This window comes from Corvus cornix, chromosome 4 (genome assembly GCF_000738735.6).
Source record: "Corvus cornix cornix isolate S_Up_H32 chromosome 4, ASM73873v5, whole genome shotgun sequence".
NCBI lineage: Eukaryota > Metazoa > Chordata > Aves > Passeriformes > Corvidae > Corvus > Corvus cornix.
In genome coordinates, this window is record NC_046334.1 from 60,070,011 (window position 1) to 60,214,189 (window position 144,179).

General features: G+C 39.4%; 3 protein-coding genes across 3 annotated transcripts in view; 1 reads left to right on the forward strand and 2 right to left on the reverse strand.

The window, feature by feature from the left end:
• The first annotated feature begins 5,446 nt into the window (after positions 1 to 5,446).
• Positions 5,447 to 85,668, forward strand: SLC2A9 (solute carrier family 2 member 9). The gene is made up of 12 exons (XM_039551479.1): positions 5,447 to 5,576; positions 9,262 to 9,360; positions 14,289 to 14,449; positions 18,187 to 18,311; positions 19,408 to 19,553; positions 34,411 to 34,543; positions 42,545 to 42,732; positions 47,835 to 47,945; positions 56,073 to 56,174; positions 58,167 to 58,242; positions 74,664 to 74,791; positions 85,036 to 85,668. Exons 1-12 carry the CDS (start codon positions 5,499 to 5,501, stop codon positions 85,291 to 85,293), a joined length of 1,605 nt encoding a protein of 534 aa, XP_039407413.1. The 5' UTR covers positions 5,447 to 5,498; the 3' UTR covers positions 85,294 to 85,668.
• A 36,244-nt stretch (positions 85,669 to 121,912) lies between these two features.
• DRD5 (dopamine receptor D5) lies at positions 121,913 to 123,976 on the reverse strand. The gene has a single exon (XM_010402195.4). The coding sequence runs from the start codon at positions 123,974 to 123,976 to the stop codon at positions 122,519 to 122,521; it is 1,458 nt and encodes a 485-aa protein (XP_010400497.2). The 3' UTR covers positions 121,913 to 122,518.
• Positions 123,977 to 136,143: 12,167 nt separating this feature from the next.
• Positions 136,144 to 144,179, reverse strand: part of OTOP1 (otopetrin 1) — a 13,393-nt gene continuing 5,357 nt past the window's right edge. The window contains exons 2-6 of the mRNA XM_010402197.3: positions 143,743 to 143,879; positions 140,900 to 140,958; positions 138,826 to 138,956; positions 136,902 to 137,848; positions 136,144 to 136,545 (exon numbers count right to left, since the gene is read on the reverse strand). Of these exons, the coding sequence (XP_010400499.2) occupies positions 136,375 to 136,545; positions 136,902 to 137,848; positions 138,826 to 138,956; positions 140,900 to 140,958; positions 143,743 to 143,879 (1,445 nt within the window). The 3' untranslated portion in view covers positions 136,144 to 136,374. The remainder of the gene's footprint in view (positions 136,546 to 136,901; positions 137,849 to 138,825; positions 138,957 to 140,899; positions 140,959 to 143,742; positions 143,880 to 144,179) is intronic.

Consider the following 144,179-nt stretch of genomic DNA (forward strand, 5'->3'; position numbering starts at 1 on the left):
TAAAGGCACTTTAGGATGGATACTACAGGTACAGGAAAAAAATAGACATATATATTTTTTACCACTATGTTAACTGATTACTTACTAGACAGGTATTTATGGAAGCTGGGGTGTCTACAGTATTTGGGAATAACTTTTTCTAAATAGTTCAGTACCATAGGAATGCTCTGTGTCAAACTAGTGTCACACCCCACCTGATTCCATCAAAGGTATTTTAATATTGGGGCTGCTAGACATTTTTCATAAACAGTATAGGAAACATTGACTTGTACAGTCTCATTTGAATCAGAAGAAATCTAGTTTAACAAAACTACTTGAGAAGAAAAGAATCCCTCCAGTGTTTAATGGAGTTCCAGTGTACCTATTTTAACCATATAGTTATGTCACTTATCAGGATCTAACACATAAACTGTTACTGTTTTGGGGACACAGAAACTCAAAATAAGTTCTTCACTTTGGATGCTCTAATTAATAGATCTTTTAATTAATCAGTGGTGGATTTCTTCTAAGTGAGTGTGTATGTGTGCTTTACAGTACCAGGGAGAGGAGCACATTCATTGCAGTACACACCATAAACTAGTCACAGAAGCATTTGGCTTGAAACACAGGGAAGTCCTCAGCTTCAGTCATTTCAGCCCCATTTTTGAAAGGCACAAGCAAGCAGCCATAGAAAACTTCTGCTATAGTTGAGTAGAAAAAAGATAGCAGCACACAGCCTATGGGTTAGAAGTGAGATGCAAAACTTTTCTCCTCTGTGCTCTTTTACCAGAGTTTTATTGCTGAATCAAAAAAAAAAAAAAAAAAAAAAAAAAAAAAAAAAAAAGTCTTTTGAAACATGGACTTATTTCCAGCACAAAGCCTAGCAAACCAAGGTAGTTAGATTGGGCACTTTTGCTTCCTAAAGGCAAAAATGATTAGATGTCAGTCTATCATGGACGATAAGACTTACTGAGTCTGTCTGGGTTATTTTTACATAGATGTGTTTTCCAAAGCTTTGTCATCCACACCTTACCGTGATGTTGTCCCTCTTGGTACTTCTTCCTGCTTTTAAAAGAAGGCAAACTATTCTGTGCTACAGTTGAAAGAGGTGTGCCCTGAGGGGTCAAAAGTCCTTTCCATCCCTGAGAGGTCGTACTAGTTATAATTACAAGTAAATTTTGTCACCTGGAGGCTGCTCTTCCACATTTTCCCTCTCCATAGTAGTGCAATGTTGACATAGATATTACTTTTCTATGGAGATAATATGATTTTGTAGTTGGGAGACAGGGAAGCTGTGCATGCCCATCATGAGGAATTTGTGACAGCAGAATCTTTTATATCACAGATAAACTGCTTCAAGCTTGTTTGTGTTTTGCTTTGGGTGGAGTGACCAGGGCTTTGATGTAAGTCCACACTCACCTGATCAAGATGGCAAATGGGCCCTCACTGGCCACTGAACCTTATGCTCAGACTGGACAGCAATAATGAATCTAGTCCAGGTTTTGTACACTTGTTAGTCTGGCTTGGTCTTGTTGCTTTTTTTTTTTAACATCTTTGTCCTTTAACTCAGCTTTTCTGAGGTGGTTATCTCCTTGGTGGTGCAACACTTCAAAGTTGCTGCATCATAAACTGCTTTCCAGCCTGCATTGCTCAATAGCATCATCATATTAGCAAATATGGCTGTTTAAAATCTTAGTTCACCTGAACTTTGCATATTTGCTTTTTCTGAACATGACAGCTTTCCAACAGCTTTTCTTTTTTCTGACTCGCAGTCAGTAAATGAAAGCTGAATGTTCAATAGAAGTTCAGAACTAAACCTGGATTACAGTAGGTTTATTCATACCTCTCCCAAGTCAGTTTGCTACGTCAGTCAAAATGTTCCTTTTTTTGTGAGCTGCTGAGCCTTCCTTGCCAAGGCTAACAATTCATAGGACTCAGCTGGACTGCATGTCCTACCAGTGAACTCAACCCATACATTGCTAAATAAACTGTTGGATAAGTAGATAAGCAAATTGTAGCTGAAATGGAAGATGCCCCCTGGCCTGACATAAATGAGCCTTTCCTGGTTTGTGAGTTGCCTCCTGACTAACTGTACAAGCTATGGAGCAGAAAAATCTAATCCGCTGTGACAAAGAAAAAATAATGAATTAATATCTTTGGATCAACAGCTTGAGTAACTTTACCTAGTACTTCCTTCAGAGGGAAGGAATACACTTTTTCACACTATCTATTAAAATTTTTCAGTGAATGGTAAACAACTGCATCAGAGCAAATGAGAGCCTTTCATTCCCCTAAGTGGATCATCACTTCCTTAGATTTTGTCAAACACTGCAATCCGAAGATCAGGTTTCTGCTTGCTGTAATCATGTCTCTCTTCCCTGCACACAAGTCAATAAGATGCAAAAATAACACTGAAAAATCCATGCAGGATTTCAGTCACTTCTCTTCCATTCCCAGTCTGGATTTCTTATTTTTTGAATCAACTAGAATGTCTGTTCCGGATATGGTAACATTCCTTTTGCTACAGTCAAGTCAGTGTATTAAAAAAGTAAAAGAGTAAAACAGTAAGACCTGAACTATAGGAAGGATAGATCAGTCTGAACACTTCCACTGATGGTGCACTGCTAGCAATTAAACTTTCCAGACACAACAGACATATCTTAAAATGTTTTAAAGTTGTTCTGAAAAAAACTCAGCCACATAAAAATAAGAGCAGTGAGGGAAGGCAGACACAAGTTATCCCTGCCAATGGTTAGCTGTGAGGTTATGTCTCCTTAGATGCTTAGCAGATTGTTTCTGACTGTGTTGTTTCTCTTTCAGTGCTATGACCCATATACTCTTTATCTTGTCAGCTCTTAAATTCCAGTTTGATGATGCTTTGTTTGTGCTCTGTCAGAGCCTTCATTAATTTAATTATCCACATTACCCATGTATGAAATCTGTATGGGATGTGGGAGCTTCAGTGAACAGGTCATGACATTATTTTTCATATACTTGTTAAATGTGGATGGGACAGGAGAACTGCTTGATAAGACTAACCCTCTCTCCTATAAAGTGAAATACATTTCCATGAAAGCTCTTTTTGAAGAATAATTTAGCAGGCATTGACTAAGGCCCTTTGAAGTGGAGGAAAAAGATGTTGTTTGCAGGTTGTTAGTATTGACTGCACTGGTAAGTAGAGAGGGAAGAAGGTAACTTTTCTGGTACTTCTAGGACGCTGTTACATCTCTAGTTTCTCTCACTTGAAAGCTCAGACTGATTACTTGGAACCACCTGATATAATGGCCCCAGTACTGCCGAAGTCTCATAGAACTGATTTAATCTTAAAAACCTCTTGTGTGTGTGATGGACTCAACACTCCAGTGTGCTGTTTCACCAAACTGCCTGTTACCCCCCATGTCTTATAGCTCACTGTGTTGTATACTCTTGCCTGGAAGACAGCTTGTATTCAGGACTGGATCTATCATTACCATAATGGCCATGTAAGCAAAAAATCTTGAAATGTGCTGTCATCTCAAGATGTCAAAGCAGAAGAACACAGTAATCCATGTTCCAAATTTACTGAACAAATGGGCAGACTGCCCAAGAACATACAATGAAACACCATGTAAATATCAGATCCTCTCTGAAACACCAGAATACAGTTTAGTTTCTTAATAAATTAAAATGCCCTTTAAAATTATTAAAGTACATATTGTGATGTATAGGCAAGAATTTGCTTGACACAACAGTAAATAACTGGACGACTCCTTTGCAAATGTGCAATGACCTAGCTAGTATAAGGTCTAATATTCATTAGAATCACACCAACAATTAATCCAAATGCCCTGCCTGGAACCCAGCCATAGTAATGTAGTTCCACCTGACTGACTAAACTTCTTTTGTAGTTGCAGTGGGTCTGTTGTTCCTGCTCTAATAGTGACAGCATGCCTACCAAAGAGCCTGTATATTTATACCCTCCTGAACAGTAGCACAACTTTCTCTTCTTTTCTTCCAGCTATTAGTTAACAAGGTAACAGAATGGAGAACAAACAGCAAAGCAATGGCGTGATGAAAGCAAATAATGCAGTGAAGAAGAAAGTGGTGAGTGAATTAATCAAATCTTCTGTCAAGACATTTGTTTGCTATTTGGGGACTGGAGGTAGAAAATAATTATTTGGAACCTATATGAATACTTACGTTTTATTTTGAGTAGCATATGTTTAGTTTCTGTAAGTTACCAAGAGTGATTGCAAAGGGTCAAAAATGGTGAGTGGGTTAAGGTGAGAAATTATGTACATCTTAATCATATCTAGCCATATTATCACATCTTACTTGTATTTGAGTATGAACTGAACTACTCACACTTATTTAACATGAAATGAAACAAAAGAAAACACAGGTATCTGATTCATCTCAAATAGAGTCTGGGTATTCCAGGGCTTGATTCTCCTGACTTGACTCTTTTACTTCTTATGACAATTCAAATAGATTATAAATGTTGTCCAGATCATCGATCAACATCCACAATAATTTTACACGTTAATGAGTAGCATCTGGCTTTCTATTCAAACACCGGTCATCTTGATCTGAGCCAACAACACTTCAAAGTTGCTGCATCATAAACTGCTTTCCAGCCTGCATTGCTCAATGGCATTTACTATGTCTTTGGGAGCTCTAAGCTAGTTCTGAGGTATGTAGCATATCAGAAGTGAAAACAGCTCAGATTTACACCAGTATTAGCTACAGTCACCTGGGAACAATTCCCAGATGCACTTAATACTCTTCATTGCCAATTAGAAGGTGTCATTTAACTCTTAGTATTTCAAAATTCCCCGCTTGTAAGTAGGTACCTTCAAACATAATAGCTGAAAGCTTTTATCTTCCCCAGGTGGCATGTCTAATCCCCATCCCTTACACAGCAGTAGTGTGGCATGTCAGATCTAAACCTCCTAAGGCTGTGAAACATCCTTAACATCTTAATTGGCTACAAGTCTTGTGGTAACTTCACTTTCCAGCCTCGGCATCACAGGAAAAGTCTTCCCCACCTCAGTCTAGAGTCTTGCTCATAGAAAGGATGCCCAGGTCTCCAGTCGGGACCGCGGCAGTGCCCTCCCGCAAGCCGTGGTCCCCCAGCCCCAGTGCCATTCGGCGGGAGGGTCACGATGGACACCGAGTCGTGACATTCCCCTGCCCTACCTACGCTGCTGGGTAAACCCCTGAGGAGGGACGGGGCCTGTCGGGCAGCCCCAGGCACGGCGGCGGGCGGGCACATTCTCCTAAGTTATGTGCGAGCACGCACAGAAGTGAGCTCGTGTTCCCCCATCACCCGAGCCCTGCCCGCAGCCCCGGGCACAGGCTCCGTCCCCTCCCGGGAGCCGCGTCCTCCCGCGGCCGGGGCAGGGGCAGGGGCAGGGCGGCCGCGCCCCCGGCCACCCCCGAGCGCCCGGCACGGCCCCGCCGCCCCCCGGCCGCGCCCCCGCGGAGCCCCGCGCTGCCCCGGGGATGCGCGGCTGTTGCGCGCGTGCGGCGGCGGCGGCATGGACGGAGCGGCCGAGCCCGAGGCGGACACGCTGGTCAAGCGGGGAGCGGGGAGCGGCGGCCGCGCCCGCCGGGGCGTAAGTAGCGCGGGGCATCTTTCCGCGCTGCGGGAATGCCCGCAGCCCTTTCCGCGGAGCGGGAGCGAGCCCGGCAGTGCGGGCGGGGAAGCTTGGCCTGCGCTGCCCGCGCCTCTGGGAGGATTAACGGGAGAGGGGGTGATTCGGATCCTCTCTGGCGTAGTGGGGAGGGAGGGACGCGGGGCTGGGGCACGAAGGCTGCGGGAGCCGGAGTAACAGCCCGGGGCTCCTCCGGGAGCCAGGCGGATCTCAGGTTGCACAGCCCTTCCCCGCTCGGAAAGTTGTTGGTGCAGATGCCGGGGAGGCCGGTGGTGGGCAGAGCTAAAAATACGGCAGCCGCCGAGCCGGGACCCGGAGGATGGGCGGGGGGCAGCGCGGGGCCGGTGTGCCCGGCCGGGGAGCGCAGCCGCCGCCGCGGGTGAAGCGCCGGCCGGCGGGAGCAGAGCAAGGAGAGGGCGCTGCTGCTGCTTCCTCGCTGCTCCCCAGGACGACCCGTATTGGCGAGCTCTCTGGGGAAGGGCAGAGCCGGGGAGAGAGGGACAGAGGTTTCCCTTCATCTCCCGCAGCCCCGAGGGCAGAGCAGCCGGAGGGCGCCGGGTGCGCGGGCACCTGCCGGGAGCGCCCGGGTTGGGCGGGACCTGGGTCCCATTAAGGATATCACCGGTAAGGTGCTCCAGAGTCCACCTTTCCTGTGTCAATAGAAAGTCTTAGCAATATCTATTTTAAAAGATTAAACTTCCTTATGCATGCATGCAATATTTACCACTAACAATTGTGTTTCATTTTAGTCTGAGGAGGGGGCTATAACTACCCAAAGTACAGTACTTTAAACTGTGTTTTGAAAACTGAAGTGCAAACTGAAAAGAGAACTGTCATGCATTAAATAAAAAAAAAATAAAAAAACACAATTTAGACAATTTGAGACTCATGGTAGCCAGCACAAATATTACATTGCATACTGAACAAGGACTGGAGTTGAGAAAAGCATCTGCAAAGCACAGTGCCCTGGGATCTCTGATTAGACCAAAAATGTGGGCTTTGACAAGTAAGCAGTCCTCGGGTATCTGCAGATCTTTTTTGTGAACTGACATGCAGCTTTCCTGACTGAACACTTATTGCTGTGGTGATGGTCACAAATTCCTGCCCTTGGGCTGACAGCAGTGACACATGAGCACTCGCATGGCCGTGAAGCCAAGGAGCACCTATGAAGGAGGCATGGTTGCCTTCTTGTTTCCTGGCAATTGTAAAAGACACTGTGGGGTTGTGCTTCTCTTTCCTTTCCTTTTACTAATGTTGCCACAGTGTTAATATTTTTTTGAGCAACAGTTTGAATTTTTTTTTCACATTCTTTCTTCATTGTGCTTTCATCTTTATCTGGTGTTGCTGATGCCTGAGCAAATATTTAAAATAGTGAATGAGGAGACAGGTCATGGAGAAGTTGAAGTTTATGTTCCAAGTTCCAAAACCTCTGAATTGAGTGAGCCTGAGGTTTTCTGCAGCAGCCCATATACTTAAAAACTTCATGGTATTGAATAAGTTTCTAAACCCAGCTATTACAGTGTGAGGTTTCCTAAGCACTTCTGTGATTTGCCCTGCATTGTCTTCCACTTAGCCTCATGCACATATAATGCCTGTGCTGAAAGGTTTATGCATTCATTAATGTTTTTAATAACGATTAGGCTATATGTTCCAAATAATTTTGCTTGCAGAATTTTTCTGATGGGTCTAATGTTGTTAGAGTAGAAGTCTTTAGAAATATTGCATCAAGATTACTGCATAACACTTAGGAACTCACGCGTATTGTTTGTGAGCCCTTTGGGAGCAGCCTGGTAGACCACCAGCAATATTCCCCCTAGCATCATTCATTCAGAGTAGTAGGAATTTCTTCTAAGTGCAGGAATGCTTGTGCATAGCAGAGAAATAATAAGCACCTAACACGAAGTATTATAATCGGAAGTTAAATAAAGCTTTATGTCAAGTTTCTATGTTTTGCTAACAAAGTAATGGTGCAAACTGTGTGTGTGTGGTAGGCTGATTTTAAGAAGCTGGCTAATAATAATAAATTGTGTTTGGCTTATGTAATGATCTCAATGGGATATATTTCTTACACAAGGCTTTTCGCCTGCTGCACACTTTCTCCTGGCTTGACCAAAAACAGGCTGGTTAATGAACTGTGTAATCTCTTAAAAGGTTCCCACATCATGTGGAAGAAGTTAAAAACACTCAGCCATCCCACAGGCTGCATTTTGAATGTTCAGGGTTGGCAGCTACGAGCATGGCAGACCCCACGTGTGCTGGGTTGTACAGAGTGATCCCCACCCTGGCACCTGGGTATCTTATCCCTTCTCCATGGGTCACAGTGAGTCTATGTCAACAGTGTGGCACAGGAGCTCTGGCACATGCCAGTAGCCACGGTATGTTCTCCTGCCCTGCTGAGCCTGCAGGGCTGGTGGAGCTCGTTCCAGTCTACTGTCACTGCTGCTATTCCATGTGCCGGCTACACAAACCTCCCTCATGCTCCAGACCTTTACTTTCCAAAGCGAACACACAATTTCGTGCAGTTGACAGAAAGCATTGACTCATTAACCTGTTGTGGTCTGGAGTGATATAACTGAAGCTGAATTTCTTAGGCCTGCTTAAGCAGGTCTTCCTCCTTTTGAAAGGATTGAGGCTTCAGTGAAAGAGGAGGCTGAGCATAAATGGCAGTGAGCTGTGCTTGAAATTCTAAATTCTTATAGTTGTATTTTACATTGAAAACATTAAAAAGACATCAATTTTAACCCATTCTGAGTTGTCTTTCATTATCTACAAAGTGATGTTTGCAATTGACCAGCCATCAAAACACTAACGTCAATGTCTCTTGGGAATGGCTGGCAGTGGTCTCTTCTGCCACAATCTGTAACCCAGCAGGAGAACCGAGTCACAGAAGGTAATACTGGAGAAGGTGGAAAGGACCCTGAAATGCAAAATCTCTCAAATCAAAGCAGTTCTACCTTTCATTCAACAGCTGATGTGGAAGAAGAAATTGCTTGCAGAGGTGGGCTAAAAAAGAGTATGAGGAGGATGAGGGGAGGAGACCTGAGGAGGGAGAGGTACAGGTGTGTCAGTGGGAAAAAGTGCAAAAGTGTCTGGAGACACTGGAGAGTGTGTGTGGCAACAAGTTACTGTTGGAAACTTGCATTTGGGTTACAAAACCTAGTTTGTGGGCATCATTTTAATTTTTTTGTCACAATTTCATTAATCCTTTTGGCAGTGGGGGGCACACCATCTCATGAGTTTTTATCCAAGTCAGATCTATCCACAGACCTATTGTATCACATATATGCTACTTCTTACTTCGCTGTGTTAGTGATATACTGACAACAATTTCCTTGGCTGAGATTATGCTTCCCTCCCAGCATTTTACTTTTTGGTGTGGGGGCAGACAGAATGCTTGCAGCAGAACTCTGTGATGTTGAAAGAAGTTCAGATGTTCACTTATGTCTCTGTAGATGTTAACTGAGGTGCTGTCACTTCAAATTTAATGTTTCTCAGATTGAGCAAAGGGAAGTGTTTCAGGCTGTTATTCTGCAGCAAGGACATCTGCCTGCAGAAGCTACGGAAGATAGCTAAGGAGTGTTTAAAAGCTGAGGTACATTAATTTTGAGTGTACTAACAACGGCTGCATCTTTTCTTTGTTTTTCAGAATTGGTCTGGGAGTCTTATTGTAGCCTCTTTAACTGGTGCTTTTGGGTCGTCTTTTCTCTATGGTTACAATCTGTCGGTGGTGAACGCTCCTGCCGGGGTAAGTGACTGACTAAAGTGGAATTTAATATCAGCAGAGGGCAGCCTTGTCCGACTATTGTGCTCCTCAGCATCCTGCCTTAATAGCCCTCCTGATTACATAGCAGAAGGGGATTAAATCTCATATACTAACTTTCCTTTGCCCATAACCTCCTTTCTGCTCCCCATTAGGTTTTCACATAAATTCAGTAGCTGTCAGAGAGCTAAACGCTGCTGTTGAGGTGAAAGGGTGCATGTGGTTTGCTTCTCAGTCTCCCAGGCCCAGGTTAATCCTAAATCTTCTTGCACATTTTTATGTGAAAAAGTATTTTTAATATCTGACTGGTGAGTATTCGGTAGCTGCATGCACATGTAGCAACTTCTGTTCATGTCATTCAATTCTAGATGGTTGCCCAGCATTTCATTCCCACTGTAGTGATATTATAACTAATGCTTCTGGTTTCCTCCTAAATAATGGGCCTCTTCTTCTGTGTTTTGTTGTGATGCCTTGTTTGGTTCTGAACTCTGAATTTCTGGGTTGACCATCTATTGCCTGAAACTTGTGGGATAGATTTGATGAACAGAGCACTGTGAAATCAGTATAAAAAATTTGTGGGGGTTTCATTAAAATATCAGTTATTACAAATGGAAATATGAACATTTTGTTTTTACACTGGCTGTCTAGAGACCCTCAATTCAGTCAAGGACAGCAGTAAGCAATTCAGTGGAGTTGCAAGCAACACTATTTTGAAAAGTAGCTAGTAAATATTTGGAATTAACTGTGGAAATTCCATTTCAAAATAGTTCTTCTCCAAAGCTAGCTCCTTCTTTCATGAAATTTTTGTAGGCTAGATTGCCACCTAGGCAGGTTTTTTGTGTTAAAGATGGATGCAATATTTACGCAAATAATGAAAGAGGCATATTTTTTTTAATTTATGTTTCATATGTGAATTTTATTTGATAAACTGTTGACCCAAAGGACTAGGAAGAGACTCAGCCAATAGAAATTTTTAATTACTTGCTTCATAACTTCTGGGAGTTTTATCCAAGTTCCTGGTGTTTTATATACTGATAATTTAAGCTTGGATAAATTGGATGTTAATGTAGCATGACATGTCCAGGCATCACTTCACCTTGCAGTCATCAGAGGATAAACATGGCTTGGAAAAAAATCAGCAAGAAGCTGTAATTTTGTGTGCAATGGTATCAATTGGCCTGATGGTAAAAATCCTTCCTGCACTGCCTTGGGGCTCTCAACAGAGCAGTGAGAATAAGCTGATTTCTAAACTTTTAAGTACCATTTTAAAAATGGACTGTCCTGGTAGTGAGAGCTCTCCTGTCACTTTCTGCAGGAGTGAGGGAAAGAAAGGATGATAGGATGTGCTCCTTGACAACACTCAGACAGTTCTCTTTGAACCATGTGATAGATTGCAGTGGTGATCAGAGTGTGCGTGGGTAGGTTGAAAATGCAATCCAGTGACAGATGCTAAATTCCAGGTGTTGTGCTTAATAATACTTCCAGAATTGTCTGGTTTTGCTTGAAATCTTTAGTGCGGCTTTTGGACTGAAACTGGGCACTATGTGAATGGCTTTGGCCATACTATTACAGGTATGCATGAAGTGTCCCTTGGTGTTTCAGTGTTTGATTGAGAACTTTGTATCTTTCTTATTCATGTTAAGCCATACATTAGCTAGGGATAAGGAGTAATCCTACTGGCAAGGAAGTTGTGTAGCTCAAGAATAAAATACCTCTCTGTCCTCTGGCCCCCTCTCCAGCTCCAGGATTAGTGTGTGTCATCCATTTGCCTACAACAGACCACTTTCCTGTCCCTGTCCCTGGAGCTGGTCCCAGTGACTAGGTTGAAGGGAAGAGCATAGGCTGAGGTCATGGCCATGGTGGGGAGCAGTGAGCCTTACCAAAGCTGTGCTTCTTGCAGCACAAGAAAAGGAACCTTTGCTCCATCTGTTTTCTCCTGTATGTTACTAAATCAGTCTGCAGCAACATGACCCTTTGGGAATACTGATGTGAGATGACTGAGAAATGCCAAAGCAGAGCATCTTGTAGCTGTAGGTAACAGCAGCCTTGTAAGAGGTTATACTGGGAGTGCAGAAATTCCTACAAGTTGTGAGCTGAGTTTCACTTACAAACTTGGTAGGATGAATAACTTCTTGTGGTGACATGTAGCTTACAGCTGACACTGCCAGATGTCCTTCTCTCTGTGGGATGCTGGGTATCTTCTGCCCCTGTTTACTTCAGTACAATTCCTCTTGATGCTGAAGTCCTCCAAACTTAGAGGACTGTATGATCCTTTGAGAAGTAGTGGAAAAAGGCTTGATAATGACTGTTGAATAAAACACAGGATGTTTCCAGGATCCTGGAACAAGCATGTCAGTAGGATGACTTAGCTGATGGAGCGAGGGAAGTTAATTTAAGACTTGTGTCCATTCTTGTAAATTCTTGTGTCCATTTTCCTTCTTTTTGATACAAATTGTGTCAGCTCATCAAACCACAGGGGGATTCTCCTATAGTTCTCACGGGTGAGCTTTAGTTCAGGTCATCTCGTGAGGCAGAGTTAGTCTAAATTCCTGATTGTTTCAAGGGGGAAATAAGCTGCACATCCTCTGTTCAGAGCTGAGATTGCTTCCCACTCAGTTCCCTGTAGTTCTGTGGGAAAGAGCATGGCCCATCACAGGTATTATTCTCTGAGAAACCCAGAATTACAAGTCTCCAAGGGCTTGTTCAAAGAGTTACCAGAATTTATTAAAAACATATGGGAGCGTTTGGCAGTAGGAAGACAAAAGATTTAATTGAATACAAGTTGAAGCTGTCTTATTCTGAGCTGAATTTCTACAGTTCATTTAATGGACCAATTGTGGGCAATGCCTGTGGAACAATGATGTGCTTTGTGCTCTGTGCGGGAAGCAAAGGCCCTGCTACTTTCTGCTTTGCAGCCCTTGCCCTCTTCCTGCAGGAGGCTGCAGCTCTGAGTTCCTATGGCACAAACATACAGCCTGCTGTGACAGCTGGTTCAGTAGCTATCACTGTGTGTGAACGACCTCTGTAACTATGGGTAAGACAAGGAAAATATTCCCCTTGTATTTAAAATGTATCCATTAGATTAATATATATAAAAACCTATATATTTTCCTTATATTCCTCTTATCTTTCTCACCCTAGCATTACTATCATAATGAACTCAGGCAGCTGAGAAAATAATATACTGATATCAATCAGCTACCATTTTTTTGTAGTCTTTATGGGCTAAAATTTTTGTGTACAAGTTTATGCCTTTAGTGCTATTGAGATACCTGGTCTAAATCCCAAAGGAGCCTTTCCACAGAATTCAATGGATTCAAATCCAGTGGATTTGTTCTACCAGGTTTGTTTTGTTTCATGTGCATCTCCTGAAAATGTCTGTGTTTTATTAGCTTCCTATTTATTGGCAAGGGGAATCCAGAGAGAGGTGCTGGTACGTGTCAGAACATCCATCTACCTATTACTAGTGAGCATTGTAGTTTGTACTTTCTTTTCTTGAATATTTGCAGTTATTTGATGACTCCTTGTAAATAACTAAGCTATGCTGAAGAAATTAGTCATAACACAAGGGAAGAGTAATTTACATACTATTTTTAGCCAATATCATTAACAAGAAATGCTAATGGTGTTCCAAAAGTGCTTTCTCCTAATATCCATTACTGTCAGAAATTAATTTCAAATAGACAAGAAGGTGTCTGAATCTAAATATATCTGAGTATTGGTGTTAAAAAACTAAGATGTTACTATTTGGTTTAATGGCAGATTCATTTGGAACCTTACTGTGAGACATCTAAGTCATTCAAGCACCAAATTGACTTTTCTTCTTCCTTTTTTTTAAAAGTTGTTGGGTTTTTTTGTTTGTTTGTTTTTTAAGTGTTTTTCTTTTCCTGTCTGTTTAGGAACATTTAAGATAGGATGGGAGAAATAACCCTGTTCTCCTTTTAATTCAGGGCACAAGAAGTTTACTAGAAACTTGATAGATGGAAGACAGGAAATTGTATATTCTACCTTCGGCTTTCTTAGTTACTTTGCAGATGGAGAGGTGATGATTCAAACTAAAAGCCCTCAAATTGAGTATTTCATGTGTCCAAGGCCAGACATTAGGTAAAGTTTGAAATTCCTAGTTTGAACAGGGAAAATGTAGTGGCTTATAATGCTGAGTACTGTCCCAGGATAATTTAGGAGCTGTTACATTCTGAAGGAAATTGGAGAAGACTCTGGAAAAAAGGGCCAAGATTAAACTTTTGATACTGTAGAGCTTGAGAGCTTTTCCCAAGTGTGTTGTGCCCTTCTCCTGTGGCGACTGCAACTGCCTGGTACTATATCCTCACCAGAGCATCAGGCACGACGGTGGCATTTCCTTGGTTTCGAAATGGGAGCAGCATAAAAACAAAGAAGCTTGACTAAATAGAAAGTAAATAGGTGATGTCTCTGCAGGAAATACAGAGAGTATGTTAAGATGCTGTCTTGGAACTATCTTTACCCTTTAAAAAGATGAAGAACTTGGTGTAACTAAACATCAGGGAAGGGAAGCTGTTAGTAGGCATCCTTCAAAAACCTGCAACTGTGCTCATGTGAGGAAAGCAGAAGAGTGTAAACTTTGGCAGATTAAAGGCTAAAGAATGATCTGGTCCCAGACATTCATGTCTACCTGTGGGGCTTTTTCCCCACCTTGTTTGTGACCACCTTGTAGTTAAATGTTTATATGCTTGGACTGATTCAGTTAGTTTTATTGAAGTTGTATCTATAAATGAAGCCCTATTTTTTGGAGGAGGGAGACAGAAGAGCAAGGGTGATTCCTGCAAGCAAGCTACTGGGTTTTTTTTGGTCTTTAATTCTGTTTCTCTGAGTTGTATTCTTAGAATGTGATTTTTTTTTTTTTACACTTATTTTTATTATGTATTTTCTTTCAGTATATCAAGAAGTTTTACAATGAAACTTGGGAGAGGAGATATGGCTTCTCTGTGGATGAAGGCACACTGACGCTCCTCTGGTCCATAACTGTTTCTATTTTTGCCATTGGTGGCCTTGTGGGTGCCATTATTGTTACGCCAATTGTGAAGTTCTTTGGAAGGTAAGAGTTTTGGAAAAGTTGCATTTTCTAAAGTAGTTTCTCACTTAGTCTCTCTAGAAGGTTTTACTTTTATTTAAAAACAAATCAATCTTTAAATTCTGGAAACTTACTGTGCATCATTTGAGTCACAGAAACCATTTGCTCTGAATGGGCAGTGGGTTGAGATGCCAAAGGAAAATACCATAAAATAGAAAAGATTTCACAAAGGACTGGCAGATTCTTGTTTCATGAGTCTACTGAATACCTTCCTGTAAACAAACCAACCTGTCGATGTATCTCATTTGCTTCTTAACCGCATTTGTTATCATATGGTAATAAAAATATACTCTTTTTTCCATCCTTTTGTCAACTTAAAGTACAGTTTGAAGAACTGGTCTAGGATGAAATTCACATATGGTCTTCCCCAAGAAGCGGGGGATGCCATCCACATTCTGTACAGTGCAGTATTTGACCAAGTCTTGACCAAAGAGAATATGAGTATTTTAGGAATGTTTACGCTGATGTGTGTTTACATTTTTGCTGCAGGTACTAACTAGGTATTTCTGTAAATTTTTGTGCCATAGAGTCTTTCAAAGAGAATTTTAAGGGTAATTTATAATTTATCTGTATTTAGAAGGGCATGAAAAAAAGCCCATCATTGTAGCATTCATACTAACTGCTCATTTAGATTTTCCTTAATTGCGAATTCAATATTATTTGATGTTTTCTGGTCAGTTAAATCACAGGAGAACATCATCATGGAGGCTTAAGTATAAGAATAAACCTCCAGTGTTCTTATTTTTCTGTTTCACATTTTCACTATTTTCATTAGATTGTACTTTCCTAGGTCTATTTTTCATTCTCCCAACTTGTCCATATCTCATTTTTCATCTCCAAGAGTGTATTTTCAGGTTCTTCCATTTCATGCTTGTGGTAAGTCAGTATTCCTAGATGTTACCCATTCTTCATGAATTTATTTTGTCACTTCAGCACCTCATCTTCAAATCTTAAATATTTTACATAGTCACATTATTTTTTTTTTAATGTTTTCAATTTCTTCTGAAAAACCATACATTTGGCTTTAACACATTTGTTAGAAATAAACTGTGCCTGACTCAGACTGATTAATTCCCAGAATATTTCTGAATCATTATTAAAATAAAGTGAAATAAAAATGGGTTCACAGAAGGCTTGAATTTTCAGTGACAAGTAGAACAGCTTTGTGAACAGGTTTGTTAAAGTGGTGGCTGATCTCTGTCATAGACACACCACTTTTATTGGAGCTGGTCAGATTTCCAGGGCAAACCTTTACACTTGCAGACTCTGCCCCTGTTTATTATGTTTCTTTCCATTAAGCCATGAAAACAGCTCTGTCATAGATACAGTGGATGGGTGCAGGAGCAGTGATGGGAAGGGGCTGTGTGAATAAAGGCTGCTCACCAAAGAGTGGTCATTGAGTTTGCTGTTCACACTGCAGTGTGTTTGTCTGGTCTAGGAACCAGACTGCCACATCATTATGGTAATTGAGGAGCACATTGTGAAATGTTGGCAGAACAATAAAACACTTTGCTGTTAAATTGCTCAAGTGTAGGTTGGAGGGTTGTGTGTATGATGAAGCTGAGCTCCATTTACACTGACACAGAAAAATGAGCTAAGGGGGATTAAAAGCATTAGTCAGAAATAATGTATGACTTTAAAAGAACACTTTTGAATCATATTGCTGTAAGGGTAAAAACATAAATTCCAAATTACTGGATTCCTAGGCCCTATTTTCTTCAAGAGACATGTAGAGTAATTTTTTGAAAGGGAACCTACATCCGCATAAACATAATTCCCATGTTCAGATGCGACTTTGACACTTCACAATTTAAATTCTCCTCTTCTAATGAAGGGAGTCTGCTGTTGTTTATCCTGAGTACCCAAAACAATATGCTCAAGGGATTGTTTAGGTCACATCACAACAGGGTCCTCTCCTTCCTCTTGGTACCACAGCCAGTGGTCACTCTCAGTTCCTTCAGTGAGAGAAAGGACAGTTCAAGGGGTTGGAGTCAGTGTGCAGCAACTTCTCTGTGCCATTCCTTGCTCCTCACTCCTCCTGTGCTCCAGCGTGGGTCCCCGTGGACCACAGTCCCTCTGGGGACGTCCCTGCTCAGGTCTGGATCCCCCTCTCCTCCACTGGCCTGGTTATACCCTCTCTCTCCTCACAGAAGCCACCCTTGCAGCCTCTTCACTTCCAAAACCTTGCCACAGACACCACTTTATACAGTAACATCCTAAACAGCATGTCTTCTTGTTTTCATTTCCTTTTTAGCCTGCCAAAGCCTTTGTTTTTATCGTGCTTAGTTAGGCTGTGCTTTTCTCTTCTCAGCTGCATAGTATAGGGGTTTGCTGGCCAATCTTTTCTCAAGAAAATATGTATTTTATAGTTTTTATTTAAATTAAGGGAGAAAAAAGTAGCATCTTCAGATGAGTGTATAAGACTTGTTTGACCTGAATGAACATTTTGTTTCCGTTTTTGACATTATTTATATCACTTCAGCCATCTCTGAGTGTATATCCATTTGAAAAATCTGTCTCAGATAGTACAATCATCACTCTTGACAGTTATGTTGTACAGACTTTAAATGAATTGTACCTCCTTTTTCAATCTTCAAGCCATGCTATTCATTCAGTGTTCAAAACTCACTAGAAAGCAGAAGGAGTAATTAAAAACACAAGTATTAAAAATATTTCATTTCAAAAATGCATGCATCTGTTGTGAGATGTTGGGTGACTTATCCAATGGGTTTGAGATTTCCAGTTGATACTTGCATGTTGAAAAGAATGAGAACTGGGGGTCAGTTTGTCACCTACTCTAGAAAGAAAAGAGGTAGACAGCCTTCCCGGTCATTCCTCTTCTTTTAAATTAATGGGTCCCTCAAACTTGAGCAGAATGTTCTGAGAGATGAAAACTGAAAGGAGTTAAGCTGTTGGCAAATGAGAAATTTAGATGTTTTGAAAATTTTAAAATATATTTTCATTATTTTGTTTGTATTTTAAACTAAGTAATAATTTGCCATAAAGAACATTTATTTTATTTGAAAAAAAAATTAATGTTTAACTGTTAGAGAATGAAATAATTTTAAAAGTGGGGAAGAAGTACATAAATCTATACTTTGGTTAATTCTAACAATTTTTAGAAAAGGGTTGATTTTTATTACTTGAATGAGGTCAAATATTTTTTCTAACTCTACAAGTAGGAAATAATTTTCTTCAATGCATGTTTTTAATATCAAGGATTTAAGGATGAATTACAATGACATTGATAATGTCACAGTTGAGAAGTTCTCAAAGTGGCAAAAACTGTATGTAGCATTAAAGTGCCTGTAGTTATAACAGCTTATTGCTATTTGAGGTATACTCTTTATTTTCTCCATACAGACATCTATCCAGAGTATGCTTATTTATATTCATGTACAGAGCCTCAGGCCTGGCACTTAGGTTTTTAGGATGCATAGGACAGGTCCTTGCTGTGCTTTTGAAGTACAGCTCTTTAGTTACCTATGTTATGTTTTCTTCTAAATTGTGGTATAGGTTTGAAACTGTATCCACTTGGGTACAGTGCTGTTTCTCAGAACTCTACACAACATCTAAGAGTTTAGTTTGTAAGGCACTTTTTATTTATAGATATTTAAGAATAATAGCTTAGTGTGCTTCTAATATAACTCGATTTAACTGCCATGATGCTGATTTCTACCTAAACCATCTTTGCCTTTTAGGAAATGCACATTGCTGCTCAATAACGTGTTTGCAGTGGCAGCTGCACTGTTGATGTCCCTGTCCTTGCTGGCAGGGTCCTTTGAAATGCTCATACTGGGCCGCATTATCATGGGTGTTGATGCAGGTAAGCTTTGGTCACACTCCACATGTCTGACGTGCTTGTGCCGTGCACAAACTTTCTCCTCTTCCCCAGTTAGAACTTGCTTTGCATTAAAGAGGCATTCCAGGGACTAGCTGTAGCCACTCTGATTTCACTGGGGCAAAATGGCACGCTGAGGGCTGGGGGATCTGACGTTTGGAGGAGACACTGGAATGGATGCTCGCTGCTGCTAGCAATGCTGGTTGTTCCCCCACCTTTCCTATTCCAGCTCTGGCAGAGTGTATTTGTTTCCATTCCATGGAAATCCCTTGGCTAGGAGATTCTATTCTGCTAATTTAACAGTGCTTGTTGCTGTGTGTTTAGAAGTTGTTGGATCCCATGCTAATACCTGCAGGACTAAGGAAGGTCTGGTACCTCATCAATTGCTCCTAGCAGTTTGAAAGTAAACCATGGAGGTACTGTAGCACCAGAATAATCCTGCAGCTAGAAGGAAAGGTCTCTGCTAATTTTTATCTCAGATTATCACCAAACAACCAAACTTCTGGAGCTGTGCAAACATTGTCATTGTACTGACCAGGGTCACGCTTTTTTTTTTTTTTTTTCCTGGCTTTAAGCAGCATTCCAGCTCGTTTTATGTCTATTGTGAAGAGTTCATTGCAGCTGTAAGCCTGTATTGAGAGGAACATCTGCTAATACTGTTTACAGTAAAAACACTTCATCTGACAATGTCTGCTCTGTCTGACTGATGCACAGGGGTTTTTTTTCCTTCCCCACACCAGTGCTAGTATGATTTTGCTTGCTTTGGGATGAGCAAAATCTCCTGGAGATTCTCATCTCTGAGTAATCTTTGGTGCTCCACTTCAAAAACCAGCCTACGCACATCGCTGCAGATCTGTAACAGATAATCAATCCCATAGTTATTAAATGGTGTGAGAGTAATTAGACATGGAGGGAAAATAATTCATGTTATCTGTGGATAGATGTAATTCTGTTCCTTGTGTGTTTTTATGCCACCCTTGTGAGCAGATTACACTCAGACTCCTTTCAATAGAAATTTGTTGCATACCTGGAATAATGAAAAGTATTGACTTAATATATGGGTTTTGTTCTTCCTTTGTAGGCATTTCCTTAAGTGCCCTTCCCATGTATTTGAGTGAAATATCTCCTAAGGAAATCCGTGGTTCGTTGGGTCAGGTCACAGCAATTTTCATTTGCATTGGTGTTTTCACTGGTCAAGTTTTGGGGCTGCCAGAAATATTTGGACAAGTAAGTATTTAACCGACCTTTTCTGTCAAAGAACACAAGCATGCTCTAAGTGTCATATTTTCATGTTTTGACTGGATTATTTAGAAAAGTGGAAAACAGAGACTTTTTTTTGTTTTGAAGCCCTTTGAAAAATCATTTTCCTCCATGTCTTCTAAAAGCATGTGCTAAAAGTGTGACTAAGTTTGTAGATGTGCCCAGCAGTTTCACCAGCTTGAGTGTCTTATGTGTGTCCGTATGCAGGTCCCCTTCTCCCCCTTTCTTGATGTACATCTATTTTTGCTAGTTTCTGGTTTCTTTGAGCACCATGGAAATGCTTAAGAGTTTTTATATCAACAATTTCTAAGTTTTCAATGTGAAATAGAACTGAAAAAGCCCTGGTTAGAGTATGAGAACCTGAATAGGAAAACTCTTGCTTAGTGATTATAATGTTCCTTGTAATGCAGACCTGCTTTTAGACTAAGTGATAGAAGCACAGAGTTAGCACACAGCTTTATGGAAAGATTATCTATTCAGATAAGAGGCTGTCTTGCCATCATAGGCTGAGATTAACTTGGTGGCCACTGGATGTCATCATTACTCTGAATAAATGAACTCGAGTTTTGTTCAGGCTGGCACTTGGAAATACAGAATCACATCACAGGTAAGGTTGGAAGGAACCACAGTAGTCATCTGATCCAACCAGGTACTTTCCATTCAGAGATGAGTCTTCAAGGCAGTGTGGAGGAAATGTCTGCAGAAATCCTCTCACAATGAAATTTGAACTCAGAATCCCTTCTGACAGCCAGAAAAAGTAGTAAACAGTTGAAAAGTGAGAGGAGCTTGTCCTTTGTCCATCCAAATGCAACTCCTTTGTAATGATACTGTCCTCCCTGCCACTTTTATTTTTGTCTGACCAGCTTTCTTATTCTGTTGAGCTCTCCTGAAGGCAAATGATTTGATTCAATTCACCCTTTATTGAAGGATAAATTTCTCCCCTGCCCATTCAAAGCAACAGATTTTAGGAAAAAAACTTAAAATGGCTTTTATTGTGTGGCTTCTACAGATGTGCCTTCTCTTGCCTTGGAAGCCAGTCTGTTACAAAGGAGTGTATGAAATGTCAAGAGGCCTATTCAGTTGCTTAGATGCAAATTCTTATTCCTTGATTTCAGCTTGTTCTTGCTGATTTTATTTCTTTTCTTGCTTTCCTTTCATCCCCATTACTGCTGCTACCAAATTATGGAGGTAATGTTTCTGCCTCTACAACCTGCTTTAGTGTGAAGTTAATTAATATCGTGCCATTAAAGATCAACATTAATTTATGGAAGAAGAAATATGCTTTATCTGTAGAATTAGTAATTTTCAAGATGGGTAACATGAGCATGTAAAAGGATCAAAACTTTGGCTGATGTGAATTACAATATTTCCAGCCAATTTATTGAAGGCAGCTTGAATATTCTAGTTGGGTATGTGGGTGGGTTTTTTGTTTTAATTTCTCTTGGTTTTACTCAAGCAGGATTTTCTTGCCTAGCTGTGTGGGGTTCCCATTGAAACTCCTTCAGTGGGAGGTAGTTTTTATTTTTTTGCTCTGTAGTTGTTTATTTCTTATCAAAATTTGTTGTAAATAATACCAGTGACAAATACTTGTCTTCTGTCATGGTTTCATGAGTTTTCTGCTAAGCTCTGTCATTGAGCAAATGTCTAACCTCTAAAGAGGTTATTAACCTTAGTGTCTAAGCATTGATGGATTTGAAGAAAGGAGGAACAAAAACAGAGCTGGACATCTTTCTGGAGGAGACTCTTTGAACCAGGAATGGACATGAGAAGGGCTGTTGGCATGGATGAGGTCTTGTCTTGTTAGAGGAGGTAACAGCACTGTTGTTTGTGTGGTCAAGTAAATAGAGGGAAGGGAGAGGAACTGACTGCATGGTGTCAACACAAGAAAGAGACCTGCAGAAGGAACAGAGTGGCTTAATCTCAAGGACAGTATGGCTACAAGAATGACTTTTTATGAATATTGCGTGAATAATTGCATGCTGAAATTCATCAGAGTGATGTTAGGAACAGACTTCCGGTTGAAGTAACTTGAGCAGAAAATTTAAATTTTAAATTGGAGCTTGATGCATTTATGTGGATTATATGAGGTTGTTGCCTTCAGTGCTTCTGTAGAAATCTCTCCACAGAAAAGGAAAGTGTTTATGTTGACTGTGGGGCATAGTGCTAACAAGCATTTATTAACAACCTAAGTGATGATTTCAACTGTTGTCAAATTCAAAAGTGTCGCTTTAAATGCAGAACTGTGATAAAAATAGCTCTGAAGCAATGAGTATTACTTGAGGCAATTCAAAAGTCCTTACTGCTTCTTGTATCAAGTAGGTTAAGCAGCTCTAAAGTGATTTTTTAGCGACCTTTTATTTGTCAAGATTGGTCAAGGTGCAGCAGGAGGCATGTGGGCAGCCCCAGGTGCAGTGCTGAGGGGCAGTGGTCAGCTCTGGCTGGGTTACTTGCTTAAGGCTGGTGGGCTGTTTCCTATTCCTTCAGCTTTCCCAAGCTTTCTACTGGAAGTGCTGAGGGTTGTCAATCCTCTCATTTCCTTCTAATACCTTTTAATGCCAGTTCTGTCAATTTATTTGCATTATTCTTTTGATCAACTGTTATTTATTCCTTAGTACCTCTCTGTTTCTTTTTTATTTCCACCACTTACTACAGTGCACTTCCTTTCTCCTCCCCCCATCCCTTGTGATCTTTGTGTTTCAGGTTAAACTTCACCTCCTCTAGGAACACAAGATCTTTAATCTCTTTCTCACCCTGTAAGCCCTTCTCAGGAAAAGTTCTTGGTTTAAATTTGAACCTAGGAGAACAAGATTATACAGCTAACCCAGATGAAATTATACTTTTAAAAATATACTTATATTAAATATTTCCTGGTTTTCCTGGAAATGTTTTGACTGAAGTATTGCAGAAATGCATTTAATTATTTTCTGTGTCCTGCTGTATTGACATGAACTAGACAAATATGACTATGTCCAATTCTTAAATTATAGTATAAAAGAGCAAATGCAACAAAAAAATTCCAATCTAATAAAGATTGTAACACCTAATTACAGGCAATTTTTTTGATTCTGAATATATAGAATTTTATCATAGTTGTCTCCAAAGGTACCAATTTTAGAATGTGTTTTTTTAGTATGCAGTGCTTATCAAGAGTGATTATTTGAAGGAGAAAATCTGCAGTTGTGACAACAGTCTTCTGCTGCAGTGACTTGATAATTTTACTTGCTTTCCACAGTCCTAATTCCCTCCCATCCAACAAATCCAAGCAATGCTTTTTATCCAAAATTCTGATTCTTATAGGTCTCAACCTATGAGAAATCATATCTGCTAAGTCTCCGCTGAGGTTTAGGAAATTCTACAATGGTAAAGCGGGCTGGTGATCAGAGTGCAGAGCTCAATGACTTTGTGTGCTGGTGACCTGCTTCTCCTCACCAGCCCAACTGCTGAGAGCTGTGAGCCTATTTTCACGTGCTGGCATCTTGTGTTCTATAAGCCAGAGTCCTTAATTCTTCAGGAAGCCATGGCATCTGTAGATGACACCTTGGTGCAGACCCACAGGTGTGCAATGATATTGTCTGCTGTATTGCAGGCACTGAATTATTGCTACTGGAGACATGATTATTTAATTCAGGCCATTTTTAGTTGTATAGCATGTGCAGCTTTCCATATATCTGACTGAAGGAAAAAACGGATAATAAGATAAGGACAAACCATCTTAGACCTGTCACTTCTTCAAACACTGCCCTTCAGCTGTTTCCTTTCTCTCTGTTCCTGTGATTCTGCTATTGAATCACCCAGCCCATTTTTCCTGACAGAGCAAAGGCCAGTGCACTGTCAGCTTCAGTTTTGAGAGTAAAAATTTACACTTACTGTCTTGGGTGAATATTGTCTGGCCTGATTCTGATATTCCGTGTAACTTTAGATATCTCTCTAGCTAACTCATCTAGCTCCTCCTGCGTGAAATGTCCTGCTCCACAGGTTTTCCTTTGCATGGTAACATCTTTTAAAGCTTGTAAACTATCAGACTGTCTATTCTATTGCTTCATTTTGTTTAATGAAGTTGGGTTTTAATCTTTCCTTAAACTATAGAGGATTTAGTTCCTGAATACATTTGCAGTAGTCATGATGTTCTTATTTTCAATATATGTTGAGCTTCATTATCTCCTTTATCTGTGTGTCAATACGGGAAAGGAGAGGAAAAAAATGTTTCACAGTATGTATATGTATTCAGAACAGGTAAAGCTGAAACAGTTGCCTGTTGCCATGCTTTCCTCAGGCTTCTGCTTCCAGCCCCTTTTCCTGTGCGTGGTGTGTAAGGCTTTGCCAAGCTGCTGTTGTTCTCCCTGAGTTGGCCCAGGTGGCTAGCCAGGTCTGGCTGCTTCTCTGACTGAACAGCTGTTTGCCATAGGTACACCAATGGGAAAACAGAAAGGTTTTTTTGTTTACTTCAGCAACCCTATTTTATACACTTCAAGTGTTTCTAGGTCATGCACCCAGGAGCTTGTCTAACTACATGGGTACGCTGTTTCACAGTGGATAGTATGTTACCCTAAAAACTTTGCTGTGCTTGCAGCCTAAGACTTACCAGAGCAACACTTTCTGAATAAATACTATTACTGTGCAAGTGTTTCAGAGAAAAGAGGGGGGGGAAAAAAGTAGACTAAACAGAAAAAAGTGAAATTCCTGATGTCTCCATCTCTTGAGTGTTGCAAGTAGATTTGGTCATTCTGTTTTAGAGTGTAATCAAGCAATACAAGGTACAGGAGCGAGAAGCAATGATCAGATTTGGGAAGTGGCTTCTTGAGGAGAAAAGTCAGGGTTAAACAGCTCTTACCGGTAACCCCATGCTGGGGAAACACTCAAAGCAATATAAAACGAAGTACACCAGAGAAGATTCAGAATTTATCTTGAAGTGGCATGCTGTCTTTTCTAGACTCTTCTCAATCTTTCTTTAAAAACATTTGGAATTTGTTGCAAAACTGTTGTGTATGTGGTTACAGGTACAAACATATTATAGCTGGTGGTGGGGTCCGAGGCTGTGACCCACGAAGAGGTGACCGGTCCGGGGAGATGGTCCCGAAAGGAATCGCCTTCCCGAGGCCCGGTGTCTTCCTCTCAGCTGCTGGCAGAGGAGCCCTTGCAGAAGCTGTCAGCTCTTTAGTGATATCAGCTCGTGATTCCAGCTCAGCTCTGCAGGGCAGCCTCTAGGCCAAACCAGACCGGAGAGAGAGACAAGAAGGCCCGTGTGGCTGGTTCCGCACGAAGCTAGCTTTATTGTGGGTCCCCTCCAGCGAAGGGGAGAGCCACGGACGAGCTCCCTCCCACAGGGGCGAACTGGTCTTCTTTTATAGGGATACAGGGGATCAACAAGAGGACCAATGGATTACAGAGGGTCTGAGACAGACCAGTGGGTTACAGAATGATCTGCATAGGGTATCCCAAAGGATTGTGGGTCTACCTTTCCTCGCCATGACCCCAAAGTGGTTGCCTTTCCAGGGAGTCCTGCTGGGAGATTGCTCAATCTCCTTATCTCAGCAGACATCCCTCCAGGGCAGTGGCTGGGCGTATCCCACACAAACATTATTAATTCAATGTTGTCTTTGTCATAGAAGAAGCATGAATTAGTCTAATTACACTTTTTTGAGGCTTTTTAGCAGCTTAAATGCATATTTGGCTAGAGACTATCTGTTTTTAAAATGGGATTTAGCTGAAAATAGGTTTGTGAGACATGGTGACACTGGGCAAACTGTCCTTCCACAATTCATTATTTTAGCAAAGAAATTTTGCTACTGATATAAATATCAATATCAATTTCTGCAGCAAATTGAGCTAAATTTGGAAAAGGACCAATGAACTCCACAGACACTGTACTATATGTATAGTAAGGTAACATCTCTGTGATGAGTCCCATTCAAGTTAGTTTTTTACACAAGTGAACCTTGCTGAGGAACAGCTGTGATAAAACTAAAAACTTCTGTAGATGCTGTGTTAAACTCTAATTTTCTTTACTAGACCTCTTAAAAATTATGTATTTGATGTGATAGATAACTGTGTATTTAGGAAAGTTTATACAGGAATTTTTCATTTTGCTTTACCAAGATCTTTTAAAGTATTCCTTCACTTGCATGAAAATAGACAGTGATGGAATAGGTTGTACAGCCTGTGCAGTTGAAGGCTGTTCTGAAAATAAGCTTTGATTTTACTTGTCAAAGCTTCATTTTCAGAGTGATTTTTCCCTTGTTTTTCTTTTTTTTAACTGATCCTTCTTCCTAAGACTCTTGACTCAGATCCAATGATTCCTTAAAAACTGTCAGTAAATTATAGATGAGTAGAGAAAACAATTCTGAATTGCTCTAGGGACCTGCAGCCTGCAGGTCCACATCAATGGCAAAATGGTGTGTTGGAGATGCTCTGGAAATGAATCTGACACATTAGAGTGGTAACACAAAGTATGAATCAACCAGTTTCTCTATATTTTTCTGTGAGCTCTTTTGTTCTGTATGTTTATCTTCTCCTTGAGCCATGATAGTGACTATAGTTAAAGATATTCTTTGAAATACAAGTGAGAATTTCAGAGCATAGAACAGAGCTCTTGCAGCAGTAAGAGACAGGTGAGCTCTTGCAGCTTCATGCAGAATCTCAGAAATTAAAGCAGCTTATGCCTTATGCTGTCTACAGAATATAAAATGGTGTTTGTATTTTCCATTAGAGTAGGACAAATGCATCCACTAGTTTAACATTTTCCAGGATCACTTGAAATCCTAAAGTGTCCTGTTTGTGATAATTTCAAACATCTGGCTGTGTAGAATAAAAAACCCCACAACATCTTCATTCTGCCTAGTTATATTCTAGAAATATAATGAACTGAAGCAAAGTCTAGTTTGGAAGCCAGTAATTAGTGATGTAGCCCAGAGTCCAGTCCTGTTCAGTGTCTTCATTGATGCCCTGGTCGGTGATGGAGCTGTTTGTATCTGTAGAAACATGCTGCTTTGTGGAGTCTGTTTTAGTATATTAATTGCTAGTTCTTAGTGAGTTCTTAAAAGCAAAAGTTAGTGTAGGACTTGGGAAAAATAACATAGGAATTTGTCTCATCAGCTCTGGTTCCCAGTTATGGGGGTTCTTGATCAGGATTTGTCTAAGTTTATAACAAGAGTTTGAGGAAGTGGTCTCATACTCCTGGAAACTGTTCTGCTACTGAGTCAGGCTTGCAAAAGGTGACTCCAAGTTACCCTAGTCCCTGCTAATTCACTGGACTGCTGAGCTTGTAAAAACACAGAAGAAAAGCTGCTTTATATTCTTGTAGTAAAATACAAAACTCTGAATGAAAAGCTAAAGCCTTCCCTGAAGAGTGTTTTAAAACCTCTGCTAAGGATACAGGAGACACACTGGTGCTTGTAAGCAGCTGTTCAAATCCTTAAGGGGCTGATATTGCTAAGAAGAACTCAGAGAAATGCCCTTACGAAGGAAGGAAGGAAGGAAGGAAGGAAGGAAGGAAGGAAGGAAGGAAGGAAGGAAGGAAGGAAGGAAGGAAAAGAGAAAGTTTCAGTGCTTATAGTGCTTATTCAGGCAGTCACTAATTTCAGCAGGTGTTCTGCACTTCCTGCAAACTGCTACCAGACATGCCAATTAAGAATTGCTCAAGGCAGTGATTTTGAAGATGGCAATCCTTTTTCAAATATTTTCAGTTCTTTTTCTTTCTAGCAATGAGACATTTCCATCCTCTTTGCACAGTAACACATAAGGCACAAAGTTTCTTACTGCTATTCCAATTTCCAAGCCTTCCATCAAGACACATTTCAATATAAGCTGCAAGTTGCATATCAGGGACTTGAAGGTCACCTCACCCAAGGGTTGGTTGATCCAACTGAGGGAAGATGCTGTGCAGGCACCAGACACAGCTTTGGTGGTGCTGATAAAAGTATAGAAATGCTGCCAGGACCCTCTGGGTTGTTGCATATTCATAGCTCAATAGCACCCATGGGAAGAGGTCTAGTCTGTTATACCAGCCCTGCTGGGGGAATGTGGTGTGTGTTGATATATTTATAATGGAGACATTAAGTGAGGTATTTTGTTTATATCTATTGTGGATTGGCTGAGATTATGTATTTACTGGAAATTATAAATCAACTTTTTATTGCTTCCCTGAGACAGACACAACAGTATTTATTCATCCCTTTTCTGTACAGAACTCATTAAGTAATGCATGGGAAAACAGCTGTGTGTCTTCATATTTGCAAATGAGTTTCAGTCCATTAAAGTTTTGCTGTGAGGCTTCAGTTCCTGAAGTTTAACAACACATGGTTGATTGGCCATATGTAGTATTGAAATGTTGCTGTTTTGTATTTGGGAAGGAGAACATCCTACAGGAGAGGAGTTGTCTGAAAACGGAATTGTGGTTATAGAAGCAAGATCACTATGGAGATAGATACATAATTTAAACTCAGCATTGAACAAAAGACTTAATGGCAGAGCATCTAATGTTGGGATGCAAGTTTATCATCAGTGAGGATTGCTACTCATAGACAGTGAACCAGTCCTCACCTGACTCTTGAGAAGATTTCTATGTAGCTGTTCTGTGCTTAATTAGGTCAGTTGGAAAAGTAGTAGACAAGCTTTCCTGGAAAGATGTCCTTCAATGGATGTGAAGGAAAAAAAGACACCAAACACCATGGAGGCTGATAGCAGTTGCTTAAAATTTGCCAGAAAATTTTCTCCTTATCCACTGAAACATAGTTAACACATGTAACTGAACTTAGAGCATGTGTTTTTACTAACATTTAAAGTATGACTTTCTGTTACTTTATCAGACTTAAAAAGGTGAGTTTTTCAATTATTGTAGCTGACCTAATAACAAGCAGCGTCTGTCTATAAAACTCACTTTACCCTCTGTATGTTGGACTCTGCTTCAGATGTTTACAAGCAAGTGAACATTTCAGATTTCCCTGTTTCCTAAATGGTTGAGTATTTGATAATATTTACAAATATGTTATTAAGCAATAAATCTAAAACAATTTGACCTGTGACTTCCTTCCAAGAGTGTTTCACACGCTGGGGAGATAAGCACCACTTAAACCTTTTTGAAGGTCCTAGATGATTAACATTTCCATTTTACTTTCCATTATACATTGTCGAACCATCCATTATTGCAAATTCATGTCCTAATATGCAAATTTGTCCTTTACAAATTAGCTATTAATGGTGTGGTAAGTTCGTCAAGCATTGTGAGATAGCATGCAGTCATCATATTGAGTAGGAGGGTGTGTTTTCTAGACTCGAGTGTCTTTGCTTTTGAAACTGATGGCAAAAGGAAAAAAACTGGGAGGTGTATTCTTGATTAATATTTTGAGGGATTTTTTAAACTGGAAGTAAATGTCAAATAAAAATGAGTTTGTTTTGTTTTTTTTTTTAATCTAAACCAGATTTGTTGTCATTAAAAAATGTTAAGATTAAATATTCAACCATTTTAGTTGTTTTTAAAACAACAAATATGCTTTGTGTATTTTTACGCTTATTTTTCTCTTTAACTTGATATAACTTAGTCTAACTTCTGTAAATTCAGTTTGGCAAAATATAACCACATAAAAAAAGATTTGTGTCTAATGCAGTTTCTAGACACCCTGGAGCACTTCTCTTCATCTCCCATTGCAGTCCCAAAAGCACGCAGGTCTCTGGAGTTATATGTGTTGCATCTGCCAGCCCCACAGAGACATCTGAGGTACCCAAGGGCATCAGAATGATAGTATGTGCTCATGTTTGAAAAACTGAATCTCATCCTCCTCAATTATTTTCATTTATTATTTTGTATTTTGTTATTTATTGAAGTTAACCTGAGTCTAAATGCATTGCTGAAAGGAAGTTCTGTCAGAAATTTTGCCTAGCTCCAGCATAGCTCTAATATTTCTTCCTGAAGAAGCTCAAGGATATATGCTGGCTGCTGATAACAATCCCATTTGAAAGCTCACCATTTCCCACTGCTTTTCTCTGAAATTTTTACTCCTCTTGGAGATGAATGAGCAATGAAGACAAATTATGCCATGTAAGTGTGCAGTAAAAAGCTAGTTGTTACTCCAATAAAAAGCTGGGCAAAAAACCATCTGGGGAACTTGTAATGAACACTTTAATTCTCCCTCTCAGTGAGTACATGATCTAACATGCCATTTAGTGAAGAAAAAATCATGGGATGAAGACACCAGACACTTTCAAAGCTGTTTTAAGTACTGATTCAAAGGCCATGTACTCAGTAATAAAAACTTCCTGCTGACTTCTGTGAATTTTACATCAGACTTGTACAGCCTTGAGTCTGGTAGCCTTCTGTACTGGTAATTACCTGGGAAGATACTGATACTTGAGTAAACTTCTTGTCAGAGGTACACCTGTATTAGTAACCTGTAAAAATACACATCTGGGTGCAGAACAGATGTGAAATACACGTATTATCTGGCTTGCCTCTGTTTTAAACAGGAAGGTCAGCAATTTATAACTCTGTTATTGAAATGTATTTTGACAAACTGGGTTACAGAAATGATCATGCAAAGAGAAAATTGTGTCCAGTAAGGATGTGAGATCAGCATACTCTGCATCCAGAGGAGGTTGTAGAGCAGTGTCTGAGGGATACAAAGAAGGTAAGAGGAAGGCAGTTGTTCTGCACCTTGCTTGAGTAGCTGCTCTGAAGCCTGAGATGTAGAAGTTCTCTTTTCTCAGCTGCCTCATGATCATCACCACTGTGCCGTACCCTTGACTAAAGGAAGAAAAGACAGGTCTAATGCTAAGAAATTAGTTCCATCTCAGTGCTTTTTCAGTCCTTAGCCCCAGGCCAAAGTGGTTGTCCTTTACTTTTAGGAGTGTTTTATGTGGTATGGTAGCAGATTAACAGAGAAATGCTGAACTTGTGCAGTATTCTCGGCTTTACATGCATAAATAAGTTTACCCAGTCTGTTCTGAGAAGGGATACAATTTTTTTTGTGTGGCAAATGCAGTATTTCTGATATGCATTTTTTGTGCCAAGTCTCTACAAGAAAGGACAAAATTCAAATGCTTGAATATAAGCACATAGTATCATCTTGATGCCCTATGGTACCTTATGTGTCCCTGTGGAACTGGCAGATGTGACACAATATCACAGAGACCTGCATCCTTCTGTAGCTGCAGCAGGAAGGTGAGGCTAGATGCTTCAGGACATCTAAAAATTAGACTAGATGTAATTCTTTCTGTCTGTGTGTGTAATTATATTTTGCCAAACTAAAATTTTTAAAGTGTTCCTGCTTCTTATAGAAACATAAAAAGAAGAGTGCCAAATCACTATTTCCTGGATGTTTTGAGTATCTTGCACTGGATGCAAGAGGCTTTTGTCTCTTTGTTCCCCACATACAAAATGGGTAAAATATGCCATTTTACATGAGAAATTTAACAAAAAGGTAATTTCTGTTTATAAGTTGTTCAGCACTGTAGTAAACTCATCAGAACCCCTTCCTCAAGGAATTAGCTCCAGAAAGAATACTTAAATGGTAACTATTTAATAGTGACTAGTAAATAGACCTGCTCACTGGGGGATCACAGTTCATCCTGTGCCCTGAATGTTAAAAAGGGGGAAATGAGCATTTATTTTGATATCACCTCCCTCACATTTCAAGCAGTAGAGGTAACCAAGCCCTTGACAGTTCTGTGAGGCAGCATGGTGGTTACACAAGGAAGCAGAGCAGGGCTGGGATCCTCTGGGCAGTGTCCTGTGCTACCCCATGTCCAGACAGAGCCTAGGAGAAGGTGTTTGGGATGTGGGCATTTCCCTGTGGCTCTAGAATGGACAGGAGACAGGATGTGGGAAGCTTGCCTGGGAGCAGTTAGGGTCAGGGTGCTCAATGGGACATGGGGATCTCTACAGCACAGAAACCCAAACCCTGGGGAGAGAGCAAACAAGGAGCCTGACTGTGCAATAGTGGCTGAGACTCAGTTGGGAATGGGGAGTGGGATCTATGTCCAGATTATACTTTTAAAATAAATACATAAATAAATAAATATAATCTATTTATTAAACTGAAGGAGGAGAGGTTTAGCACAGATGTTAGGAAGAAATTCTTCACTGTGAGAGTGGTGAGACTCTGGACCAGACTGCCCAGAGAAGCTGTGGATGCACCAGCCCCAGAAGTGTTCAAGGCCAGGGTGAATGGGGCTCTGAGCAGCCTGGGATAGTGGAAGGTGTCCCTGCCCATAGCAGGGGATTGGAACAAGGTGATCTTTGAGGTCTCTGCCAACCCAAACCATTCTATGTTTCTCTGTGTCTGTGAAATTATTTAGAGAGAAACAGAGAGAGTGAAGCCTGTCACAGTTGCATCTTTCCCTACTCAGTCTTTTTGATCCTGTTATCCATCTCATACTGGGATATTTAACTGGCTGCAACAGATGTTTCAAAAAGTGAGTGCCCATGTCCAGGGCAGTTCAGGACTTCTTCCCTCCTCTGTTGCATGACCCTGCAAACAATTTAGTTCCCCCGTTAAAATTTATCTATGCGGATATTGTTAACCTGTTTGGTGTTGAGAGTGTCTTCACATTTTATCAAAATCTTCCTAATTGCTGAAAAGATAAAATGTAACTGGTGCTTAAATAGATAATTGAGTTTGGTATGGACAGTTCATCTGTCAGCAGCGCCTGTTAACATTTCCCCATGTCACTTTTCTTTTCCACTTTTTGATGGTTACAGTAAGTTCCATTTTCTGCATTTTAGCTGATGATTTTCTGACATGGCAACATTTTCTTTACTGTATTCCAATGCACCTTAATCTTGTCTCATTCACAGCTGATAAATCCATGCCATGCTTTATCCCCCTCCCTTCTGCCTGATCTTCTGCCTCTACAGCTTTGCACTTTATTACATCAACCTTTGAATGAGTCTGTGGTTGTCAAACTTGCTCTACTATTTAACTGTCTTCTGTAAATACATCAAAGCCAGGTTTTTCAGGCTCTAGCCTAAGCAAATATCCATAATGTGACAGTTTAAAATTAAAATTTTACCGTCTTGACATGTTTTTTGTACCAATTCTGAGCAGGTAATAAAATCAGGTCCCCTGTAATTAAAATATTTAATGCTCTTATAAGTTCTTCCTGAAATAAAATGGGATGTAGGTTTTTTCTTATCTCCCAGTAGTGCCTGTGTGCTTCTCTTTACTGCTGACAATTGAGGCAAAGTGTTTTAAGTGTCTTCTAAGTCACCTACACTGTCTTTTGCCTTTAGCTTATTACTGCTTTTGAGCACTGTCCCAGTATATGTCCTTCTGTATTCCTTCCGAAAGAGGTTATTAAACCCTTCTTTTCCCTGCTTCTCTTAGTTCTCTTTGTAGGGTCTAGTTCAGCCTGATTTCCAGCCATTTTAATGAATCCTTTAAACTTACATTAGCCCTACTATTCCTTTTCTGTAGTGGGAGGAAGGAGTTAAAATTCTATAATATAAATTAAGAGGAAAGCAAGTAGAACACACGCTCATAATGTTGAATAGACATGAAATCTTTTGAAATGGATGGAGAAGTTTCCATTGGCTTCAGTGACTTACTGATTCATGCCAAAATGGCAAGTGGGAGCATATTTATGAGTGTTTACCTTAAGGCTTTAAAAGGTAGCATGATGAAAAGTAAAATAGAAATCTTTAATAGAGGAAATAAAGGACACTCAGTGTCTTATGTGACAAAAATAGAGGGCTTTTCATTATAGTAGCAGGGCTTGCTATTTATTGTGAAGGGTGAGTTCAGAGTCTTGTTCACAACTTTTTCAAAATAACACTTTCATAAGAGTTATTTGTGATAAATGGGACCAACTGATAAACCATACACTATAGGAGACTTTAAAAGGAGTGTAAGCTTATTCCATGGAAGTCTCCACAGGTGGGGAGATTGCTGATAATAACAGTTTACTAAGAATATTTTTTCTGTTAAGAAGTCTCCTTGACATTGTGGAAAAAAGCCTACAGAAAATATGCTGTGCTGATCAAGAGTAAGATTTTTATTTGGAAATATTTTCAAAAATTCTAACGCCCCATAAATTTTTTATATGGTACATAGCAAACAGGTTTATATTACAGGAAATCATTCCAGGCAGATATGGAATGAAGGTGACAAGTTATACTGCCTCTTCTGTTATTCTTTACAAATCAGTACCTGCTTTGATTATGTGATTATTGACTGGTTTTAAAGTCTTAACCTTAGTTTTCTAGTTTTTAAAATAAGATTTGGGCTTATCTGTCTATAAACAGTATTAAATGCTTTTGATTCACCTGCATTAAGTAAAGTTTTCCACTCAGTTGGAAAAAAAAATAAAAAAGGAATGAAGAAGTAGGGTCTTGAAGACTTCATGGTAATACAGGCTCTTAGGATGACCGATTACCTCAAGTTTTAAATTGTTTGCAAAAGCACTTTCTCGTGCTGTTTTCCCATCCCAGGAGAAGTTTTTAAAAACACCTCTCTCACCTAAAAGGGCAAGGGAAAAATTTGGCAAGGAGATACCCCACCCATTATTTCTGGAGTTATTTAGTTATCTTGGGGCCCATTTCATGTTTGAGGTGTGGATTACATACCATACCATGCAGCACATGGTGCTTTAGGCCTTGCTGAAGTGGGAGAATGGAAAATAAAAACTGTCAACAGAAAAAAGTTTGGGGGCTTGGCCCTTGAGTAAGATGATCTGAGGGGAAGTGTTCAAAGTGCTTACTAAGCTCAGGACGAACACATCACTCTGGTGACAGATTCAATACTTGGAATGATGAAAAATCACAGTGTTTCCCATCAAAACTATTTTTCTTCCAGGTGGGAGAATATTACTGACTCCTGTTTGCATCCATTTGCAGGAATCTCGGTGGCCTTTCTTGTTTGGAGCAATCATTGTTCCATCATTAATACAAGCTGCGATTCTGCCTTTTCTTCCTGAAAGTCCTCGGTACCTCCTACTTGAAAAGCATAACACAAGCAAGGCAGAAAAAGGTATGATATGTTACTTGCAGCAAAGGGGGTTCATTGTACAGATGCAGGCTGCAGATACCTAATTCTGATACCACACTAAAAGCAGATTATTCCAGTTGGAGAGATTCCTTGGCAATAATTTTTCTCACATTTTTGTTTGTCTCTGTATGTGTAAATATAACAGTAACTTCCAAGTTTTTTTAAATTAAATTTTCCAGCAAGGTAAGTTATATAGTATTACACATGGTGATACAGACCTAACCAAATCATCCTGCTGTTGTGTGCCAGCTACACTTTGCAGGGTTCATTTGGAAATGAAAGGTGGTTTCAGTCACTGTGACTCTCCCTTATCTACAGTCTCTGCTATAATAAAACCAGCAATTTTGGTTTTTTCCCAGTAGTCACTGGGTTTGACCCTGTGCTTCTGTAACTCAATAATTTTGTAGATCTAATAAAAACCCCACACATCTGTTTAACTGAAAATTTACAGTGCTTCCATATTGCTTCAGCTTCACAGACACAGAATACTTTGTTTTTACTTTAGATTCTAAGTATAAAACTATTCGCTTGCATGATCACAGTTGCTGCATTCTCCACCCCAGTGAATTTACTATATCCCAATACAGCTGAGAGAATGTTGAAAATTTGGTTTTGCTTATTATAAGGACACATTAAAAACAGGAGTGTACAAAGAAAGAGTCTGATTATAATACCAAAATATCAAACATAACTGCTTTACAAACTATTCTTAAAAACTTTGTTTGAATACAACCCTTAACATTTTCAGTCATGAACTAGTTGCTTGCAAAATAACTTGTAAAGTGTGTATCAACACCTGAAATACAAATTTAATAATCTTTTAACATGGAATTAATGCAACTCTATCCTGTTTCTTCTATTATGAAACCAAAAACAGGGCTTTTTTGTTCTGAAGAGCCCTCTGAAAGAGAAATAACACACTACTGAAGAGACTCCCATGTTGTCTCAGTTTGGTGTTGAATGAAGAGAGTCAGCAGAGTTTTGAGGAGGCAGAGAACAGCTTTTCCAAGGACTGTGAAGGAAAGGGCTGCCCTGTCATCTGTGGTCAGAGCACCCAGCAGGGATGCAGGACCCAGCTTGGGTTCACTGTTGGGTGGAAACTTCTGCAGCATCATGGCTGGGCAGGGAAGAAATGCCTTTGGGTGCCAAGTTTAAACTGGCTCCTTTCTGCCTGATAAAACTGTAGATATATTTCCAGAGCTATGGCTGGCAAAGAGTCTGCATCTGCAATGCTATTGCATAATGTCACACTTGCTATGAGGAACTATTGAAAATCCTGCTACAGTACCTGGAAACCTCAGCACTGACAGTGAAACTGGACCTCTCATAGGTAGAGTTTAAAAGTTAGAAAACATGGCAGTAAATTAATGCCACCTGCCTTTAAATTCACACCATTTACTGGTAATGTGCCAACTGCAGTTGGGGATGTTTTCAGCATACATGTTCTGAAAATAATTTGAAATCTAATCCAGAGACATTGGAGGTAGGTTTTGGAGTAGAAGGCATCAGGAAAGCAGTTTCCAGGGGAAATGACCTTTAGCAGTTGGCTTGCTGATTACAAGAAAATGGCTTTCATGAGCCACCCTAAGGACTATAAATCTAGATACTCTGAGAAAAAAGAGACAACTGATATAAAAAGCTTTTCAAAGTAACTGCTTGTCAATATACGCTTCTTGATTTTATTAATTCTAAAAGAAAATACTAAATTCTGAAATAATTGTAGTACACAGTGTAACTCATTTTGAGTGTAGCCTACAGTGGAATTCACAAAATAGGAGGGTGAATCAACAATTAAGACATATCACCTGGATATTCCCATTGTCAGCAGAAATGGGGGAGGAAAAGTCTAAGTATTAAGGAGACTGGAGGAGATGTGATTTATTAAAATGCCCTTCTGCTTGTAAGTCATATCATGACAAAGCAGAATTCTTCATTTTAATGATGACTACAGAAATGTTTTTGAATTATTTGCCTCTTAGCTTAAATCTGCATAATAGTATTGGAAATTTGCAACTCTTTCTACTGACTAAATCCCTTTTCTTTCCTTTAATGGATCAAGGCTATTCACGCAAATATATATTTTACTGTGGATTATACCTTGTCAGAGAAATACAAAGCTATTATTTGCAAAAGGTCTGCTGTATTTAAAGCAGATGACTACATCAGTCTTTATGAAATACTCTAAAGTGTGCATGTATGTCAAAGTCCCTAAAATGGAGCTGACAACATTAATCTTCCTAATAGTTTTAGAGCGATAATATCCAGTGAGATAATGTAGGTCACTGAGTTTCCACAAGTTTTGCCCCTGCTTTCATGCTCTTCTTTTCTTCTCTGTCTCAGGAGATAACCAGACTGTAACTACCAAAATACAAGTGGTGTCAATCTCTTTTCTGGCTGATGTCTTTAAGGGGCAAATAAGAGACTGAGAGAAGGGGAAGGACAAAAATGAGTTGTGTAAACAATGAAGAAAAGAAGGAATGAGGGTAGAGGGTTAGAGTAGAGGGGCATAATGTGCAAGCCTAAACCGCACCACCATGAGAGAAACTATTCTTTGGGGCACAGGGGCAGTGATGCCTCAAATGAGTGAGGTCTCCTGTGCCCCATTTGCAGGGTTTTACCCCGTCCCCAGCTTTCCCCTTCCCTGCAGTGCAGGTGGTGCACACTGTGGGTGGCTGAGCTGATGTCTGCCCGATCAGATATCCGGACACCCTGTCTGATTGCTGTTGTCTGCTGCCAAAAGCAGCACTGACAGATGAGCTCAGCTCATCTTCCTGGAGGCCACCAACCTGTATCCGACCTCTGGGATCCAAAGGAAATGAACTGTGTCTCGTATTCCTGTCTCACTGCTGAATGTGGATGAACTGATCCATGTGTTCTGACGAGAGAACAGTCCACTGGAATAACAGCATCATCTGTAAACCTGCTTTGCCCAAGAAACTAAGACTGGTAGTGAAGCAAGGGCAGAACCATCCCAGCTCCTCTCCCGGGTCCCACAACTAATATTCCTCTCATTTGATAAGAATAGAACGGAAGAAAATGCCCAGCATTTAAGTGGTGTGATCCTTCATAAGCATGGCCAGACAGCAGAGGAGATATGGGTATTTAAGTGGTTAAGAGAAGGACTTTGGAAGGAGATTGTGGGAATGAAGACAGGGATAGAAACAGGAAGAAAAAGAAAAATCTGCTGCTATAATTACATCAGACCGCTTGCCATCCAAGTTCTAGAACAGTAAGACATGGATCTTGCATTAGCTGTCTATTAGTTGCAGGCCAAGTGCACTGCTGATCTGTGAGTATCACAATGATGTAATATAAATAAAATCAGTAGTAGTGATAAAATGGAACATTTGTTATGACTAACAACATAGGTTATAAACGCTTTCAGTTGGAGAGTTGAGGTGTCTTTTTGAAGTGCCCTGTTACAAGGTGGAACCTTGCATTTTCTATGCAGCTACAGTAGCAGGCCATGTAAATCAATAATGGAAGTCAGCTGGTATCCCAGCTTGCCAGAGAACAAGAATATTGTTATGTCTTAAGGGTCAAACAACTTGGATAAAATGTCACAGCAACATCTGTTGGTGACATACAAAATCTGTTCATCTAGTATATTCAGTCATACATTAAAAGTCCCATGGTTATGAAAGAAACATTACAAAAGCTATACTGAGAAGCTTAGACTTAAATTTTTAGGAAGGTGGATTAGAGTTGATACCTTTTCATGTGACAAAAGAGCAAGGCCACTCCTGATTTAAAAAAGCAGGTAGCCAATTTTTTACAAAGCCCTTCAGGGGGTCCATGTGGGCAGGAGATGTACGAAACCCAAAGTTACAGCAGGAGCAAGTTACTGCAAATCCAGTCATTAAAATGAAGTTGTTATGACTGACAACAAGGATCTATATGATTAATTTTTGTTTCTCTGTGAGTTTTGTGTGTCTGTAATCATTATAAACTATTCTTATTGGAAAGGAAGAGACAGGCATGACTACTACACTTGCCAGCTTATGGTAAAGGCTTCATCTCAGATGTTTGTCTGCCAAAAGCTGGAGTGATTGTGGTGTGACTGATTTGTTTTTAAACTTTTCTTAAGCCTCCTGTATTTACAAAGGATATTGGGTTCGTTGGACCTTTAATACAACTCCGTTTACCAGTTCTTGTGTTATTTTAGGGTGGCATGCATATGGTCTTTTTGCCTGTACATCTTGGCTAGTTTCAGGTGAACCTGAGCAGGCCTTTTGATGGTCTGTGAAACCAGACATACAAACAGGTAAAGATGTAATCCTTAACTGGATAAAAACTCAAAAAAGGTCTGTGTGTTCTTTACTTAGAAGAAGAGGGAGGTGACACATGGGAAAAGCCTAAAGTCATTTGCTTGCAGTTATATCTCACTGAGATTTTTTCTTAAATTTTGCTATGCTTCATGCTAGTAGGTAACCAGTATTTTGCTAGATTTAAAAAGCATTATTACATTTAAATCTCTTTTAACAAGATACACCTGAATTATTCTTTCTGGATATTTGGTACTTTAATAAAATTAGTTTATATGAAAATAACTATTTGTTTATTTTGTAAATTATTTTTGTGTTGACATGGAGTTATTACAGGGAAATGTCTACTGGTTTCAACAGTGGCAAAAAAAGATGTTGTTTTAGCAGAATTTAGACAAAGGTGTGTGTGTCAGTGTGATAATGGATTTAATATAATTAATCATCAGAGAAGTGAATGTGTCCATGGGAAACAGATGACAATAATACTCCTGCAACTTATTTTAATTTTTTTGTTGTTTCTTTTAAAGGGTAAGCCCAACCAACCTGTGAGCACTTGTCTCTTTTTCTGCCCCCTCTTGCCTGGTGCTGCCTTTATTCTGGAAACCACACAAAAGCATTTTGATCCTTTAAAATTTCTTCTCAAAGTTCACATGCTAATTCTGTAGATAATAACTGCTTTCTTTGCATGGTCCTGGAAGTGCTACCATGGAAAAAGAATTAGTAATTCCCCATGTAGCTGAGGTCTTGAGTGACCATCTTCAGTTAATTTAAAGGCCTGATTTGTTTTAAAGATGGTAACAACTGATTTTTTTTCAGATCTTTGAAGCTCTTTCAGAGGTTCAACTTCACTTAGCTGAGATGAATAAAAACTGGTGGTGTAAATGGAAGGGTTTCTTGACTTCTTTCTTCTTGACTGGAACCATCCAGTTCTTTTCCTATTTATAAAGGCAGTATTCCAACTTTTGAAGGCTGAGCTTCTATAACCTTCTGATCCAAGGGAATTAAATAGTAATCTGGGAAGGTTTAAAAGTTTCTAGAACTGAAACTCCTTAGATGGTTTTAAGTGTTACATGAAAATAAGGCTTCTCTATAGCAAGAAAAGCCAGTCACGGAGGGAAATGAGTCACTGCAGTGAGGAGAGGAATGACTGCTGTGCTTCTCAGTGCCAGTAATGCCAGGGTTTAGAAAGTAAAATTAATAAACTGAACATCATATATTGAAAGACTTTTGAGTTTTTCTATCTCCTTGCTAATGCAGAATTTATTTCTACATTAATTGTATATAAAATTGAAATTCTTGTGGTACCAAAAAACTGGTAATGGAATAAAATTAGAGACATGCTGAGTAGCAGGAAAATGTTTTTCCAAGAACGTTGGGTGATGTCTATTCAAAACTATGCATGTATAGCATAGTAATTTCTTAGCATTTCTTGACTTGTTGGTAATTTTAAGTATCCATCAAAGTTGCCTAGTGGCATTTACATCTCTTTACTTAATGCCATGGAGGAGAGAAAAAGAAATCAGGTGTCTATTTCTTCCTGCCTTGTGCTTGGCAATTTTGGTAATTGCAGTTTTTTAGTTCCTTGTCCCTCTAGAAATACAGCAAGCTCCCTTGTGCAAAAAAGACAGATTGCTCTCTTTTTACTTGACTGCACCTATATTTTTGACTTGTGTGCCCTAAATGCTGAGGATTCTAAGGACAGGAAAAATAAAGAAAATTGTGCACTGACCTAATATGCACTGATAAACCAGATGCTTAAAAATCTGAGAGAATCCTTTCAAGGAAGACTCTGGTGATATATGTCTGGTTGTTCTCATCTTTACCTGAATTTTTCTTGATCGATGTTCTAATAGTACTGAGGAAAGTGTAATTTCAGCACGAGACATCAACTTGAACATTGTTCTAATTTAACATTTCTTATCACTATCTTTAAATACATCATACTCATTAAAATGAGTGTTTAGCGTGTTATTTATTTAAAAATGGGCAATGGCAAAGGGCAAAACTGAGCAGCTTAAAGTTTGGGTTCTGAGGTCTGAATTTGTTTTTTCATTTGTGATTGTACAGCCTGTGTGAAAAGATAAATCTTGTGCTGTTTCTGAGAGATTTAAAAATTCTGACCTCTCCTCTCACAAGAGAGAAACTGGTTATCAGAATATATGAATGTTATGAATTAACTCAACAGCCAGAGGTGGTTCATCCCTTAAAAAAAGCATCCTTCTTGTTAAGCAGAACCATGTGGGGCACATTAAAATGCATTAGAAGTGCTAAGTGCCTCAGAAAATCTTGGCCCAGAGCTCAAAATAGTTCCCTGCACCACCAGACTGGGAGCCAGGCAGAATGTGCAGTCTTGTGCATTCACCAAAGTGACAGAGAGGGATGCTCTGGGGAGGCCACCAGTCCATTTGTGTGACCTATCCCTCACAACACTGAAATGCTGCTAACTGGCCTTTTCACTTCCTGGGTAAAGATAAAATTTTGTAACTTCAAAATCTAAATAGAGTCTGGCTGTAATAACCATGACTAGTCAGTACCTCTAGTTTCTTTGACTATCCAAGTGCTTTTTATGATCCAAAGGTGTGTAAACATACTGAAATATGTGGTCGTTTATTTATAGGCAGTGTTATACAAAGCTGTGGATAAGAAAAATTGATTTGGCTCTTAGGTGAACTAAATGAACTTATTCATTTAATAAAAATAACAATTTTAAGTGTCCTGCTGTGTAAAGGATTGTTTTGAGTATTAGCATCCTACTGGGTCACAAAGCCTTGTTGCGGGGGTGTGTGTAATGTCATTGTTTCTCTGCAGTCATTCTGAGATGATGAGCATTTTAAACATCTCTTAAAATGCCAGCCCCTGGGGTATGTTCATTAGATTGAGACAGAGGTATCATCTGCATAGACAATATCTGTAAAACAATGTTGGTGGAGACACATCACGTCCAGTAGGAGGTATCTGTTTGTATCTTAGACGAGGTGTGAGCTGGAAAGCCTGTATTATTCACAGTGGAAGGATATTTCAGTAAGCTATCAATGTGCAATATTAAATGGTGTCTTTTTGGGGATGTGAGATTGGTTGGTTACTTGCTTACATTGGTCATGTAAATTTGTTCCCATGTCTCCAGCATTGGCAGATATAAAATCTTGAACAGCTCTGGGTAATTACTGCTAATGTTAACCACCTTGAAAAAGAGAATTCTTGTCTATGTGCTAGTAAAAACAAGAGGTAATATGAAGAATAATAGCCATTCCTTTCAAATGTCTGTCTTTTCTTGGTTTACCAGACTTATATGCATTTTTACATCTTGTTACTTCTCTATCCAATCTATCTCCAGCAATGAGGTCAGCTATATTGTGAGGCTGCAAAAGTAGCCAAGTCAAATAATGATTTTCAGAGATGCTTTGGTATTAAATGTTTTCAAGTTACACAGGGTTTTCACTCTGCACTGGACCTTAGGCTATATTATATATGAAATAATATGAGAGATCTTGTAGGGAGACAAATAGTTTATATTTTTGTTGCAGTTTCTGAACCCAATAGCAGAGATGAACCTGATCACATCCAGAGCAGAATGATATTCTTGGCAGAAGAATAATTAAGTTGTAGCCCATGTATGTCTCCTGTTTGTGCCAAACATTTCCGTTTTAAAGAAGCAAGATATTTATAAATGCATACAGTGTCAGGTGTCTGGCCTAACGTATGTGTCCTCTCTTGGTAGCATTTCAGAGATTCCTTGGCAAAGATGACGTGTCTCATGAAATAGAAGAAGTTTTGGCAGAGTCTCGAGTCCAAAGAAACACCAAGATGGTGTCGATTCTTCAGCTCCTGAGAACCCGTGCTGTGCGATGGCAGATTGTGACCGTGGTCGTCACCATGGGCTGCTACCAGCTCTGTGGGCTAAATGCTGTAAGTGTCCTTCTTCAGGTCATGGCATCTCACAGGGTTTGGGCTATACCATTCACTAGCCTCTATGACTTTCCTTTTTTGGTTGTTTCTTATTGGTAATGACTTTGTGAGAGCAGCGTGTGGGAAAATCCACAGAGATCTGTATCGTTTGGGGTTTTTTAAACAAAAAAATTGGAAGGGAAGCCATGTTGTGTTAATTTTGAAGGAATACATGAAAAGGTAGAAGAGATTAGCAAAGAAAGAGCATGCAGCTTTCACTTCTGATTACTCAGATTCTTCGTTTCTGGATATGCCCCATGCTTATTCAGAGTTTTTTCAGTAGACATTTCAGCTTGGATTGGTTCTATTCTGTACTTATAGAAGTCAGCAAAAGTTCCTGTAAGTGATTTCAAGAGGTCACACCTCATGATTGATTTGTTATTGCCTCAATATTCCTGTCTTGGAAAGTGAAGAAAAGAGGAAAAAGACATAAAACAGTCAGTAGCAATTTGGATTGACCATTATTGTGTCTGAAGCTAATGGATATCAGAAGTCTCCTTTTCCATCTGTCTGAGCCTATTGCTTCAACTATGAGAGGATCACAGGACAGTTTAGGTTGGAAGATCCCTCCACCTGGTCCAAGCCCTTGCTCAGAGCAGGAATGACTTCAGGGTTGGCTCAGGCTACAGAGGGGTTTGTGCAATTGACTTTTAAACATATTCAAGGGTGGAGAGGGTAGAACCTTCCTGGGCAACCTCTGCCAGGTGTTTACACCACTTACATTGCAAAAAGTGTTTTCTTTACATCCAGCCAGAGCTATCCTGGCTGCAGCTTGTGACATCTGGCTTAGATGCTTTATGCTGCACAAAAGAAGTATTCTCATTAAGCACCTGAAAGGGAAAGGGGTTTTTTTCATAGTTCAAAGGTATTACTGGCTTATAGATATGAAAAGCAACGTTCTTGCTGCTGCAAGGAATTCTCACTGTGGCTCTGCAGCACAGGCCAGCTAGATTTTCTCGCCAGGTCTATGTGCTTTTGTATCTATGAACACTAGCTCTGGCTTATCTCAGGTATCTCTATAGCTTTAAAACTCCAAATAGAAGGTAATTTGTCCAAGATCATTTAAAATATTAATGCAATTGGAATTCTGGAATCTAAAAGCTTTTTACAAAATACTAGGAGGGAATTAGAAGAGTTTTTTCATCCTGTGGGGTAAACTATAATAACATATGTATAGGTAGTGTTTTCTCCTAATGGTAGGATTTCTGCGTTAATGACAGGTTATTTTATTCCTCATTGTGGATACACTTTTGAGAAAAAAGCCAGAATTACCTTGTCATCCAGTCTTTTTAAGATTTGTCAGCACATAAGGGAAATAAAAAGACACTTATAGTAATATACAGACTGTTCAAATAATGGAACACATTGCCTAAAAAAAAAGGTCACAGATAAATTTTCAGGGGAAATGGAAGAGTTTTGTGACTTTGAGGACACTTAATGGTTGATAAAAATTCTCCAGTATTCTGTGACAAAACAAAGCCACACTCTCATGCTTGAGTGAGGGTGTGGGGAGATAGTCAGACATTTCCAGTCGAAAATGGATGCCAGTTACTTAAAAGTGTCATTGGATGGCCACTTTCTGAAAATATGCCTCAGAAAAACTGTCTCTGTCAGGAAACCTGTGTGTTGAGTTGGCTGTTTCAAGCCTCTTCCTTTTTTATTATTCCTTTGTTTCTCCTCCCATGCAACATCTCCAAACATGAAAAAAAATTATTCACACAAAAATTGTGTTCTAAAATGCATTAGTTAAACAGTTGTTAGTAATAGTTAATAATTCAACCAAGAAAATTAAAAGAGAGGTCAAGAGAAATAACTGGGCCACTTGATTAAGAGACCAGGCTTTGAAAACTTGTGTCTTTTGCTTGCCTTTCCTGGCTGGTGCTGCTCAAGTCACCTGAAGCTCCAAGATGAGAGGTGTTGGGGTGTGACAGATGCTGGTGAACCTGGGTCTTGTTTAGCCTGAGTGCATCTGAACCAACGTGCTGGGTGTGAGCCAGCATCAGTAAGGTTTAACCAGCAGGGAACCTCCTTCTAACTCATTTGCTTTGTCTGTACTGCCCTGTTAGTCAGTCTGGTCTTTTCCACAACTACCATCTGGACAGGGCATATGGGAAAGTTGGGATTCCTTCAGGCGAGAGTCTCAGGTCGTTCTCCAGGGAAATTGCCAACTGGCAGAGTTCTGTAATCATCCTGCTGGTATCTGAGAGCACTTGCTTCTTTTTAATGATTTTACTTCACATGAAAATTTCTTTTGCTTAAAAACTGTACATTTGTTTGTTTCCACATGGAACAGAAATCGTGGTGAAGCTCTGCTCATGTTCATGTTTTTAATTACAACAAAATACCAGACAGTCTGACCTAAATTGACATAAATAAATTATTTTCTATTAGTCTCTTTTACTCTGCTAACATTTATCTGATACATATAAGCCATAATAAATTTATTTCTCTTCCGCCATTTTATCTCAGTTCTAAAGAAGTCACAAAACTACAGTGAAGTTTTCACTGGTGATGTTTATACTTTTTCATGTCAAGGAATGCACAGTAAGACATATTACTATAAGGGAGTCATTTCCAAAGTGGGATGCCTAGGCTTCTGTAAGGTCCGTTCTTAAGGCTGTATTTTGGGTGCAAAGAAATTATGCTGGGAATGGATCTGTGGAACAATGTATGTTTTCAATATGCAAAGGGTGTGCACTTCACTGCTGGTGTGGAGAGCACCAGGTAGTGTAGGAAGGAGTGAGTACGCAGTGTGCCACACAGTCTGTGTCTCTGCTGTTGCCCATTTAGTTTTGAGCCTTCTGCACCATTTTCCACAGCTCTTTCATTCAAAAACCTTTAGCCTGATCATTAGCTAATTTTCTTAGCTGATGAAATCACTAGCTAACAAAAAGCATGTTAGAAAAATAACTTTAGTGAAATTAGAAAAGTGATCATTAGCCTAGAAAGTATGCCTAATAAATTTGCCGATGTTTTTTCTCTCCTTAACGGTACACAGGCTGAAAAACATTCACTGTTTTGAAAAATGTACATTTAGTTAATTTTTACGCTAATTTATTTTTGTGCTGCTACAGAGAGTAATAAATCTGTGAATTTCATCCTGGTTTTGCTCTGCCAGTTTTTTAATCTTACCATCAGTGGTCAGTCATGCACTTGCAAAACAACTTATGCTCTTGTTGTTGTGTTTTGACAAATTTTATTCATGAGTTAACAGCTTTAGTGGCTCTTTGGCCCCTTTCTTCTTTTTTAAGTTGTGCATACTTGCAATATCTCTGTCATTTTTAGATCTAGCTGCTATACAAAACTGATATCAAGGATGAAATGCCTAGATTATATTTTTCTAACTTTACTGCACTAAATCAATCTTGTAACTTGTAATATGAAGAATAAAATGATTTTTATCACAGTTTTTGTGCTACTTTTGTTCTCCTTATATACTGTGTAGGTATATGGGAAGTCAATACATTGTCAGAGCACTGGGTCCCCAAAAAATTATCAGTGGGCATAAACATTTCAGAGGGAACAGGGAGCTGATACTTGGTTTTGTTTGTCTGTGCTGTGTGTCAGCATGGTAATGAACAATTAACACCAGCATGTGCTACACAAAGGCAGGTTACTTCATATAGAGAAGTTTGTTGCTATCATTTCTTGTCACTGCATCTGTTCTGGTGAAAGCTGATGTGCCAGCAGTAGGCATAAGTCTTCAGTCAGTTTCTCTTTATCTGTAAGGTGATAAGGTGACTTTTTACTCCTCAGTGTGTCATTGGGGTTTATGTAATAAGAGTTGGATTTTCCTCTTTGACCTGGGGCAAGCAGCTTTGCTGAAGGGCTAGTTGGGAATTTAGAATTTTTTTTTTTACGAAACTGCTGAGTTAGTTTCTCAATAAACAGATGTAGCATGTTCATAATATGCCAGCAGGCAGCAGGGTTTTCCTCTTGCAATCATAACACTTCCATCCATCTGACAAGCCCTTTATTTAGCAGTGTGTGCCCTGTTAGGGCTTGTACCATGGAGAGCACATGGGAAGAAATATCACTGCTACCTTAATGTTTAGTGCCATCATTATCCAGGGCTTTGAGTTTTGTTCTCACAGATAAATTACCTGTGGTTTAGAATTTTTTTCTTTTGATAATCAGTTATTTCAATCATTTTTCATTTTTTCTACTAGATCAATTATCTTTTTGTCTCCCCTTCTTGCTCCCTTTGGCAGCCAAAATCTTTGGCTAGTTCTTTTCTGTCACCGTGAGTCAAATATGAATATTACATGGTTTTCAAACACAGTTGATATGAATGGGACTCTGATGCTTACCAAACTTGCTATTTTAGAATGTTGCCACTATATATTCTCTGCCTGGATATTGTCACTGCTGGATATAGTTTTACTGACCAAACATGATTGACTTCCTCTAGGCTATACAACCTGTGTTTCTGTCCATTAGAGACAGATACTTCTAGCCTATGGTTAATTTCCTCCTAAAAACAGTGTTTTACTTTTCCCCAAGCAATTTTAATCTCAAAAGTATCTTTTCTTTCTGTGGATAATAAAGAGAGATTAGGGGGATGTCTTGATTGCGGATGTCCACACTCCAGTGAGGTTAAAGCAGAAATACACCTCACACCTTCTGTCCAAAAACAAGCATCCTTTTCAGTGCCTCTCAACATCTCTTTCCTGTTCTCTCCTGTGTTGTTACATGCTACTGAAGTATTCCATAAAGCTACACAAACCTGCTTGCTAAGCCACACAAAACCTATTTTTATCCTCTTGTTCAAGCTTAAAGTGAGTTTCTTTGATTTACTCCTAAAGTGAATCAAGCTAAACTGAGTTAAAACTGTTTGTAATTCTTCCTGGGTCTCCAAGTGGAGTTGCAGCAACGCTGTGTCTCATCCACCTGGAATTTGCACCTTCCCTTCATTTGCTGTCCTCTGCGGCCCTCGGTCATTTGGGAATGCTCAGAGTTTTAGCAAGTTTTGCCTTGAGTACATTAGATGGCTGAACTGAATACCAATATATTTTAGTTCAAAATATAATGATTAATAACTCATTTTATTCTCTCTGATACAGATCTGGTACTACACAAACAACATCTTTAGTGAATCTGGGATCAATCATGAAACAATCCCCTATGTTACACTAAGTACTGGTGCTGTTGAGACTCTGGCTGCTGTTTTTTCTGTAAGTATGGTTATAAAAAATCCATTAGCATGCTTGATATTTAAATTTTATTAGATTTTATTTTCTTGTATAGGTTAAAATATAAAAAGAATAATATATTTATTAAGTGTAATGGTTGATTAAGCAATTCAAAATATTATTTCTAATTTTAATCCTAAACCAAATTTTTGTCTTGGGATGATTTTTTTAAGATGCTCTTTAATTTTAGTTCCATAAAAGGAACAGAAAATTTGGTATGTCCTGCAGTGCTTTATATGGATGAAGAGGAAGAAGGCAGAAATAGCAAGGGCCAAAGTTTATTAAGTGGTAACTCATAAATCATTTCACCTGGTAGAACAACCTTACCTGGTAGCAGTTTATTCACATCTCAGAGTTTTCTCGTGTGCCTGCTGGGAAGCAGGCAGTGTTGTTTGGAGAAGGCTCAGGCACAGTACAGCTACATGTGTTCAGTGTGGCTGGCAGAAACAGCCACTCAGGGAGGTGGAAGAGTAATACCAGCCTGCTAGAACAAGGAGTCCCATGTGGTGTGAAATTCTGCTGCCTTAGGACAAATCCTTTCCTAATACGTGAGCTCCAGGGCAGGTCCTTTGCTCTGCTCTGAATGTAGAAAAAGATGTTAATAGAAAAACTTATCCATGCACAATTTTTTCTTTCCTATTTCAAAATGGCAAAGTTGACTATGAAAAAAAATACACTAAATGAGCAAACTAAATCTCCAAGTTTTAGTAGGTGATTACACAATTAATTGCTAAAGGAAATACATTTATGTTTGCACTGCAATAAATAAGAAACAATGGGAGAACTCTTAGGAATGGAAAGTTGCAAAGGAGCAAGCACTCTTTTCTTCCTTTGTTAGAATTTTTTCTTCATGTATTCTATACCAACTGTATTTGCACAATACTGAACACCGCAGCAAGCGTTTTTAAATGTCAAAAGAATGAATAAAAAATCCTTTTCAGTGGTAGGGCAACTACTTGTGACCTACAAAATGTTAAACTAAATCCAGCTATCAAGTATGTTTTCTTATAGTCTAGGACATAAGGACTCTACAGGGTCACAAATATCTTCTTCTGATGTTTGTGAATTTCCACAAATCTGTCTTTGGCTAAATCATCTTTTTTTTCTTTTTTTTTTTTTTTCAATTAAAGAGACTTTAATTTTATGACTCTTTTTAATAGGTAGAAATAGAGAAATATGAAAGTCCCTACCTCTTACAGTTTCTTCTTTGTGATACTGCACACACGCTTCTTTGTCTAAGATATATGGAAAAATAATAATGATAATTCTGCCACTGTTTTAAGTGAAGAATACGCCTCTTTTATTAGAAAACAGATGATAATTACATGGAGATGATTCCATGATATTAAAGCCTTTCTATAAATACGGTCTGTTATCTTTTCAATTCCTTCTGTGCTGTCAGTTTATGGGGCTTATTCAGAGCACTCTCTTCATACAAATGAGGTGGATGTGTGTGCTTTGACTCCTGCTATGTGTGGTAATGTTTCGTACTCAATAAGAGGGTTTTTAATACTTTTTCTGTTAATGCTACCTGCTGTGCCTCTGGAAATGCTGACATATTGATATCTCTGCTTCCTTCCAATTTCTCAGTTCAAGACATGCTGCTTTTTAGACTTAATTTTATTTCCTTAATCTTCATAAATGTTTTGTTGCAGTTGTTTAAAGGAACAACAGCATGAATTTAGCTTTCCACTTGAAGGTTTTGCAGCTTATTTATTCAAGTGACTTCCTCTCAAGTTTTTCATGCCTAGCACTGTGGACAGGGGATTCCTCCCACTCCCAGCCTCTCCCAATATCTCCTTTTGCCATTTTAAAAAAATCTGTTTCACAGTCTTAAATGTTAAACCAGGTGCATGCCTTCTGTCCTATTCAGGGAAGAAACGGAAGAAAGCAAGAAGAGAGCTTAATTTTCCTGGTGTTTTTTATTATGTTGTGTTTGTTAGCAGAAACCAGTTTTTACTGACAATAAACTCCAGGATTTCAGTAGAGGTAATCAGTTATAGAGGTATAGTTTCTTTCCTCATAAATGAAATAGCAATTGGAGAGGTCCCCTAGAAATCATGTACCATCTGTGATCATTATGCATAAATTAGGTGATCATGAGATTGAGCCTCAGTAAGAGTACTTGGGTATTGATGACCTCCATTGATGAGACCCATATGAATGCCAAAGGCAAACAGTGAAATAGATGTATTTCACAGAGAAACAAAGTAATATTTAGGAGATAAAATACTGAAACTGAAAAATTTTGAAAGCCTTGCTTTAATGCGTCTCTTGGGAGCAGCAGCACAATAGTAATAATATTGATGTGGTCCATGAGGAAAGGCAATTAATATCCCATCCTTTTTATAGCCTCAGACTGTGTTGCCTCAGATCTTGATATGCCCTCTTGTAGCATGCTTTGCCTACAGCTCCATCCCTCTTGCTCTCCAGCAAAAGCCATATAAACAAGACATTGAAAGATGACTCTTGTGCATCATCATTTTCCTTTCATTCACATAATTTGGCTGCAACTCCCGTTTACACAAATGTTTCCTAATTTACTTCATGAAATATGTGTGTTCTAGCATTGTGTACCTGATGCCCTGGCTTCTCTCTAGGGAGACAATATAAACTTTCTGTACATTTTTTGGTTAATGATAGAGAATTCCACCCATTGTACTGAACACGGATTTGATTTAGAAGACTGGCTAGAGAATTACTTTTTAGTGAGGGTGTCCATTAATTTCAGTTTGCTTCTGAAGTTTTGTATCCTCTGGAATGAAATATTGAATAGATTTACTACTCATCGACATGTTACAGCAGTAAGTTACCTAATCTGATGCAATTCTTTGAAGCAGGATGGAATACATTTAAATAATTCTCAGTGTTTATTAGAAGTCTGTTCTACAACTACTGAAGTAAGTGCCTACCACAAGTTTAGCTATTCTTCAGTAAGATTAATTACTGTTACTATTTTCTAATTTTTAATGATTCAAGTTAATTTTAGTTGTTGTCTTAGTGGGCAAAGAGAACAATTTTCCAGTGCCTTTCTTTAGCACAAGGGTAGGGTGAATGGAAAGGGAGACAGAAGTAAATGTCTGAAAGGGTTCCTTCCCTCCTCTATGAAACCAGCATAGAATAAAAGGGAATGTTATTCAAATTAAGCATCCCACATCCAATTTTGCCATCTGTGGCACCACATTTGGGTTTCTTATAATGTTCACAGGAAGACTAGATGTGACTATACTGAGAAGACTGTGCCCTAAGTATTTCCCATAGGGTGATGCATGAAGGTGTTACTAAAAGCCTGTGACAGAGACAAGCTGTGTGAAGCCTGGAATGAGTTAAAACACATTGCAGTACTAGGCCATAAAAGAATGTAGGAAATTCTTTTCATTATCACACAGAAGTCAGGCAAGCCAGCATTATTTAGTGAGATTAATTTAGTCAGCTTCAGGATGCCAGGAGAAAGGGCTCTTAGACTTGTTCTGCATTTGTTTTACTGTCAATAGATCTCAACACAGAAGGAGAGATTCCCTGCTCAGGGCATGGCAAATCTTAAATCAAGGGTATTCCAGATGCTTCCATAGGTGATCTCATCTCCAACACATTTCCTCCAGGGTTTCCAAAGGATGATGAAAGATATCTCCACTGAAACTCTGGGTCCAGTGTGGTAAGAAGAGAAAGAAATCTATTCCAGTAACAGCCAGTCTTAGCTAGTGAAAACAATGGGGTGAAAAATAGTAGAATCTCAAGGGTTCCTAGGAAGTTATGTTAGAATCTGACTTTTAGTAGACTTTTAATGCAGTCCCATGTGACATTGCTCACACTGAGTCAGACTCAGCCTTCACCCACCCATAATTCCCAGTAGGACATAAGTAGAGACAGCAAGAATGGGGCAAACATGGCATTTCCCCCTCTTTCTCCCCTCACCCTGATAAGCAGTTGCTCAAGGATTACCAGAATTTGAAGGTAATATTTTGGTCTGTAATAGCCCAGATAGAGCCAGCTGTAGAAAAGAGACTGGGCAAGCAGCATCTCAGATCATGGCGTTTGTCAATGGCCGGAGGCATCTGGGCGTATTTTCACTGCAGGGTGGACTCAGAGTGAGACTGTGTTAATGCACACTGTCTTAATCCACAACTGATCCACAGGATTGCTTTTAGGTGAAGACATTATTCCTTTTAATTGTTTTAATGCACATGGGCTTTTGTATAGACAAGGACTGCATGTGTTGAAGTAACCATGTAGTGCCTTCCAGGAGAGTAAGTCTCATCATGAAGGTTTGCCTTACAACACCCCTCCTAAGACCCAAGGTGCACATGGTTAAAGCTGCATTTATGTAGCACAAATTCTTGTGTAGGATATATTCAGAAATTGAAAGTTTTAAAGATGTATCTCCTGCTGTTGAAGATTAAAAGCATTGGGTTTGAGTAATTCTTCTATCAATCTATTCAGGATGATCTGCATAGGGGCAATCAAATACCATCATTTGAAAATAAAACATCAGCCACAATAAGCTGTCACCGATCAAGGCTGAGATCTAGTCTGGCTTTTATAGCATAAACATGACAGCTTAATGCTTTTAACAACTAAATCATCAACAGAAGGAGCTTTGCTTCAGAAATATTTACAGTTTATTGGAGGGACAGAATAGGAATAAGGAAATGGGTGGTTTTGTGCCACCCTAGGGGCTGTTGCCAAGCACTGCTGAGGCAAATGGGGCTGGCTGAGATGAGTCCTTGCATGGGCTGCATCTTGGCCATGCTGCTCTGGCAGACATCGAGTATGGAGAGCATCATTAGTGAATAGAAAATTTCACTGCCAAGTGAAGATGATTAAGGATGCCTCACTGTAAAATACTTCAGACTGAGCTTAGAAATTTGGCAATTAATTCCATGCTTTACTGAGAGTAATCTTTAGACAGGTACCTGCAGGAGATGTGTAAGATCTTATCCAGTCATGGCTTTAATACAGATACAGGCAAATTGATGTGAGAGCCTTGTAGGCAGAGATTTTTTTAAGACTTGTGCTTACGTGGCCAAAGTTGATGCTAGACCTCTAAATTTCGGTTTAGATACTTAAATACAATAACCCCTTTTTTATTTTAAAATGAATAATTCATACAGTAGACTAATGGATTTACATCAAAATATGAATCAAAAACCCCAGTTTAGAATTCTCAGTCTGCTGTTCCTCTCCTTTTCCTGGGTACAAGATACTACACATTGTGTGATAAAGTGATATAAATGAGGTTATCCATTTTATTCCTGATATTTAAAATGGAAATAACACAGTGTTAGCTTGCTATGTTAAGTCTGAATCTAGTCATAGTCTTACTCAGGCCTTTATCCAAAATACATGAGAAAAAAGGTGTGGCTATCCTTGACATTAACTTATAGAGCTAACTTCTTCACAGAGCTGAGACATCAAGAAAACCTGATAGGGTTTGCTTAGTATAATTTAGGGCCAGGATAGAAGTAGGGAATAGTATTCAGTGACCTCCTGTTTGGACTGTAGAACTCGCACATTTATTTTATCCAGAGAAGCTTGTCTGATCTATTTTAATGCACTCTGCTTTCATTATGTCAGCCCTGGTATCTGCAGCTGACTCAAGTGAAAAGGTTGACATTTGCTTCTTTATTCACAAGTGTTTCCTGACAGACAAAAGCAAGCTGTGTGAACCATTGATGTAGTTTGTATATCAGTTGTCTTTTTATCACCAAATGTTTGTGTCAAGAGAATTTTGGTTGCAATATTCTTTACACATTTTCAGTAATTTCAGCTGTGTTAATCATCATGACTGGGTATAGGTTTCTACAAACACATGTTTATGATCACACATAAACAAGTATCAGCCTGCACAGCTTGGCACATAACTCAGGTGTTATCACAGGAAACAGCTGTAATGTTCTTCTTTTGTATATACTTGAGCATATACTGGATTTCTTGTTATTTCAGTTATTCTACTGTACACTATATTTTGACTTGCTGTAGATCTTCAATAGGTAACAGTTACCAGTGCATAGCAGTGGAGCGTTCAGATCTATAAATACTTGGAAACTGGTGAATCATCTTCCACTTCTTATGAGTCATAAGCATCTTAGTGGGTTTTGCAATTTAACAAGCTTTGGATTTGTATAATCATAACTAAAAAATTAAGTTATTGTCTGTTTATAACTGCAAAAACCAGCATTGTTTTCACCAGGGAAACTTGCTATTATGGAAGACCTAATCCAAACTGGATGGATTATTCCTGCCTGGAATTTGTTTTGCAAGTGAAAACTATATACCACATTTTTCCCATGTTTTGTATGAGAGGCATCTATGAACTTTTTCCCTCTAAGAGAAACATCATCCCTTACCCCGTTTTAATGTAAAACCCCTCAGCTGTGTAACAACAAGATTGTTTGATCATGACCATTAATCCAGCATTGAAAAAAATAAGAGAAATAGCACAGTATGTCAAATTAGATGTGCAGCATTTATTGCTGAACATGTAATTCATGCCAAATTACATATGAAACATCTGTTGCAGAAGTCTCTTGCAGAAGTTGCAAAAGAGGGGTCTTCGACAGACCTATCAAATAAATTTTCAGCCCTCAAAGCCATAAAAGTTGTCTCTTGGTTCAGTGTATGTGTGGTCACATGTGTTTGCGGGATGAATTCATTAATCATAATGGAAAATACCTGCCATCTTGTAGAGGTTTTGACAGTGAAGCAGTTGCAGTTTTGAAACATTTGGACCTCATAAAATCTTACTAACATGAGTGCAGGTCTTTTTAAAATTCCATAATTCTACTGTGGAAGCTGTGGAAATTGTCCAAATTTGTATATTTCACCATTTAAAGAACTAAAGAATGCAAAATCTTGCCACAGAGCTGCTTTCAGTGATCTGCAGCATCACAGTGCATATCTGGTGGGGAAGTTCAGCTCAGGGTGCAACATCAACGTGTTTAGGACAGACAAGCGGGTCCTAAAATGTACTGGTGAACCCCACACAGAGGAAGAAGCACTTGCCTCTCAAGGCATTTTGTCCCTGGGTGTCTCTGTACTTTTCTTTAACACATTTCTTCTAGATGCTCACAGTGGAGTGGTGTGTGTTGTTTCCCAGAATTAAGGGTATTATTCCAGTTTTCATTTTAGTTGCCCAATTTATCTTTTCCTCAAAGGACTTGTAGAAGATGGCTTTCAGTCTTCAGTAAATAATGATACGGCAAACTGTTTTGTGATTCCTACTTTAACTTATTTGAAGTGGTACATTTAAATCTTCATAAAATTATTTTATTTTTCTCATAAGAAAGCCAACTGTAAATAGTAATTTTAGTAGTTATCAACATGAAAAGTACATCAGCTGTTATGACAAAATACATATCAGCCTATTTTAATGAGTCAGACTAGCAAAGGGTTTCATGTTACAGCTTTTTAAGAAATTCTTCATTGTGTTTTTCTCTAGCAGATAAGTATTCCAATTCTGTGATTTATATTCAGGTGTTAAATATAAATTCAAAATGGGTGTAACTGCACAAGTATCAGCATTAAACTCACCTGTCTGAGCAACGTTTTCTGCTGCATGGATTTATTTTGTTTGGATATTCTAATTACACTAACTATCCAAAATCACGCCTAAATGCTTATTCTATGTTTGAAAAAAAAAGAAATTTAAAATAAAATTTAGTTTAATTGAGATATAATCTATGCTAAAAAGATTTAAATCTCAATTTTTAAATGTTTTAAGCTTAAATTCAGAGAGATGTTGAAATTAGGAAATAGTCAAAATGCACAAGCAAGAGACTATAATTCTCTTCAACATACTGAAATTTAAAAAAACAAATTGTAAGAACATTGTCATAGAAATTAATGCATATTTTTAAGCCATTAAATCAATGTACAATTTTTTTGGTGGTCTCAGATAAGGATACCATGCTGACTTGTTTTTTCAAGGAGGTTGAATTTTGTAAACATAAATGTGAGCTCAATTATGAACATGTCATAGTTTATCAATAGCGTAAAATCAAACTTCATGGGTTTAGTTTTGATGTTCTTGTTTACTAGGAGAACATATTTCATGGTCCGAGTTCTTCAGTGCTTTATCAAGAAAGTTAAATGCCACTTTTTGTTTTCCAGGGCTTAGTTATTGAGCGGCTTGGACGCAGACCTCTTCTCATTGGAGGCTTTGGGCTGATGATTGTCTTCTTCTCAGTACTCACCGTCTCCCTGACTTTACAGGTAACACTAGGGTCACTATATATTTTTACTCTCTCTTTTACCAATCTTAAACCTGCTAGATACTGGTTTGTCTCAACATTGCTACATAAGCCAATCCTTTTAATCAGTTTGGCCTAAGGATTGAAAGGTCGCATACTAATTTATGAATCTGTTTGCTTCAAAGCTTTTGCATTAAAAAACTACAGAGACTTTCTCACATTCTCACATTCAGACTCTTAAAATCAAAGATTTATGCATATCATGAACTATTATGAAGACAATTTTACCCATGAGTAAATAGTTTACCCATATTCTGTGGGTTTATCTTTGTAATACACTGACATTTCTTTCATGTTTTATATGTCATCACTGTTTTAGGTTTGGATTTTTCTTTTTCCCCAGTAGTGAAATATTTCTATGTTTGCATAATTTTACTTTTTAGATTCCATCTATGTAAGATACAGTTTGTTTGTGTTCCTAAGGAATTTTAAGAAGTAAAACTGACATTTGCAATGGCATGGATTTGGGTGGTGTTTCATCAAGGTGTTTTCCTGTTGGTTTTCATTCATGTGTGGTGCCATTAATCTGACTTTCAAATCTCGTTTCTTGCTTGAAGAGAGTCAGTAAGTCAGGCTGACTGGCAGGTCTGTGCTACACCATTGCAGTTCTATTTGATTTACCTCTATGTACAGCACAATAAAGGTTTACTTCACACACCTGCCAGGACAGCTGTAAGACAGCTCTCCTCCAGAAGAGAGGTGTTATTGCATATTTAGTATGCCCAGTGAAAAATTCCCTTCCAGATCTTTTAAAGCCAAGCTGGGTGTGTGAGGACCTTCAGTTGTTTTAAGTCCCTGAAGTCTGCATGCCTTTCAGTTTTACCTCCTTTCAAAAGGGTCTCAATGTGTTAAGTATTAGAGATTTGCTTTGAACAAAGGACCAGGGTACAAATAGGCTTAGTCTCAGAGGAATTTATATCTATTTGCACCTTCTCTTTCCCAGAGACCTTGGATTTGCTTCCAGACAAGAACCCCAGATTGTATAATTTTGAAATATTTACAACCCTTTTGGTTAATCTTAATGCCCCGGAGACCACAGTTTCCACATAATTAAGGGAATAACCCAGCCTAGAAGAGAAAGAGCATCAGAAAATGGGGGCTTTTCCTTAACACTGAAAAAAATAATTGCTTTCTTTAGCAAGAGTATTTTTACAGTGCCACTCAAGGTGGTTATAGTACACTTACATATATCTTAGAAAATTTTCAAAAATAGTAAAATTCTAATAAAAATATCATTCACACTTTGCTGAGGGGAAACCCCACCTGTTGGAGAGAGAAAGAAATGAGTACCCAAATTTTTTTCTCATCTATTAGTATTAGAATCAAGCATTCACATACATGATCAAGAAACAGTGTCCTGCAAACTCCACAGGAATTGCTCTTTGAATTTCAAGTTCCTGATATTTAGAGGTCTCAGTAGAGAAAAATCTACTTAGAAGTAGAAGAAAGATAGCACACATGGCCTTCCTTGTCTGCAAAATCAGATTATGGCTGAAAATCCCATGCTTTGCCGAGGTTCAGATGCCTGGTCCTCCTACCAAATGTCAGCCTGTCCTGTCTTCAACCAAGCCTTTGACTGGTGAACTCTGAAGCTCTGTGGGCCATCCTAGATGCTCTTTTTAAACATGATTGAAATACCTGAGGAGGATGGAGGTGCTGAATGCGTTCCAGGCTGGCTTGACCTTTAGCACAAGAAGCTGTGAATTTTTAGAGTTCGGACTCTGTGGTACACGAGCTTGTCTAGTGTTTCTCTACAAAGATTTCACAGACACCAAGGCCTTTAAATACAATCTAATAAGGTCCTACAGAAATACAGTGATTTTCTAAAGTAACCTCAGACTAAATTTTGAAATAGATTAAGAATCATGGAAAACACTATCTATTGTCTTTGAGTTTTTAAAATTATTTGTAATACATACAATATGCTTAAAATTAATGTCTTTTGTCTACCCAGAACAGTGTGCACTGGCTTCCTTACCTCAGTATATTTTGCATCCTTGCAATCATTGCATCGTTCTGCATTGGACCAGGTATGTCTATATATATTTTTTCATGTTTCTTTGTGTATCAAAGGACAGGTGTTTTTGCACTGGCACTATGTTAGCAAATCACTTGTACAAAACTTCACTTTGGCTGTAAACCAGAAAGTAAGACTTGTTCCCTTGAGTTTTTGGAGGTTTTTTTAAGCACCATTTATTGCCTCTTTTTCTTTGTAAGGAGTTTCACATTAAACATTAATCAGCTGTTTATACATCTCCACCACTGAAGTGGTCTAATTGATTGATCGTGGTTTATTTGGGGAAATAAAGACTTGCTGATGTTTGATGTGACTCTAATGAAATACTGCTGTAATTCTGTGGATCCTCTTTTGAAAAGCTGAGGAAAAAATATGCTGCTTTAGAGAAAAATGGGGAGAAGACCAAGATACTTCTTTTCCCCTTATTTCTGGGAAAAGAGATTGTCACTAATTTCTGTGCAACATACAGTGAAAATACTGAAAAAAAAATAGCAATCTCTTTGTCCTTCTGTAAGGACAAATTTCAGGTTCCGCTAAGTTCACTGTACTGCTGACATATGTTTGTTAGAGTGAGATGGGGGACCGGGGGGATGTTAAAGAATTCTGTGGAATAGAACTGTTCTTGAATTTTAAATACCTTAGGAATGTCAAATGTTGACTTGAAACTTCTTTAAAAATTTCCTTCTGGTGTTAAACTCAGAGAGTTTAAGTGCAGCTACTTGCAACATCTTTTAAAATCTCAGTTGAAACAAACTGAAGTTTTTTCCCTGTTATAGATATGTTCCATCTATTTTTAGAACTTGTAAATCAATATGTTCTAACATGTCATGTTTTCAACATGTGAAGATTAACCCTCTGCTTTTCTCCTTCACCTCACCATTCTTCAAAATGGATTCTGCTGTTCTTCATTTAGCTTCTTTCTCTTTATTGATGTTATTCAGGATTTGTGTTGTACTTTGCAATCTATTTTGAGCAAAGTATCTGCAGATACATTGTGGACAAAAAGCTTTTTTTTATATTTCTAGCTTGCTTTCTACAGAAGTTCATTAAAATTAAAGCTTCTGTTGTGTTTTTCACTGTGCTCAGTGCTGTTAAAGCCAAAGAACATTCATAATGTACCAGTAGCTACCTAGTTGGCCTCTCCACCTTTCCTCTGTGTGTTCAAACATTTGTCATATGTGAGAATAGTGGGACTATCTCGGTAGTACATAATACTGAATTGCTTTTAATGAAAATCTTGGTAATTGACTCTTCAGCTGTTGAGAAGAAGCTGTGAAGAATCATATTCTGATATCTCTGCAAATCAATAGCAATATTTTAGTTGACTTTAATGGAGGCAGATTTATCTTCAGTGAAACCTCTCTATTCCATTTTGAGGGGCTTAAGAGATTTGAGCTACTTTCCTACCTTTTAGCTGGGCAACTTCCGTTATTAGTAATGCTTTAATATGATTAAATGAGAAGAGAACACATGCTTTTTGTTCTGAACAAGAAGTGCGACATCAGCTTTGCACCCACTGCTTTTTGTATCGCAAGGCACAACTCAATAGTTGAGTGCAATTACCCTGTCAGGTTTTCTGCCCTTCCTTGTACAGGAAAGACATCAATAGCCTGTGACAAGTCCACTGGAGAGTCACCATGTCAGTGTCAGGAGACCTGTGAGAAGGGACTGGGTGAACTGGACTATTTCAGCCTGAGAGGAGACAGCTTGGGGGACCTAAGAGTAGTGCCACTACCTATGAGCAGGGTGTTGCAATGGCAGAGCCAGTCTCCTGTTGCTGCACGGCGAGGTGCTTGAGAGACAGAATGCAGGTGTTGAAACAAGAAAGATGCAGAGAGACTGTAAGGAAAAGCTTTTTGCTTCTAGGCAGTCAAGCAGGCTACCAAGGATATTGAGTCCTTAATTATTACACAAAGATCAAAACTGGATAGCTTTTACTTCTGTTTTTCTCCATTACAGTGGCTGTAGGGAAGTGTCCAGAGAAAATACAAACAGGGCAAGTAGGTGAGACATTTTTTGAGAACCAGTGTACATTCTTTTCAGCTTAGGGTCTTTCTGAGGCATAGCTTCTCACTCTTTCTTAGTCTTCCATGGATTTGCTAATTCTCTGTCTGAAACAACAAAATTTTAGCATTCTTTGGCAAAGAAAACTATGTCTACCATCTTTCACGCACACATCCTTTGTCATTCTTTGTGCGATACCCTCTAAGTCTCACCGAAACAAAGCAATTGATCCTCTTCCTCCTTTTCAACTTTTTTGTGATCTTGTAAACTTTTACCTTATCAATGCAGATTTTTCTAGAATGAAGAGGTATTTCTTATTGTCACCTTCTCAGCTATATTTTATGACACCCCTTTAGCAGGAAAATTTCACACTTTAGTGTTCTTTTGTAGCACTCTGATGGTTTAATGAGACAAGACAAGTTCAGGAAAAACTTTCCCACCTTTCTGGTAGGAAAAGAGGTTTTCCCCGAGAAAATTAAAATATATTCTTTATTGTAAAGCTGCATATTTTTTATACTTTTAGCCTTTTATAGAAGTATTGCCATTCATTTGTGTTGCTTAACAGGGACTACTGTCAATCCTCAGTATCTTAATTCCTCCTGTAGTTACACTACAAACACATGGTTTGTAATGATTCCATAGGTACAAGTCTTAAGCTAGGATGAATTTAGTTTATGTTCATTGAGATATTGGTACTTGGAAAAGTCATCCCATCTGAAGATAACAAATAGCATGAGGATCTGAGCTTATAAAAATAACTGCTTTAACTTTCTAGAGCATAAAATTGCCTTTAAAACCACATTTTCTCTCTTGTTAGAACACCTATTACCTTCTTGATAGCTTAGATGGCATGTAAACCATTTTCTGATAGCATATGCATGAGTCCCATCTGCTCCTTTACAGCAAGGGTGAGCTGTTATTATAAACTGAGGAGGGAGGTTTTTTGTTACATTTTTCCAAACACAGCTTTTCAGCTTGCAGATATTTTTGAGGACTGAAACAGTAATGCTAACAACAGGTATGTTCAGGCATGTGTGCTGTTTGGTACCTCATCATTTTTGTCAAAAGACAAACAGCAGAAAGCTTTCACTTTCTAAAAAGTAAAGGTTTAGTCAATCTGTGATCTGAAAGAAAATTACCCTTCAAAAATTGCTTATTGTTCTATAGATTAGGGAGCCAGATTCTATAGACTGCTGGTCCAGACAGGTGCTTCATTGTGCCTATTTGGTTAATTATAGGCCAGTTATTTGCTGGACCTGAAATAAATATAGGATGCATTTAAAATGAAGAATTGTCATCCAGCAAAGAGTGGATAGAAAAACTGAGGGGATTTTTTCTGACTCCTAAGGAGACAAAAAAGCAAAAAGCCAAAAATCAACTGAGAAAACAAATCAGAGAAAAAAAGTAAACATTTTCAGGATCTCGAGAGAGCATTTGTGCTGTTCAAGTTATGCATCATGGGCAAACGCATTGATTTGCAATGCCTTTACAGAATGGGTAAATAATGTGCAGATTCTTGGAAATTTGGATAGTGATAGACAGGCTTAGGTACATGTGAAATGTCTTCCTTCCTTAATTTTGCCTTAGTTAATATTTAAGAAAAAAGGAAAAACTAGGATTTATTCCCACTTCCTCAGTTAAACCTGTGTGGCTGCCTCTTCATGGACTGAACACTCATGTTCAACTGTCCCTGCAGAATCAATCTCTTTAAAGAAAGATAGTCTAAAATATTACTTAAAGAGAAAAAAAAGAGAAGGTTCTGCTTATTTTTAGCTATTTTTTTTAATTCCCCATTCACCCATTGTGCCTTCACAACAGTTTCTGTGCCAGCAAGTGACTTTTGATTTTAGAGGGAGAATTGAAAAATATGCATTGTAGTTTTAGAAAACCTGCTGGAGATCATCCCCTTTTACCCACCAGCCAAATAGTTTAGAAAACAAACACCTGGAAACTGACCTAGAATGTGTTCCATTCGGTTTCCTGATTTGCCTGCAGGGATGTTGACCCCACTTGTCAGTGGGTCTGTCATGCATTTTGGGATGAGGGGCTTGCAGGTTTCGAAGTTTTTCTGATTTACATAAAACAATTAAATCTTCATCCTCCCAACCAGAGAATGGCTTTTCTGCCACCTGTCAACATGTGTCAGATAGTAGAACATATAGAGAAAAAAACTGATTAACTGATTAATTGGGGATTACAGCAACGTTGGCATGAAGTTCCAGATAATTTTCCTAATGAAAATAAGTGTAATAAAGAGACAGTCAAGACCTGGAGGACTTGGAAACCTGGCATAAACCATGTCCATGCATTATCTTTGTACGAAGCTATTTATTGGTATTTCTTCCTTAGAAGCACATTCTGTTTAAATGTAACACCTTTCTATCCAGTTCTAATAAGCGGAGAAAGCACTGCTGCAGAGAAAGGACAGGAAACCATGGTGGGGGAGGTTAGGTGTGATGCCTGTCCTTAAATGGAAGGATGGGAGGAGGTAGATTGTTTTGATAAAATATCTAGCTTTGAAGCAATCTTCTTTTACCACCTTCTTTAAGAAATTGAGCAAGTATTGTTGCTTTCAAATCTCTGCAAATTTGCTGGCTCTGGAAACATGGTGCACTGGAGCACTGGGCTTATTTTACCACTGGAAATTATTAGAAATAACCCCAGACCCTGTTGTGCAGTAAGATCTGTAAAAACTGCTTGTGTAGCACAAATGCGTTGCCCACCCTTTGACCACTGCCTCTGGGAGGGAGATCAGGCAAGTGTGGGCACAGGAAGGCATGTGGTAAGGTTCCTTCTTCCAAAGAGTTCTTTGGAGTCCTTTGGAAAGAAAAGTTGCCTTTTATTACAACAAGAAGTAATACTCATGGAAGTTCCAGAAATCTGAGTTGATTTTATATCCATTGCCTGCTCATGATAACTCAAGCCATCTTTGTGCTGGAAATCCATGCTGTTTTGGTGGCACTTCAAGTTTGAGATTAGTGATTTTGTTGAAATCTTTTGCCCCTTTCTAAGAATGGGACATATATGCCTGCATGACTTAGAGAGAAAAACGGGCTTTGAAACTCAGAACAGCATGAGGATTTAAGGATATCTTAAAAATGCCAGTTAGCTAAGGAAGAATATAACAATAATATCTCTAAGTATCACGTGAAAGACTTCCACATAGCTGATAATATTTTATCTAAGTTATTTGAAAGATTGCTTTATATAAACACTCCGTATGCACATTCTTTTACACGTTTTCTTAAAGACCTAATACATCATATTGTCACGCATTGTGTCTCTGAATTGTAATGTGAAAAATGCTCATTGTGTTGTCAGGCGTCTTGTCATCATTTTTGAGATGACTTAGAGCTGAATGTTGAAGCACAAAACTGCTCATCTAGCAGTAGAACAGAAGGGCTGCAAAGAAGGGCTACCATGAAGATGAAAAAAACAGATTTTTATATGGAAATATACAGAATAATTTCATAGTGTCTAACAGAAAAGGCTGAGAACACAGGCCAAAGGGAATATAACACTGAGAAGGAAGAATAATCTGAAGGCAAGTGTTGCTGCAGAAAATAGCAACAAAGACACTAAACTTAGGTGCTATCTAGCCATGAATAAATTTAGAATACAATTTGGGAAAAATTCCTAACTACTTCAGGAGCCAAGATCTGTATCAGCTTCTCAATAGAAACAGCAAATGGAGAAATGGAACAAAATATTCTATAAATTAAATGCTGCCTGAAACAACTAAGGATTGTATTTGAACCAGATGATCTAATACGATCCTGGATTCCTTTCTCTTCAAGTCTTGTGTTCTTCATTTATCTCTAAGTGAGATGCTTGATCCTCTGTATAAAGTCTTACCTTATTTCCACCTGTCTAATAGCCCCCAGTTTCTGCAAAGATGCACATGTGGCCAGAGGGATTTTCTAGCTGCTCACTGCAATAAAATGCAGCCCATGACTTAATTTCTGTCAATAACTGCTATTTTTAAATCAGGGGCACTAGAGGGAAGAAAGCAGGAGTCTCTGGCTGAGTCTTACACAGTGGCTTCAGGCATTCTGACTTTACTGCCTTACGCCACGTAACATCTTAGAAGTAGTTATTCTGGTCTTTAACACTCTAAGTATTTCTGTGGACAAGTAGCATTTCCCTACAGGAGTCCTGCTGAGTTCAGTGGAGTATGGATAAGGCTGAATTTAGTGTGATCAAACATAAGCTTGTGTGATTTTACTTAAATTCCTACTTTTAAAATAGGTTTCTATTTAGTATGTGTAAGGATGACAAAATCAGATCAGTGGTATGTTTGATCACTGGAAAGAGAAATCAGTAAAATTCAAACTCAGATGAATTTGAAAAAACCCAGTAATTTTATAGCAGCAAGATCTTCATTTTTTGATTGTTAAATTTTGTATAACAACTGCATTTTCAGATGCAGCTGAGAAATATCAACAAACCAGACCATTCCAGAAAAATATTTCACTTATGATTGTCTCTTTTTTGGAGAGTTTTATAATATTTGTCATGGTATATGGAATGTGAGTGAAGTCTCTCCTAGCACAGCTTAATACAATGAATACAACTGAATACAATTTTAAATTGACATTTTAAAGGAAACAAAAGAAAACTCAGAGGAAATCATTGCTATGCCCTGAGGTGTATCAAAGATACTTTGGTATTTAAAGTTTAAATCAGTCCATGCTCTTACCCTGAATGCCAGTGTGCAGTTGTATTGACAGTAGAGCTGTTGTCATAAAAGGGTCACTTTGAAAGTCATGAGGTTTGTGCAGTCTGAAATGTCATGAGTGAAGAAAATAAAAATCAGCTCTTGGATGTGAAACACAACCGAAGGTGTGATAGCACTTACGTAGACATAAAGTTAGTGTAATGAAAGGCAGCATCAATATTATTGCCTGAAAGAGGCATTTACAGAAGCTTTGTGTGATGTTTTAGCTTCTCCACTTTGAGTGGGATGTAAAAACTTCTAACACTCATGGCTTCCCACAGAGGCATTATGCCAGTCCACTTTGAGAGAGAGTTTGAGCTTGCTTGAGCAGAAAAAAAACATTCTCTGTACTCTCTGATGATAAGAGGAAACAAACTCATGTTCTTCTAAATTTAGTTAAAAAGTAGTAGATTTGAAAGGTTAGGTTAATTTTCAAAATTTTTTTTATTCTATAAACTAGAAGCCTTTACAGCAGATAAGCATTCTTTGATAATGCCAAGTAGTTCCTGCATTGGATATGGAGAGTATTTGTGCAGAAATAACCTTTAGTTTTCCCAGGTATTTAAGGGAAGGCTTGGTTTGTTGATAGTTGTAAGGCTTTTGTGAGCACAACAGCAGAATTAAAATATGCTGCATAAATTAAATGATTAAATATTCCAAATGTGAGTTATGGTTCAGTTCAGAAACTTGTAATAACCTGGAGACAGTACATACCAGTCTCAGTTGAAGATTTTCTGAGACCCCTGGCTCCATCCCCTGCCTTGTTGTAAACTTCCTTGCTGTGGACTGCCATCCATCCAAAGCAAGTCTCCTTAGTTAGAATTGGTGTTTTGTCCTCCCAGCTGCAGCCATCACGGCCTGCCTTGTCAATGTCATTGCTTTAATTTGTGTGGGCTGAAGCACAGCTGTGGGAGGGCTCATTTACCTTTCCTTTTCTGGTTTTCTCTAGCAACAGTAAAATGCTCCTGGGGGCAGGAGTATTTTCATCTTCTTCTACCAAGTCAAGTAGTTGAGCATTGATCTTTAGATTACCTTTGAGTGAATAAACTGATTTTTTAGGCTGTTAAGAAATAACAATTGCTTTCAATATTCACTGAATTTTTGGGGGGGGACGATAGCATGCCCCTTGAATATATTAAATACAATGTCATTCAACATATATTTTGGGGTTATTACTTTTTTATGTTTGATTTGAATTCTTCTCTCTTAAAGAGCAGCATAGAGAAAATGTGTAGCTTTTAACAGTTCTGTAGCAGAAGCGATTTCAATTCTTTATAATTACCGGCAGTTCTAAAGACAAATGAACCCCTAGTATTTGAAAGGTAATTTTATCTGTTGAATAAAGGAATTGCTGGAGGTGACACCTGGAGTTCTCACCAGCAAGAAAACTTATGAACTTTATCCCGCTAACAATAGATTTTACAAATTGTCTTAATTGAAGCTTTCAAAATGTGAATGCTTTGACACTTGACAGCACTCCTCCTACCTGAACTAGCAGCTTTTCCTGAATGATCATTAATTACCTGTTGATGGCTCACAACTCCAACCCTGAAGAAATTTACTGCTGCAAAAATGCACCCATGTGTTTTAGAGGTTCATGTAACCATGAAAAAAAATTTATTCAAAAGCTGTGTAAGTGACCTAGGTACATTATTCAGAATAATAAGGATTGGATATGAAAAGCCTAGTAAAAAAATACACTGGCTTTTTTCTGTGAATTTTTTATAAAATACTAATACATGCAAAAGTGCAAGCTAATAAATATATAGAACAGTAGATGTAGAATTAATGAATATAAGGCAATAAAAATATTTTATTTTCCTTATGCTCAGGCACAATGCACAGCAAAGTTTTCTGTTCACCTCATCTGTTTCTGACTAAGCTCCATGGCTAAGATCTAGATGCAGAAGGTTATTAGTTTGATGTTGCAATGAACACTGCTCTAGGGTCCAGATAGTGTTTCTTGGTTGCCAATGCAATGCATAGAAAGATGAATAAACACCAGTAACAGACTCTCAGAGGAAAAGGATAGGTCAAAAGGAGAACTGCATGAACAAGGGTAGTCAGTGTCAGTTTGACCAAGCAAAGAGTCAAAGCAGTTCCTTCTTTTAAATCTCCAGATATTATCTGTCCTACTCCAGAAACTTCACGTTTTTGGAAACACTGAGGTGTGGCTCTGGTGACCTCTTTCTGAGTTTCATCAGAAAGAAGGCTTTTATTGTTCATCAGAGCAAGACTGTTACTGTCTTCAGCTGGTACTTCTAGTCAAAGTGCATCTTCTGACTCACTCTTCCTTTTCCTTTCTGTTTGTCAGCAATCAGATATTGCAATTTGTTATATTTGTTTTTGTTATTGGCCACAGTAAGGAAAAAACATTTTTTTTATTTTCTTACATTCATTAGTTCTACAACTACTGCTCCTCATGCCTTGTCTACCACTCTGTGGTAGCAACCAATTTCTTTAATTACTGGCATTTGAGGCCATGTGTCCTAAAAACTTCAACAGTTTCCAGAAATCATAAACAGTGAAGACATGGTCTGTTACCCATCTTAAACAGGAAAAGGACAGAGAGAACTCTTCAGTCCCAGCTTCTCTGGAAATTTGGCCCATTGTTTTTACTGTTGGGGTCCTTCAGGATGAATGCACCTATACAATGACATAATTTTGCATTGCTAGTATGAATAATTTGTTTGTTAAAATATTTCAGGAGGAAAGCCTGACATGCCACACCAAGTTTTCAAGACTGTTTTAGCTTGCAGGTTCAGAACCAGCAGCACTTTGTGCTAATGGTCTGTCAGCCTGAATTCCTGACAGGAAATCGTGGTTGATGGCTTTATATTTCTTTCAGAAGATTATTGTAGAAGCAGTAAGCCTAGAATAGATAGGGGTTGGGGTTTTTTCTTCTTTTCAGTCCTCATACAATGCTGGGACTGTAAGAATATTTCTCTTACCTAGGACTGAGCAGAGTCATGAGTCTTTAATTCGAGTGTTTCCATACTACTGCCACCTGTGTAGTGGATGAATATGTAAGGGATGCTTATGTGCTTTTATTAAAGTAAAAACTCTCTCATCATTGTTCTCATCATTGAGATAATTAGTTTTAGCAATGTAATATGAACAGAAGTGCCTAATCATCATTGTTACAGAGAATAATTATAAATTTAATTCTATCATATAGACTCATAGCTCATTAAAAGAAAATTTTCTTTACATTCAAATAGAACAGAAAGTTGGGCTATAATTAAGGTTGTGATGTTATAAAGTGGATCTGAAGACCATTTACATAAGTTGAGTGTATTTTTTAATTGCATTTTGTTCTTTGGTAGATACGCAGCATTGCAACTGTGAAGCAAAAAGAAACGTTGCCAAGAACCAGAGTAGAAACTTAATACTGAGGTTCAGTTTTTACAAACAAAAGCCAACACCAAAAAAAAAAATCAAACAGCAACAATAACAGAAATAAATAGAATTAAAATAAACAGAAATAGATAAACAGAAATAAAAAATAAACCCTCACCAAATTTCCCAATAGACAGAAATCATTACCAAAATCCAAAAAACAAACATATTCATTTTGCTCAGAATTTGTCAGAATGGCCTACATACTGCTGGTTTGTTGTATGTTAAAAAAAGCAAAAAAAAATTAAATTAAAGTAATAAATTAAAATAAATTAAAAGTTAAATATATTCCTCAGTTTACAGCCAACAGTTGTATTTCAAAGGGAATAGTTATAACTCATCTAAAGAAAAATATCTTAAAAGTATTGAATTTATTTGGATTAATCAGTTACATGGTAAGTATTTTACCTTCATTGAACAAATCTTCAGAGAAAAAATTATTCAGTCAGTAACAGATTGCTCATAAAATTCTGCTTGTGTGCACTGACTTATGGAAGTAAAAATTATAGGAAAATGCACTAACTAATATTTAAGAGGGGGAGAATTTCACTGAAGAGGAAATTATCAGATAGTTCAAATAAGGATACTCTTGTGTCTTTTTTGCAGGGAATATCTGCTGTAGAACTAGTTACCTAAGTAGAACTAGAAAGCATTTTGTGTGATCTATTATATTTTATGTAATAGCCTTGTTGTTGTATGTCAATCATTTTCGTGTAAATTACCTGAGAACCAAGAAATAACATTTCAACGACTGGTGTTAGAACCGAGTGAATCAATATTTTTGTTCTGCACTGGTTCTTAGTTTGTTTTATTTACCCTGAATGATATGGGTTGCCTTGCACCAACAAAGTTCAGAATACCTCCAGAACTGGCTTTCTAAATGCTTTTGGAATAGCAGGTTTTATATAGATGTTAAATCAAAGACCAGTTAATCAATGCAAAAAGTCTTTCACACAATGTTGCATTAAAAACTAGTCCTTTAATAATTATAAATACTAATTTTATAATACTGGAGTTTGCAAGGTTTTGTATTATTTGTGTGTTTTAGTTTGGTTTTATAGTTTGCACTTTTGCTTTGCCATAGACTGATAGCTTTAAATGTTTTTTTACTCAAGTGGTGTTTAATCTTAGGCAGAAAAGATTCAAATGGTGCAAATTAATGTGGTTAATGAACTATACCCTCTTCTACAAACAAAGAACCTGTTTTACTTAGTTATCCTGTGGAGAAGAGCTGCAGACAGCTAGAAAAGTCTGTAGCATGAAACTGTGACTCAGAACACCTCTGTCACACCTTCTGTTCCCAGTTCTCTCATCAGGATTAGCTGGGAATATAGCTGTCATATCTGACTGTAATGTCATATTTGGTGGGGTATTATTCAATCAAATACAAAGTGCAAGTTAAAATAATCTAACAGGTGACAGAACACCTCTATAAAATTTGAGCTATGTATTTTGCAAAATTCTTATTCTATTTGTAGGCCTACAGAAATGGAAGAAACTCAGTAGCTGCATTGCATCTCTCACTAGCAGTATTCCTGAAATATACTTTCGCATGGGTTTTGTTGCACATTTTGAGGGGGTTTTGCTTATTGGTTAGGTTGGGTTTTTTTGTTTATTTCTTTGTTTATTCGGTGTTTTTTAACAACTAAGGTCTGTGTAGAAACTAACAGCCTTTTGCTCTCTCACTGAAGAATTTTAGGTTTTTTTTCCAGCACTTACCTTCCAGGATTTTTACCTCACGTCCACTGCTTCTGTCCCACAGTTACTCTCTCTCTCGAGCCCTTGAATTGCAAATAGCAAAACCTTTCATTGAGGCAGTATTTTGTCCCCCAACCCTATTAGAATATATCAGTCTTCCCTGCATGCCTTGCCTTGCAGATAAAAGCCATTTTCATTGATCATCTCTAGAGCTGCACAGACTCCTTTTTCCCCAAAAAAAAAGAATATTGTTACAAGGTAGTTTTCTGTTTTCTCAGAACACCTCCCTTTGAAGATTCATTGTCTCAAAGCATGGAGTTGGAAAGTCTGGGAGCTCTTGCCCTAATCATGCTCTCAGAATTCCCAGACTCTCCCCTGTATGGACAGAATTTGGAGTGCTGAGTCATGCAGGAGGCTGGGTTGCCATGGATGGTCCTCCTGGTGGGGCTGGAAACCCTCCGGTTGCCATGGGGCCACTGCCTGAACACACAAGGGTTTGGCTTGGGTGGGTATTGAAAGATGAACTTCTAGCTCAGGAAGAGAGTTCCTTTCTTTTAGTGGTTCTTAGGGCACAAAATTTCTGTCACCTTTAGAGGTGATTTACCACTGTAATAAATCTCCTGATTTGTATTAAGCATTTATTCTGGTAACAGTCTTATTTCATAAATTATATATATAGCCATAACATGAATTCCCAGTTAGGTACTCGATAAAAGCAGAATGTGAAGTTCAGCATTTTCCTTTCTTTCTCATGTTTTCTGTATTCAGATTTTTGCACTGACTCCTGTAATTTCTGCTAAGCAGTATTTATTCATAACTGCTCACTGAACAAAGCAGCAAATATGTGCACTTAATTTTTCCTAAGAAAATGCATTGATACTTGTGCAAATTTAAATATATATTTGAAAATCTATAGCATGGATACCAAGAATATTTTTTCTGTTCTAATGTTCCAATTTCATGCATAAAAGAGTACTGGGTTGAGAGTCTGGATTTTTACCAGCACATGACATTGATTCTATGTATAACTTGACTAATTACAGAGATAAATGAATAAAGAACACAGATACAGAGGTATTTATGCATGTCTAATTGTGTCATGTGGGTTTAATCTAGTTTCATTAAACAGTTTATTGATATACAAGTCCTGCAGTAAGACGTACGTAGTTTCCAACAGATGTAGGATCCTAACACCTATAACAATCTGTCTTTACTAGGACTGCAGTATGTTAAGAGTTCTTCCATTATGTTCACTGCAATGGTGAAAAGAAAAAAGTATTAGAAATTAGAAATATTATGGAAATTAGAAATGTCCATAACACTGTAATTATGTGGTCAATGCATTACCTATTAAAATTCATGTCTGGAAGATACCTTGATGAAAAACTCCTGCAGGAAATCCTAATATACATTTTTTTGTTTTATGATCAGAACTAAAATAAAGCTGTTTCACTGAAAACTGTTTGGAAAGCCTTCCAGGGAAAAAGACAATGCCAGGTTCATCCTCCATCAGAAAGATCATCAGGAAGGTTTCTTGTGAATTATTTCACCCACATTCAGATATGTGTTAAAGTTGCAAAACAAAGTATTTAAAGACTATTCCAAAAATACAGTGGTTTTGTTGGATTGCTTTTCGCAGTAGTTTCCAAGCTTCCATGTTTGAACACAGGCTAGTACACACCCATCTGGCCTAGTGATTATAGAGGGTACCCTGCAGAGACTGACTCTGAGGAGTGGTTGGTAAAATGCCACAGTGTTGTGATCTCTGCTCAGATCCAACTTAGAGCAGCCAAAGCATAATACAGCTTCCTTCAGCCCCAGACACTCAGATTTGTATCTCAAAGAACAGTGAGTTCCAGGAGAAAGGGAGTCCTTGAGCACATCTCTGACACCTTGAAATGGCTGAGGATGGAATCCTGGGGCTATAGGCTCAGCTGATCTCAGGTGCCTTCACTCGCTGTGAATTTAAGGCTTTACAGTTTTCCTTCAGCTCTCCCAGAATTCTTTTTCACTTCACTCAGTTGTAGAGTGTGTCCTTCACAGTGGTGTGGCCCTTGGCAGGCATTCACATGTCCTCCTCTTCACCCTCGTAAGGTCAAGTCTGTGCTCTTCCAAGCATGTGGCAATAGACAGCAGTGACCTGACTTCATTGCACTTCTTGTGCCTGACCTGTCTTTCACATAACTCACGTACCACTTTTCAGGCCCCTTGGTTCCTCCCTGACTCTTTTAAGTCATCCCTCTATGGAAGCTGACTTTCTCTGTTTTGTGATGCTGTGGATATGCTTCTGTACATCATGAGAAAGCTGGGAAGTCTGTCAGTGCCACCCTTCCCGTTCCTCCACAGAATTCTTGAAAGTTAGTGATAATCAATATGTTCTTAGAAATTACATTGGAATTTCAAGCAACCTTTTCCAAGATAGTGCCCACACATTTTTATTTCCATAACACTTATGCTTTCTGATAGGTTTCTGTCCTTTTGTACTTTTTTTTGCCTCTGGCTTTTTTCCTCTCTTGTACAATGTGTGTTTTTCCAAATGCTGTTTCCAGCAGCATGTTTTATTATACTGATGAGAACAGCAACACCTCTGTAGATTGTCCTACAGCAAAGGCATGACAGAATAAATGATCATAAATAAGTCATCTTACATGATTTTTTTATTTCCAGTCCTTCAGTTCCTCTCTCCAAGGGGTAAGTGTCCCGACAAACTACTGCCTCATATGGCATTTGAGACCCAAACCAGGTGCTGACAGAACAGGTGTTATTGCTGCCATTTGAACCCAAATCTCAAGGGTATGATAGAATGGCCACTGAAAGCCATCAAGCATTGATAGACCCCATATTGCTTGAATTTTGTAAAGTTATGCATGTTTGGATACTTCTTCATGTTCAAACTGCTGCTGCGAGAGGTTACTTTTTTTAGTCACAGAATTCTACTACATATGTCTTGTAGAGAGATACAAAGCTGCAGTTTGGACGGCTTAAACTCTCCATATGTCAGTTTCCTATGTATAAATTAGGAGTAAATAAATTTATTTGCTCTCTGCTTTTTTGGTGTAATTTATACTGGCAGTCTTTGGCACAGAAATTTCAGTTGAAGGCTTTGCTACCACTTTAGATATGTTCTCACAAAAAGTCACGCTAGCTCATGATGGAAAGTAGCTGTTTGCTGCATCACATTGTCTTTCTTTTATGCACGTATTCATGGTTTCTTGCATCTGGAAGAGTGCCTGACAACACACGTCATCTGCACGTCATGTTATGTGTTTGCAAGTCCCTACCTCACGCTGCTCACAGGAGTTCCTGGTGTGTGTGTGTTTCAGCTCAGGGCCATTGAGCATGAGGGGCTACATAAGGATGCATCCCTATAATGCACTTAGAGATATATTCATAAGTGTCCAGGGGTAAAGATAGTGTGAAAGATTAGCACATAGATCAAGGAAAGATGTGCAAGGAGACGACCCAGTGGATGGACAAGCCTTTGGTGGTGTTTTCTTATTAATTTATATATATTTTAGAAGTCAGTTTTGATATAGAGGTTTTTGAAAGTAAATATATGTATAGATATGATTTTGGTTGTTTACACTAGCTTGTTAAAATGCTTAAAACAGAGGACAGACTTACATACAGTATGTGCGTATATGAGTCTTGACTACAAATGTAAATGGTGAGACAGGTAACACCAGCACACATGAGGACCTAGAAACTGGTAGGAGCAAAATACTGATGTTGATGATTTTACAGTTCTTCAAACTGTAATGAAATAATTCTGCAATTAGATACATGTCTAATGTGTAACATTAACTGAATTAGTAGCTGACCAGCAAATAAAATCCATATTTTATTCTCTAGAAATTAAAGTATTTCTATTGAAATATCCAATGGGAATGAAGGAAGCCAAAGATCATAAATTGAGACTTTCAACTACTAGACAGCTACTCCCTGGGGGTTACTGTCAGGCCAGCAATATGCCAGGGCTGTACAAAATAGTCTACTGCCTAGGTGGAAGGAAACCTGAGTGACAAATGTGGTATTCAACTGAGCTTGTTCTTATGGAGGTCAGAGTCCTTGGCTGATGGGAGAAATAGACCTTGCCAGAAGTGTTGGCAATATCTGGTAAGAGAATGTATTAAATAAGCATCAATGGCAAGTATACTCTTAGGGAAGCAAATTTTTTGTATTTTTTATTGCTGAAATAAAGTGGGTAATAATTATAAAAAAAATAGGTGTTAGTCTCTTTGGAGCCATCATTCAACTATTAAGGTGTAAATGTATTTTGGAGTATATCTGAATTTTCAGAATGTCAAGCATTTTAGTAGAAACAATCATTCTTATTTTTAATAAACAACCTGTCACATGGTACTCTGGAAGCTGTCATGTGGATTTCCTGCTCTGTTACCTGCTTGCCACCCTGAAAAAGAATGTAAAACAGGAGATGTGATGGCATGAAAGAAAGAAGTGTAGCTTCTCTAAAATATGATTTTGACAAATCTGTCTCAGGAGGCCCTGCAGAGAGCTGCAGAGCAGTGCTAGTCATGGAGGTGTGTGGCTCGCTCATCTCTGCTGATGGGAGGGGGACTTAACTAAAACCACTGCCTTGTTGGACCCCGTTTCAGGTGGGATTCCCTTTGTCCTCACTGGAGAGTTCTTCCAGCAGTCACAGAGGCCGGCCGCATTCATGATAGCTGGGACAGTCAACTGGCTCTCCAACTTCGCAGTGGGACTGCTCTTCCCTTTCATCCAGGTACTCAACACCCTTGATAATTGATATGCTGTGATATTGTTGGTATAGAAGGACATATGACATTTGAGAAGAAATTTCAGGTAATAATAAACGTCCTATTATTGAAGCCAATGACATTCCTACCATGTTTGTGATACAGATCAGTTGTGAAACCCACCTGTCTCCTTGCTGGAATGTGTTGGAAAAAACTGGCCTGCAATAGAAAAAGTACTGTAACCATGGACAACCCTCAATGGCAAGTTCCCCCCAGGAGTGTTTCAGCTATGCAGGCTGATGGTTTTGTCTGGGTTCACAGTCACTGATGGAGATTGTCCCTGCCTCTTTCTTCAGGCATTAGGATACCCATCATCTGGTTTACCCTATGCTTTGAGAATCCATATTAATCTCATGGGGGAATAGATGCACCTCCCTCCATAAGCTTGGCTTAATGGCTCTTTTTCTTTCAACTTCTGTCAGGTTTTTGTCTTCTTTAGCTGGTTCCTCCTTGCTGCAGCTTAATTACTACATGGATTAATCTGTTCCTGTCCCAGCTTCCCCAGACTCCCATAAGCTTTGTTTTTATGGATTGCTTGGCTGCACTAGTCACATGGAGGACAGTTTGATCAAGAGCTGTCTGAAAACTGGGGTTTATACTTAAACAAGATAAGTTTATTTTCAAAAAAAAAAATTGTAAAAAGAAAATTAAAAGTTCAACATAGAACACTCTCCTGCTCTGATTCCTAAGACAACTTCAACACTATTTATGTGTTGTTGTATGGCAAAAAGGCTTCAAGCAGCTTCTAATTAAAAAACAAGCTGAGGTTCTTTTCTTGATCATGAACCTCCCCCAGGGATGGTCTGCACTCTCTGGAGCTCACACTGAAGCTGATTCTTCATCTCAGGAGTTGAAACACAGCTGATCAGTCCCCTGACTGGCCATGTCCAGCCTCTTAAAAGAGCCATCCTGCTCCACAGAAAATAGTTTAAGACTGAAGCTCACAACTACAGGGCAAAATAAAGAAGTCTTAGGTTTTCATTTTTTAAACACACAGAGAAAAATAATAGGGGCAGAGGAAAGGTACAGGGAGAGTAAAACCTCTAGGCCACTTGGAGGTCCTCACACCCAGGAGAGAGATTTTGGATTGGTCTTCAAATCATTGCTGAGGAAGACATTTGAGTAACAATCCCTGCTGCTGTTTGTGCCTTCTTGCAACAGAAAATTATTTGATTCTGCAATACCACATGCCTAACAGCATTTGGAGATACAGTAAGATTATCATACTCTAAGACTTTACATATTTCTTTTTCATTTGACAAGTATAACTGCTTTTACTATATAGTACTCTTTTAAATTATCTATATGAGGTAGTTTATGGGAGAACTTGAAAGCCTTATAAAGTCTGACCCATGATCTAAGTTTGATACTTAATTTAAAATTTCTTCTAACAGGGACAAATCTTTAGTCGTTTTGATTACTTGGATCAGCTTCAAAAGTCAGGATGATTATAAAGTCTGATCTTTCCAAACTCTGTACATTTACTAACATTAACTGCAATTACACTACTTGGTCTTCTTTTCATGCTTACTGAAATTGATGAGTGTTTTCCACCAGTTTCATGGTGAAGGCCTTTACAGCTTCGACACTCTCAGGTGAGATTTTTAAAAGGATGTAGAGACATAATTCCTTTTCCACTGAGGTTGTTAGAACATTTACTGAATGATAGAAGGAATTGGACAATTCCCTTTTGAAAACCAAACCTGGTCCAGGAGGCAGCCCCAACTCATCCAGCAAATGGATACTTCTGTGTGGTTTAATAGCTTTTTCTTCCAGAAGATGGGGAGTGACTGTTTAAGTTGCATTAGATCCTCCCTTCCAGCCCAGCTGGCCAGGCACTTCTGGTTCCACCCCCTGCCTCCATGGCAGCTGGGCAGGGACAGAAAAAAAGATCTCAAACCTAGGGGCATTTAATCAGAATATTTTTATTTGTTGTGGTTTGGTTTTTTTTAATTATCCAGAGACATTTAGAGAATAATCCCATTTCTCCAAAATTGCAGTTTCTACCTCCTGCACAAAACTGGGGATTACCCTGAGCTCTGGTCAGCTGTCAGAACTGAATTCACGCAACCCAGGACACTCCCTACTTGTTTTCCTAATCCTACCTGAGAGATCACCTGCTGAAAACTGTTTAAAAGGACCCTCAGTAAATTCAAATCAAAAGTCAAGCTACATTCTCTAATTTTCCATGTGCATATTAAAGCTTTTTAAGTGATTTAGTATGCATCCATATAAATTTGCTGTAGCCTTGGAGAATTTATCATTACATGTCATAAAAGTATCCTGTTGTGTGATTACAAAATTATCCAGTTTAGTTTTAATGAAGATAAATTATATTTCCATCTTAATGGGGTTATTGGGTTTTTTCTTCTTTCAAAGAAAAGAGAAATAAAAAAGAGAAAAAGCTTAGAATTTGCATCTAAAGATGAAAGCAGTGTTACTCAGACTTTGATTTTTAAAGCTTTTTCACAAGATCAAACTAGAACATCTCCTCTTTCCCAAGCTTTAACTTTTTTCCTATTTCGGTCAACCTTATTCTCAAAATTCAGTTTATGAGTCACCTCTTTCTTCACAGAAAGACAATATCCTCTTCTTAGCTCATTTTATAAACCTAAACTAGGAAAAAATATCTTTAAAATATCTTCACAGGATGAATGCATCGTCCTGTCTGTGTATTTAAATACTAACCTGATTGCTTGAGAAACAGCAGCCACTTTTTAGCCTTGGTGTGCTTCTACAAAATTATCCCAAACATTTGGGAAACAAATCTGGTAACTTTGAAGTTAGTAAAAATATCAACCAGTTTTCCAAATGTCACTAATTAACTAACTTGAATGACTAGATTTTTGCCCTTCAACCATCTGTAGATAAATATAATCAAAGAGTGGCGTGAGTCATACATTAAAATGTATGGATGAGATTGAAAAGCTACTATAAAAATCAATTCTTGACAAATTAAAAAAAAAAAATTGAATGTGGCTTCTCTTCCACCTCATTACTCATACCTATTTGAGGTGATGAAATGTGAACAGGGACCCAGTAAATCAGAAATTAGAATGTATATATATGTGGAAATGGGTGCAATGAGCTGAAGCAGGCACAGGGAACAATAAACCAGCAGAAAAGTATATTATCTAAAAAAAAGTATATTATCTAAAGTATAATCTAAATAATGTATAAAATAATAATAAAAGTATAGTCTAAAAGGCTAGAAAACTTCTGGTGCTTTAGAATAGGCTTGTGTTAACATAATACTCTTCATTAGCAGTAAGTTTGCACGGATAGACTTCAGTAATCAAATGGTGTAGCAGGACCTTAAATTACATGTTATCTAGGAAAAGTTTCTGTTTACTTTTTGTAATGCATTGTGTAAATAAAAATAATTATTAAACATTAATAATTAGCAAATAATTTCACAACATGCTATTTTCATTATATCCTGATGCATTTTTATGTCATATTTCAAGTTGTTCTATTAGATTCCTATGAGGCACTTAAAGTCTATATGGTAAATTAGCATTATATTGTAGGACAACATAACAGATTTCTCCAGAAGTTTTCTGTCATAACAATTTCTCTTTCTAGAAGACTGTGCAAAGTCTTTTTTTGATGTCAAAGTCACATTGTATATTCAGTATATATTCAAGAAATATTTAAATTGCTATGTATTTTATATTTTTAATTTTCAAGAGCAGCTCATCTTCAGACTTTCCTCCTTATGCAAATGTTTCCAACAGGCAGGGATTTCAAAGGAAAAACTGATTTTACTCTTAACTGGGGTTTGACCACAATAATCTGGTTGGATCTGTGATCCAGATGAAGCTCTGTATCATATGGGATAAAGGTGCTACAAGCCTTGAAGCTTTAGTTTAGATTGCTTACTAGTACAATGCAAAGACTTGTATGTGTGTTTATTTTTCTCCCTTTAGAAACTAATTTATTTGTGCCTGTGAAGTAATACTTCTGGGTTATTATACTTGCTTCTGGAGGGTCTGTTTTACTTCTACTCTATTTCTTCCTTATATTTACACTAGAGATTTTCTCTCTCATGCCTCAAGATTCATTTCTCAGCAAGATTGTCTTGGTTGTCCTCATTATTTCCTTACTGTGTAATAGTATCCCTTGACTATCTATTACTCAGCACAAGGATTTCAATGACATAGGTGTGCACAGAAAGTTATTCATACTTTCCCTCAGCCAAACTATTTTAAGCTTCTTGAAATAAATTGGATGTTTCATGTAATGACAGTGTCCCTGTATTAAGGGAAATGGCTAAAGTTCCCCTCAAAGATGAGAAAATGAAATGTGGGCTATCTGAGGGTTAGATGTGCTTATCTTAATTAGAAGCAACCCACTTCAGGGATACAATATAAGGATCTGTTAAATTTTTATGAGGAAATAGTGAGTGTGTGAGGGTCATGGCTGAAATTGCAGCTCATGTCTAAAAATGTCTCCATTTTTTACTTAGGAATTCTGTTTCATACATTATACTTTAGTGCTCTGTCCTTCTTCATTGTCCTGCACTTTCAGCAGAACTTTAAATTATGTCTGGAACAGAAGGGTAAAGGGTAAAGGACACAAGCTCTTATCCATTCGTTTCACTGGGTTATATCAGTTTGAAGCAAAGTGAAGTCAAATGTCTACATGAATAACAGTTTTTCTGCTGATCAATTTTGTAAGACATAGAACCATTATCATTTGACCTCACCACTCAAAAAGCCAGTTTGACCCACATCTCATGATGCTAATCTTCATGTCAATTTCCAAATGCAAGAACCCACTGCTAGTGTCAAGGGCTGTGACTCTGCAAGTTGAGAATTTAGAATCACATTTGGCATTTGCTGGAAAGAGCCAGAAGTTCTATTTTACAAACGTTAATGTGTTAAGTTTGTTAAATTGATTCAGAATTTGTTCTTTTGCTCATTCATTTTGCTGTATCTGCCCTAGACTATCTAGTTTCCTGTTTCCAGTATCACAGTCCTGCTTAGAGTTTAACCTTTGCAACAGAGCGTTTTAAGTAAGTAAGCAACCATCATAAAATAACATGTAATGATGTTCCTCTCAACTACTTTTAGATTCGTCCAGACTATGGTGTTCACAGCATGTAAGCTATTAACAGGAAGACTGTTCTCAGCTAGACTACTTCAAAAGTGGCAAATTGTACAGGTTTTTTAATTTAAAACAGAATTCTGATAATTACAATGATAGGTTTTTTATTTTTTTCAGTTTACTTTTTAGCTTCAAAAAAATGAGCTCTTTTGCTCATTCATTTTGGGCACACAAAGTTCATAGTGCTAAAAATTAAGTATTCTTTAGTATTTTATTTAAAGGTGGGGACGGGGGAGGAAATGCCTGTACATTCTCTCTAATGTGTATAGCTGCCCCTCACTAAAGCTGGGGATATGTTTGTTCACCTCTTTGCTTTAGAAAATGTGACAAAGCTGCACCCACTTATTCATACAGCTCACTTATGCAGCTCTATCTCATCCTCAAAGTCGGGCCTAATTGCTTGCCATGCCTGGGATCTGTTTGGGGGGAATTGCCTGAGTACTTCAACTTTGATTCTTTTTTGAGAGAATTGCATGCGCGTCTTAGGTAAATCACCTCTTGGTTTTCCATTTTTTTTTCCACAAATACAAACCCTTGATCATCTGCAGAAAAGAGAAGACAAAAATGAGTAATTCAGGATTCAGCTGGCCAGAATTTGCAGAAATGTTGTTTTTCAAATAGCCTCATTAGAAAGTGGTATGAAAATAGAAGGTGATGCACTTAAAGGTTTATGCTTAACTATTAAATATCCTGTATAAAAATAGTCCTCACCAGCCCTGAAAAATCCAAAGTAAATCCTGCTTGAAGAGGTTTTATTAGTCTGCTGACTAAGCAGGTGCTTCCCTCAGGAGATGGCATCAATAAGTGTGTCTGCTGTTCTTTTACCCTCCCCTGTACACTAACGAGGGCAGGTGACCTTCAGTAACCCCCAGAAGGTCTGGCCCTTCAAGGATCCTCACCTGTGTCTCTGCCCTTGGCTCTGAATGGATATCTATCAAGAGGCAGCACTGTTATTATTTAGGAAACCACCCAAAACTCTGCTCAGCTTTGAACCTTGGATGTTCCTGCAGGAGGTTATGCTTAAGGAAATGCTAAGGGACAACATCTGCGAAGCACAGGCTGTTGTAGTGCTTTGTTCTGACTTCCTGTTGACCTTTGGGTTTCTAACTGTGCACGTAAAAGCCTGGCTTCAGGTATTGCTAAGGGAACCTTTTCCTAGCTCTGGCAAGCCTGACTGGTGTTGGGGGTGGGGAAGCAGCTTTGTGAAGGTGGCAGTGTGTTCTGAACCTGAGCAGTATGTGCAGGCAGTGTGAAGAGGCCAGCATCAGTGGGTGTGTCAGTGGGATGTGGATGGGGCTGGCTTGGTGCTTCCTGCATGGCCAGGATTGCTGCTGCTGCTGCTGCTGCTTGAAGCAGAGTGTGAGTCAGTAACCTGTCCTTACGTGAGAAAACAAAGAACTACAGAAACCACATACTCTCCTTGAATTTTTTCTCTATTTACTTAGAACTTCCATTCAGAATTGACTTGCTTTTACTTCTTCTCCTGATGTTCCCTTCCTCTTTTAGCTGTCCCTTCTAGCTGTTCAGAGGTGGTGTATTTTGATAAGGAGTCAAGCTACTCTTCCAGTGGATACAAGTATTCAAGTTTTTGAACACGGGCTTCTTTCCCATGTAGTAGCTCACAAAGAATATAAAAAATATTTGCCTTTTCAATTTTATAATATATGTTGTTATTATTCTTGTATCATTGACAATGCACATAACAATCTTGAGGCCATCCATGTCTGTTGGCCCAAATACCCAGAGTTGCAGAGAATCTGTGCTCTGTCAGCAAAGACTTTATTTGAAGTTATTCCTCAGGTTTTTACTCCCACCCCAGCCTAAGAGAAGCAATACTCTGAGGTTTTACTTCTAGAGTTAGCAGCAACAGGCTCATCTCTAGCAAGTTGGAAAGAATAAAACAGCAAAGAACAATTAGCTAGGGATTAGCTAGGAGACTATGGTGGTTACAGATAGTAAGTGAGGGATACAAGTTTCATGGACATAATATAAAAAATACCCAATATAAAGAAAAGAAAGTACAATAATCTTGTGGAAAAAAGACAGATCCAGTTTCCTGACAGATCTGTCAGTACCTTTTCTGTAGCAGCCATTGTTCAATAGCTCAGCCTTTCCTGGTTTTCCATCACATTATCTCACCTTCTAGATCCCCTGATGGGCACGTTAGATACATTTTGGCCAATCTATTGCTTGTTCCACCTCTCAGATCTTTCCTCCAGCACCAGGCAACTCAAAAGACATCAGAAACAGATAAAAATTATTTAAACATCTAGGCTGAACTGTACCCCACCCATGTCCCACTAAAGGTTTTTATTGAGTTGGGATTTGTGACTTAACATTTTCCTCCCCCTTTATCCTGTATTTCTGTGCTACATCCTTTATCAGTGTACAGTGCAGGTAGAAGGTTTCATGCTTATAATGAGTAATTTAATTAACATGTGATGTTCTTCAGTGCCAAATGCAAGTTTGGGTGATATGAATTGAGCTCTGGATGAGTTACAAAAGGTTTATGAATGAGTGGTTTTCTTCCCCGTGAGTGTAAAATAATAACCAGCTTTAAGGAAATATTATGACTGAAGAATGGCTGGAGACAAAAGGGCTTTTTGTGGTCACCCTGAAGTGTTCCTATCGGGGAATTATGGGCCTGTGGGACAAATCCTGCAGGACACAAGTGCAGCCTTGTATAAGCCCTACAAAACCCACTTGTAGGATTTATAAAAAAATTTAATTTTTAGTTTATTCTCTCTGAAACTTCAGTTGAAGGTCCTTGAGGGCTACTTCTTAAGGGATTGCAGAAATTAAGAAGAGTACGATTATTAACAATAAATATAAAAAACATTATGTAAAATAATTGCAAATAAAACATGCACTCATGAGTGTTTAGTTCAATTAGAACAGGTTTACAGAGTCAAAGATAATAAGCACTAATTTATTTAGCTCATGGATAGCAAAGAAATAAAGAGGAATAAGAAAGGTGGGACAAAGTTGTGGCTGCACCACCAAGAAATGCAGGTAACATACTACATTTGGTTGCCAGGTTTATTCATATGAAGAATTAATGGTTCTTTTTCATCCTGGAGAGTATTTAATTCAGTAAAATTTAAAAAAAAAATTAAAAACATTATTCTGGATTGAAACTCTGCCATTCAGCTGAACAACAATTACAAATGCAGAAGATCCAGATGTAAAATTTAAATTCTTAGCATGACAGGATGATTTATGAGGCATTGCAAAATTATATTCTCCTGTCTACTATATCTGCTGGTTTCTGCCTCTGTATAAGCTTGGAAGTTCTATCTGTTCCACACCGGAATATTTCCCCCCCCGCATCACCCATGCTGTTTGACTTATGATTGTCAGGTTGCTCAGGACTTCATGCTTCTAGGATTTAATGAAAAAACACTGGTGATCTCTGGAGTCCATCAACAATATTAGAGAATGCACTTGCCAGCTTTTCCTATTACAGGCAGGATTTGAAGCACTGAACTAGGTAATGAATTATCCTCAGAAGCAGAGAACATTGTAAATAGGCAGGCTGGCAGTCAGCCATGGTATTAAAAAGCAGCTGCAGGAAAGGGTTTTTTCCATTTTTTCTTTCTTGTTCCACACAGGAATTGATGTTCTTCTTGCACACCATGCATGATGTATAATGACCAAGTGAAACATAAAAATAGTTCTAGGAATTGCATACACCTTGAGCACTCAAAGCAGGGACTTAAACCAGCCTGCAGTGTAGGACTGATGTGACTAACGATGATGAGAGTGTACTACAAAAATGTGCAAAATCAGGGTTGCAGCATTGTCTGGTTCTGTCTTACTTCAGTTACATACCCTTAATGGCATCTATAAATATGTATGTTTAGGAAGGCAGGTCTGCTTCCTCTGCCCTGAGTGGTTTTCCCAGGGGTAACCTCAGCCTTGCAGCACCTAAGGTGGTGTGTGAGGAGTCTGGCTCTCCTTGGGTTTGCTGTTCATGACTTCACACAAGGCACCACAGAAAGGTCGCCTTATTTTTGGAGTTGGAAATACACTTTCTGGTTTAATTTAGCCTTGTTAATAAAAGAAAGTCCAAAAATTTGGGTTCATTGGATGTTTGAGAGTGTAAATCAATAGAGGAGGAAGGGAGGTTTCCTCAAAGGTTCCAAGTGGCTTGCCTGGAGCCATAATGTCAAAGCTCTTCAAAGTTCTATAAAAGCGCAGATGGCAATATTGTAATTATCAAATGGTTTTTCACAACTGTACTGTTGAAAGGTAACCAATAGCTGTAAAATTATCTAACAATCACCAGGCAAGAAATACTTACGTTTCAGTGAAGTACAGCTCCTGCTGGCTGGCTGGAGCCTTTTTAATCAATTTATAAACAAACTTCTTTAAATATACTCTCTTTATATTTGCAGTGAAGTAAAATCCATAACATTCAAGTATGGTCTGTATTTTGCATTCCCTTAACTAACTCTTACATTTTCTAGCATGAAAAGAAATGCATATTATGGATTTTTTTCTCCTGCTGTGAACTCCCATAACCATATGAGTGATAACAAATGTGTGCCATTTGGGTTTTTTCCTCATTTATTTTGTAAATCTCAAAGACTCTAACTGCTGTGATGAAGGCACCCCTGGCTATGGCAGTTTTTCCATGGGTTGTGTAGAGGTGTACAGCACTGCTAAAGCATGCCTCAGTTTCTGTACCTTGGAGCTGGGAGCTGGTGGGTAGAACAGCCCAGTGAAACATCTGCCTGGTTTCCAGATACCCCGGGCAGTGCCAGGCTCAGTCAGCACAGTGCAGGAGCCCTGCTGCCACCTGCTCTCCCCGAGCTGCCTCAGCTCAGTCTGGTGTCTCCAGCACTGCCCAGACTGCAGGTCTGCCCCTTTGCCAGGAACCTGCTTTGCTGTCGACAGGCCACAGGCAGTGTTGGAAGAACCAAAATTCATGCATTTTTATGAACTTCTCATCACTCTGACTAGCAATGAGTGCCAGCATGTACTGTACTTGGTTAAAAATTGCTCCATACACGCTGTTTTTTCTTTCAAACAATTCCTGCCTTTCTTCTGATTTTTTTCTCTTTTATAAATGACCATCTCCTCTGTTTTCTATTCACAGGCTGGTTTACAGACCTACTGCTTCCTAGTGTTTGCTGGCATCTGCTTTGCAGGAGCAACCTACCTGTTTTTTGTCCTGCCTGAAACAAAAAATAAGACATTTCATGAGATCAGCCAAGCATTTGCCAAAAGGAATAAAGTAACTTTAGAAATGCAAGAGATGAAGCACTACCAGGGGGAGAAGAAATCAAGTGTAGAGCAAGACTCAAACTTCACCTCTTCAGTCGACAATGGGGAAACCAAAAAAGGGTTTGTGTAAACCCAGGATGCTCTTTCAGGGGATGGGGGAAAACGTGCTCTTTTCATTTATAACAGCTCACAACATGTATATTTTATGACATCATGAACTGCTTCCCTCTTGAAAATGTTCTAAGTGAGTATGGGTGAACTCATGAGCAACTGGGGTAATGGTTGAGACAATGAGGGGCGGGAGGAGTGGCAACTGCTAAAATAGATGAGATGGAGTTTCCTTGGCACCTGTGAAGCATGTGCTGTGGTGAATGGGGTGGGGAATATAGACTTAGAGAAGTGAAGTGGCAGTGAGGAGCCGTGGTTGTGAGTAGCAGCTGGCTAAGCACCCCTATGTGCTCACAGGGAGGTGTCCATCCTCTCTCCATGAGGAGGAGGAGGCAGGGAAAAGGGAAGAGATCACAGTGGGGGTGTGCTGAGAAGCAAACCTCAAATGGCACCAGAATGTATTTCTCCACATTTCCCAAGATGTCCTTTAAGCTGCCCATGAGAACTGAGATGACTCTCCCCTGACCTCCGATTCCCTTTCCAGCTATTCTGGCTTTCAGTTGCACTGTTTGGATATCTCCCACCTTCCCACAAACGGTCAGCTCTGGGTCCTGATGAGTTTCCTTGTCTCACTTGCAAATCCTGACTCACTAGTAATAGAGCTGTCTCTAGCTTCTGGGTATGCTGGCACTGCATTTCTCTGGAGATATATATTAATATAATTTTATTTTTTAAGAATGAACTTAGAAGCTTTCATATGAAAAGAAAACTAAACCTCATGTTGAAATGAGAGAACTCTGATGGTATATGTAGGGTATACTATTAAAATAAAAATTCAAACAATTAAGTGTTCCAAGGGCTGGGATTTTTTAAATTTGTTTGTTTGTTTGTTTATTGCTTTTCTTTTCAAATTCCTTTTAAAACAAGTCTTAAGAGCCCAAATTTCCCCGAGACCTGATAACTGTTAGTTCTTAACTCTCAGATCTCTGCATAGGAATTTGGGTGCCTATTTCTTGCTTAAACATTAATTTTTATTTTGGCATTAGATTCTGAAGCACCAGGCCTAGTTCACATTAATAAGTTTCTAAGCTGTCCAAAGCTTTTTAAAACTGTTTGATTTCTTGAGAGGAAGACTCAGCAGGCTCTCAGTGGTTCAGCGAACAATTCATGGGATTTTTTTTCTTAATGAACATCATCTTTACAGTTTGTAATTTTGATAACAGTTTTTCTTGATCCCTCTAGGTACCTGGATGCTGAGGGGTAATAAGAACTTTTAAGCTAAATATCTGTTTTATAAGAAAATCAGTAAGCTTAGAGCTGCTCTCAGTTAGGAGAAAGACACAAGAAGAAAGTGCAGCATGTAGGTAGAGTCAACTGCTTCCACAAGTTATGTTTACTGATCTAGAAATTCATGCATTTGGAGCATTTCTTGTGAGAAAATTTACATACATATTCATATATGTATGCATATGTGAATATATCTATTCCAAGGATAGATATATATTAATATTCAATGGCTTAATATTAGTGGCTTTAAGGTGAAAGAGGGTAGATAGAGATTGGATATTAGGAAGAAATTTTTTACTGTGAGGGTGCTGAGGCACAGAAACAGGTTGCCCAGAGAAGCTGTGGCTGCCCCATCCCTGGAATTGTTCAAGTCCAGATTGGATAGGACTTTGAGCAACCTGGTCTACTGGAAGGTGTCCTTGCCTATGGTAGGGGATTGGAACAAGATGAACTTTAAGGTGCCTTCCAATCCAGGCTATCCTTAATTCTGTGATTTGTATTCATATATATACACACACAATGGATAATTATTTTCCAGTATCTGGGCGGGGGGGGTGTTTGTATTTCTCCAAGTGATAAGCTGGTTTTTGTTTTGTTCTACACTGTAAATTACACTGTAAATTAAAATCAGAGATCCTAATGTTCAGCTGTTACTACTAATTTATGTATATGGTTTTATACTGTGATTTATTTGTATGTGGCATATTTACTGCAGCTATTGTAAGCTGACCTAATAGAGCAATTTCACTACTAGGTAATAGACAAAAAATTGATGGGTGCTTTTATGCTAGAATTTATGCTTTTTTTACTGAGATAGAGTACAGCAGTAGGAAAATGAAATATATATGAGAAAGAGAATTAAGAATGAAAAATTAAAATTTATGGGTTTGGTGCTACTATTAAGAAAGAGAGTGAAGCAGGATTGCACCAACAGCCAGTCATAAATGGAAGCTAATCAAATACTGTGGAGGAAACTGAAGAAAAATGCTATTTTAATAAGTGATTACTTGTAAAATTATATATGTAGTAAATGAAAATATTACCTTTCAGTGCCTTTAGTTCCCTACTCCATGTGTTACATGAGGCTTGCTGAGTGATTGGCTATGTAAACCACGAGTGTGAATGCCAGCCCTCCAGACAATTTTAAGAAAAATTTCTTCTTTTTTGCCTGCGGGGCAAGACTGGCAAATTCAGACCCCTTCATTCAGACTGGGAATTACCTTACTTTGTATTCAGGGCTACTAACATGGTATGATGAGATCTGCTTTGAGCCAAGGTGACAAGATTGGAAACCAATATTATTAGAATGAGAAGAATTCAGCATTTAGTGCTTTTTATTAATGTACATTATTGACAGTGTTGAAAATGTTACCATTGAATAACTTCGATTAAACATCATGCTGACCTAATAAAGCATTTGTATCAGAAGTTAGGACTTCTGCAACAAAATAAAATCATCTTACAGCTGCCTACAGTTGCATTTGGAGCCGGGCTCTGAATGCATAGGTAAAGGTGTCTTGATAGAATTTCCTATCACAGCTCAGGGGGCTTGTACAGCATTAACAGCAAGGGGCCATGTTTTCACTTCTGCAATCTCATTTCCCACCTCTTGTCCTACCTGAGATGGGCACACACTTTCTGTGTGGCTGCCAAGAGCTGCTACAGACTGGGTATGTTGTGGGACAGGGGTTCCACATCTCACCAGATTTTTGTTGCCATCCATGTTAAAAGCAATTTCAGGCCAAGCTAGTGCTTTGTTCACTGGCCAGGGAAGTGTCCTCTGCCTTGGGCTGTGGGAGTTTCAGACGTGCCAGTACTTCATTAACTTTGTCATCTCTGACCCTAATGAGAGTTTTGTGTTGTTCTTGAAGTTGTTCCATAAAGTTTTTTCCATTGTTACGCTGCTATAGTTTCTCCAGCCATGAGAGGACAAAATGGAAGATATCCCAAATTTGTCATTTTGTTTTTCTTTTTGAATGTATCAAATTGTCTACAGCTTGTGTGTTTGTCAGCAAGTGTTGTGTGGTGCCACATTCCCTTTTCCTGTCTGACATGGGGGTGAGGTACTGTGAGGTGGTGTTTGTACGGGTACCATAAGTCTGTGTGATCAACTATGTCTGTGCACAGTGATTGCAGAATAAACCTTTGGAATAAAATTTAAATGATGTGGGTTTTGTTTTGGGTAAATCTGAACCTCCACACCTGCATGTTTCAGTTCCCTGGGGTTTTGTATGTCCCAGCACAAGACTGTTCAATCCTACATCTGGATGGCCCAAGTCATTGTGAACTCTGCAGTTGGGTGGTAGGGAGTTATGGGAAGAAAATGGTGCCTGAAATTGTATACATTTTTAAGCATTATTTATATTTTGATTCTCAAATTAGATTCCACACTTCATGCTTTTATATGTTTATACTGGGCTTTAGAAATAAAAACACAGCTAACGGTGTGAGGAAAATTATTAAAACTGGATAGTGGTAGTAATAACTGTTAATGAGAATTGTTGAAACTGGTGAGGTTTTTTGCAGAAAATTGTCATTTGAAAAGGATGAGTTTGAGTTGCTACAGTTCTACTTTCTGATGAGAAATTCAGTCAAGTGACTATTTCTGCTACAAGGATATGCAAAAATGTTGAATTTCCTACTTCAGGTTTTGAAGCCAATTTTCACTCCACAAGTATCTGCTTTCTAGTGGGGGAAGATATGAGTAATAATCCATATGGGATAGTTTTCATCTTCAGAGTAAAGTTGTTTTTAAAAAGTAAAGAATATCCACTCCAATACCAATGCTGAAATTTGCTTTCTTTCATTTGACTATTTTTATGTGCTTTTCCTTACAGACATCACCATATAAACTATTGGAGCTCACATCACCTCACACAGCAGGAAGAACAAATCCAAGAAAAGCATTCTTAGGAAACGCCTGTGGACATTTTCTTTCAGTCTAACTTAAGTAAACAGAGTTCAGATCTAAAAGCCTGAAATACATAGACCCAAACTGCAGCAGGTTTGTTAATGTAAATATTCAAGCAGTTGAAACATTCAGGTTTGAGTCCATACTTAATTCTCTTTGCAAGTGATTTTAATTGAAAGTGAGCTCTGTGGAAAGGTGAATTTCATGGCAAACACTTGGTACTTGGACTCCTAATCAAGTTATCACAGCTCAGTAAGCAATCATGCATAACCTGAGTCACTAGAGCCCTCTTCCTTGCAGGCTAAGCTGCATTAACTCTGCTTTTTCCATGACCTAAGAGAAACACAGGCAGTGGATAATCGAGCTGTTTCTTGAGATGTTCCTCCTAAAGCTTCACTACAGTTAAACTCTTTTAAGTTTACATTTCGAGTTTAAAAAAAAAAGGTACAGAAGAAGAGCTTTCAGGAGACATTTACACAGGAGTAGTGAATTCAACACGAATCTTCTCCAGTGGTATAAATGTACCCAAGAAGACATGGTATGCACACAGGAATTCTAAGCTTGGGAAACCCAGCACATTTTTATCTTCTTTAGATAGTAAACCAGTGGCTTATTTTATCAGTCTAGGAAAATAATGGTATTATTCAGATGCTGCAAAAGCACTGATCTGATGCTTTTCTTCTGAGTTTGGGAGCAGGGGGTGGGCTGGTTGGTTGGCTGAAGATTTGTCGGAGTTTCTTTTAAGAGAACATTAGCAGTCTGGCTCATACACCAAAGCAGAGTACCAAGAATGAGACTGCGAGAGTTGTTGGTTGTGTTAAGATTTTTCCCAAATGTAAAAACCCAAATACAACTCTGTCAGACCCTTGAAACACAATCCATTAGGAGCATGATCTTGCAAATATAGGAGATAATTTGTCTGCTGCTGTGTAAGCTCCATTCAGAGACATTGATTTTTGTTTCATTTTCTCTTGGTCCTCTCAGTTAAAAAAGTCAGTAAAGCTAAATACAATGCTCACCTCTACATTTGTTCCATCTTTTTTTTCTGATTTGTTCCACCTAATTACATAAAAATTTTTACAGTTCACATTTGAAAATCAGAAAGCAATAGTCACTTAGGAAAAGCAAACATGCCAAAGATTACATAAGTGATAAATACAATTTTCTCTACAGACTGACATTTTCAAAGATGAATTCAAGAGTTAATCCCTTAAACCCAAATTTCATATAATTTCATCTCTTTGAATTAAACTCTACTGTCTACGTATATGCATATGTGTATATATAAAGTGACTTTTATGCTATCCCATGGAAAAAGTTCAGCACCTTTAATTCTTATACATAAAATAAATTGGACCATTTGGGTATTATATCAAGTTGTGAATTGGACAGGTCAGACACACTGGGATTCAAACACCTGCATTAACAAACTTAGCTAAAGTTTGCATCATTTTAGGTTTGGAAAAGTTATCTTGCAAGGCTGTCTCCTTTGGCCTTAGACTTTTCATTTTCCACTTTTCTAAACTGCTAGGTAGAGACTGCTCTGCTAATTTGCTTAAATTTATTTTGAGGCATCAAAGGAGAACATCAAAACTCTTTTCATCCAACTAGAGAACAATTTGTTTTGAAGACCCCCAAGAAGCAGATGTATTAGCATAGTGCTCAGGCTGGGCCAAGCTAAATATACTCTGCCAGGATCTAGTGACGCATTTTGTACACCAGAATCTCTCAGCCTTTCAGTGGGGAGGTCTCATTGTCTTCTCTTCCCTTGTCTATCCCCACCTTCCCCTGACATGGACTGTGCTTTGCCTCTTGTGCTGGCATGCTCCAGGATGAGGTGTGCCAGCACATCTTTAGAAACAGCATTTTCATCGACTGAGAAGTGAAAGAGTCTCAAGAGGCAGAAAGGAGGGGGGGTCACCTCTCGGTGGGATGAAAGTGTGGCACTATCCAACCACGGCTCTCTTGCAGACTGATACAGCTGCACTTTTAAACTTCTTTTATAGGCTTTAGAGAGGCCATGAGCAATGAAACCACAAGGAAGGTGGAAGAAACTCAGAGTTTGTGACTGAGCAGCTGCTGACAGATGAAATCTGCGTCTGAGAAATCATCCGAGTCGTTTAGACATTGCTGCTGTTGATTTAATTAGTCTAAAACATAGGCAGGCATCTGAGGTGTCACTCTGAGACAACAGTAAAAGCACTGCCCATTTTGCAATAATAATCAAAGAAAACAAAAGGCCAAAGAGATAACAGTGGACATCACAAAAAAAATCTAATATTACAAATTATTCTTAACTGATATTCTATTAGAAAACTTAAACATGGCCAAGAAAAACAGGATGCAAGACAGATGGCTTATTTTTCAGTACATGACACCTATTCAATCAGCAATTAAAAATTAATTTAAAGGTAATAGAAAAGTTCAGAAATGCATAACCAAAGCTGTATATTTCATTAGCACAAATTAAAATTAATTAATTTTTATAGGAATAGATATTTAAATTTGTGATAACTTTCATATTTAGGTTAGGCACCAGAAATAAAAGCTATAGCTAATAAGAGCTAAGAAATTTCTCTAAGGAGCTGGCCATTAGATCACACTTTCACCTTCTTTTGAGATGTACAGATAAATTGTGGACACAAGCTGATGTTTTTCTGGATCATTGCTCAGACATGCTCTCACAATTCTTACAAGTTGCAGTGAGCACTATTTCCTGACCCAGAGTCAAATAGAAGTGGGGAAACTCCAGCACTACCCAATAAATAAATACATGAATAAATGCATAAATAAATAAGACTTGAGGAAGGCGGGGACACAGGAGGGAAAAGACGGGAGGGATGGCAATGAGACCTCCCCACTGAAAGGCTGAGAGATTCTGGTGTACAAAATGCATCACTAGATCCTGGCAGAGTATATTTAGCTTGGCCCAGCCTGAGCACTATGCTAATACATCTGCTTCTTGGGGGTCTTCAAAACAAATTGTTCTCTAGTTGGATGAAAAGAGTTTTGATGTTCTCCTTTGATGCCTCAAAATAAATTTAAGCAAATTAGCATATAGGTCTCACATTGTTTCAAAAAAAAAAACCCCAAACCCCAAACTCTAAATTGTTTCCATACAAGGGAGTTTTCAGTTTAAATTTGAAACATGTGCCTAGCAATAACCATTAGGAAATTGTGTTCTGAATGTTTTAGTTCTTTTAAAAGCTTTGCTACATTTTATTAACTCAGTTTTTCACAGCTGTTACTTGGTAGAAGTTTCAGCCTCTTCTCATTGTTCACAGCCTTGGTTAATAAGAATGAGAAATGAATGTTAGTAAAACAGAAAAAAACCTGTAACAATTCAACAATAGTAGGAGCATTCTGGCAAGCTTGTGTGCTTGCTATGAACCAGGACAGCTGGCTCTGATTATTTAAAATCCTAAAAACGTAATCAGTAGGTTTTCTAAATATTCTCAGACTATTCACTGAATGGGGTCAGCTTTGTACTCCAAAGTACTGACTTGAAGAGCTGGAGTCCAAACGGAGTAGGTGACGTCGGCACTGGGAATGTAGGTGGTGTTGAAGAGATGATCACTCTGGAATTCAAAATTGTTCCCAGCTCTAAGGCAATTTTTGGTTTAAATTTAGAAATGACAGAAAATTGTAACACATCATACGTGCTTTCACTGACATTAAGTTACTCAATACTACTTAAAAATCAGATTTTGAAGGCAAAGACATTTCTTTTATATTTGAAATGAAAAACATTGACAATCTTTTCTTCTGTATATAATATTAGATCATGGACACCTGTTTTATGGCCACCTTTGTTCAGTTATACCATGAACAGCTTCACCAGGCAAACAGTAGAAAGCTCTTTCCAGCTCCACTTGACAATGTGATGTCTTAAATTGCTCATATTTCAGAATCAAAAGAAAAATGCCAAAATAGTAAAATATTAAAGCCATTCAGTTCTGGAGCTCCAGACCATAGTTCCTGGAGAGGTTTTACCATTAAATATTGCAGGTGGGATCTGAGGTAGGTAATGCTTGGCATTTTACCCTTCCATCACAGGCCAGGATTTCACTCAAAAACCTTTACACAGCACTGAATATTCACTTAAATGCTTTCAGTGGTGAGAAAATTATTGGTAAGCAACACAAATGAAAGCTAGTGATAAGATTAAAAATTAGCAGGACTGGGTGCTTGTTCAGGAAACAGCAGATACTACCAATCTCCCCAGTGTGTGGTCCTATAGATTTATCATGGAGCTAATAATACTGTTGTAGAGCAGGATACTACTGCTGCCACCCAAGAAAAGTGAAATTAAAACCATCTCTACAAGTTGCTTTCTGCTTTGAGAATCTGCTCAGCAGGAATTAGTACAATGACCAAATTTGCCCTGGGTGTTTATCTGCAATATTTTATCTGACCTACATGCACAACTCAACAAGCCTGTGATCTGCCCTCCTTAGAGCTGATTGGGTTGGACCGAGCTCCTACACAGTGTCACTGCTGGCAGCAGGTCACAGATCCATTCCCTCTCCTTCAGCCTGGCAGAAGTGCTTGGTTTAGTCCTTTCACAGTTATTTAAAGGACAAAATTCTTACAATTTATTGAGATGATACATGACAAATGCCTAATCTGCTCTATGACATTTTGTGCTTCATATTTATGGAACTTAATAGTTGCTTTATTCTGTAATTTTTGGTGTTCTCTTCATTTGTATATGTGTCCTTCACAGCAAAAGAACTCCAGCCCTTGCCACTTCCCAAGCTTTAGAAACCTTGTATTATAAAACAAAAAAATAATCTGCATGGTATTTATTTAATAATCATCAAATAATATTTTCACAACTCCCTTCAAAGTCTACGCTTTTGTCAGCAGGACAATGGCTAGGGGGTTATCAGACAAAAAAGATGAATCAGCACAAGAACAAATGTCATAAAAGTTCACAAAGGTGTTGAAGCTGGAAGAGTTCCTTTTCGTCCAGCTGCCACTGTCCTGGAAGGATCCAGCTCTCCTGCTGGACATCTCTGGGGGCTGCAAGGCTCCTACAACAGCAGGAGAAGGAACAGCACCACTCTTCCTCTCTGTATTCTGTTTATGTTTCCAACAGCTTCTCAGAAAAAAAGCAAACTGTGAAGGGGATGTGAGAAGAAGAAATAGCAGCTAAATGCCAGGCTCTGCCCAGGCTCTGCCAGCTGACCCTTCAACCTAAGGTGCATCCTTAGCACATTAGATTTAACACACAGCACAGACGCCTACAAACATTTCCAGCCCAAGGAAAAATCACTACTTGGAAAAAAATATGGGTAATGCTCAAAAGTTGGGTTTTCTTCAGGTATGACAGCCCACTGACAATGACACTGCAATCATATGCCACTTTGGTTAGACCTCACTGTTATTTGGTGGAGCAAGTAGAGTTCTGTCACTGTGGTGACTAATGACTGCATCAGATGTATCCTGGTGCAAAACAGAAGGAAAAACATATAGTAGATAGCTAGATATTAGTCAGCTATTCCTTGTATACATTCAAGAGTATGAAGACTGCTCACAGACTTTAAATATCTTCTGCTGTTATGATGGTAGTTGATTTTTTGATATAATGATTTTCAGATAATTGCTCTTTCCAAATGTTTCTTCTGCAATAAATTCAAATAATAGTTATGTGCAGAGAAAAAAGCACCTCAGACCCAAGGAAAATCTTGCCTAGGGGTCAATAGTGCAGCTATATGATTCATTCCCAAAATTACATGTGCAGAGATCTTTTTATTCAAAAGGGGGAATATATACAAAAATGTCCTTTCATTTTAATAATTGTATTCAGGTACTAAATCCATTCCCAGAATAATGGAAATCATATGCAGCATAGAGGAATAATTATACACATATTTGCATGCAGAGTTCTTTAAACTTAGATGCTTTTATATATATATATGTATATATACACAGACATGTATATAATACAACTTTATGTGCTGTACAACACTAAAATTTTTTCTATTTCTGATAGCAGTAATTCAGTAAGCTGTATCTCCTGCACATGTGGATCATGTATGTCTTTTTAAAATTGCACAAACTGAAGCACTCCTCCAAACCAGTTCACAGATTTATAAATTATTTATGTATCTGTCAAGAGTTTAGTGATTTGCTTTCCTTAGTTAGAAAGGAGAAGTTATATAAATCATCACTGGAATAATTCTAGTCCTTCAAATAAAAATGCAACTGTGTACAATTAGTGAAGAGGGATTCCAAGTCCCTGCTGGTTTGGCTTTTTCTACATTCACTCCCAGTTATTGATGCAAAGTTTGTAATATCTGTGTACTTCTGTGTGAGCTGTCTGTGCAAATCCAGGGCTAAAAAACAATAACAAATAACAATGGGCAAATAATAGCTCTTGCAGAACTTAGAGCGGCTTAAAAAGCCACTGAAACTAAGTCTTTGTGAGTTATTTTCAGTCAAGTCCTACACAGAGCATGTTCAATTATTCTCACACAGCTTAACTAGCAGCTTTGAATGCCTCATGAATTTTTATGATCTTGTTAATACTGAAGTAGTGGAGTCCTTTCTATATTGCTTAGTTTATACTGGCAGTAGAATGGGGACTTATATTAATCTATTGATGCCTGCAACTTTTTATGTGCTCTAGCAAAATGTGCATAGAAAATAACTTGTGTGATAACATAGATTCAGAGTCTTTGGGGCTTGGCAGCTAAAGCCTGGTTTTATACATGACAAGAGGGCTCAGGGACAGTAAAACATTTTTAAATTTAGTCTTCAAAGCAAAACGCACTGTTTTTGAACAAACTGGAACTTTTCTCCTAGTTTGAATTTGCCAGTCAGCTTTACAGCTGCTCAGTAGGTGCTCTCAGCCTGCCTGACCAGGTCAAAATCCTGGCTCCTGATGAGTGTTTTCAGGGGAACCGCTAAGGGTATGGAGGGGAAAAACCACATTATTCGGCCTACAAATTGACTCCACCTCAAAATGACACCAAGCCATTGAGAACATACTTTCTCTTAGTCTTCTTTTAAGCACAATTCTCATGGCACCTTCGCTCCCCCCATAGTTCCAGCCCACTCCTCATACTACACATCAGTTCCATTGTTTTCTTTTATAGGCTTATGCATCACTGGTGCAAACAGTGTTTTTCAGGTCTGTGGTCCTGCAGGCTTTTGATGAAAATGGTGATTTTCACTCAGTCTTCAAGCCCACCACAGGTGTGTGTTTGAGCCACTGCTCAGGGTTCATAGGGAGGTGCAGCTCAGTCCTGCAGGTCCCAAACCAAAGCTGCACTGATGCAAAATGAAACCAATCCACAGAACCCAACAATTATGGAATCTTTTATGTTGGAAAACACCTCTAAGACCAAAAAGTGCCACCCTTAACCCAGCACTGCCAGGTCCAACACTAAACTTGGCACATTTACATTACCTCCAAGGTGATTACATTAAATACCTCCAAGGATGATGACTCTACTGCTTCCCTGACAACCCTTTGGAACAGGCTGCCCAGGGAAGCAGCTGAGTCTCATCTCACAGGTTTTGAGGAAGAAAGTTTTTTGGTGCCGGCAGGAATCAGCCTCTGAAGGCTGAAAGAACCAGGGCTCAGCATAAAGAAATCCACCACACAGAGAAAAGCCACATATATAAGAGATTTCTGCAGAAATGGAAGGCATAAACTGTGTTCTTGCTGGATTCAACAAGAACTAGTGGGGTTCAATAGCAATTCTTTTTATTTTTATACCAGTAAGGTCAGAATGACCATAGAGAAGCTGTCTGTGGGAGCTGGGGCAGGTTTTTCTCTGGTTGTGCTAAGGAATAAATTATAGAATGGTGGCTTAAATGCAATTAATCCCTCTCTAACAAGGCACTAGGCTACTTCCATGGTCCTCCCATGGCCTTTTGCAATAGTATTTTGGTGCTCCCAGGTTCCAGCTTCTGGACTAAATCATTGGCGATGTGATACAACACAGGATAAAACCTTTATCACAACAAGACTATGAACAGCCAGAAACAACATAGTGAGCACTAACATAATAACAATGCACACACAGGTGTTTCTAACTCCACATGGAATAATCTGTGCCTCAGCTCCCTTCATACTTTTCTCTTTTTCCACGCTATAATCAAAGCCTTTCAGTGCAATTTTATTAACTGACAGAATACAAGAGATAATTGTTGAATCTTTGAGTGACTTCACCCAGAAAAGCCTATCTCCTGTTAATCCATATATTTCTGTCTCCAGCAGAAGGATGCTGTATAGATGAGAGGCTTTTTATTTGCTCAGAACTTACTTTACCCTGAAATTGTTTTACAGTGCAGCAGAGAAAAAGCCATAGCCATACTGAGTGTATCACTTCTAGATAATAGCGCTGCAAAATGTGTCTACCTTCTCTTGTCCATATCCATTATCCACATTATCCACAGAGCCAGGATTTAACTGTGCTCCCCCTGGCTGATGGAAAAAGTCCAAAAAAGGAAATCAATAGAAATCAGAAAAAGTTTTAATTAGCATCTAAAATTCAAAATGCTACATGTATCCATCTGGAAAGTCTCTAGTAATTACACCTGAGCATCACAATATAGAAATGCCACAACACTCAGTTACACTGTGTTTTAAAGTCATGTGGCAAAAAAAAAATAAAGTTGCTGCTAAACAATTTCATTCTCTTGGCTCAACTTCAGTGGAAGCAGTGATTTGTGTTGATATTCTGGAGCAGGAGATTCCAGTTTGTGTAGTCTGGACGGAACCAGTGGGTGGTATAAACATGCTTCTCATCAAGGCAGCATGGTTAAATGAAGGAATAAGCTCTACCATAACCCATCGAGAATTTTCCAGGCGCCTTACTGGGCACTGGAACTTATTAGGCACAAGTTAATCTTCCCAAATGAGTCACAAGAATATACACTCACACAATACCATGTTGAAAGTAAACAGAAAATGGAGTCTCTTCAATATATACTCCAACTCCCAACATCTGCTCCACAATAAATGTAGACTGCTCAGTTGCTGAGTAGTAGTCTTTTCATAAGCAGAGAAATCACCTTTGAATAGCTGACTATCTACTTCCAGTACTTACATAATGTTTTACCTTAAATAGCTCTCTTGGAAGAGAGACACCCTGTGCAGTACATTTTAAAGATCACCTTTCAACAGCATCAACTGACATCATCGTGGTCATGGTTATAATGTCTGTCTCGGGGTGAGCTGTGCTCCGTGACCTCTCTCAGCACCTCAGGTGTCACTGTGGCAGTGGCTAACTTCACACAGCAAGCAATGGACTTGTAGTGCTGCAAGATCTACTGCAACAGTAAAGGGTGAAACATGCCTGCAGGGAGGTTGGGAAAACGCAGGGACCCCTCTTGCAGATGCTGCTCATTCTCCTCTGAGAGCAGAGCTATGGGACTCCCAAGGAGCTGCTTCATCTCCACTCATTGTCTGCTCAAGGTCGTTTTGTCCCATCAGAGAGGGCATTTGGAGTCATTGGGAGATCTGATGGGTCTTCCCCTTACAGAGATGGACAGATGAGGCTGAGAGGAGGCAGGAAAAACCTGGCCATGCCTATCACAGCCACAGTGCTTCTGAGGAGCAGAATAAAACCAAATGCAGCACAGACTGCAGTGGCAGCAGCAGCTTGAGGTAGAAAGGACTCTGCATGGCTCTGGTCCCACTCTTAACCAGGAGCACAGCACCCCACCAGGACACACAAGCAGGGAGAGAGGAGACCTCTAACGTCACCAACTTACTTTTTTCCATGTAAATTTCACCATAATGCTCTCTCAGGCTCTATAAGTCACTCATGCAGGCATATTATTACATGCTCAATTGTAGATGACATTCAAAGCCAGAACCCCCCTCAGTGCCAGTGACCCTTGGGGGAGAAGGGGCCTTCTATCTCTGTACTGCCATGTCTTTCCACTATTACAGCTATAAAAGGCATTTTGAAGTGCTACAGTGGTAAATCCACACTTTATGGCCCGTGTCTCATCCTGGGCAGTTACAACTTATCTAAAACATCTGAACGACTGAAGAACTACAGAAAAAAAACAAAAAACCAACTGAAACAACTTTGACTGTATAAAGAAAACAGAGGACACCTAAAATCAGGGCAGTGGCCTGAGTTTTACTGCTCATGAAATCTAAAAGCACTTATCTACCAGTATAAGAAAAATAAGGGCTAGTTTTAAAATTGTTCCCTCCCATCCAGAGCCCAAATCCCACCATTGGACTCACACTTCTTGTGCTCACTTCATCCACTCCTCACAGAACGACACTAGTGACTGGCAATGTTTAATTAGTTGGACTTTTTCTTTTATAAAATACTAGTGATAAAGGACAGAATTTTCAAGACACCTTGAAATGCACGTGAGCAATAACAGAAGTGGCTAGATTTTGACATGAAATGAGTATGGCAAGTTGGGCCATGAACATCTTTAAAAAGGGTTACTCTGTCAGCACCTGAGCACTGGGAAAAGGTCTGCAAGCATGAAGAGTTTGAAATCTGTCTCTTCTAAATTACTCAAAATAGTTTTTTAATTTTATGGTTTGAGTTGATCTTTAAAGAAGTAAACACAAGTGCCAGCTTTTTGCAGCAAAGTTCTGGCAGCTATCAAATCTGCCTCATTCAAATTTCTGTCCAACTGCTCAGTAATCTAATAATCACCTTCCAATTTTACAGGTTACACAAATTACTTTAAAATAGGGAGATATGACAGACAGGGAGAGAAATGAACCTGAGAATTATCTAAATTATTCTTTCCCTGTCTATCTTGACATTGCCTGGCATTTCAGAGATACCAGGGTTGCTGGAGTAACACATTTAATCACTTTGTGCCAGGAATATCAGGCTGGATAGCTGATAAATGTGTGGAGCTTGCAGAAAGATTGCAAAAAATGAGTACTACCTGGATGCCATGGTGATAAGTGAATGATTGTATTACATTTCTTCCCACCAAAATATTGCCCCAGCTGCAACCAGGGCTGCATGCAGGCCTTTGTTTCCAGTCACATAATTAAATTTTAGATCAATATTTTAAAAAACAAAAAGAAAAGAAGAAAAAAATAGTATTTTCCTGAAGTAAAAACAATCCTCTAAATTCTTCTGAGACTCTAACTGCTATTGTGCCTATGTAAGTTTGCATATATTGGCCCTGGATGATATCACTATAATGGTGATAAAGTCCTGGTCTTTTACATCCCCAAGAAGAAATGTAAATTTTATGCTAAGGTGAGATGTAAAAAACTGAAATTCTCCTGATAACAGAGGGTTTTTATAGGGGGAAAAGACTTACAGGCTTTCCAAGGCACTGAGAGACATCCACAAAGGCTGCCCTTATTGCTGGGGCAGCCTGCCTCCTGCCTGCTACTCAGATTGTGTCCTAGGAAGTCTTTCCCTCCCTCGGCTATAGAGCAGCCAAGAACATGAGCTCCACCAGGTAAAACTGAGCCTTTTTTTTTATTAAAACTGCCTCACAAAGGGATACGCATTGTGTGGTAAGTGTAGTCCACGACAAAGCAAAGAGGTACAGCCTCTCCTCAGCAATTTCTACTGAAATTGGTGTCAAAAGATCAAACCTACACAGACCAGCTGATTAATGAGCACTCAGTCTTGCATGGGTAGCAGCCATGCCCATGTTTGAACAGACCTGTAGGAACCCCTGTCCCATCCCGATTCGAGCAGGAGCTTTATTCATGGCCTGACAGTTCAGCCCAGCCACAGTGAGATGAGCTGGGAGAGAGAATCCCAACTCCAGCATCTCCTCCCATGCTCCTGAGCAACCTGGTCTAGTGGAAGCCCTGCCCACAGGAGTGGGGTTGGAACTAGATGATCTTTAAGGTTCCTTCCAGTTCAAGCCTTTCTATGATTCTGTTTTTCCCATGTACTGTGTTCTTCGAATTAATACAGACTTTATCCAGATGTCATTTTTTTTCTTCCTGGATCTTTTAGTTGATTCTTAATCTTAATCAAGCTCTGTTGATTCTGTCAAAAGCAGACACTAAAGTGTAATGGTTATTATTGCAAGATGATCAAACTATTCAGTGCACAAGTTTTCTGGTTTTCAGGAAAAAACATCTCCATCTACTTATGGAATTTATCTAAATGTGATTTTAAAACAATTTGGCAAAGGAATAATTAGTATTTTTTCCACAACTATCAAAATCCCTTTTCTACTATAATGTGATTTTCGGTGAACATCAATAAATAAGCAAGGATGAAATAAGTGAATATTTGAGTGAGGTATGTTAGAATATGTGGACATGCCCTGTTAACAGAGTTGAAATTTTTGGGATCAGGCCCTATGAACCTGTGTTTGCTTGGTCCCTTTTCCTTCCCTCTTCTAACATCACAGGACATGTAAATTTTTTCCGATCTTTTTAAAGTTGAAAAAAATCATAGAATCATAGAATGGTTTGGGTTGGACAGGACCTTCAAGATCATCTTGTTCCAACCCCCTGCCATGTGCAGGGACACCTTTCACTAGTCCAGGTTTACTCAAAGCCCCATGCAGCCTGGCCTTGAACTCTTCCAGGGATAAGGCATCCACAGCTTTTCTGGGCAACCTGTCCCAGTGCCTCACCACCCTCACATGAATTTCTTCCTAATATCTAATGTAAACATGCCCTCTTTCAGCTTAAAATCATTTCCCCTTGTCCTATCACTGTATCTTTAATCTATTTTAAAGTGTTCCTGGGAGTAAGTCAACCTAAATCTGGCACCTATTTACATCCACACAGCACTATTCCAAACTCTGGGACTCTGGTCCTATATCCTGGTCCCATGTTCCTGGAAAACCAACATTCAAGTATTTGAGAGCTAGAGACTGTTTAAAAATTAGGGTATGCATTGGATTAATGTACACACAGGCCTTGAAACACCTGGAATAAACTGACATCCCAGCATTTCCAAGCTACTTCAGATGTAACAGCCAGGTATCTGGAACTGATTTCATTGTAGAATTACAGCTGCCAGAAAAAAACCCATATTTTTCTATCATTTCATACACCATCTTATAGAATGTAATCAATGCGCACTATGGTCTACAATTTATTACCTACAAAGTCTTGAATTTAACTCCCAAAGCACACCCTGTTACTACACAATATGACACAAGTAATTTCTGGAATTATTCTCCTGTCCTTTAGGATTAAATTCAATGTTAGTAAATTCCTCATATGCTTCAAAACAAAAACTGTGTAAAAGATGGTAAATGCTGCAGCTTGGCCCAAATCCATTCCTAAAATAATAAACAAAGGCAAAATTTATTGTGCATTGGAAACTACTTTTCAGATCACTTCAGAGAGGACATACCATTGTGCCAGAAAAGGAGATAAATGTCTCCCTTAATGTATATCTCTCTCTTCACTCCAGCAGAGCAGCAGGTTATATTTGAGCTCTAGAGGACACCATCACATTTGCCCTCTTGTTGGTAAAGATATTAGCCACTAAATTTGTTCTTAAACTAGTCAGTATTTATCAGGTGTTGTCCAAAGCCTGACATTAAATGAAGGTCTGCACACAAGTACTGTATAACTCTTAATTTTCCCTTTTCTTGCAGAGACAGGATTTGTGTTTCAACAGAAATTCTAATTCTAACAGGTGATATTCATAGCAGCTGCCTAGTCTCTAGTGGAAGCCTCCTGCCGTACATCAGTGCACACTGACTGCTCCTCCACACAGTCTTCCAGCAAAGCTGCTGGTGGGACCCTCTGCCACTGCTGCCTCTGCTCCTGGTCCACAGCAGGGGATCCTCCTGGCTGCACAGCTTCCAAGCACACATCTTCCTGCAAATCCCAGTGGATCAGGTGGCAACAGGGGTGCACAGAGGAATGGCACCCATGTCAGTGAGACAGTCCAAAAAATAATAATACTCCTTATGTTCTCCAGCAGTTGAGCCTATAAATCAAAAGGGAACATGCCCAGACATTCTAACCTTACAGTTGTCTAGCACTGAATCACTACAGAGGTCCTGGCTCAGTTTTGGCCCATGCTGACCAGCATCCTCCCAAAAACTTCCCAGGCAGAGTCTGGGAGTTGGGAACAGCCAAGGACCATTCCTGATGAATGGTTTCTCATTTGTCTGTAATTTCCTACAGAAGAGCAATGTGATGAGTTCATGCATCTAGGTAATAGGTCAAATTTCCCCACTTTTTGGAGAAAATGTTTCTGTGTTACATCATCGTATCTCAGCAAAATGTTATGCAAAACTTTCTGTTGGGGTTCTGGGTGCTGTCCTATACATGTTGCAGAAATCTCCACTGCAACAACTTTATGCAGTTTTTTGTTTGGTTTTTTTCGGGTTTTTTCAACATGGATTAGGAAAATAGAAAAAAATTCCAGGTTCACAATCATCAACATTTTCCTATTCTCTTGTCCTTAAAAATTTTCCACTGAGTACAGATTCCTATAGGACACAAAGCTTGTTGACAGTAAAACTGCTTTTCTTAGACAATTCCATGCACCTTCTGAAATAACAGCTGATGCCCCAGGGACCAGAGACAGGATAAAGCCAGTTGTCCAAGCACAGTACCACAGTTTGAGTGTGAGGAGAGCCACCCTTCAGTTCACACATTTTTCATACTGTACTCAAGTTCCCTAAAAGACAACTGCCTTGATTCTTTGTGATCGTTAAATGGCAGGAGATGACTCATTTTGAACTAGCAAAAAAAAACAAGAAAGAAAAATGCTAAAGTTCCCAAGTTCAGCATTCCAAAAATTACTTTCAATTTGACAAGCATCAGTGGAATAGCTCTTCACCAGACTTTGAACTACAGCTCTGCTTAGCTCAGAAGCAGCAAAGCACAGGTCAGGCCAGTGAAATACGCAATGGAGAGCAAAACAGAGAACTGACAAGGCATTTGCCTTCACAGAAGAAAAGGAGAGGAATCATTCTGACATAAATCTAAAAAACCAGATGAGCATTTTCTTTTCAACAGGAATAAAAGAGGGGTAGTACACCATTCAGTCTGCTCCTTAGGAGCAAAGCTGCTGTCATTCTCCAGAGTATCTCCAATGGTGCATAAATCAAAATCCTGAAAGCAAAATGAGATGATTCATCTCTCAGATGGGCATCTGTCTTGCTGACAGCAACACAGAGTAACCAGTTACATTCCTGGAGAAGGTATTCTGAGGAAACAGACTTCTAAGTAACCTATCACCAGTTAAAGGTACTGTCTGGCTACAGTGAAGTTTTCTACAGCTTGTAAGATGTGGTATCCTCTCAAGCCCTTAATCAAATTATTACATTCCTATATTTCTGAAAGCCATGATGTGGAAGGATCACCTTTCCAAGAACATTTCCGTGTTTGATTTCAACACCCTGGTAAAGAAAAAACAACTTTTCTAGAAAGGTGAGTTTACACTCCTAGAGGGATGTTACATTAGTGCTCAGGTGTAGCAAAATAAAGCATACACATTTTGGGCAGAAACAAGCACAGCTTTAAAGCAGGAATGCAACCCAGCATCAATCAGTTTGGCTGTGTACAGTGGGCATGCACTTTTGGTTCCACAAGACGCCCAAAAGGATGAGATGTGGAAGAACATAGGAAGTTATCTGAAATATCCTAAAACAATCTAACAGGTAAAAAGCTGTAAGTAGAATTATGTAATAAATATAGTTTACTGGCCCTCTGGGCATCTTTGTCTTCACTTACTAATCTATCTTCCAATGCGACCATCGTTAACATTTCGAAATGTCAGCAGCTTTCAAAGAACCATTGTGTCTTTCAAAATGAGTAGCTTAAAAAAAACATCTTTCCCAAAGTTCATTAGTAATGCACAGCTGTTGCAGTAGTTGATGCCTCATGGTGATGAGGTGGAGGAACTGTGAGCTAGCACAATTTTATTTTATCTTAAATTAGAGGAACCATCCCATGAAGGCTCACTGCAGGTTAAGGACAGCTGCCCAAGCTAGAGAAGTCAAGCTGAGGGATGGCCCTGCTTGTTGCAGGCATAGCAGTGAACAAGGGACCAAGGACAAAGAATTTGCAGAAAGCTTCATTAAGGAAAGTTTTGCATGGATGAGAACAGCTCCAGAGCAAGTGAGTGAATGACATGATGACAACTAGATACACAGATGTATTTTTTTCCCAAATATCATAAAACCCTGTGATATGGGGAAGGACAGCAAAATGTGCACAAACAGGAATCTAGTGAGCTCTTCTTTTAGCCTCTCCACACTCCCAGGCTGAAAATTCATGCAGTTGTACACAGCCAAGTGGTATTTTGTAAAACAGGGTGGAGAAAGAAAACCTTTTTACGAGGTATATGTCTTCTGTCAATTGCCTGTTATGGAGCAGACCTATCTGGGAAGGTAAGTCATGAACTTATGTTTTCTCCATCCTTGGCAGAGCAGCATCTACAGCAGGGTCAGCTTAACAGCTTTAAACTAAAAGAGAGTAGGTTTGGACTAGATATTAGGAATAAATTCAGAAACAATTCCATACCGCTTAGCCATGGCTTGAAACATTCTGAAGATCAAAAATTCCAACCACAGCTGCAAAAATTTGAATCATATAAGGATTTACTAATGGCCAGCAGCTGAATATAAAACATTCAGGCCAGCCAGAAGCCAGCATCCAAGCAGGAAAGCCACACCTGAGCTGCTGTGGTCTAAGGCCACTGATGAACTTCAGTGCCCCCATGTGAGGGAACACAGCCTGGCCTCCAGGCTGAAATACCAAGAAACAGGTGTCTGGCTTCCATGCTCTGGGAGGACTCCCCAAAAGGGATACACAAAAAGCCCCCAGCACATGGAAGAGAGCTGTCCAGAGCTGGTGCCAAGCACATGTTCTTGTATTGAAGCACAGACCTCAACTCTGGACTGTAAGATGGGTGATGTGCTTTCAAGCTTTGGCGTCCAGAGACTGAGTCTGCTGGGAATGTGGCAAAGAGCTCCTCCAAGTTCATTCCCTTCTCTCCCTCTCACCTGTCATAGAGAAACCTGGTTAAAGCACATAAAGCAGACCTGGATTTATTGCTTTACTTTTGTGTGAGATGGGATGTTTAAATTTCAACTTCCCAGAACAAATTTAGACAAAGTTGCTAAGCCTTTCTTCAACATTGCTAAGGCTTCTGGGGACATACCCCAGGTGTCTTTTTGATCTCTACCTCTTCAAATTAAAGGAAAAAATGTGTCTTTCTAGTCCTAACTAGGAATTGGTGTGTTGCCAGCTCTGCAGTTGAGATCATTACTCAAACCTGACAATCATGAGAGAGAAAAATCACCTTCTAGTCTAGGGGAAGCTGGGATGGTGAAAAAAAAATCAAATTTCATCACTAGTCTCTCTACCTTTCTATTTCACCTCCCTTTCCCACATAGCTGTGATAACTGCTAACATATTTCCTTGCTAATTGCCCAGAAGGGTGAGTTTACTTTTATTCTTGTCAAAAGAAAATTATAGTAATTTTCAATTACTCACTTGATAAGTTTCCTTCTTAGTTTCTTACCTCCTGTGCATGAACATCCTCTCCAATATCCCCCTGTCTTCCTCCACACTCTTCCTTGCCTGCAAGTGAGCCCCCTGGCAATGCCAATCCAACAGCGAGTCCTTTGACTGAGGGCCAGGCTCCCCTCTCTCCCATTCCTCCCTCCTTCCTCCAACCTCCTTCACCTCCTCGCTGGCCAAGGGCATATCCTTATTTTACACTGAAGATACTTTAGGAAAAAGAATCACACTGATCTCAAAGCCACAGCCAGTCCTGTGTTGTCCCAAACAGCAGCCGTGCCTGCAGCCACAGGACCAAGGTCAGGGTGATGGCACTCATGTAAAATGACCAAGGTTTGGGAATGTTTGCAAGCCTCACCTTTAGGGTAACATCCTGCAATTGCTTCCATTTTTCAGAACTTCCTGCCACGGAACATGGCTTTTTTTTTTTTTTTTTTTTCAGTAGAAACCTGAAAAAATAGACATGAATTAAAGATTTATGAGTTTTTCTATCCTGGCTGCTGCTTCTTTTTTTTTTTTAGAACCAGTGTGGGATTTTCCAGATATATATATGTGAGGTGTGTAGTCCACTCCTTGTTTGCACTTCACTGTGAAGCTGCATGATTGCATAGGATGTCTGACCCTGCTCTCACCCGGTCTCCTCTGCCCCTGGTACTGCACTAAAACACGTGATTTACCTCCTCTACTGTTCAGTAAACTCACCCACAGTGACAGCTACAGAGTGACCAACAGGTAAGGGGAAAACAATTGTATTCATCCTGTGTCATTTTTAGCTGAACATGAAAGAAAATTTTGAAAATTATTTTTCACTTGGGTTTGAAATGGATATCTGAAAATATAGCTTCTAAATAAGAACAAATGTAGCTTAATAGAGTGGTGAATCAAATCGCTGAAAGAAATAGAGATTTCTTTTTGTTACAATGATAATTCCACTGCCATTATGTATCTCTCAATGCATGATTGAAGGCAATACTCAGACAAATGACATCACTAAAGACATAATAATGACCCATAAATTTGGGGCATATTCAAAAACTTGAATTTCATCAGAACATCCATGCAAACAGCAAATTTTTCAAATCAGCCTACCTTCATCTTGCTATTTCCACCTACAAAAGACACTAGTCATCAGCTCTTCCCTTTCTCAGTTTCTTTTTCTTTTTAAGGCAAGTTTCCAGTTCTGGCAAGCCACTGAGCTAAGATTAGATACACTGTGGTACAAGCAGGAAAGTGGCAGGGCCATTATTGCCCACAAAGAACCGGCAGGGAACAGGTCCCAGAAGCTCATGGTGAGAGACGCTGTGCCCTGCCCACCCCAGTCACAGCTGCCTGTGCCTGAGGATGGGGGGATGGGGATGCAAGCCGACGTCATACAGCTCCCTGGGCTTGGGACCATCGCAAGCTGCAATTGCACCTACTTTTTTTGTGGGGAAGGAAAAGAGCTAGGGGAAATAAAATGCTGCTGATGGAATTTCCTAACTATTTGGCAATTGACTGGAAAAATACAAATTACTTTAGTTGCATCTGAGTGAAATATTTATACTTGAATCCACACATTTCAATGTCTTGTTTGGAGTCCGAGTAATTATGATTTGGGTTATGAGGAGAGGAGAGGAGAGGAGAGGAGAGGAGAGGAGAGGAGAGGAGAGGAGAGGAGAGGAGAGGAGAGGAGAGGAGAGGAGAGGAGAGGAGAGGAAGAGGAGAGGAGAGGAGAGAGAGGAGAGGAGAGGAGAGGAGAGGAGAGGAGAGGAAGAGGAGAGGAGAGGAGAGGAGAGGAGAAGGAGAGGAGAGGAGAGGAGAGGAGAGGAGGAGAGGAGAGGAGAGGAGAGGAGAGGAGAGGAGAGGAGAGGAGAGGAGAGGAGAGGAGAACTTCTAGACTCATCAGATCTCAGCTGTCAGCTGCATCCCCAAATCTGTGGATACATGACAAGTTCACTTTTGTCATACATCACCACGGATTTGTCCTAAGAAGGGTATGGAAATTAAAACCCCACTCAGTTACAAAACTAGTGAGTTACTCCTACTAGAGCAGGATGCTGCAGTTACTCTTTCGTTGTTGTAGTTACCTCCAAATTTCAACACTGAAATAAATAGTCTTCCACACTTTAATTGTGGGAAGGCAAACAAAAGTTGCCCTTTGCGAGGAGCCGCACTCCTCGCTGCTGCCGCACACATACGGCTGCTGGACGGGGCTGCTGCCCCTACACCCACCGGAGCCGGACGGGGCTGCTGCCCCTCACACACCCACCGGTGCCGGACGGGGCTCCCATGCAGCGCCGTCCGCAGCACGTCCTGCCATTTAACAGCATCGATTTGCTTCGTCAGCCTAATACTTCCTTTTTTCCCTGCTAAACCCTGCAGCTATAAACCTCCAGGCAAGGAAAGAACGCTGGCTGAAGAAGATTTTTTAATGGCATGTTATTTGCACAGCACTGGCTCAAATAGTTAATGATGTATGGGGGCATTAAATAAAACTTGCCATTCTCTTTTAACCAGCCTTTCACCCCCTAGATGTATAATTTAAAAAATAACTTCAATGTTTTCCCAGATCTGCGTAGGACAATGTAGTTACTCTCAAAACTTTTCCATAAGATTGAAAATACCTGGAAAAAGAAGACAATGCTCTGTTCAACCTCTCTGAGTTGAATCAGTGAGTCAAACTGTCTGAACTACGTTCCCTGCTTCACTTTGGGTTTTTTTTTGTTTGTTTTCTGTCTCTTCCTGCTGCTTTGTTATCAACTAATGATTCCTAATAATCTATTGCAAATTTACACCTGTGCTTTTACTGAGACAGTACATTAAGATGGTGTTAAAGTGCCATAATTCACCTCTGAATCAGGCCTGCAGTGGGCACAAGATACTTTACATAAACTAGGGAGGCAGAGCTGTGGTAGAGCACAGGTTCTGCACAAGAACTATGACAGCCATAAACAACTCCACGGTAAAGCGTAACTGAAAATTTGGAACCATTTCCTTTAAAAGCAGAGGAGCTCACAAATACACTAGACTGGGAGGTTTTGGTCTCTTTGTGGTGTGACATAGGAAATAGGGAAGCATAAGGTGAAACAGAAAGGCAGTAAAGCAAAAGCTGATGACAGGAACTAATTCTTCAAACAGTTTGGCATCCTCATATTTGAAAGGGAAATTGTAGTGAAATTCTAAGACCAAGTCGTATATTTACAAAATCTGCAGCGATATCTAAAGTTAGTTACAGCTGTAGAGGAATCACTGCTCACTAGGGCTACCAGCACAGCACTATTTGTAGCAGGTGGTGATATCTTTTATCCTCAGTGACAGAGACTTTCAAGTGTTCACACATTGCTTCACTGGATACAGAGGCAAAATACTTCAGACTCGAAGTAGGGTTTTTATTCCCAGAAGTTTGACTGTTATTGTATCAGTTAGATGGAACATATCGTAGCTTTTTGGGGATTTATAATACCCAGTGACAACAAAAATCAGGGATGGAGTACAAAACATCATGCCTCAGACACCAGTATTTTAAACAGAATTTAACAAGGAGTAGCTATAGAAAAGGAAATGCCTTCATTTTGAGCTACAATATTTGAAAGGGTTAGAAAAATTGTGCGCACAACTTACCAAGGGTAACAATTCCTTTTGTCTGGGATTTCAGTGCAAAATCTTCCTGAAGACATCAGCAATCTCCCTCCCCAGTCCAGGAAAGAATTATCAGCTCATTTCCAAAATATCTTCAATACCAGACTGGCAGACAGGACATAAACTTCCCTAACTCTGGAAAAAATTTAACACTTCACCACACCCACGTTAGGGCTTATTAAAAGTTTGACAAGTGACATTTAAGTCACTTTTTGGTGCTTTTCCTCCACTTCTCCCTGTAGGAAGAACTTCACGCTGTGGGAGTACAATGATTTATCTTACACAGGTCACTCAATGGACTTCATTGATCCTCTAATCACTAACCATGTCTGGATTTCAACCAGAGACCAAACACAGACATATTTTGTATAATCCACCTTCTTAGGTATTTTGTGTTACTGTATGAAATATTGGCTGAGAGGTGGGAGTGGGAGGAAGCAACTGAGGCTGAAATGAAGCCAGAAAGCAATCCAATTACTGCTTGCTAAGCCTAGAATATTTTTTGTTGGGCTTTTCTTTTTCCCTTTAATTTTTTAAGTGTAGGTTTGTCAGCCTGGACATCTCATCTTTCCTTCTAATCAAATTCAGAGGTTTAACAGTTGGAAGGAAATTAGGCCAGTGGTGTGCACAACATGGGCTGCACAGCAAAGTAGTCAAGGGTACAAAAGCATTACAATTTCCATTTAGGCGTCAGTTTTGGAAAATCAAAAATGAGTGGAAGTTATGGCATGGGAATACCAGACAACTATTTATATCAAGGACTTTAGATCTGGACTGGGCCTTTGAGCAGGTGGGAACCGTGTCTGGGCTAAGCTTTTCAAAGCTCACCAGGGCCCTCTGAGCTCTGCCCACTGGTGGAGGAGAGCTGGAGTGAGAATTGCTGCCAAAGTTAGTCTGGGTATGAACTGCCCCCAAGCCTGTCCTTGGAGGAAGGAGATACACAGCTGTAGCCAGTTCAAGAAAAGCCAGTCTTGCATAGGGTGCTGGGACCACAAATTGTTAAGTCTTTGTGTAGCTATACACTTTGTCTTATATTTCATCCTTCTTTCCTGTATTATCTTTTTGTGTATGTATATTCTAACTTACAAAGATGGGGACTGGCCATAATATGTTGCTCATCCTGTAGAGAAGGCAAAAAGGGGTCACATGAGAAGACATTTCCACTGTTCAGAGCCTTCGTAGATACAATTTGAGTCCACAGTGCAGGCAGGTATTGCAGGTCCCATCACCTCCAACAGAGTCAGAGACTTCACTGAATAGATGAGAGCAGCAGGAACTTCATAACCTGACACCAGCAACACATGAGATCTCCAAGGGCTCAGGAAAGTGTGCTCCTCTTTTCTCACAGAACAGATTCTTAAAGGGATATAGTCTGGCTCCAGTACTGGACAGAACAACCCTGATGGACCTTGAATGTTCCATCCTCACATCAGTCACAGGTCAGTTGCAGGTAAGCCAGAAAACCAATTCCAGTCTGGCCTGAGATCATCACTGCTTGCCAACTAGAAAGAATGCACAAAGAGGGGTTTTCATATGACCTGGAAGCTATTGATTTGAACACAGAATGAGACATGCAGAAATAAGTCTCCTCTGAATCTGGAGTTCCACCCCAGGGAAAAGTAATTTGTGAAGGAAAATTCCCAGCAGAGAATCCTTTCTAGCTGTTGTAGGTGAAAGAAGAAAATTCAATTTGAACACTGACAGGCTACAGAAAACTGGTATGGAGAACCAGTGTCTGAATCTGAACTTTTGACTCTCAAACAGAAGTCTGCCACTGCAACCAATGCAGACAGAGAAATTTTGATAACACCTGGACTGAACTAAAGTGCCACATCCCAAATCCTCCAGTAATAAAGAAGTGCAAACCAGTCACCAATTGGCTGATCATGTAACGTGCTTCTGCACATAAACCATGGTGTTTGGGGTCCTGGAAAGCAGAGGTGATGCAGAAAAGTAGGGTTCCCAAAATGAAGTCATCTTGGAAAGACGAAGGGATCCCAGAGAGAAGAAAGCTGAGGTCTTGGCTAGAGGAAAAATCTGGAAAGTATGTTTCTTCCAGCTACTGATTAGCAACTCCCTAAGGAGATTATTTGTCACTTTCAGGAAAGTTTACCCTATCTAATGAAGTAGGAAAAAACATTTCCTCCTGTACCAAACAAATGTCTCTAGTGCTCCAGCTAATATGCTTAGAAAGAAAGGAGAGGAGGAGTGAGAGGGAAAGGGAGAGGAAGAGGAGAGACAATTTTAGAATGGCAGTCATTCCTTTTAAATCAGCTTCACCACTGAATGATCTGTCCTAGTAGATTAAAGTTATAAAGTTTGTATTGCTGCCATCACTGTGTTCATTCCATTTGCTTTTATACACAAGGCACTGAAGCATACTATCTTTTAAAAAAGCAACTGAAAGTCAGCTGTGCCTCTTTGAGTCACAAAATAAACCTCTCAGCCCAGAAATGTGAAGTTAAGGGCATCTTTTAGGTTCCCCAAGGCTGCCTGAATGCTGTGCAAAGAGGCATTGATGTAACACAATCTGTTCTTTGGCCAGCTCAGGCTGGGGAGCACATCACATAGGATGGTCCTCATTTTACATCCATTTGTCCCAGTGCTGCAAAATCCTACTCCAGGGTGTTTTAATAACATGAATCATTGCAGCAGTATGTGGGAGGCAGTGGTTTGCTTCAGCTTACTGTGGGAGAAGATAAAGCAGATGCTGAACCAGGTGATGCTCACAAGTGAGAAGGAATGGTCCTGCCCCATCTGAATTTACAAAGTCTTCCACTTTGTACATACACACTTAGGCTGCACTTAAAATCTCGTCCAGCTGGGATCCAGATTCATCTGCAACATCTACAAGTGTGCTTGGGTAAATACATCTATAACCTAGAAGGTATTAAAGTGCTTGCATTTCAATTTACATGGAATTTAGGTGCCTAAGATCAGGACAACAGTCTTGAAAAAATCTCACTTCCACACCCAGATGATTTTTAAGGCAATATTGTCTCCATATGCCTTAAGCTGGGCCATCACATACACCCCATTGGTCTTCATTTTTGTTGAGACATCTTCCCACCAGCTCTGGCACCTGCAGACCAGGTGTTCCTGCACTGCTCCCCCTTGATTTACTGAGCACACTCAGAACCTGACATTTAGCTTGACTCAGAAACATCCAGTAAGGAGAGTTTTTTGCAATGTGTATCACACTCTAGTGGTTAAGAGTTTCTGCTGAAAACAGATCAAGCTGCTGCAACCTCCAAGGAGAGCTGCTGAGCAGCAGGGTGAGCAGGGGCACTGTCTCCCCTTCTCAAACCTGGGGCACTACTGGGGTGTGCACCGATCCAGGAGTGCAGGTTTGAGTTATTGAGCTTTACCTAGTGCAGGTCTTCACGATAGCACAAGAATATATTCAAGCAGAGGTATCATCACCTCACTTTCAAACAGCATATAAGCAAAACATTTAAACTTTGGAGTTTGCTCTGCAGACCTCTGCAGTTCTTACCATCACCTGGATATTCTGAAAGAAGCTACTAGAAGATTTAAAAAAAAGACACATTCTGCGAAGATGTAAAACATCATGAGCATTACTAAATTATATACTAAAATTTTCCTATTAGGTGATATATACGTATTTACATGATTTAAATATATCATGTAAATGATATATACATATTTATGTATGAAGTTAAGCTTTCTATCTCTTAGGCCCATTTCCATCACTGTACAAAACTATCTTTATTCAACAGGCAAAAAATAGTAGAACTTGGTATCCCTATATTTGAAAAATAATATTGCTAATACTTCCATTTAGCAGAAAGCAGAGCCCCCACATGCTTTGTACTTACATGTTGGCAGATTTAGGCTTGAATCACTAAGCATCACCTCCATATCATCATGTTACAAGTCATCACAGATCAGCTTTTCACAATAAATATATGCATTTAATACACAACACCAGATTTTGACTATGTTCCTTATACACTTTAATTGCACAGATTAAAGAAATCATAGTACTGACATACTGAGGGCCATTTTACCTGAGATTTCAAATAGGCACCTTCAGAAATTTTCTGGAAGACAGACTTGCTTCCAGCAATCCAGCAGAATAAACCTCTAAAATGCTCTACCATCATACAGAGAAAACAGCACCATACAGTGCAGCACAGCCCTCTCTGCTCTCCTCTCCTTGAGAAAGTATTCCTTGCAGGATAATGTAGGGTGCTGCTGTGGAAGTTATTTTCCATTGTACCACAATGGAATAAATGTGACAGCTCTTCATCTGCTGCACACAGTAGACAGACACTTGAGTTGCACCTGTTTAATGATAAAATGCAGTAGCATTACTGAAGTTATTCAGAAGTGGCAGGAGGGGATTGCACAGAGCAGGAGAGTCTGTGGATCCTGGGAGGTGGACAGGACTCTCAGCCCTTCTCCATCGGCTTCCCCATGCAAATCTCACCCATCTCTGTACAGCCTCCCTGAGGCCCACAAGCCCTTAGGGATAGTCCCTGCCCTGGCCCCATCCTGACCCCTTACAGTCCCCTTTCAGCTACTTGCTCCAAAACCTACTCACCTCTATTTTCATCCCTGCCTCAGCCACTGGGTACCCTATCAGTTCTTCCTGGTCCCTTGCCTTCTTCAACCACCACCACATTTGTGGATTGATGGACTCTCAGCTGGTTTCTAATTCCTTCTTAAATTCTCTCCCTCCCTTCTACCCACCTGTTTTCTTTCCCATGCTCAGACAGAGCTCTGCTATTGCCAGGATTTTCAGTCCTGCCACTTCATCCAGTGCTGCTGAGCTGGTCCTGAAATTTGCACTTTTATATCTCATTTGACCTATGAAACTCTGACTATCTAGAAATATTATTTTTTAAGAGAGAGACATTATTTGAATTATCAAATTGTTTAATACAGAAAATACTTCTACCTAAGAAGCCATTTAACATTCAGATACCATCTTACCTCAATTGAATGTTTGGAGATTACGCAAAACATTTTATCTTCTGATGAAGCAGAAATTCTTTGCAGACTGTGAAGAAGTTTGCATCTTTGTTTTACTGAACCAGAAAGACAAAAGTGTTAATATACACTGTTGAGAGACTTTCAGAAATACTTATAAATAACCTCCTTTTCTTGCTGCCTCAGAATGTTTATAGATAAAGATTGATTAGCAAATCATTATAAAGCTGCTTTGAATATAAAATAGTTGAAAGAAATTTGCACTGGTAAGTTTCATCTGGGAACACTATGTACTAGTATTTTATTCTTATTTATTAATGAAAGATAATAAAATTTTAAGACCCAATTTGTTTCTTCTGGGTGAATTTGTACATTTTGCATTTATAGAGAGAAAATTATATTTAATTACCCTATAAATATGATTGAATAGCTTTTTTAATATAAATAAAAGAACCTATATATGCAAGCATATAAAAATCAAATGTATATACTTTTCACAATGAAAATATTCAGCCTTTATTTCTATAAAAGCCAAAAAATTAAACCTCTTGTAGAAAAAATTCCATTACCTCTATGTCTAATACTGTCCCATTCTCACTTTGTATTCTCAAGCAAAATCCCCAAGAGCTTTTAAAAAAATCTATTTACTATTTCCCTCTAAATTATGGGTTTGGTGAATAATCTTGTTTTGAGAATGGAAATGTTGCTCAGGAAGAAAACCCCAACTAACAACAGCAACAAAAAGACTGATAAGATTCCCTTTGGGCAGAGAAATAATGTAATTTAAGTGTAGCTTGAGGTAGTTCCAGATTTGGTAACAAGGTACCAAGGAGCAAACTCCATGCCAGGAGCTTCTGTTCATCAAAGGAGACTAATTATATCAGGTCAACAGAGAAAGCAAAATGTCAAGGCCAAAGGATAGAAACTTAGTTTTTTAATTTTACTGAAGATCTTTCAGATTGGAAAAATTAGGTCAGAGGGTAAAAGCAAGCACACTGAACTTCCTGGTTAATATTTTATTCATGGGACATTTTCAAAACTGCATCAGGTGAGCTGCAGACCAGACTTCCCCAATTCCTCAGAAGAAACCAAGCTCAGGCTGTAGTCAAGGCTCATCTCAGCTATGCGATTACCAGGGCCTCTGGAAAAACCATACGAGATTAGGATTGGATCTCTTCAATTCAATATTGGGCCCCTAAACTATGACCTACGTGCAGCTCAGACACCAAAGCCCCGAGCAGCTCTCGCAGCCACATCCGTTCAAGCCACAGCCAGGCCCCAGCTACCCTGGAGAGGCCAAGCCAAGCAGATCTCATTTGAAACCACTTTTTACAGAGCATAACCTCAGAAAAGAAAATGTGGTTTCCCTTTTATGTAGCAACCTAAAAACATCCGCTGTTTAAAAAGTTCAGATTTCCTATGCATCACATTCAGATTTGCAGCATCTATCTTGGGAGCAAGGGGTCTACCGAGGAGCAGGCATTTGTGGAGGGTGAGGTTCTTGTGTGTCAGGAGTGGCCCCCTGCCCTGCAGTCCCCTGCACCAGCTGGCTGACACCAGACCGATTTCATGCAAACTGAACCCATCTGTATGTGCTTTTGCCACTTCTTTCCTTGTTTCAGACCTCCCTCCTACTGTGAATCAGCAGATTAATAGTAGAAGGTTCAGAGCTTTCCAGCTTCTTTTGCTAGCAATGAGAGTGCAGTACTCAATACAAACAAGTATCTGCTGTTAACTGCAGGGAATAATTCACAGGAAGAAATTTTTTTCACAGACTGGAAATTTTTATTAATTTTTTATGATTACTGCATAGTATTTGGCAAATCTCATAAATGTGACTGTGATGGCTATGATATAAAGATTAAGTCCATAAAAGTATTTATCCTCCTTAAATAACTATCTGTCCACTATAAATATTACTGACTCTTATCTCCACTTACAAGAACTGATTTAGACACAAAACAATACAAAATCATCTTGCAAATTTTCTATTAAGCTAAACTATCCTTAGTTAGTTAGGGAGAGATAGCAGGTCCTCTGAGAAAAACAGTTCATTATCTGCTTCAGATGATATTATTTGTATTTCCACTCTTAACACATCTAATGCTATTAACTGTTCACTACCATCAACTGCAACAATACCACTGCAACAATAAACAAAAGGCTGAAGAAAGAGACACATCTTTGATGCCCCATTAACAGGAATATCCTCATTTATAGTTTATTTTGTGTACATCATTGCTTTTAAACCATAAGTATACCCTTACCTTTGAAAACAATTTAAACTTGGAGGGGTAAAATTCTGTCAATAAACACATAGTGCACTATGTAGTTAACAAGGCACTCTAAATGCAGTAGTGGTTGCTGATCTATGATCAAAGTGGAGATTCTCTGTGTGGACTTCATGAAGCTTCTGAGAAGTTTGAAAAGTCTTACAAAGTTTGAAAACAAATACATCTGAGTAAAAAAAAATACTTCTGCAGTGCAGCAGGTGAAATATTTTGTTCAGTGTGCCAACTTAACATGGCTTCATCCACTATCGGAGAATACCAATGGCAATATTCGTAAGAAGCCAGAAGAAATAAATTCGTTCCTCTGTAACACAAGCACACATTCAACCCTGAGATCTTCTGCTGAACTACTGAATATTTTAAAGAACTTATGAATTCAATTAAACAGTAGTGAAGATGGCCTCAGAGAAAAGAAAAATCTCTGCATAATTATTAACACCGACATAGGTGTGTACCCTGCCTTCTGTGTGACAGTGATAAAAATGCCCTCCTTATTAAGAATGGCAATTTCAGCACATAGAAACAGCTGAGGAACTTGTGACCTCTCAAACCTCCAGTATGATGCATGTTCTGAACACTGCCTCCAGTCCTGTCAGTCTTGAATGTTGAGTTTATACATGATTGACTCCTAAATGGTGTAAGATTGTGCTTAGTGACATTGCTACAATAAGCCCTTCTAATTTTAAAGCCTTTTTTGTTACATGTTACAAAAATGCAGGGGTTCTCGGTAGGGAGCCTCCCTGCAGACACACATCAGATGTGGCTGGCAAAAGTGAAAAATACAATGAAAGCAAAGCAATAAAGTATCAGACTCACCAAAAATTACTGCAGTAATTTTTCTCCATTTCGAAAGTGTTTTACTTGTGTTCACCTCTCAGAAAGACACCTACATTTCTTTAGCTTAGGGAAAAAAAACAAACAAACAAAAAAACCAAACCAAAACCAAAAACCAAGATCCATTGTTAAAGCAGAGCTGCTAAAATCTCTTTAAGGGTTTGAAGAGTGAAAGAGTCTTTATGGTGTTCTCCATGTCCCAGCTTCTTAAAAATTATGATACCTTCACATGTTCTGTTCTTCCACAGAAGACTTAAAATTACTTATCTGTAATTACACACAAAGATACTAAGATTACAAATACACCAACCCTCCTTAGGTATGGTGCTATCCAGGACTAACAGATCCAGCTGGCTAAGAGGTAATTTAAAAGTGAAACAAATTGCAAGGTAGGATTTCTAAAATTAATACAAAACAGAAACTGAAAACAGTCTGGGACCTTGAAGATCAGCCATCGCTCAGGACTAGATTAAGTTAAAGTCAAACTGTATCATACATTCAAACCATTTAGGTACAAAAAGAAACATGCAGATGAGAGGCACAGAACCACGGGCACAGATGAGTTCAAGAGAGACACCATGAGGATATGAGGATTATAAAAACCCACTTGCACTTCCAGTGAACTCTGCTCTATGTAAAGGCAGATGCATTAGTCCTTAAGAGGGAAACCATTTAAAAAGTAGGGCAGCAGTTTCACCCAAGAGAAACAAGTTAGAACAATCCTTTTGGGGATGTTTTCATTAAAACAGGCTTCCCCTTTTTATAGTTCAAGGCAAGATACACATTTCTTTTTAAAGTTTATTTTACTAATTCCAAATACTCTAGCTTTGTCAGTGGTAAGTAATTAAGACATATTAAAATGCAACAAATTGTCCCTATGAGTTAAGAAAAGATTTTCTTTCAGATCCATAAGGTCAAGCTCTGCTTCCAGCAAAAAAAAAATACCTTCTGTCTGTCTTTTGAAGAAGAAATGTTCCCTTTCTGATGCTCCTAGGCTCTGAAAGAGGAAGCCCCCTGACAGACACATATTTCAAGATGAGAGATTACATCATAGAGCCACCATCAGAAATCATTTACCAAATGAAGTCATGAAATAAAAACTACTAACGGAAAGTGGAAATTTGGCAAGTTTTCTGTACTGCCCTAATCATGCTCACAAAATCTAAAGGCTGGCTAAAAAACACCTTCCTTCAGATCTAAGAAAAAGACTGTTTCTAATAGCTGGTCTATAAACCCACCAACGGAGATGGTTTCTTGCATCCCAGAGCCAGCCCACTCACTTATCCCATAAACCCAGGCAGGTAAAGCCTCAATGAGGAGAACACTGACCAAGGTGATGCACTAACATCTTGTACACATCTACCCCTCTGCCACACCTGCAGTGAGCTGGATCCAAGGGAGCTGTCACACCCCAGCACAGCGATCACTGTGAAGCAGAAAGGCCACACGGGGAGGTGGGGGGGACACCTTCTGTTCTGCTGCTCTGTACTGCTGCTGGAGCAGGATAACCACGCAGCACCACACTGCACAGCCTGCTGGCAGGCAGGTGCTCAGGAAGAGATCATGATTTCCCTTCCCCATCTCCCCGGGCTGCTTCTGATTTAATGCAGGCAAAACGGGATAAAATACAGGCATTGCCCTGGGAGCTGGAACCAGCACCAGATGCCTGCACCTCTTGCATCTGGTTTTTTGCACAAATCCAGCTTAACCTGCTGTACTAGCCTCAACATTGGAGTTGTAACTAGAAAATGCAAGAAGTCTAAGTTCAGGTTGGGATAATTCATTTCTGCACCATCAGAAGCAGTTTCCTTCGTTTTTATTTGAGAAAATTATTTTATTCTGGGCAAGTTTATCTAACCAGCAGGGCTAGAACTGTCTTTAACTCTAACAACATATGAGTGCTTTAGCATAGGAACAGTAACATATATCACCCTTGATGTCAAGTCATTAGTAGGTTGAACCTGGTGATGGTTATGGGCATGAGATTTGTTTTTCAAGCTTCCCTTAGCCACAGACACAATACCCTTTCCTAAAGACAGCTGTAAAGGGATATTCCACTGAGATTTCATATCAACAGCAAAGAAAATGCTCAGGTAGATGTCAATCTTCAGTGACAAGCAGTTGAAAAGGTAATCCAAGATGATATAACTAATTAGTGTCAAAGACTAAATACATAAAACATTGCTTGCAGACCAGATTGCAGCAGAGGCCACCACAGAGAGATTTCAATCACATGCCTCCTGCACTTCTCCCACCCCATATCCCAAGGGGAAGGCAGACAACCCCTAAACCAGTATTAAGGATTTGACTTCCAAGCAGGCTCAATACTAAGCCCATAATATTTGCAAATTCCAGCATCTGGTTAAATTATTTTCCCTGAACCATGCTGTCTACTGCAGATCCCACTTTCCCCCTTTTACAGGAGCCTTCCTCTCCCAGTTAGGCAGGATGGGGAGGCCCCAGGTCACGGCCATTAGGACGGAGAGCTGCAGAATCCACACCTACAATTCAATTTAAATCTGCTCAGCTGATGGCACAGGTATTTCTCAAGGGTAAATTAATTCAAGTGTTGTTCACCTTGTGAGCCAAAACTTGAAATAAATATTGGTATTGCTTTTACTACCTTTGATCATTTATTTTGGAAACGGCATCACTTTTGATTTCTGAGATGAAAGCTTACAACTGTTTCTAATATTGAAGTAAATGATTCAATAGAAACAGAACCAAAAACACTCTTTTCAGTTCTAAAGACTACTTTAAAATATTTCGTATATAGTTGAAGTACTTACAGCACCCTTAAATTCCAGTTAATAAGTAACTAAAAAAATACATTAACAGAATTCTTTTCTGCTCTCAGTGTGAATGAGTTCTCTAGTGTCTACACTTGGACATGATGATTATTAATATCATTTTCAAATACAATTATTGTTTTTAGACACACCCAGCTCCTAATTCTATCACCAAACTCTTTACTAACATTTCTAAAAAGTAAGTTCAAGCACAGAATTAAATGGAAAATTTTAATAGCTTATCCATATGTATCCTTGATATTCTTGGCTGCAGAAAGGGATAGAACCATAATATTAAAGAAAAACAGGTATAATTCTAGCTGTAAGAGCCACATAAACAAGTTCATCTAAGTCAAGAATTCCTATGAGCCTCACTTTTATTCAAAAACTGCATTTTCTATACAGACTATTTACTTTTAAAATAATAGGGTTCAGCTGTTAGTCATTCTAACCATTCATATAGAAATGTTAATTTGAATACTTGTTGTAAACCTTTCAGGGTGACAAATAAAGATAATAAACCCTTGATCAAGATAACCTTTATTTATTCATCTGGGAACAGAGGATATCATAGGCAACAACGCCGCCTAGGAGAACAAGGATTTCACATAAACTGTTTTGGCAGAAACACGCATTTAAATAATCATCCAAATCACCACCTCACTATCTCTATCTTAACAAAAAATCCAAACAAAACAAACAAACAAACAAAAAATAGAGAAAAACATAAGATCTGAACGAACAAACAGCCCAGATTTTTTTTATTTAGTGTCTATGCCAGCCACATCTGTCCCTGACTTTAGAAGTCATAATACTTAGCAGTGAAAATGGCACCTTTCATTTGCAAACACGTTATAAACATGAACTGACTGCAATTATACCACAATACCTCACCACAGCTAATCAACATGACTGCCTGGTCTGCCCTCAGCCTGGGGAAGTGCTGATTTAAGTTTGTGCTGCCAGCCCCCTGTATGACAGTGTCTACACCCTGCAAAGTACTACCCACAGAAGTGAATTTAGCATAAACTGACTGACCAAACTACAGCACACCATCAAGCAGGTTTCTCCACTCAGTGATAATATTTTCTTTTATAATCCAAGAAGAACTGACTAGACCAGGATGCAAATTAATGTAAACCATTTGGAGTGAAAGGTGTTATCTTGCCTAGCGAAATCTCCCCCTCACAGTCCAGCTCACAGGCAGAGTCAGTGGCAACTTCATGGTCAGGGGAGATCTGGGACATCCTATCAAAAGGGTCCTTGCGATTTTCCTCACAGTCAACCACATTTGGGATCATGTTAACATAAGCAGTCACTATCTCCTTATGGTAAAGGGTGTCCTGGTTGTAAGAGATAAGCTCATTGCTTATATTAACAGTCTCCACTGGAGTACCAGAGCAAAAGTGACCGCATCCCAGGAGGTTGGAGAAAACCTTTCTAAAGTCAGCATTGAAGGCATAGATGATGGGGTTAAGAGAAGAGTTGGCCCAACCAAACCAGACAAAGATATTAAAGGTGGTCTCACTGACGCAGGGGAGGCCAGCGTGGGGGTCACTAGGTGGGCTCTCGCAGAAGGGAACCATGCAGTTCAGGATGAAGAACGGCAACCAGCAGCAGACAAAGACACCCATGATGACAGAAAGAGTCTTCAACACCTTAGTTTCTTTCCTGATGGAGGACTTGAGGCTTGTGTGATGGTGGCAGTCAATGTGGCTGCTCCGGCAGCTCTGTGCATGCTCGGCTGCCCTCTCCAAGGAAGAAATACGACGAATCTGCACCTGAGCAATGCGGTAGATTCGAGTGTAGGTAACTATCATGATAGCCACCGGGATATAAAAACTGATCAAGGAGGAGGAAATAGCATAAGTCCTGTTGAGGCTGGAGTCACAGCTCTCTGATGGTCCAGTGAGGGTATCATTGCTGCCAGAGGTCCCATCAGAGGGTCTCACCGCTGCTAATGCCACCCATGTGGTACTCATATCTTCTGCCCAGGTGGTGACAGCACCTGCTGCTGCCCAGTCACTGCCAAATCCATCTCCAATATCAGCAGCAGCAACAACATCCCCACCTTTGTGCCAGTTGAGCTGGACAGGGATGAAGGAGATAAGCACAGACAGTGCCCATGCCACGCTGATCATCACCAGAGCCAGCCGCTGGGTCATCTTCCTCTCGTAGCGGAAAGGGCTGGAGATAGCCCAGTACCTGTCCACACTGATCACGCACAGGTTGAGGATGGAGGCCGTGGAGCACATGATATCAAAGGCTACCCAGACGTTGCAGAAAGCCCCAAAGGGCCAGTACCCAGCTACCTCTGCCACCGCTTTCCAGGGCATGACCAGCAGGGCAACCAGCAGGTCCGAGACAGCCAGGGACACGATGAAGATGTTGGTAACCTTGCTCCGCAGGTGCCGGTAGCGGACGATGGCCGCGCACACCAGCACGTTCCCAAAGAGCGTCCAGAGGATGAGCAGCGCCAGCAGGCTGCCCGCCGCCACCTGCGCCGCGCCGGGGGAGCCCGCCGGCCCCCGCGGCTCGTCGGGGGGCCCCGTCGCCGGCGGCAGTGGGCTCCGGCCGCCCCGCAGCATCGCTGGCGGCTCCCGCCGGCGGCGGGGCGGCTCCGGCCGGGATGCGCCGAGCTGCCAGCGCCGCCCCGCCGCCCGGCCCCATGGGGCCGCTGCCCCCCCGCCCCGCCGCCACCCCTGCCGGATGGCCCCGCGCCGCCGCCCCGGCGGCCCCGCTCCGCTGCTCAGCGCGCTCCGGGCTCCGCGCCTCGCCACTACCGCCGCGCCAGCCCTGCCGGGGTCCCTGTCCCGCGTTCCGGGGCCCCGCCTGGAGTCCCCGCCCCGCCGCTCAGTGCAAGTACCCCTGCTCGGGATCCCCGCCCCGAGGCTCAGTGCGGATCCCCCGCTCGAGGTCTCCGCCCCGCAGCTCCTTCCAGGGGTTCCCGCTCCGCAGTTCGGCGCGTCCCCCTGGTCGGGGTCTCTGTCCCGCGGACCCGCTTTGGGTACCCGCCTCGCGTCCTTTCGCTTGCGCTCCCCGATCCGCAGCTCAGCGCGCTCCTCTCATCCTCAGGCTCCCCGCTCCGCGGCTCAGCGCGTGTCCTGCCCGGGGCACACGCTCCGCGCCCCCGCGACTCCCGCTGGCTCCCGCCCGGGCTGGCGGCTCCGCTCGCCCCGTGCCCGCCCGGGCTCCCAGCGCGGCGGAGCTGCGCTCCAGCCGGCGCTGCCCGCCCGTTCCCCGCTGCCCGGGCCGGCCCGCCCGCCCCCGCCGCCCTGTGAGCATGCTCCGCCGTCAGGGCCGCCCCGTCCGGGCCGGTGGGCACCGCGGCTGGCAGGGGACGGGACGGGACGGGACGGGAAGGCGCAGCGGGGGCAGCCGCCCTGCCCTCTCCTTCCCTCACTCCGAAACCGAGTCATCCTCGCAATTCCTTGGTGCCGTCACCAGCTCTGTACGGAGGTTTTGCGCAGCAGAAGAGCGCGGTCCCACCGCGGGGAGCGGGGAAATGCCCCCCGGCATCCCCGGGGGAAGAGAGGCTGTCGAGGACGTGTATGGACATAACTCGGTCAGCCTCTCGCTGGGAGCAAACGAGGCTGAAAGGTGCGGTGTGGGGAGAGGGACGGGCTGGGTGTCTTCCGCAGGGATGGGAAATAGAGTGTGCCTCCGTGGTTATTCAATGGCTTCTACTGGATGGCTGGGATGCATTACAGGCCGAAAGCCCGGCAACCGAAAATCCGATTCTCTCTCTTTCCGGCTCTATGGGATGAATCATTCCTATCGGTAGGGCTCCAGCACAACTAGAGACAGACTATGACCATGAGCATTACAGGTATTAATGCTCTTGGACTCACCGTGTGCTAATGTCATGCTTGAGTTTCTTCAGAGAACATGTCTTAGTGATTTTTATTCAAAATATACTGGATTTTGTTCCTCTAAAACTTCATTCCTTTTAAAAACCTTTGCCAGAGATCAAACCCATTCTTGACTCAGCAGCCTGTTTTGGCACTGAAAGGGCTGAAGAACTCACACTCTCCAGGGGCCTTCCAGCTGTTTCTCCAGGCAGATCGGGAAGGACAAGACCCACTATACCTTGCTGGATCTGCAACGACATGAAGGAAGATTAAGTGCTAGAGTTACTAAATACAGAGGGAAAAAAAATATTCTGAACCTTTTTAGGTAATTTTATAAAATTGTCACAAGAAAAACTGGAGCTTCACTTTAGCTCTCACTTAAGAAATTGGCACTACTTTTCCACATTTAAGCAGAGTTATATTTAATATTGGAGGGAGAACTTAGCTTTTGTCACCACTGAATTCTAAACAGCGTGACTAAAGCTCTGATGCTGAGGCAATGTGTTGCTTGCACAAACTCTGCTTTCCTAAGCAATGCCTCCTACAATTTCTCTAAACGAAGAAGCAGATTGCACAAGTACTTGTGCACATGCCTGTTGAAGCTGCTAGTCCAGGGGATATTTTGTAATGTAGTTGATGGGGATATTTTACATAAAATTGCAATGATCTGATTTGCTTGTTTAGCTTATATTCATTGCTTCACCAATGTAGAGGTGTATGCATGCACTTGTAATATGGTATCTGTATGCATATGTTTATTTACATGTGTGCTGCCAGTACTCATGAGCTATTTAAATAAATGTATGTGTAGGTATCTGTCTTGATAACAAGAGTATCCCAATAATAACATAGCCTGCCCACAACTCAGCAGCCCCTTGCCCACACTGGTAGCTTGGTACAAATCAGAGGTGCAAGTGTGTGTTTTCTCCTGCCAGCTCTGCCGGGTGTGCTGGAGTCAGGCACAGAGGAGGTGCAAGCAGACAGGAAAGATGCCTTAGCCCATTGAAACAAAAAATTGTAAGAGCTCACCTGTCAGATGTTTAAAGAAAGAAGTTTTGCTATGCTTTCTTTTTTACTGTCTGCAATAGGTGGCCCAAAGTGGAGGACTTTCTAAAGCATCCCATTTATTGGCCAAGTGTTGGATTTGGCTGTCTGTGGATACAAATATGCTGCTAGAAAGAATTTCTCTTGTTTATTTCCAGTCCTGTGAGATATTTTTCTCTCTCATGGAAGATATTAGTAGAGTTCTATAAACTATGAACACCTGCGACCTTGCAAAGCTTTGTTTATGGTACAGTAGAAAAATATTTTGACAATGGACATTTTAGGATTTTAGCCAATCACCCCAAGGGGTGGCTGATCCTTTGACCAATTAGACTATGAAGAAAAAAAATCTATAAAAGAGTTATAAAATAATTAAATAAATCAATCTTGCTACACAATTCCTGCCTTCTCCTCCCTACCACTGCAGGATACCGCAATAGCTGTCTGAATCCTGTAACTCAGAATTTAGAGGATATAATATCCTTTCCCACCTACTTAAACTTTAGCAATCATCTTTGTTTTCCTGCTGGTGTGAACTGATGTTGCTCACCAAAGCTCCCTATGGATAAAGACCCATCACTTAGCTGGGGGAAGATTCATCAGCCAAAGATGCACCTGTCAATGGGTGCATTGGTGATACAGTCTCCAATGTTGAACCAATATTTCGTGCATGCATGTTCAAAACTTTCCTTCAAGGCAAAGGAATGCATTGGGAGATCAGGAATATTTACAATGGTAGTAGAAAGAAATATTAGTTTGTGATGGGGTGGCGTGTGAGACTAAAACCCTCGTGCCGACAGACTCAGTGAGATGGGAAAAAGCGGAGCAGGAAGGAGCAACAGGACTACAGCTTTGTGCTTTTACAGATCATTCGTAATGACATCAGGTCAGAGAAACAATTGTTTAATGGGGACATTTATGGTGTGTTATCCACTGCCATCAAAATTTTTTGAGCCTGAGATAAAAACCTTTTGCATTTATAGGTTATTAGCATCCTTTTTTAACTTTCTGTAGGCAGTTTGCATATAAATCTCGTTTTAAGAATAGTCCATTAAACCCACAGCTGTCACTTGCTGAGAGATTTGGGGTGGGGTTTTTTTCCATCCTGAAATCATCTTTGTAATGGCTTTTGTGCTTTTCCTTCAGAGCTTTGCCTCATTTTTCTTTTTTTTATTCACCTGATAAAATTGCAGTTCTCTCTCACAGCTGGCAGATTGGAAGTAATGGAATTTAACTGCTTCTGCAATGGTTCTGAGCAAAGAAAATCTTTTCAGTACCTGATTTTAGAAATGTATGTTTTACTAGCTCTTTCCCTTCATTGCCACATTTTCTATTTCCATTTTAAAATACAAAGATCCACTGTTCTGCCTAATAATATTTATTTAAAAATCGTCAATACTTATAAATTAACACATTCTCTCATCTAAGAGATACTTGATGTAAAGAGATAAAAAATAATTAATGCCAAAAGGAAATTAAAATGCAGAGACACAGGTGTACCGCTGAGGTTTGGGCTGTAAATGCATCCCATCAAAAACCTCCCATTACAGTCAGGCTCTAAAACAGAGAAGAAGAGGTAGTGGTAGAGGTGGAGGAGGCTCGAAGTCACTGCACATTAGGCCAGTTCAGCAAAATCACTGCACATGTTCTTAAGTGTAGAAGGATGCTCAAGTAGGGCTGTATTTAGGAGCATGGCTGAATGCATGCTTAGGGTTGATCAGTTTTACTCACTGAAACTGAGTCTTTATTGCACAGGGATGAACAAAGTTACAGGTGTATATACAGCCACGTGAAAGTACTGAGGAAGGAGGGAGATAAATGGTATCACCAATTTATGTAGTACAGAAAAATCCATGCAGACTAGGTCAGGTCCTGCTGTTCATGTTTCAAACAAAAATAAATATGAGCAATTGGAAAATGATCAGAAATGCATTACAGGAATTATGTCTGGGAAATTTCCTCAGCTGAGCAGAGGGCAACAGGATGGTTAGAACCAGCTGGTGATATCTAAGGGGAAAACTTTTCTATAACAGATGAATTTTAATATTTCATGTAAAGTTAGAAAAACTTCAGAGCCTAAAAACTGCATCTAAGAGAAATCAGGGTAGAGGTGGGGTACACATTTTTAACAGTGAGGATGATTAATGGCTGAAGCAATTGATTTTGGACTGTAATAGATTTGCCATCATTTGGAATCTGAAAGCCAAGGCTGAATGCATTTCTCATAGGCTGTGCCTCAGCTCCTCCCTCAGCTCTGTCTTGATTCCACGGGTACCAAATAGTACTCTGTAGTCCATGTTGTGGGAAAAGTAATTTTGGATGGGTACAGTTACCCCTGCTGGCCTTAAATCCTATTTAGGTTTTTGCTGACTTGATTAACTGTATGTAACAGGATGAACAGATCTTCCACTATCTCTGTCACTTTTTTATTCTAAGTGTGATATGGTTCCTACATCAGCCATTGATCACTCAGGAAAATAATGAAATAATTGATGTTATCAGAAGAAATTTCCACAAGTGTTTGTTTGTTTGTTTGTTTGCTTGTTTGTTTTGGTAGGGTTTTTTTGTTTTGGGGGTTTTGGTTTTTTTGTTTTATTCATACCAAGTTTGACTTCATATAAGCCAATGGTAAAAGATTAAAGATGAATGCTAGCCAAGGCCAAGAGCAAAGGGAACAGCATTTTTGTAAATATGATTTCCTGCTGTGCTGTCTTAGTTCATTTTGGGGCTTTTGTCTTATAAAATATTATCTTTTATTTTTGGATATTTATAATCATGTACTAAAACCAGTATTTTTTCTACTATAGCAAGAGTTCACATGATTAAAAACTATTAAAGATCACTGACATTTGAAACAGGATAAAAAGAGAAAAAAAACAGGTTTTTACAATTTGGGAATTTTATACATATTCTCTGGATGTGCATGGCTATATCCCAGGGGAACAACTGTCCTGAGAAAATAATAAAGATGAAAAAAGTTATTTTAATTTTCTAATGCTGAACACTTCACCATTTTTATTTTGTCTTTTGCCAGCTGTACTATCAAACTGCAAATAAAAATCAGGTGAGCTTAATTCCCCAAGAAGCTGCTGTAATTTTTTTCTGGCTTCAATAGTATAACAATTTGCCCTGTGGACTAATTTGAAAACCAATTTCAGTATTCTGATTTTTCTGTTTCTCTAACCTACTGTACATTAGGAGGACTTATGAATTTTATATTGAATGCATAAATTACAAGCTTTTTTAGTTTAGTAATTTTTATTGGAACTTTTGCCAACAGCATAATTTATTTTAGGATTTTACCCTGTCTGTTAACATAGCATGAGATTATCTTTCACAAAATGAGTAGGAAGACCAAATCCTTCATGGAATCAAACAGTAGTTTCAGTAATGAAATCAGACACTGTTGTGAAGACTGTTAAGTCTGATAGAAAAGAGGGGACTCAGAAAACAGAAGTCAGCGCTGGGTGTTTGACTCTCAAGGAACACAGATGATGTCTCTTAGGGTCAGACAGTAACTCATCCTTGGCCTTCCCTCCTCCCAGAAGGCAGCTGCTGCATGGAAGGGAATGGGGTTGGGAAGCAGGACACCTAAACCTCATCTGTTTCACTGGCACTGTGGGACAGCTGTATCCTTGCAGAAGAGCCTGTTGCAAATGCTACGCAGAAAACTGCAGAGCAAGGTAATTTTACAAGTGTGTCAACAGTTAGTGCTGCTAGGGTTTTTAATCTGTACTTTTTAGAGTTGTGTAAGACCAGGACTTCATTTCGTAGTTCAGGATTTATTTGGGGGAAGAATTCCTGTTTCAAATTTTTAAACATTAGTGGTAAGGATGAGCAACTTTGTAACTTTGAGATAAACAGCAATAAACTGCTACTTTTACTTATTTCTGCCTCTTATTGCTCCCCTTAAGTAGTACTTAAAATAACGTGCTCATTTAGAATCAAGAGGTCTCGTTTGTGACTGTAGCAGAATATCTGTAATAGGGAATAGAGAGTTCTTTTTAAAGTACCTCTTGCAATAATCTTTAGGACTATCAGTGCTCTTACAGAACACAGAGAATCAGCTGATGCAGACATCAGTCTGAGACAAGAGCCTTACTGGAGCTGACAAAACTTAAGTGTCTTCTACTGACCATCTGTGAGAATTATAATTCTTTCTTCTGAATGGCGAGTGGCCCTCTGCATGCTGAGCAGCAGCATTTTGTCCCGTAATATGTCATCCTTTTGGTTTCTTCTCCAACATGTGTAACAAGGGTCAAAGGAGTTTTTAAGCGCAGAGAGTATCAAGCACCCCTGTAATGCCTTTAGGACTCCCCATTCTTCTGGCTGATGCACTGCAAATCAAAGGAGGGAAAATACAGGTTGAAAAGCATATGCTCGAATAAATCAAGGCAAATACCCCAAATTCAGAACAAAGTCAGAGCCACAGTTTATTGCTGCAGTGTGCACCTTGGAACAAAAATCACAAGTGCAGGCTCAGCCAGCCCTTCTTGATATAGTGAATTTTGGGATCTTGACTCTTACTGCACTGGAAAGGTTGTCCAAAATGGAGAGCAAAGAAAACAAAATTAAGGGTTTAGAGAGAAGAAAGACATTCTGATGCTTGGAAATGAATCAAGGGCACTTTCAAAAGTATGTTTGGCTAGTGTTACATCTTTTAAAATTATTTCTTGGTAATTAAACTATTAGATTCAAGTAGGCAGTGGTGGAAAACCCTACCTGGAGAGCACTGCAGGCATGCTTCTCATACATGGGAGAGGAGCAGAAGGAGGGAAAAGGAAGGGAATTCATGTAAACAGCTACCATTAAGACTTTATTACGAAGCTATTGCTTACTGCGTCATTGCTGTTGGTTGCTTCCTACAAAAGTAATTGCTTGCTAGAAGTGAAATTACTAAATTCAGAAAATGATGGACTCAAGTTGGAACCAGACACAAAGTGTGGACTTAGCCTTAGGTATAATAATCATATTTGTGCACTCTTAAAAGCATTCTAATCTTCAGTTAAGCCTGGTAAATATTTGATTGCACAATGAATTAGAATAAAGAAGTTATGGTATCCTTGAAAATCCTGGCCAGCCACTCACTCCCTCCCCTAGAGTGGGATGGAGGAGAGAATCAGAACAGTAAAGGTAAGAAAACTTGTGGTTTGAGATAAAGACAGTTTAACAGGTAATGCAAAAGTCGGGTGTGCAAGCAAAGAGAAACCAGGAATTAATTCCCCACTTCCCGTGGGCAAGCAGGTGTTCAGCCATCCCCAGGAAAGCAGGGATCCATCAAGTCACAGTGACTTGGGAAAACAAATGCCACCACTCCAAATGCGTGTCCCCTCTCCCTCAGCTTCCTTCTTCTTCCCTCAGATTTATGCTCAGCATGAAGCCATATAGTGTGGGATGTCCCTGGGTCAGTTGTGGTCAGCTCTTCTGGCTGTGTCCCCTCCCAGCTCCTTGTGCACCCCCAGCCTCCTCACTGGTGGGATGGGATGATGGACAGAAAAGGCCTTGAATCTGAGGAAGAGCTGCTCAGCAATAGCTAAAACATACCTGAGTTATCAGCACTGTTTCCAGCACAAATCCCAAACAGAGCCCCATGCTAGCTGCTGTGAAGAAAATTAACTCTATTCCAGCCAAAACCAGCACATGTGGGCAGGAGCTGTTCCTCACTCTGATTAAAATGCTGATGTAGTTCACTGGAATTAATGATTCTATGTGTGGTTTTCACAAGATGGCTTTTAATACCAGGTGTATTGCAGTGACATTCAAGCAAAGATTTATTGGAAACTAAACATAAAACACCCACTGCTTTGTTACAAATGAAATAGAGACATAGCAGCTGGTTTTCCTGCAATCCCTGTTCTTTCAGAGCTTTCCACCTATTGCATCCATCTTTATTTGTACTTAGGCATAAATTGTGGTCCATTTGCTTCTGGCAAGAAAATGAAAAATGTGTTGGTAAAGATTTGACCAAAGGCCTTATTTTCAGACATGAAATTCAGTTTGCTTTTAGGTGAAGAACAGTAGTAGAGGAAGGCAGGAGGCATGCCATATAGAACTGTAAGTTTTGCTTTAAATATCAGTCAAATTAACATTATGGGACATAACACACCTCCTAATTAAAAAAAAAAACTCAAACCAACAAATAATAAAAAAAATATACTCTAACCATTGACATTAAAGTATCATCAATTTCAAGATGAAATTGATCATTTAAAAGCTAATAGAGCCAAACCTCTTTTAAAAAGTTCTCCTTAACAATTGCAGTTGCTTCAGTTCTGTTTAAATCCAGATCTCATTTTATTCATGCATGCATAGAATGAGGCCAAATGCTTGGGGACAAGGGTTCCCAGGGAATAAGTGATCCAATGAGCCATCTGTACACACATCATGTCTAATCAGGGTGAGGTGGGGAAACTAAAAATTATTAGATGATTAAAAGCTTGACGTGTGGGAATCTTATTTCACAGATTTTTGGTGAAAATTAATGAATTATATAAGCTAGTGATAAGAAACATGCACTTACATTACTTGGGTCATTTCCCTCTCTGCTGTTCTCTGGAGCCATCTATTTCTCTGCATTTACATAGTCCACTCAAAGTCTATGGAACACAAGTGGACTATACAGCACACAAATATTCCCAAAATTATTAAAATTGGCATTATTTTTTGCATGATTAAAAGAGAAAATTCAAAGTATTGAGAAATACTAGTAAAGGGAATTCACTTCTTTTAGAAGGCCTCAACCATGACGATTCCATTTTCTTCTATCTCAGTGTCACTGACACAAAAAAACCACTTGGAAAATCTGTGGTCATGCAAGTTTGACTCCTCAGGTAAACTGAGGATTATAGTGCTCTTTTTGCACCTTAGCAGCCTTTAATTCTGTATAAATATGAGTTTAAATGCAACTCAAAGCACATATTATTGAATAGATAAAATTTTTTAGGGAGGAAAGGGAAGGAGTGGAAGAGCCTGACAGAAGGATGAACATCAGAGAATAACTTTCTGGTTAAGATTATGCAGCAAAAATTCAGAATTCTTTGTATATGAAGTGCATTACATTAAAGAGATTCCCTTTCTAAAAAAGTCTCTTTTAAAGTAATATTAAATTGGAGCACCTCAGGAGAATATCAATGAGCAGCTGTTAGACCTCTCTCCTGGGTAAGCAGGCTCTCGTGCCTCCTGTCACATGCTTGAGCAGATAGGTAGGCAGAAACAGGGTAGTTTTGTGCTATTTATTACATTTTCAAACCTGCAATAAATCAGTATTGTCGATATATAATAGAGAAAAAACGTTAGAAAACAGTTGTTTGAGAAAGACCAGGTTTAGCATTGAGCAGAGAGCTAGAGGTCACACTATGTTAACTACATAATCCGAGTATTTTTCCTTGTCCAAAAAACCATGTTTCTTAAAAATGTATGCTTCTATTTTTCCCGGTTCAAAAATCTTTATTTCTTAAAAATGTATGTTCTCAAATATTCAAAACGTCATGACTCACCATTGCTTCAAGAGTAGTTAAGCTAAGAGCTGCTTCCATAAAATACACTGTATTTGGATGAAACAATGTTTTTTGAGAGAACTCCTGTCATGAAAACCTCTTGAGTGTCTCAGGTCAAAATCAACTCTGGTCCTGAAACAGAACCATTTTAGTCAGTGGGATTTCATCAGTGCAGCTCAGAATAGAATTTGCCCATTAACATGTTTAAAGCATTTGCTCGGTGCCAGAGTGCTACCTTAATTCACTTTTCTGAATAAACTTCAATTTCAGCACTCAGAAGCAATTTAATATTGTGGGAAAATGAAATTATTTCAATCATAATGTGAAGCAGCAGAAAGGGCTAAGTAATTCCAAATGAAATATAACTAAATGAGGATGTTATTTATTTTTGAGACTTCCAAATGTGTGCTACATGTTTGTAATAGAGCATATGGCCCCCTCTTGGCCTTAGGGATTTAGAGCTAGCTCTGCTTTGGCTGAACACATATCAGCTAAAGAAGACCAGTTCTAGCTGAGGAATGATATGAGACCCATCCCACAGGAACAGAGGAAGAAGAAACAGGTTTCCTCCAGCCATCTTTATGAGCACTTAAAAGATTAAATGGAATTTTTGGGCCTACCTAGTGAAATGAATTTTTTTCTGATACTGGAATTAGCTGTAGAGTTTGTCCAGGAAGGAAGATTAAAGATTGCTCTGGAAGGAAGATTTATTTCATTATCTGGATGGCCCTATTTACTCAAATTTTAGAGAGACAACTGAGTGGTCAGAGCTGGTATTTACAGAGAACTAGGTGACATCAAGCTACTGAGTTCAAGCAGAAAGATAGAAAATGTTACGGTCTAGAATGAATGTAAGAGCTAATAGAGATGTTATAAAAAAGCATGACAAACAGCTGTAGGGACAGGCAGCGATTACAGCAATGTGATGAGATAGTGACTCTTCTAAAAACCACTTAAAATCAAACAACTGAAAATGCTTTGCAGGAAGATAGGAGTTCTCATGCTCAGTCACCTGATGCTTCATCTAATTCAGACTTCACCTGAGACTTCAGATGGATACTTCTTTACCTGATCTGGGCTCTGCAACAGGTGAAGAAGGTAGGGAAAATTCCTAAGCAGGTTATGGCTATAAAAATAGAACTGAAGATTAATTATGATGAGAAGCAATTCCTGAAGCAATCTAAAGCAATCAGGTAATTTATCGGATGGTCTCTGTTTGCCATCTAGTGGTATAAAGACAAATTTTTTTTCTGCTGCATGAGGGCAGACACGACCGCTGAAATTTCCTGTCTCAGAAGCAAGCCTCTCCCACACGGAAATATTCCTGCTCTCGGGATGATGGCGGTGATAAGTGTATAACTGTCTTTTCAGGAACCAGAAGCAGAAATTTTTCAGCCCTTGACCCACCAGACTTAGGACTAGGTCATCAACAAGTCAGCAAGGTTTATCCAGTAATTAGTTGAGCAGTAGCTCCAGTATCCTGGTTACTGCTCCAGTCTTTCGATCGGGCAGGTGCAGATGTTAAGAATATTCAGGCACCCAACTTTTCATTGCTTTCTGTGAGAATTCAGGGAACTAAATACCACAGGGATTTGAGATTATATTCTCATATCTTGTAAACCACACTTATAAAACTCTCAGCCAAAGACCCTCCAGATTTCTAGAGGCTTCAGCTTTGCTTTACAGCATCTCTGTATGAAAACATATGATCATTTTCCAGCTAGGAGACTGATCTACAACGAAATTAGCAACTCATTAAAAAATTGTACAGGGAATACATACCATTCTGGCACTGGCACGCATATATCTAAATATGAGCTGTAAGACTAGTTTTTTCTCTTAAAACATTTCAAGAATACTTGAATAAAGAATTAAGTAAAAGGATTAACTTTATTTCTCAGTTATGTCATAGAGTAAATACAAGACAATTAATAGAAATATATTTTATCAGAAAAAAATTATATACAGCATGATACCTAATCATACATGTTACAAATCTGGATTTTTTTTTTTTTTTTTTTGCTATCTATGACTATTCAGAAAATAATAATTATATATTGATTTTCATCAGTGATATGGAACTTTAACTCCCACACCCCAAATTATCTAGCAAACATTTTTAGGTTTTACTATAAAAAAACCCCACAAAGCTAGGAATTAAGAGCTGGAGTTTTCCTAGTATCTCAGGAGAAGCTCTTCCTGGGATTTTCTTTTCTAAGTCATACAGAATTTTTTGTAAACCCCTATCATGAGTCACAATGAATGAAAACAAATCCATACAAATTATACAGAGAACAAATCCCAGATGACTAAAACAAAGATTAATGAGATTAACTTTACTATGTAGTGTTAATCATATTAACACTAAAATGATTCTGAACAGTGTATTTATACAATAACACCACATATATAACAAAACACGTGGAAGGAAAATAAAAAAATTACATGCTATTAGCTGTGGTCCCATCCTTAAAAAAAATTATTGAATCTTCTATTTATTGAGCGATGCTGCATTCACTCATTCATTCATCCACTCCCTCAACTGTTATTTGTGTAATTAATTATTCAATCGTTCACTGAGGGACTGTATATGATCTACGTTTTACAATTGACCTCAAAGAGCGAGGCAGCTGAATGCATCCGATAGAAAATAGAAAAAGGCATCGCAAGGTTCACAACAATTATCCAGGGTTCAAAGCCAAACACTATTTCTTCTAGTCCATTGTCATATTCCGGGCGGCACCCAAATGCCGGTGGTATCCACAGCTGCAGGGAAAGAACGTGAGGCCAATATTAATCACCAGTGATACAAGTCAATAGCTCTTAATGACTGTGACTCCACCATGCTGCAAATTGGTTTCAGAAACCCCTAAGTAATCCCTCCCTGTTGCCACTGGAACATGCTGGTGGAAGAGGGTTTCTGCTGCTGCTATAGTTTTTGGACCGTTACTGATAGGAGCCTTCCGTAATCCACATTTAAATAAACTTTGTTCCCCAAAAGCATATTCACTTCTTCCAGAAGTAAAATTTACTGCCTAGGAACTATGGAACCATGCAAATTTAATATACTTATCAGACTTTAAAGAATGGGAAGCTTGTGAATTACACTCAAAATGTCTTACCGAAAGGTTGCAGAGGAATAAAAATGCAGCGATGTTCTTCAAAATTCTCCTCTTGTTGTTAGTAACTGAGTTTCTACTGTAAAATGAGAAATCTGAGGCTGAGTGCATGACCAAACTATTGTCCTGACTCATTTCTTCTTTGGCAACACCAGCACCATCATTTTCTCTCCCACAGATGCTGCCCTTAAACAGACAGGGTACATCACCACTGTCTCGAGCAGCTCTGCCATTGTAAACCTCTTTGTACAAGGGGGTGAGGGACAAAGTGCTCCCCCTAGATATGGTCACTATTCGAAGAGTTTTAATGTCATCATTCACCTTTTCCTGCTCACGGTGGATGGATTCAATGATAAAGAGATTCTGAATATATTTCTCAATAATAACCAGCACAGAGTAGGGCAGGTTATACCATGTGTATTTGGGATGACCTTGGGCACAGATAATGGCGAGGATCGAGCCCCAGGAGAGCAGCCAGGACCCTGCAGCTGTGCCCACCAGCAGTTCTGCATCCAGTTTTCGAGCAGGATTCTTGGAATTATCCAGCGATCTATCTTCCAGTCTGTAGATGAGGAGGGCGACAATTCCAGCTGTGCACATGAGAGCCAGAACGAAGATAGCATGCAAGTAAAACATAGTGAGGGCTAACTCGCTTTTGATTTTCGAACCTCCAATCTGAATTAAATACACAACAACTATGGCTATTGTGCTAGTTAACACCATTAGTCCAAAAATCATTCCAACAGTTATGCCATGGAATTTGAAAGGAGTTTTGTTTTGCTGGTGGTGCTCAACTTTGCGGCCAATGTTCTTCCACAGGACATAGAGCATTGTGGATGCTAGGATGTGGTACTCTATATTAAAGGGATATAGGTAATATATTCCTTGAGAAAATATCGAGCAGAGAGTTGTTGTCGTGCAATTGCATTGAGGTGCATGATCATCTAGAACTAAAGGAGGAGAGATTAGTTATGTGCATTATAAAGATTCCTTAAGTGAATAAATAAAACAAAAATAAAATAATGAAACACAAAAGGTAAGATTTCAGTCAAACAACACCCCGTTACCCACCTAAGAAAAGGCCCCTCTTCCCCAGCCTTCACTGGGCTTTGAAAGTGGAACACATCCCCAGCAGTTATCATAGAATGGCCTGGGTTGGAAGGGAACTGCAAGATCATCTATTTCAAACCCCCCTGCTGTGGACAGGGAACCTTCCACTAGACCAGGTTGCTCAAAGACCCATCCAACCTGGCCTTGAACATTTCCAGGGATGAAGCACCTACAGCTTCTCTGAGCAACCTGTTCCAGTGTCTCAGCCCCCTCACAGTGAAGAACTTTTTCTTTATATCTTCTGTATTCTAAATGTTCGTATTCTAAATTGTTTTGCAATCTAAACTTGCACCATCTCACCAATGGAGAAAATGGTTAATAATTTAAAAAACCACAACACTGAGAGCAAAGTCCTTGTTTTGTAAAACAGCACTAATGGATAATTTCTATCCCTTTGAGCCGTCTCACTGAATCCTGTAGAACCACAGGCCACATGTAACCACTCTCCCGGGAAAGATTTGCAAGATTATCCATGCTTGGTTTTTTATGAATAACTAATAATAGTAAACTCTCATTTTACTGCTGCTATGTTAATTTACTTCTGTTATTTAGCAATAAAGTGGTTCCTTAGTGATGTTCCTCAGTGATGTTGTTCTTCATAAGAAATGTTCTCAAAAAATCCATTAGAAGAAAACCAGTGCCTTGATCCCATATATGATAATGATCATATAACATTTTCGTATCAGCTAATTATCTTTTGCCCGAGAATGACTGTTCTGACATAGTCATGAATGACTCAGCTGACTCCTATGGTGACAATATTTTGTATGAGTGTGCTAGAGCAGGAATTTCAAAATGCACCAACCGTTTTGCTTACCTATAGTTATGTTCCCAAAACCAAGCGTGATTAGTCTCTCCTTATGTTCATTCAACTGATGTTTTGACTCCGTTAACACACCATTTGTCCACAGCAACAAATTTGTGAAAACAGAATGGATAACACCAAACCTACAAAATAAAGTAATTATTGAAGGAATCTGCACAGACTCCATATATATCTCCATATATGTGTCTCCATATATGTGAAATGAAATGGATTAACTTTCTGTGTACAAGCTACATGGCACTATTTATTTGTCGGTGCAGGGGGAGGGTTGAAAAATCATCACCGATCTCTAAAGGTGTTCTACAGTCACTGAATATCAGACTTTCAAAACTTTACAGAAATACAATGCATTAAATGGCCTAATGTATTAAACTATTAATAGGATGCTTTAACTGCTTCTTATTCTCTCTTATGTGATGGGTTTTATTCTTTGGGCTGGACAAGCTTCATGTTAGTGATTGAACAGTCTGAACAGGATTTTTTTGCAAACTGTATTTCACAGCATTCTGCAGTGCTCCTTCACATTCCCTTTGTCTGATCTTTCTTCACAGATACCACTGCCTTCTCCAACTTCTAGCCCATGAATTTTTATCTCCTGGAGAGAGCTGACGCTAACAGAGGGCTTTATTCCATTCAAAGAACTGGTACAAATGAGGGTAGGTCTCCATGCATTTTTGAGACTCCTGGCCTCTGACAAGCCATTTCAGCCTGGTGAAACAGAATGGTATTGGAGAAAGAAGTGTATTAATGGTTCTGAAGTTCCTAATAAAATCCAGGCAAAAATGTTCTCCATTGCCAAGCACTCCCTTTTTCTGAAGAAGGCCATGTTATCTCTTTCTCTTTCCTAGGCACAATCCTTTCACTTATGCTCTACCAGGTGTTCTCCTGCACCCAAGGCTGTTCTTGTTTCTTCACCAAGAAACAGTTCTTTATTACAACACTGTTCTCAGTGATAAACTTCCAGTTAGAAATTTTTAAAATGTACTTATAAACAGCTGACATTGCAAAGCCTTCTGTAATCACTGTCTTCCTGAGCTTGGGGTTTGAACACTTACTCAAGAGAGCAGAACAAATGGACAACCTTCACCATAGATGGTGTTTCTGAGAAAATTCATTTTACCTCCTATAGAAACTGGTCAGATCATTGATAACTTTAAATAAGTGCTTTGAAAATTACCATGTTTGCTTACTTATATTCTGTGTACAGACAGATGAATATACATTAATCCATCTTCTCACAAAACCAGCAAACACTCTGGATCTGATTTGGTATGTAGGATACCACCATGGAGGGTGTGTTTCCAAGTGCACTTGCACAGCTGCATCTGCCACAGCTGTGAGGTGTGGTTGACATGCCTGAGGGATGGGATGCCAGAAGGACCTCAAGAAGCTCAAGAAGTGGCCCCATGGGAACCTTATGAGGCTCTAAAAGGCCAAGTGCAAGGTCCTGCACCTGGATCAGGGCAAGCCCCAGTATCAACACAGGCTGGAAACATTCAAGGCCAGGTTGGATGGGCCTCTAAGCAACCTGATCTAGTTGAAGGTGTCCCTGCTTATTGCAGAGGGGTTGGACTAGATGACTTTAAAAGGTTATGTCCAACCCAAACTATTCTATGCATCTAACACCTAGTATAAAAAAGGTGGTTTCCATAAAATCAATATAAAGTACATCAGATACATTGCATTGACTGCAGGCTGGTGATGCAGATTCCCTTTCAGTAGCTAAATAAACAAAACATAATATAGTGCATAGTCTTAAAACACGTACATAATGTTTCCTTCTTAAGTGACTCTGTGGTATTATATATTGCCATTTTCCTCTCTCATGAGAAAAATATATGTATTCTGTCACTATTTTGTATTACAAAATATCAGTACAGTTTAAGTAAGGTTAAATTGAGTTCCTTTATATTTAACTCCTCTATTTCTTTCTACTTAATGCAATCAAGAGGAGAATCAATCTCTGTATATTTTTACGGTCCCTCATACAATAAAACTTTGGTGTTAAAGCACTGTACAGACCTGCACCTATTAACTTGCCAGATGAGGATCAGATCCACTTTACCTTTCAAGTGTTTTGAAAGACTGGATAACATCCTTTGCATGACACCACAGAAAATACACCTTAATGGAAGAAACACAGAGAAATATCATTACACTAATGAGCATATGTAACACTCAGAAGGGAACGTGCATCTGTAGATAGCATACCAATGTTTAAAATTTCTGATGATTTAAACAGAGGCAGCTCCATCTCCACACATGTGAAAGAGCTCATGATTTCCTGTGGTATTTACACAGAACCTGAGGTTTCTTACATGAAACATCAGTGGCTTAACAGTAGAAAGTCTAAGCATCACTCAGCAAAACGTATTTTCCTTCTGTATCTAAAAAGACATTTATTTCAATGACAAATTAAATAAAGCCACTGGCTGTGGATAGAGGTATGATTGCTGCTGGGCATGGTGATGCTAAGTTTGAATAATTTTTTAAATATATGAAATTCTATGGAGGGAAAGAGATTAATGAAAGGATGCCAGACTTGACTAATAAAACAACAGATGCCCACGAAGCATGAGAAAAGTTTGAACTAAATGCCTGAGAGACAACCCCATTAAGAACACAGCAGTTGTAATCAAGGATAGTGCAGAAAACTCAAACAAGGAATAAAAGAGAGAGATAACAATAATGAGTTAGCAAGTCAAGGGCAAAGAGGAATAAAATTAGAACTCTCTGTTTCTGAGAGCATAATGGAGACCTCAGAAAGAGATTGCTGCTGATACAAAACCAAGTGTGGATAGGTTCAAGAAGAACTATACCAGTATTCCTCAGGGATGTTAGGGTGACACTGGGAGTCTGTTTACTCCAAACAGTTCCTAGGATACTGAACTTGTCAGTAGGTGAACTATCAGAGAAAGAGTCCTAAGATTCCTCTTAGAAACCTGCCTGGTTTGGTGCTCCAGAAAGGGTCTGAAAAGTGGTAAGAACCTTGGGTTCTTCTTCAGCAGTCAGAGTAACTGGAAGCTCATGTTACCACAGCATCCATTATTGTAGGGTGCTTCCACAGCCACTGTTGTCTGAGGCATTTAATGTGTAATTTTGGAAAAAGATAGGCAAATGCAGTTCTTTATGGCCCAGCTATGCTACTCAGGAATAACAATTCCTCTAATGAAACATTTATCAATGAGAGGAGTGGCCGCTGTAAAATCCCAGACGTAAAGACTGAAATATTTCATGTAGGCTTCAACTGAAATCATATTGAAATTACCTTAGTCTCTAATACCATGTTCAATTTCCCTTCCTGGGATAAATGCAGTAAAATCTGACAGCAGATCTGAAACCATTCTTCAAAACTTATAAAAACGTAAGTTTTGAAGACCTGTTCAGACACAAGATAGTGGGAAAAAATAGGAAAAATCAGTAAAGAAATAGCATAAAATCCAGTTTTCGCTCACAGAACACTCATTGCTTCCAGGGGACTTCCACCTGCAGAGGAACATAATGCACAGCCTGCCCTGAGAGGGCAGGTATGTGTTAGTTCATATATGGGTGCAGAATGTATATATATCAGGCTTATATCAGGATGCCTCAGAGTAAATGACAACAGAATCTGATACATATCCTGTAGAAAACAAATCCTTTGGTTTCTTTGATTGCTCAGGCTAACATTTAAGTGTTCATTATTTTAAGCTCTGTAGATAATAAATTCAGTGACACTGGGTGATGTAACATTTAAATTAGAATTCTTGTTGCCTTTGTTCAGCATCTTTATTCACCATTCTTCTACACTCCAGTTCATGGTGGCTGGAAACCTTGTCAGCTCTGGGTCACTGGCTGTAAAGAAGAATGCTGTGTTCAGATCAGCAGGGCAGAAGGGCTTGATTTCATTGGTTTGTTTTCAGAGTTAAAGCAAAGAAGTTGCAAGACATGGAGAAGGGATATTACAAGAATGTGAAATTAAGATTACTTCAACCAACTCAGAATTTCACCCTCAGAGAAAAACATAGATGGGGTGAGAGTTACTGTTTAAATTTCAATGCTTTTTTTTTTTTTTTAACTGTTGAAGAAAGAAAAATTTAGGTTGTTCAAAAGCTCATTTACATGCAATCACAACTTCTAGAAAAAACTTTCTTTTCTTTCTGAATGACTTACACAACTTGGAAAATTCAAAACAGTGCCTGGCTATGATTGAGTATGTCAGTTGAGTGGTTTTCTCTTTCCTTCTTCCCTACAAACCTGCTGACAGGGGTTCAGAGGAGTTAATGTGAGAAACAATCAGCTATGGAGTGTCACCATACACTGTAGACCCAAAGCCTCATAACAAACAGGCAGCGGGAATATTTCACAGGAGTCACTTACTATGTTTGCTACTGTGCAGCCACTGATAAGAATAACCAAGTTCTTCTAGAAGGAATATCCATGTTCATTTGTTACAGGAAAGTTGTGCAAGTGTTTTAGAATCAGCTAGGAAGGGTTTTGTCCCCTTTGACTTAGCATGCCTAGACCTCTAACCACAATGAAACATCAGGTTATACAGATTGAACTGAACTTGTGTGGCAAGTCCTACACACAGAAACAAGGGAATGGTCTTTAGCCAAGGTACTCATTTCAGCCTGAAAATTCTGAAAATTATGTATATAACTGTAATTTTTAAAAAGGCCACTTAACTTCAACTCCAGGAGAGCATTTTTTGATTATTCAGTTTTTCAAACCCATGTGAATTTTATGGCTAAGCAACTTCAGGTTGCAAAGCTTGAATTTACTATGCATGCACAAGAATTTAGTCCTCAAAGGTGTTCTGTGATGTGTTTAAAAATAAAATTGGCATTAAGTCCACTGATGACAAGACAAAATATATTTTTGGTAAGAAATAGAGGTTAATATAAAACTGCAACCAGCGACTTTTACCTGTAAGATGGTGTGCACAGCATGTGTAACAGGAAAAATGCCTTCAGTTGGTGATAAACAGTTTGAAAAATCAATATAATATCCAATTTTAAAGGAGTCCAGAATTAAAGTAATCACTGCAAATAATGTAATCCCACCTACAAATGAAAAAGATATTAGAAAATTTTAATGTATAGTTACAGTGTCTAGAGACCATTTAGGGGAATGAAAGTTGATCAATATCTGTGTTCTTGTTTAGGGAAATAAGGGTAGATCAATGCTCACGAAGATAATTGACTCCATGAAATAAGTGCCTCTAATTCATGAAAGCCTGCCCAGTACATTAAGCAAGGATATCTCTGGACAGCCCCTGCATGGCCGGTGTGGAGTCACCAGCCCTGCACTGACCAGGACATTCAGCACCTTGCAGAGTGCCCAGCTCTGGGCAGGATCAGCTT

Bases quoted from the DNA above. Each gene is read 5' to 3' on its own strand.
- SLC2A9 (XM_039551479.1), top strand. From the start codon at position 5,499: ATGGACGGAGCGGCCGAGCCCGAGGCGGACACGCTGGTCAAGCGGGGA. The intron at 9,361-14,288 runs GTAAGTGACTGA...ATTTTCTTTCAG, and splicing joins TGGTGAACGCTCCTGCCGGG to TATATCAAGAAGTTTTACAA. The intron at 47,946-56,072 runs GTAAGTATGGTT...TTTGTTTTCCAG, and splicing joins CTCTGGCTGCTGTTTTTTCT to GGCTTAGTTATTGAGCGGCT.
- DRD5 (XM_010402195.4), bottom strand. From the start codon at position 123,976: ATGCTGCGGGGCGGCCGGAGCCCACTGCCGCCGGCGACGGGGCCCCCC.